At 36.8% G+C, this 126,728-nt stretch overlaps 14 protein-coding genes and 1 pseudogene across 21 annotated transcripts; 7 read left to right on the top strand and 8 right to left on the bottom strand.

Annotated features, from left to right (window-relative positions):
• Positions 1-2,784: 2,784 nt before the first annotated feature.
• LOC147534011 (Major facilitator superfamily protein) lies at positions 2,785-14,309 on the top strand. Its single transcript, XM_086647836.1, has 19 exons — positions 2,785-2,917; positions 3,029-3,192; positions 4,693-4,755; positions 4,940-5,029; positions 5,151-5,210; positions 5,311-5,376; positions 5,503-5,568; positions 10,995-11,070; positions 11,208-11,272; positions 11,347-11,439; positions 11,512-11,592; positions 11,701-11,785; positions 12,264-12,310; positions 12,390-12,452; positions 12,540-12,599; positions 12,693-12,746; positions 12,977-13,036; positions 13,767-13,881; positions 13,987-14,309. Coding segments are annotated over exons 1-19 (1,443 nt in total). The 5' UTR covers positions 2,785-2,916; the 3' UTR covers positions 14,121-14,309.
• Positions 14,310-20,003: 5,694 nt separating this feature from the next.
• On the bottom strand, positions 20,004-23,348 carry LOC147534010 (peptide methionine sulfoxide reductase B5-like). Its single transcript, XM_086646981.1, has 3 exons — positions 22,762-23,348; positions 20,398-20,554; positions 20,004-20,298 (listed from the first exon to the last, which is right to left on the bottom strand). Exons 1-3 carry the CDS (start codon positions 23,109-23,111, stop codon positions 20,152-20,154), a joined length of 654 nt encoding a protein of 217 aa, XP_086503107.1. The 5' UTR covers positions 23,112-23,348; the 3' UTR covers positions 20,004-20,151.
• A 653-nt stretch (positions 23,349-24,001) lies between these two features.
• On the bottom strand, positions 24,002-27,111 carry BSM (Mitochondrial transcription termination factor family protein). 2 transcript variants are annotated; one of them, XM_086646979.1, is made up of 2 exons: positions 26,943-27,111; positions 24,002-25,868 (listed from the first exon to the last, which is right to left on the bottom strand). In XM_086646979.1, the coding sequence occupies exon 2, from the start codon at positions 25,835-25,837 to the stop codon at positions 24,215-24,217; it is 1,623 nt and encodes a 540-aa protein (XP_086503105.1). In that variant the 5' UTR covers positions 25,838-25,868; positions 26,943-27,111; the 3' UTR covers positions 24,002-24,214. The 2 variants fall into 2 exon arrangements, with proteins under 2 accessions (XP_086503105.1, XP_086503106.1); XM_086646980.1 differs by having other exon boundaries at positions 24,002-26,305; positions 26,422-27,034.
• Positions 27,112-28,151: 1,040 nt separating this feature from the next.
• LOC147534008 (S-adenosylmethionine decarboxylase proenzyme 4-like) lies at positions 28,152-29,957 on the bottom strand. Its single transcript, XM_086648135.1, has one exon. It carries the CDS (start codon positions 29,724-29,726, stop codon positions 28,644-28,646), a length of 1,083 nt encoding a protein of 360 aa, XP_086504261.1. The 5' UTR covers positions 29,727-29,957; the 3' UTR covers positions 28,152-28,643.
• Positions 29,958-35,949: 5,992 nt separating this feature from the next.
• On the bottom strand, positions 35,950-38,836 carry LOC147534007 (BI1-like protein). Its single transcript, XM_086646807.1, has 4 exons — positions 38,428-38,836; positions 37,381-37,494; positions 37,119-37,276; positions 35,950-36,445 (listed from the first exon to the last, which is right to left on the bottom strand). Exons 1-4 carry the CDS (start codon positions 38,675-38,677, stop codon positions 36,233-36,235), a joined length of 735 nt encoding a protein of 244 aa, XP_086502933.1. The 5' UTR covers positions 38,678-38,836; the 3' UTR covers positions 35,950-36,232.
• A 583-nt stretch (positions 38,837-39,419) lies between these two features.
• LOC147534006 (monothiol glutaredoxin-S15, mitochondrial-like) lies at positions 39,420-44,725 on the top strand. 4 transcript variants are annotated; one of them, XM_086646809.1, is made up of 8 exons: positions 39,420-39,628; positions 40,645-40,731; positions 41,918-42,011; positions 42,097-42,231; positions 42,468-42,567; positions 44,065-44,131; positions 44,275-44,353; positions 44,437-44,725. In XM_086646809.1, exons 3-8 carry the CDS (start codon positions 41,937-41,939, stop codon positions 44,494-44,496), a joined length of 516 nt encoding a protein of 171 aa, XP_086502935.1. In that variant the 5' UTR covers positions 39,420-39,628; positions 40,645-40,731; positions 41,918-41,936; the 3' UTR covers positions 44,497-44,725. The 4 variants fall into 4 exon arrangements, with proteins under 4 accessions (XP_086502935.1, XP_086502934.1, XP_086502937.1 ...); XM_086646808.1 differs by lacking the exon at positions 39,420-39,628 and adding an exon at positions 39,862-39,939 and having other exon boundaries at positions 40,652-40,731; XM_086646811.1 differs by lacking the exon at positions 39,420-39,628 and having other exon boundaries at positions 40,652-40,731; positions 41,922-42,011.
• A 3,281-nt stretch (positions 44,726-48,006) lies between these two features.
• Positions 48,007-52,713, bottom strand: LOC147534005 (ATP binding microtubule motor family protein). Its single transcript, XM_086646806.1, has 16 exons — positions 52,579-52,713; positions 52,202-52,346; positions 52,023-52,125; positions 51,859-51,902; positions 50,802-50,831; positions 50,597-50,719; positions 50,468-50,493; positions 50,214-50,295; positions 49,763-49,804; positions 49,643-49,676; positions 49,463-49,538; positions 49,151-49,370; positions 48,937-49,028; positions 48,627-48,744; positions 48,371-48,550; positions 48,007-48,295 (listed from the first exon to the last, which is right to left on the bottom strand). Exons 2-16 carry the CDS (start codon positions 52,313-52,315, stop codon positions 48,125-48,127), a joined length of 1,455 nt encoding a protein of 484 aa, XP_086502932.1. The 5' UTR covers positions 52,316-52,346; positions 52,579-52,713; the 3' UTR covers positions 48,007-48,124.
• Positions 52,714-54,693: 1,980 nt separating this feature from the next.
• LOC147534004 (putative glutathione peroxidase 5) lies at positions 54,694-58,967 on the top strand. Its single transcript, XM_086646957.1, has 6 exons — positions 54,694-54,907; positions 55,014-55,090; positions 55,168-55,229; positions 56,788-56,906; positions 58,284-58,451; positions 58,549-58,967. The coding sequence occupies exons 1-6, from the start codon at positions 54,851-54,853 to the stop codon at positions 58,579-58,581; spliced, it is 516 nt and encodes a 171-aa protein (XP_086503083.1). The 5' UTR covers positions 54,694-54,850; the 3' UTR covers positions 58,582-58,967.
• Positions 58,968-59,362: 395 nt separating this feature from the next.
• Positions 59,363-66,638, bottom strand: LOC147534003 (uncharacterized). Of its 2 annotated transcripts, none has more exons than XM_086646955.1 (9): positions 66,419-66,638; positions 65,859-65,928; positions 65,091-65,286; positions 63,550-64,205; positions 61,927-62,100; positions 61,275-61,391; positions 60,618-60,797; positions 60,469-60,515; positions 59,363-59,900 (listed from the first exon to the last, which is right to left on the bottom strand). In XM_086646955.1, the coding sequence occupies exons 2-9, from the start codon at positions 65,904-65,906 to the stop codon at positions 59,567-59,569; spliced, it is 1,752 nt and encodes a 583-aa protein (XP_086503081.1). In that variant the 5' UTR covers positions 65,907-65,928; positions 66,419-66,638; the 3' UTR covers positions 59,363-59,566. The 2 variants fall into 2 exon arrangements, with proteins under 2 accessions (XP_086503081.1, XP_086503082.1); XM_086646956.1 differs by having other exon boundaries at positions 66,374-66,634.
• Positions 66,639-69,532: 2,894 nt separating this feature from the next.
• On the bottom strand, positions 69,533-71,025 carry LOC147534002 (uncharacterized). Its single transcript, XM_086649010.1, has one exon. It carries the CDS (start codon positions 70,981-70,983, stop codon positions 69,820-69,822), a length of 1,164 nt encoding a protein of 387 aa, XP_086505136.1. The 5' UTR covers positions 70,984-71,025; the 3' UTR covers positions 69,533-69,819.
• A 14,177-nt stretch (positions 71,026-85,202) lies between these two features.
• Positions 85,203-86,201, top strand: LOC147534001 (adenylate isopentenyltransferase 5, chloroplastic pseudogene; annotated as a pseudogene).
• A 923-nt stretch (positions 86,202-87,124) lies between these two features.
• On the bottom strand, positions 87,125-90,756 carry LOC147534000 (sugar transport protein MST6-like). Its single transcript, XM_086646954.1, has 3 exons — positions 89,227-90,756; positions 88,079-88,669; positions 87,125-87,897 (listed from the first exon to the last, which is right to left on the bottom strand). Exons 1-3 carry the CDS (start codon positions 89,710-89,712, stop codon positions 87,451-87,453), a joined length of 1,524 nt encoding a protein of 507 aa, XP_086503080.1. The 5' UTR covers positions 89,713-90,756; the 3' UTR covers positions 87,125-87,450.
• Positions 90,757-100,904: 10,148 nt separating this feature from the next.
• On the top strand, positions 100,905-108,604 carry LOC147533999 (uncharacterized). 2 transcript variants are annotated; one of them, XM_086646989.1, is made up of 9 exons: positions 100,905-101,499; positions 102,232-102,293; positions 103,581-103,635; positions 104,499-104,597; positions 104,825-104,911; positions 106,439-106,555; positions 107,097-107,189; positions 107,408-107,438; positions 108,168-108,604. In XM_086646989.1, exons 1-9 carry the CDS (start codon positions 101,404-101,406, stop codon positions 108,353-108,355), a joined length of 828 nt encoding a protein of 275 aa, XP_086503115.1. In that variant the 5' UTR covers positions 100,905-101,403; the 3' UTR covers positions 108,356-108,604. The 2 variants fall into 2 exon arrangements, 1 of the variants encoding a protein (XP_086503115.1); XR_015227441.1 differs by having other exon boundaries at positions 100,958-101,499; positions 107,408-107,869; positions 107,913-108,604.
• Positions 108,605-111,156: 2,552 nt separating this feature from the next.
• On the top strand, positions 111,157-113,818 carry LOC147533998 (uncharacterized). The gene is made up of 3 exons (XM_086650886.1): positions 111,157-111,649; positions 111,840-111,921; positions 112,336-113,818. The coding sequence occupies exons 1-3, from the start codon at positions 111,620-111,622 to the stop codon at positions 113,589-113,591; spliced, it is 1,368 nt and encodes a 455-aa protein (XP_086507012.1). The 5' UTR covers positions 111,157-111,619; the 3' UTR covers positions 113,592-113,818.
• Positions 113,819-115,034: 1,216 nt separating this feature from the next.
• LOC147533997 (root phototropism protein 3-like) lies at positions 115,035-124,215 on the top strand. Of its 2 annotated transcripts, XM_086650355.1 has the most exons (6): positions 115,035-115,252; positions 120,586-121,223; positions 121,327-121,396; positions 122,176-123,146; positions 123,233-123,300; positions 123,766-124,215. In XM_086650355.1, exons 2-5 carry the CDS (start codon positions 121,090-121,092, stop codon positions 123,267-123,269), a joined length of 1,212 nt encoding a protein of 403 aa, XP_086506481.1. In that variant the 5' UTR covers positions 115,035-115,252; positions 120,586-121,089; the 3' UTR covers positions 123,270-123,300; positions 123,766-124,215. The 2 variants fall into 2 exon arrangements, with proteins under 2 accessions (XP_086506481.1, XP_086506480.1); XM_086650354.1 differs by having other exon boundaries at positions 122,176-123,300.
• The last annotated feature ends 2,513 nt before the right edge of the window (positions 124,216-126,728 follow it).

Below are 126,728 nucleotides of genomic sequence, written 5' to 3'. Positions count from 1 at the left end.
AACATACAAGTTTTTCTGCCAGATTGAAGCAACTTGATGGTTCAACACTATCCGAATATAAGGGTGCCTTCACTATTCATGTGTGATATTTTTGTTACTAAAGAATTATTCCCGAAGCCCTTCCACAATAATCATCAACGACTAAAACAAACAGTGATTGATGGTTTACTTATAAATCACTATCATAATATAAGTGTGCCTTCACTTTGTCAGCGAAATATGAATCTGCAGACATATCACAAGTTACAATACAACTACAATCCATTGATTATCTTCATAAATGGAAGGAATGGTTTTTTTAGACTTATAAATCTCTATAATTTTCTATTTTTCTTTAAGCTTTTTAGTTTCATAGTTATCTCATTGTACAATTTTCCTGGACTATTTCCAACCAATTTTAATTTTTATTCGTAAGATTTTCCCTCGACTCTTTCTAATCAATTCAAATTTTTATTTGTAAGAATTTTTTGTAAAAATTGCCAACTAGATTGATTTGTGTTGACTAGGTCAAATCCAGGGATAAATGATCTTTAATCTAGACCTTTAGATTTCTTACCTTCTCAACAAAAATATTAATTTGTCCACCTTCTCTATATATCAATAATAACCTCCCGTTGAATCATTGATTTGTCTTAAATCACTCAATCAATAATTAATTAGTTTAAGACTTTGAGTTACAATTTCTTAAACTCTCCCTTTAATAAAAAAAAAGAACTCTCTCTCTCTCTCTCTCTTCATCCAACGCTCTCTTCATCGATTCTCTCTCTTTTGCAACAATTCTTATTCAATCTATCTCGACAATTGTTGTCTTGATTACTCCATCTTCAAATAATTATTTCAGTTATTCTCAATCTCTTTAATTTACTTTCAAACCCCACCCAATTTTATTCCTCATTTAGTCGAGCCTAAAGTTACAATATTACCCCACTCATTCATTCTCTTCTCAACACACGACCAAAACACCACAAAAACTTAATTAAAAATTGAAATCGAGAAGTAAATAGATTCATTCTTTTCCTTGAAATTTGAAATTGCTTATTAAATAATCCTAAAACCCTAGCAAAGTTTGAAAATTCTGGGAGTTGTAGTTGTTTAATGAAAGTCCTCAACCAGTTCAGACATTATATCTCTAAGGTTACGTCAAATTTTTGTTATTAAGGTATTTGGTTATCTAACTTTGATGTTATTACGTCAATTTTGTGGATTCAATATGTTGTTTTGACCTTCATTCACCTTTGTTTTCATTTGTTGATGAAAGAGGGGGAATAGTTTCCTTTATTATTTATTTCTTTTGCTATGTATAGAAGAATAATTCTCTTATAGAAATTGAAGTATTGTTTCACTGCACCGGGAAGAACTGAGTATCCTTCATGCTCAGACCTTAGTAGGATAAAATTCATCTCATTTTCCTGTCTCATTACATGTCTCTCCAATTCAGTAAATAAAAGTATTTAAATAACACATTCCATATTTCTAAGCTCTACAAAAATCTCTAAAATGATCTACATTGTTAGTAGTGAATTTTAATCGAAGACTTCATAAGTGATTAAATCACAATGTTACATGGATGGTAATTCTTATTTCTCTCCTCTGAAAACTTCATGAGAATTACATACCTTTAAATATAAAGTGTCTCATGAAGAGAAAGAAATTGACTAGACTCCGACTCAGTAAAATGACCCTAAAGGTCGAAAGATGAAAAGATCCTGAAGATCGTGAATGAAAAAACCCTAAAGGTCGACAAAATAACAGGAAAAATTGTTACATTTATTCATATATATATGCAATTTATACGATTTGATTTTGCGGAGATGCTCTTATTTTCACTATTGGTACGAATATGTTCCCACTTAAATTTTCTAAATATTGTAAACTTAAATCGCAAAAAATTTATATTTTATTTATATCAAAACTAAAATTTATTTTAGTTATAAATGTTTATTTCATGAACTGTTATATTTTGTCATATTTTCATTGTTTATGTAAATTCATAAAGGTATCATTTCATCTTTATATTTATCATAGTCATATTTTTACCTCAGTTTCACTATGTAAGAACAATGAATTATAACATACTATTATATATATACTGCATTTGAATGCGTAAAGTGTTCACCGAACACGTCGTGCCGTAGGCACGGGTTATGGCTAGTCTACATACAAACCAAAAAAAATTCCCATATATCTAAAATATATTCCATTTAGTATATAATATTTGATTAAATTAACAAATGTAGTATAGGAGAAGGGATAGTTTTATTTTAGCCCCCTAATGATGACTAACTCACCAAATTGTCCCCTAAAGATGACCAGTTTCCGATATAACCTCCTCTTGAGCTTTTTTTGTTAGCCAAATTTTAGTCAACTTTATGCAATTGACTAAATATTTCCCTATTTACCCCTCATTTCAAATATTCTTTCCTTATTTACCCCTCCCAAATTCTAGATGGGATATTTTACAAAAGGGGCAAAGTAATGTTCGGTGAGTTTGTAGCACAAATTTGAATTTTTTTGAGTTTGGAGCATTGACTAACTTTGACTTAATTTTCCATCCAAAGATAACAAAAACTAACTTTTTAACTTAACTTTCCATCCAAAGTTAACGGAGGCTAACGGATTAGTGTCAATGTTTCATTATTGTTAGATTCTAACATCGACGACTCACATTATTTTGTATCAAAAATTCAAATTTGTGCTCCAAACTCATCACTTGAAACACTACTTTGCCCTTTTCGAAAAATATCACATTCTAGATTATGGAGAAGAGGAAACCACCTTACTGCGGGCGCCAAGTACACAAAGTTTACTAGTAGGTGACTTGGGACATAGGAAATCTGCCCAGCGTCTCCCCGGAGAGTAGGGAAGACGTACAGATAGATACCCTCACTTATCAGCATAACAGAAAGACAATAAACAAGTCAAAACAGATTTCTTTCTCTCTGTATTTTCTACCTACTACTACTGTCTCTCTCCACTATTTTATCTACCCTCCATCTTTCGTTCGTCAAATTTCCAGAAATGGAGTCAGTGATAATAAACACTCAAGAAGAAGGAGAAATTGCAGCTCCCCTGATTCCTGAAATACAACTGCATAAACATGACCTTGCATCACCATCATCATATGTAACTACTGTTGTAGTAATTTTTGCTACTTTTGTTGCAGTTTCTGGTTCATACGTCTTCGGATCCGCTGTAATTAACTTCTCTCTCTCTCTCTCTCTCCCTCTAGCTTCAATTTGCTTCCTTCTACTTCTGGTTCAAACTTTATCTAGACTTAATTAGGTGACTTTACCCACAACCAATTGATTAACCCACTGTCCCACTGTGGGGAGGGGGGAAAGGGTATCCTAGCTTTCTCAAATCCACTTGTTTTAGCCAAGTAATTTGAAGTAGCAATTTCATCTAACTCACAACCAATTGGTTAGAAAGAGACTCAAAGAGAGAATGATATGTATGTAGTAGAGGGAGTGAGTGACAAAAGTTAGAGAGAGAAAATAAAAGGAGGACTTTGAAGTCCCCTTTGGTTGGGTGGTATCTGCATTTCCTCCATTGCAGATACCTGCAGGATACGAATCTTTACTCTTTCCAATTGTTTTTCCTTTTGAAAATAGTGTATACGAATGTCTAGACATATCCAATTGGTTATTTCTTTCCAATTTATCAGTCCATAAGCTTCCCTGTAACTAGAGTGGAGATAACTAGTGCGGCATTTGTGAAATCGAAATAGACCCTCTGTCATTCCTTATAATGAGGATGGATTAGTCTATTTTGAGTAGTATAATGTGCAATTGTGCATCGGTGATATTTATATAAAAAAATAGTCATATTTATTACAAAAAAGGATTAAGTAAGGTGTAGCATGGCTTAACTGGCTGTGCATGTGGTGTGCTCACGACATGACGTCCCATATTCAAAATGGCTCATGTTGGGTCACAATGGCTAATAAACGGGTTGTGCAGTACCACTTGTTGTGAACTATTAAAAAAGTCAAACTTTACGTGGTCCGTGGGGTCAAACCCTCGGGTTGGTGGATCAAAGGGTCCAATTGCCCAACTACCATGAGTCTTATTGTATTCGAGATTAATCCATACCTAGTACCTCGGTAAAAATCCTTACAAGTCTTTAATGTCTTTTCTCGCAAAAGTTTGGAAAACAAGACACTTTGATCAGCAATACGAGGTTTATGGGTCAAATCCCGGTCCGATTACCCGTGCTCTTTTGAGGCTTGCTGAATTCCGGCTTTAGTACCTTGGTGTAATACCTACAAGTCTTTAAAGTTTTTTCTTGCCAAATTTTGGGAAACCAAGACATGTTTTATCAAGATTTTAGAATATGTTGCTAAACAAGCTTTTTATTCCTTAGAAGATTGGTAATCTGGGTTAGTTCGTCTGTACTTTTACTAATCCCTGAAAGGCCGAGTGTAATTCTTAGTCCCTGGGAAGCTTATGAAGCAAGTTTTGATTGAACGATGAATGACTTAGATGTTAACATTTGATTTTTCGAAAAAAACTGTTGTGTTCCAAGTAATTATACTTCCTGCTCCACATTCAAACAGGTTTACATGATTGTCACAGGACATTTTAATTGGCCTGAATATTATTGTGGTTCATATGGGAATAGAAACCTTAAGTTTATCAATGACATTATAGGTGTGTTTGATTCTAAATTTTCATGTTTCTTTTTGATGTTTAGGTAGGATATTCTTCACCTGCGCAGTATGGGATAATGAATGACCTTGGTCTTTCATTAGCAGAGGTGTATTTCTTCGATTTGTTTCTATTTTATCGTCTACCTCGACAACCTTTAAAAATATAGAGACCAAACTATCCAAACTAGAGTATTTATGTTGAATAGACTTTTCCTACGATAATGGTGTAGCACTAGAATGTTCATTTCTCAATTTGAGTTTGGATATTAATTACTTTTGTTTCTTGAATAGTATTCAGTTTTTGGCTCGATTATGACTATTGGAGCAATGATAGGAGCTATAATGAGTGGGCGGATAGCAGATATGATCGGCCGTAGAGGTGTAAGTTTTGATGATATTCCTCAACTAGTCTCCAAGTATATCACAAAATGAAGCTTCAAAAAGTTAAATTTATTAATCTCACATTCTTTTGTTTGAAACTTTTTTTTCTCTTTGGAAGTAGGCTATGTGGGTCTCTGACATTTTCTGCATCGTTGGATGGTTTGCTATACTCTTTTCTAAGGCTAGTCATCTGAAACACTTCAAAAAGTTGTAGATGTTAAAATGTGAATAATTTTTTCTATGATACTTTCGTACTTCCTAACATTTCCTTTACTCGAAAGGCCGCTTGGTCACTCGATCTTGGAAGGTTTTCCATGGGATACGGTGTCGGGCTTCTCTCTTATGTGGTAATTTAAGGTTCTTCTTTTTCTTCATAGAAACATGTTAGAGTTCAGTAATATACTGTTTTTCCATTATTCCACCGTGCATGACAAAGGTGATAACGGCATAACGCCACTAAATTGCTTTTGCAGGTTCCGGTATATATAGCAGAAATAACACCCAAGAATATTAGAGGAGCTTTTACAACAGTTAATCAGGTAAAACTGTAAGAGGCAGTTTCCAAAAAATTGAAGAGGAGGTTTAAGGGGCAGCTATAGGCAGTTTCTAAAAATTGGGATGGTTTCCAATTTTTTGGCTCAATAGGCAGTTTCCAATTTTTTTGGCTTATAATATATATAAATAGGGGTTGAGTGCTTTGTAATCAACACACCAACACAAGCAACAACAACTCTTCTTTAGAGAGAGCTAAAGAGAGAGAGCAAGTGAGAGAGAAATTTTTTGTTCATAGTTTTGAGCGGTGTTTAATTTCTCGGTTGTCGAAGATCTAGTATAGAAGGTTAAATTCTATACGGTACCATCTTGGGACGAACTTGCGGGTTGTGTTAGTCGTCTTCATCTATCCTTCAATAAAGATTTCTTGTTCGCCCGAGGACGTAGGCTTTAAAGTCGAACCTCGTTAAATTCTGTTCGCATATTTGATTTTGACTTAGCTTTTCGATTAATCTTCATAATCGGATCAATTTCTTGGATAGGTTCGATAGCTTCCGCGACTTTTAATTATAACAATTGGTACCAGAGCCTTGTTGAGATTGAACGAAGAGAAGATGGGATCGAGAAGTGGTACGGTCAAAGCAGGGAAATATGAGATAGAGAAGTTCAATGGGAAAAACGATTTTTCTTATTGGCGGATGCAGATGAAGAATCTGTTAATCTCGCAGAAATTACACAAGACGTTGACAGGAAAGAAATCAGGAGATATGTCAGATGAGGATTGGGAAGAGTTAGACCTCGAAGCACGGGCTACCATTATGTTGTGTCTTGAGAGGGACGTGGCGTTCCTAGTAGACGAAGAAACAACGGCGGCGGGTGTGTGGTTAAAGCTAGAAAGCAGTTTCATGACGAAAACTTTAACGAATCGGGTCTACTTAAAATCCAAATTATTCACATGTAGAATGGAAGAGGGTTCTTCTATTCAGGAATATGTGAATAGGTTTGACAGGATTATCTCAGATTTGAAGGATATTGATGTTAAGGTTGAGGATGAGGACCAAGCCCTCATATTGTTACTTTCATTGCCTAAATCCTATGAGAACCTTGTTCAAACTTTGATGCTTGTTGGTGATAGTCTAAGCATGGAAGAGACGAGAAATTCGTTATTAGCGGATGACCTTCGTAAGGTTGCTACTAGCAGTATGGCGTCGGGTGGAGTAGACAAAGAACAAGCACAAGGGTTGTTTGTAACGAGGGGGAGGAGTAATGAAAGGGGAAAGGGAAAGGGCGGGAAATCTAGATCCAAATCTAGAGGCTCTTTCAAGAAAACGTGCTTTAGTTGTGGTGAGCTTGGCCACTTTAAAGCGGCTTGTCCAAAGAGAAAGTTGAAGCAAAAGAACGAAGGCTACAAGGAGAAACAAGAGATGCAAGAGGCGGGATATGTGTCAGAAGAGGCGGACGAATGTTTCTCGGTGACAGAGGTGTCTGAGAAGATCTTCGATAAGTGGATGCTTGATTCAGGGGCGTCACACCATATGTGCCCAAATAGGGAGATGTTTACTACCTATAGGAGTATAGATGGTGGTACAGTTATACTGGGTGATGATAGTATATGTAAAACTGTGGGACTCGGAACAATACGGATCAAGATGCACGATGGAGTGGTGAGAACATTGACGGACGTAAGACACATACCCGATTTGCGGAAAAATCTAATTTCCCTTGGTGTGTTGGAGCGGAACGGCTGTAAGATAATTATAGAGAATGGCTCCATAAGAGTCGTTAAGGGTTCTTTGGTGGTAATGAGAGGTACTCGTTACGGTAATTTATACAAACTTTTGGGGACAACAATTACGGGAGATGTAGCAGTAGGAATCAGTGGAAGGGATCCAACGGCTAGTACGAGGCTTTGGCATATGCGCCTTGGGCATATGTCAGAAAAGGGTCTATCTTTGATGTGCGGGAAAGGCTTGTTGAAGGACATGAAGAAGCCTTGCATGGAGTTTTGTGAGCATTGTGTGTTCGGGAAGGCACACAGGGTGACGTTCTCTACAAGCAAGCACATGAGCAAAGAGGTATTAGACTACGTACACACCGATGTCTGGGGACCGGCAAAGTTACCTTCTAAGGGTGGTTCCAGGTATTTTGTTACATTCGTTGATGATCATTCGAGATTTGTCTGGCTTTATTTTCTGAAGCATAAGAATGAGGTATTCAACACATTCCTGGTGTGGAAAGCAATGGTTGAGAACAAAACTGGTCGAAAGCTGAAGACGTTAAGGTCAGATAATGGGACCGAGTACACGGATGGGGCATTCAAGGAGTTTTGTAATCAGGAAGGCATTGTGAGGCACTGGACAGTAGTAAACACACCTCAGCAGAATGGAGTCGCAGAGAGATTGAACCGTACACTACTTGAGAAGGCTAGATGTATGCGCTCCAATTCGGGACTAGGCGTAGAATGGTGGGCAGAATCTGTTGCTACAGCTTGTTATATTGTGAACAGGTCTCCACATTCTTCTTTAGATGGCGGCATACCTTACGAGGTGTGGTCAGGTGAACATGCAGATTACGGGAGACTTAAGGTTTTCGGTTGTACGGCCTATTACCATGTTAAAGGTAACAAACCTGACAATAGAGCAAAGAAGGCAATTTTCTTAGGATATGCTACAGGAGTCAAGGGTTATCGGCTATGGTGTACGGAAGACAAGAAGTTTGTAATCAGCAGAGATGTGGTGTTTGATGAGTCATCTATTGTAGCTATGGCGAAAGCTACGGTGCCTAGTTGTGGTGATGTTGGGTCTACTAAAGCTCAAGTAGTGGAAGTAGAAGCCGAAGACCAACGGGTTTCTAGGAATCATGATCAGGTGGAGCATCAGGATAATACTCAGGATGAGAAAATTGATGAACCCGGTCATGAGGAGGTTCAAGGGGAAGGTACACAAGTTTTACAACAACAACAGCAGGATGTTTCGGTACACACTAGGCCGAAACGGTTATATAAGCCGGTACAGAGGTTAGGGTCAGACAAACCTCTTAGGCATTATGGGCAGGCAAATCTTGTTGAATATGCACTCTCGGTGGAAGACGACGAGCCGGTCACCTTCAAACAAGCTATTACCGCGGAGGATAGAGAGAGTTGGTTGGTTGCTATGCAAGAAGAGATGGAGTCTCTTCACAAGAACAAGACATGGGAGGTTGTCCCATTGCCCGAAGGTAAGTCTGTTATTGGTTGTAAATGGGTGTACAAGAAGAAAGAGGATTCTTCCGAAATCAAGGGTACAAGGTATAAGGCAAGACTAGTGGCCAAGGGTTATGCACAGAAAGAAGGGGTCGACTACAATGAGATTTTCTCACCAGTCGTGAAACATACTTCTATTCGGGTGCTATTGAGTATTGTTGCTCATAGTGATCTTGAGCTGGAACAACTCGATGTTAAAACCGCCTTCTTGCACGGAGATTTGGAAGAAGAAATTTATATGGCTCAACCTGAGGGATACAAGGTTGAGGGTAAAGAAAATCAAGTATGTCGTTTGAGGAAGTCTCTTTACGGATTGAAACAATCCCCTCGCCAATGGTACAAACGATTTGATTTTTTCATGCTAAAGCATGGTTTTCGCAGAAGTGACTATGATTGTTGTGTATACATCAAAAAGCTTCGCGAAGGTGACTTTATTTATCTCCTTTTGTATGTGGATGACATGCTTATTGCTTCTCGAAGCATGGTGGAGATAGATAAGTTGAAATCTCAACTCAGTCAAGAGTTTGAGATGAAAGACATGGGCGCTGCAAAGAAGATACTGGGAATGGAGATTAAGAGAGAGCGGTCAAGTAAGAAACTGTACTTGAATCAGAAAGGTTACATCGAACGAGTAGTTTCTCGGTTCGGGATGCAGAATGCGAAGGCGGTGTCAACACCTTTGGCACCACACTTCAGGCTCTCAGGAAAACAATCTCCCACTACTACGGTGGAGAAGGATCATATGGATCGTGTACCGTATGCTAGTGCAGTTGGCAGTTTGATGTACGCTATGGTGTGTACTCGTCCAGATATTTCACAGGCGGTCAGTGTGGTTAGCAGGTTTATGGCAAACCCAGGGAAGACACATTGGGAAGCTGTGAAGTGGGTCTTGAGGTACTTAAAGGGTACCGTTGATACGGGTTTGTGCTTTGGTGGAGACACATGTCAGGTAAGCGGTTATGTTGACTCGGATTATGCTGGCGATCTAGATAGAAGACGATCTACTACTGGTTATGTATTTAGGGTACATGGTGCTCCAGTTAGTTGGCGATCGATGTTACAATCTACAGTTGCGTTATCTACTACGGAGGCCGAGTATATGGCTATGGCCGAGGGAGTGAAGGAAGCATTGTGGTTGTGGGGTCTTCTGGATGATCTAGGGATTAAGCAGGAGTGCGTGGATGTATGGTGTGATAGTCAAAGTGCGATCCACTTGGCGAAGAATCAGGTCCATCATGCTCGTACTAAGCATATCGATGTCAGGTATCACTTTGTACGAGATGTCATAGAGGAAGGTGATGTTTCTCTCATGAAGGTACACACAGATGAGAACCCCGCGGACATGTTGACTAAAGTGGTGACATGTAGCAAGTTTCAGCATTGCCTGGAATTGCTACAAATCGGCTCGTGTTAAGTTGCCCGAAAGGGCGTAATGGCGACAAGGTAATCTTTATGTGAAGGGTTGGTAGAACTACGGTAGGCTTGATCCTATAAAAGGGTACGTAGGCAGCCATGGACATATGGTGCAGTCGGATGAAGTTACAAAAAGCAGATATATCTTACAAGGAGTATCCTGGTGTTCGTCCAAAATTTGAAGTATATCAAATTGTGTACGAGGTGGAGAATTGTAAGAGGCAGTTTCCAAAAAATTGAAGAGGAGGTTTAAGGGGCAGCTATAGGCAGTTTCTAAAAATTGGGATGGTTTCCAATTTTTTGGCTCAATAGGCAGTTTCCAATTTTTTTGGCTTATAATATATATAAATAGGGGTTGAGTGCTTTGTAATCAACACACCAACACAAGCAACAACAACTCTTCTTTAGAGAGAGCTAAAGAGAGAGAGCAAGTGAGAGAGAAATTTTTTGTTCATAGTTTTGAGCGGTGTTTAATTTCTCGGTTGTCGAAGATCTAGTATAGAAGGTTAAATTCTATACGGTACCATCTTGGGACGAACTTGCGGGTTGTGTTAGTCGTCTTCATCTATCCTTCAATAAAGATTTCTTGTTCGCCCGAGGACGTAGGCTTTAAAGCCGAACCTCGTTAAATTCTGTTCGCATATTTGATTTTGACTTAGCTTTTCGATTAATCTTCATAATCGGATCAATTTCTTGGATAGGTTCGATAGCTTCCGCGACTTTTAATTATAACAAAAACACTAAAGAAAATCGAGGTATTCTAGTTTACACCATGCTTAGTTGGTACATTTGTGTGATTATTTGCTTTCGATTCTTCAGTTGATGATCTGCTGTGGCGCATCTCTCACATTTGTTTTTGGAACAGTTGTCACTTGGCGTACTCTAGCACTAATTGGTATCTTCTTCTAGATCAATGGATTCCCTGGACCCTGATAACCTAATAAGAATCAGGAGCTGATTTGTGATCTTTCCCTGTAATTCTTATTGATAATCTGGTCGTCGGATCTTCGTTTAATGCTTGCTCATAAACAGGAACAATTCCGTGCCTGATACAGTTTCTAGGCCTGATCTTCATACCAGAATCTCCTAGGTGGCTGGTTAGTTTAGATACAGATTCTATTAGAGTTTGCATTTTCAAAACCCAACATGATGAATTAAATTTATTTTTCAGGCAAAGGTTGGTAAAGAGGATGAGTTCTTATTTGCATTACAACATCTTCGAGGGAAGAGTGCTAATATTTCTCAAGAGGCCGAAGAAATCAGAGTAAGTTATATATATCTTTCACAAAAAACTGTTTTGGGGCTTATTTGAGATGACTTCCTTCTTGTTTTACAGGATTATACGAAAACTCTTGACCAACTCTCAGAAGCGAGAGTTCTAGACTTGTTTCAGAAGAAATATGCTCGCTCGCTCATTGTAAACCATCTATTTCCATACTACTTTACCTTTTAAACCTCTCATGACTTGTCTGGTATCTGAATGATCTGATATTCTGACAGTTGTTATGTTTTGGAGTTCAATTAGGTTGGAGTTGGATTAATGGTACTACAGCAATTTGGAGGGGTTAATGCAATAGCATTTTACGCGAGTTCAATATTTGTTTCTGCAGGTAATAGAAGTTTTTATTAAGGATGTTGTCATCTTTTAGGACAGTCTAGGTTTTTCTGTAATAGAATCAACTACTTTTTGGTTTTGATGCCCTTAATAGTGCTCATACTTTGACGCATTAATAGCTTCAATTCCTCTCGGGTTTATGCAAACGGGCAATTAGGCGAAAGACTCAATTCCTGTTGGTCTTTGTCAATAGGACACATCAATGTTTTTGAAGGCTTGGGCTCCCTATGAAAACGTGTCCAAACTATATAAACGAAAGAAAACTTGGCCTATGAATTGCCCACTTTTTCCTTATACTAGTTAGTCCGGGTCGTCCCTCATTAGAGTAGCTTCCATATACTAGTCCACCTTCACAAACCCTTCCTAGTTCCACACCAATCCTGCTCAATTTCCTCCAGAAAGGGAAAGAAAGAATGGTTCTGAGCTAATGCTCCACCTACTAATGAAGCTGTAACCCTTTTTTGATTTTACAGGTTTCTCTTCTGGTAATGTTGGGACTATAGCAATGGCTGCAGTACAGGTCAACCTCTTCAAGCATAATTTGATTTGGAAACTTGTTTTTATTGCAATTGTAGCTGATCATATATTCCCTTTTGCAGATTCCAATGACCACATTGGGTGTACTTCTAATGGATAAATCTGGCAGAAGACCACTTCTCATGGTAGGTTTTTCTAGTTGGAAAGCGGTTACTAAAATGACTGCCATTAATGAAGTAAACAAGCTCAAACTAAACTACTACGGATTCCAGGTTTCAGCAGCTGGAACTTGCTTGGGTTGCTTCTTAGCAGGGTTATCATTTCTCTTGCAGGTTTCTTTCAATCAGAATTTCTTTGTTTATATTTCTTTTGGCATGATTGGGGTGCTTTTGTTCTCTAAACAACATTACATTTCTATGATCCAGGATCATCAATGGTCGAAAGAGCTAAGTCCCATCTTTGCTCTTATTGGTATACTGGTAAGGGTAACCTTTTCTTTTCGACTATAAAGATCTGTCTTCAAATAAAGTAATTTGATAAAATACCTCTAATGGAGTCCTTGTTCTACAAAATTCTGTTTCAATCTGCAACTTCGTCAGTTTTATACCAAGTTGGATAACAATTGAGTCATAAATCTTGTACAAACTTAACCAAAATGGTTATTACATTAAGCTGATCCAAGATTTATGCGCATTTATTTGATTGTTAGGTGTATACAGGATCTTTCTCATTAGGTATGGGTGGGATACCATGGGTTATAATGTCAGAGGTAAGGTTCCTTCACCATTATAAATTCATTTTATCTTGTTGGACCATTTGGCTATGATTCATATGCAATCCCTTGTTTCTGAAAACACATTTTGATTTCGAAATTTCCGGATCAAACCTGAGAGCAGCTTCAATTTGAAAATAAAATAGTTGTTACTGTTGTTTCTTGTTGAGCTATATCGATGTCCGAGTTAGTTGACTTCAGGAACAGTTATTCAGTTGAACAGGCAAAAGTAATTTTTCGGACACTGAACGATATGCCAATGTAGTGATTATTAACATGTAAACTGTGGAGAGTGGAAACCAGGATTGAATCTCACTGATTCCAAAAAAATGTATTGATCGATAACTAGTTTCTGGATCACAAACCGAATGCAATGGCAAAAACTGTCTAGATTACAACCACATCACTTGCCCACTATGTATTCAGTGTTTAACTATAGAAGCCTCCCCATGGACGTCGTTTCAAGTTAGGTCCAATGGGGAGATGATATGAGAGCATGGTTATCAGGGATAGTTTGGGTTTGTTACATCTATCCCCTCGTGAGGGGAGAGTGCCAGCTCCATTCACCCCTAACACTAAGGGGGGATATATGTGTCAATTCCATATGAAGTGTACAAGTCTTGGTTAACCTTCTCTTTGCAAACCAGATTACCGATAGAGTTAGGACCATTGAGTCTAACAGTCACCAGTTTATTAATTTGGCTTGAAACTGGTTCCACCTTTTCAGATATTCCCGATAAACATGAAGGGTTTAGCAGGCAGCCTGGTGACATTGGTAAGCTGGTTTGGTTCTTGGATTATATCATATGCTTTCAACTTTCTCATGAGATGGAATTCAGCAGGTATTCAACAATGTTTTTCCTACCCAGTATTAGAGAGAATAGAATTCTTGATCTTATTCTGAGAACAAACTTTGCATTCATTACTATTTTTTTATATATTTATAGGTACCTTCTTCATATTCTCAAGCATTTGCGGCCTAACCATTCTATTTGTTGCAAAGCTGGTACCAGAAACTATGGGTCGAACACTTGAAGAAATACAAGCTTCTATGGATCCATCCTCTGTGGCGAACAGATAGTTGTGACAATTAGTAGGAACCTTTGTAATTTGAATTAAGGTCAAGGTGTAGAATATTGCTCTAAATTTCAAAGGCTACTGGTTTTCGTCGATGATCTAAGGCATAAAGAACTACAAATGTGTCTACTTGATAGAAAGGATTTGTTTATAATGTGCACAGATGAGTTCTATCATAGATTCATTTGCTCTACTCTTGATCTCTTTAGGATATGCTTTGTGGAACTTTATCAATGTGTTCGATAGCACGTCCGTGGTACTTTCTACCAAACTTTTTGCATCGTTTTGCTGTTTTTGGTGAAACCTGTTGTCATTATGGAGATATTTTCAATGTACTTCGGCGAAGTGCGCTTTTTTGCTGTTTTCGGGCAACAACTTTTTTAAGACTTCTGCAGATTCTCCCACATTTATATGCATCATCAACAATGCCTTGAGAGACAGAGATGGATTGGAAGGGTGTCAATATAAGTAAATGTTAGCTTATCCTTATGTTTCATGAACAGGTGCCAGAATGAGCCACCATTAATCGATCTCTTAAAAAAAACACTCACCCTGAATACTGAATATTATCTCAAGACCTCATTGAGCAACTCGTGGGTAAGTAATAGGAAAAGAATCTTGTGGCTTCTGTTCGTAAAATTTGTGAAAAATGGCGACTGACCCGTAGGCTAAAGCAAGTCGTCATTCTCGTCAATCAAGAGTTCGCCGAGCAAAGCAAAAAGAAGTTCCGCCTCATTAAAAAAAATCACGTCTGGTGGCGTCTCTCATTTGTTGAGCCTAGTCAGCATGTCCCATATCAAAAAATCAAACGTGAATCCTTTCGAGCTACCTGCTCTAATTTAATGTGAAAGGCAAGACCTTCTCATATAAAGGTTGTCTCGAGAACCAAGTTATATCCCACAATCCCAAACTTGTCCTATACTACTGTATGGCTTCCAACACAAGATACCAGAATGAGAAAAATGACATTCTTCTGGTAGTTCTATAAAGTAGTTGATAGAATTGGAGGCATGACGTTCGAAGATAGTGTCTTACCCAGTTGGACTCCTAAATGGTTGAGAAGATCGGCAACAAATCAATTTAGTGGTGGACTTCTTATTACTATCTTACGGTAAAAAGGAATAGAGATTTTCACAGAACTAACGATTCTATTTGCAAAAATGTTTCTGAATAAATGATTTGCAAAGAAAATTTACTGCTTTGTTATATATACTTCACGATAACACTCTATGGTCAAGCTCAATAGCCTGTGTGCTGTTACTCTTGAGAAAAATCAGACTTATAAAAAACGTCGACAGCAGGGTTCGAACCTGCGCGGGCGAAGCCCAACAGATTTCAAGTTTCTTCTCCTTTGAAAACAGAGAATTCTCCCTTGAGTTTTCTGTTCAAGGGAGTGATATATTTATAATGATTTGAATTGTTAGTTACAACTAGATTTACATTGACTGAGATATACATGGGATTCAAATTGGGATTGCATCAGATATGCAACCACTTTTCAAATTTAAAAATATAATGACCAAGTCATATGTAGAGATACGATTAGCTCTATTACCCCCCCTCAAGCTCAAGCTTCGGATCACGAAGTGAGAGTTTGGAGCACAACACTTGATGTCTAGCTTTGACTAATCCTTTGGTGAAGATGTCTGCAAGCTGAATTTGTGTGGGTATATAGCGAACACATAACGCACCTCGTGTGACTCGCTCCCGAACAAAGTGATAATCAAGATCCATGTGTTTTGTTCGCGAGTGTAGAATCGGATTATGAGCCATATACGTTGCACTCACATTGTCACAATGAAGAACTGGTGGAGTAGACATTGGAACTCCTAAATCACGAAGTAAGTACTGAACCCAAGCAATGTCTGCTGCCGTAGTTGCCATAGCTCGGTATTCAGCCTCGGTGCTTGAACGTGAGACCGTAGGCTGTTTCTTTGAGGACCATAAGATTAAGTGAGTACCCAGAAAAATACAACTACCTGAAACAGAGCGTCGAGTGTCTGGATCTCCTGCCCAATCGGCATCGGAGAAGGCATGTATTGATGAGTCTGAAATCTCACGATGTTGAAGACGATTAACTGAATTGGTGCCAAAAAACAGACCCCGACCTAAGGTAGCCTTTAAGTAACGAAAAATTCTCTTAACAGCAATGAAGTGCATGTCAGTGGGTGAATGCATATATTGACATACCTGGTTCACCGAGTAACTGATATCTGGACGAGTAAGAGACAAATATTGGAGACCACCCACAAGTGAACGATATAGAGTAACATTTTCAAACAGGACACCATCTTGAACTGATGCCCTTTTACCAACAGTGCAAGGTGTGCTAACTGGTTTAGAGTTTTCCAAATTTAGCTTCTTGAGAAGCTCAAGTGTGTACCGTGTTTGAGTGAGAGTCAAACCTGAAGCAGAACGATTAATTTCCATCCCTAAGAAATGATGTAAGGCACCCAAATTTGTCATTGAAAATTGTTCATGAAGTCGGGTAATCAATTCTGTTATAACTAAACAATCCGAACCTGTAAGTAATATGTCATCAACATATAGTAATAAAATTGTGATAGAGGTTGAAGTTCGATAAATAAACAATGAGTGATCCGACTTCGAAGATACAAAGCCAAGTTCTCGAATGTAAGTAGTAAAGCGATGAAACCAGGCCCTTGGTGCCTGTTTTAAGCCGTATAAAGCTTTATTTAGCTTACATACATGATCCGGATATACCACATCCGTAAAACCAGGAGGTTGTGACATGTAAACCTCCTTATCAATGAAGCCATGTAAAAACGCATTTTTGACATCAAGTTGTGTTATTTTCCAATTTGAACTGACTGCTAGACTAATTACCAACCGTATCGTTGCTGGCTTGACAACGGGTGAGAAGGTTTCATCATAATCAAGACCATATTGTTGATTGAAACCCTTCGCGACAAGTCTAGCCTTGTACCGATCAACTGTCCCATCACTTTTGGGCTTTATGCGGAAGACCCATTTCGACCCAATCAGGTTCATTGATGGATGACGTGGAACTAATGTCCAAGTTTGGTTACGCATCAAGGCGTTGAATTCATCTGCCATTGCTTCACACCACTTAGGATTAGATTTAGCATCACTATAACAAGTAGGCTCTGCCGGTAAAGATGGTAATGTAGATAGTAAAGCAATATTCAAGGGATATTGTGTAGCTAATAATGATTTAAATACCTTTTGCTTCACAATTCCATCTTTCGACCGAGTAATCATTGGGTGTAGTGATCGGACCGGTGAGGGAGAAGTGGACTCTTCAAGTGATCCCGCCATTGATGTATTTGTATCAATATTCGCTCCATCTCCTGAATGTTCATTAAGAGGCAAAGAAACAGATGGTAACATACTCTGGACAGATTCACTAGTTGAAGGAGAAGATGTTGAATCTGATGTGGAAGGAGATGGTGTGGGTAAATCTAAATCCGGTAAGGGGGATTGCGATTGGTTTGAGATCTGGGGAGATATAACATGAGGAGAGGGCAACACCAAGGGTATCCAATTAGGAGCATCATCAACCGTGACTTCATGTTTATGATCTTGTAAATCAGATAAAGCAAATGGAAAGAGAGTTTCATCAAATAATACATCACGTGAAATGAAAAGTTTTTCTGATTTTGGCTCGAAGCATTTGTATCCTTTGTGAAACTCACTATATCCTAAGAAAATACAAGGTAGACTTTTATAGTCTAGCTTGTGTTTACGATAAGGAGTTAAAAGAGGATAACAACGTGAACCAAAAACACGTAAAAATTCATAATCTGGTTTTCGAGAAAAGAGAATTTCAAAAGGGCATTTGTTTTTCAGAACAGTTGTTGGCATACGATTTATAAGGTAAGTGGCTGTACCGAAGGCCTCCGGCCAAAAGGATTTGGGTAGGTGACTTTGATGCATGAGTGCAAGTGCGGTTTCGACAACATGTCTAATTTTGCGCTCTGAAACACCATTTTGTTGTGGTGTATGAGGACAAGAAAACTGTTGTAAAATACCATGGTCTCGAAAATACTTTTTCATGATGTGAGAGGTAAACTCTCCACCATTGTCACTTTGAAAAATTTGCAATTTTGCATTAAATTGAGTTTGTATGATGGAGTGAAAGTCTTTTATGCAATCAAAGGCCTGAGATTTAGAATTCAAAAAATAGAGCCAAGTGAATTTCGAGAAGTCATCTACTAAAATTAGAAAATATTTGTAACCCAAGTTAGAAGCAACTGGTGATGGCCCCCATAAATCAGAATGCACCTTTGAGAAGGGTGCTAAAGAGCGTGTAGTTGATGGTTTGTAAGGTAAACGATGATGTTTTGCCATAATACAATTTGCACACAAAGAATTTAGAACAGAAGGAACAATCTTTTTATTAGAAATAATTTTGGAGAAGACACGAGAATGAGGATGTCCCAACCTCATGTGCCATACATTATGGACTACCTTGGACCCTAAAAGACACGAATGAAATTTCCTAAGACTCTTATGAAAATCACGAAAAGCTGTAGCAGAACATTGATATAAACCGTCTTTGTTAAGACCTTGAAGGACCAGCTTCCCCGTTAACCGATCCTGCACAAAGAAACGATGTTTGTCAAACACAACGAAGCAATCTAAGTCCTTGGTCAGTTGTGAAACCGAAAGAAGATTTTTTGTAATTGCTGGGACATGAAAAACATTACGTAAAGTCAAGGTATTTGAAGGAGATGATAAGATAACATTACCGACGTTCTTAACAGGCAAAAGCGAACCATTTCCAACAGAAACCTGGTCATTTCCATTAAAAGTATTCATAAGAGTAAAGATTGTTTTCCGAATATGTTTCCACATACGCTCCACCTTCCATCTTATCAAAACGATTTCCGACTGAACCCCTTTGGGACCTCTTGCAATCGGAGCCGTGGGCTGGATCCCACTGGACAGTACCTGAAGGATAGACGAATACGAGTGACTAAACGGAGAGGTGTCTGCCAGTTAGCTTGGCTGCGGCCGGGATTTCAATGACAGTAGAAATTTTCTTTCTTATTTGATGTTTTCTGTTTTTTATATTGTTTATGTTGGCCTAATATAATAAAATTTTCTGTCACATTATTGGTTTTGATAAAGGTATTGGCGGGGATTTGAGAGTGCTCATCTTTCATAAAAAAAAAACAAAGATAGTGCTCATCTAAGTCTTGATGCTAAAACAAGGTGCTTGTACTATTGGTGATTCATATCCATGGTGTGTTTATTGGTTCTATATCCTGTTTGGAATATTGCAACTTAATTTATATTTAATCTGAACATTGCCAATTATGTTGCACTTAGCTAGCAGGCCTAGGCGTTGCTCGTAAAGCTCGACTGGATCGTAAGACCCTTCAGTATATAGTATATACCCATGTTAGCACATATCAAATATCATTACTTATAAGTTATAAATGACCCATAAGTTCCCATGCTTTTGCAGCTGGATCGTAAGACCCTTCAGTATATAGTGCCTCTAATGCTTTAACTTCTCTTCTTCCTCATGCATTAACCGAACTTTCCAAAAGATAAAACTTTTGAGGACAAGTTACCCTAATGCTATAATCTTGATGTGTTTGTTCCTCCATTTCCGGTCTCAGCTAGGTCTCATGATACAAAGAAGACATTAAAAGTAGAGAAAAATCTAAATTTGTCAAGATAAAACCCAACAGAGGGCCTCTCTCTCTCTCTGTATATAATAATAAATCTGAACCGTCTTTTATGTATTTGTGAGGATATATCTGGATCATTGGGAGGAGGGGGAAAGATAACCCTCCTCCCTTATTGTATAGATAATTCAACCATCAGTTCTTTGACATAATGGAAATAGATGTAAAAATATTAAGACAAGATGCACAAAAAGTCACTCAACATATAACCACCTGACCGGAGTTTATGTTATACGATCAAATGAAATTAACAGGGAGTTTGAACATGAATTATTATCAGATAAAGTGCAGCAAGAGAAAGTACCACTAAGCAGATATTCTTATTGAGTGAACAGAACATTCGCCAGGAATAGATTAGGCCGAAGTGAATTTGAGAGAAACACTATTAACGCAGTGTCGTTCATCGGTAGGTGTCGGAAATCCCTCACCTTTAAATACGTGTCCCAGGTGACCCCCACAAGCAGTGCAAGTAATCTCCACTCTTCTTCCATCTGGGTCCGCCTGAAAATCAACAATCACCCATCTTGTTAAGTTATGGAATATGAACTCGATGAACTATAAATAAAGTTCCTGATGACACAGAAATGGAGAGAAGCTCACAGTGCGAGTAATGGCTCCTGGAAGACCCTCAAAGAAAGCCGGCCAACCACAGCCGGAGTCAAATTTGGTTGTTGATTTATAAAGAGGGGTGCCACATCCTGCACAGGTATAGACTCCTTCAGCATAGTTCTTGTTGTATTCGCCTGTTCCTGGATACCTGTAAAATGAATACAAATTTATGTGAAGAAATCAAAGCTGAGATTCAACTATTTTGATCCTTATTTGCTCAGTGACATAAATATCCAAACATCAAGATGAGTTTCAATTTCCTGAGTTTCTAGTAAAAACACTCCAACCAAGAGAATTCTGAACAATCCAACCCTGGATTTCAGATTCCCACTTGAGGAATAGCTGATGCATCTGTGCACCAAACACCATTATGGAATTCTATTCCTGGTTCTCGCATTCCACTCACGCATGCCAAACATGGTCTACGTGACCAAGTGTATGGGCAATCCAATCAAAACATGGAACGAAGAAATGTTGCATCATTTGAATAAGTTAGTGAACTTTCGAAGAAATGTTGGAGAAGATTCTATTAAATTTGCTGGTACTTGTGTTCAACAATATCCGAATTACTAATAACATAATAAGCAACAGAACCCTAATCAGAGTCCTAAAACTAATCTAAGATATATTTGTTAAATGACCCGTCATATAGCCAACCTTCCCCACAAGTTTAGGATCTACCTAGACCAAAACTCAAGTAATCAACATTAAGAAATATTAAAACTCAATAAACCACATAAATCTATTCAAAAGTAATCCAAGACTTGTCATGACTCAATGGCCAACAGAAGGGTGGATCTGAGTCAGCTCTGCAACCCGAGCCCTTGAACAGAAGGTTTGCAGAAGTATGCTTGACACCTTAATGTCACGGAGTAAAGTATGACTCGACATTGTCACTTATTACCGGTGCGACACTTATGCTTCAAGACCGGCACAAGTCGGTCATCAGTTAGCCTTTCCTTAAGTTTGCTAAGTGACCCTGAGTCCTGACTAAAGGCAAACAATATCCTTAATGGAACCACACAAGAGACTTAAGCAATTAAGTACTCAAGAGACTAATAGAAAACTCTACTATCACTTGGTGGAAAGGAACTTTTCTAGGGCCAAGGACTCTCAAGTACAAACTATACAAGTACGCTTCCCAAGTCACTCACACTTTGGACTCTTATGCTTTGATCCTCTTGGATGGTCTATAAATGAGGGGGGCTCCTCCTTATGTAGGACTCATTGAGAATTCTAGAAATTCCTCTACAATTCTCCACACACTTCCTACCCGCAGGCTACTTTAGAAGCTTCTAAGTCTTTCTTGAGTTCTCCTGGGTCTAATAAAATCTTGCAGAACCTTCGGGCTTGCTCTTGAGTTCTCTAGAAAATTCCTAAAGGCCTCCACCAAGAAAGGGGGTGTCAGGTTTGCTCATTGCCTGTCCCATTCCTTAGCCTGAAATTTATGGATGTGACATTGAGCTCTATGCTGCCTGATAGAAATGTTGGTTACGCAGCAGACCAGATGCATCGAATATTTTCTTGCCTTACCTCAAGATACGATCATATCTGCTATGATTAGAAAGATTCTATTAATGGCCCTGCCACATGACCCCCATTAAGCCGATGATCCACCGCCGACATGCAAGCCGATATAAACCACACAGGTTTGCCCTGAAAAGGGACCCAATCCTTACCCTTCAATTATTAATTTACAAACTGCAACACTGAGCTGACTTGAGGGGGTGCGAAGTTATATACCCAATTTTTTTTCTTTTGCAAATACAATAATTAACAAAAAACTTATATTCATTAATTACATTAATACATCAAGGACCACAAACGCAATTGACCTCTACAAGAGTTCATGTTTTGAAATGTACGGTAATCGGCTCATTGTCAATTTCAGTAAAAACTTTTGTTCCAATAAAGACTACAAAACTATCATTCAACCACGGATCACTCATCTTATTTCTTAAACGTGTCTCCAAGAAGGGAAGATAATTTAAGATATAATGAACCTTACCTTTTTAAACTATCCCTTGCCTTTAAAAATGAAACTAAATTATTTGTTCGACAATTAACATCTATATGCTATATAACATATTTTTGTTGATAACTTTTGATTTGTCAATTATTGTGCTTCCACTCTCTTTTTTTTCATACCCCCACAAAAACTCATCCATCATCAAACGACTAAATCTAAATGAAGTAAGTAAGTAAAAAGAATCTTCTAACAAAGAAGTCAAGCACCAAAATTGGATTATCAAATAATCTAAAGCATAAACAACAAAAGCAACCAAGACACTACAAACCCATTAATGAATGATAAAACCATGTCCTAATTTAACAATATTATCAAAGTAAACTTACTCGGTTCCTTTCTGCCTGAGAATCCTAAATTGCTCAGGGGAGAGAATGGCCCTCCACTCTTCATCTGTTTTCTGAACAGAACCAGCAGGCCCAGCCATGGCTACAACTTCACTACTTAATTCCCTTCTCCTCTGATGAAAAAACCCTCCCAAATTAGTTTTAGAAATGATTGGAAATTTGGGTTTTGATGTGTATATGAATTGAGCTCTGCTGTAAGAGATGGATTTAGATTTAACAGAAGAATGGGTTTGACCTAAAAATTGGATTAGAGGGATTTGAGGATTGGAAATTAGTAAGGGTTTGTGAGAAAACAAGTGAGATGATCTAAAAAGATAGATTTGGGTAGACATATCATTAAAGTTTCAGGTCCAACTAATAATCCTAATTCAGCTGACCCAGTCTGGTTAAAGATACAGGTTTTTCTACTCCCAGTGTTGGGCTCAACTGGCAACCCGACTCTGAGGGTGTTTATCCAACCACGTGGCGTTTACAAATCCCATTATACGTGTTCGTCACTACGTGGCCCTGTGGAAGCCTTTCATATTTCCTCACGGCTATCTTTACCATGAACGGGTTAAAGGCCGCTCGATTACACGCTGGACCTCTCACAATTTGTATTTAATCTGGAAACCTACGACAATTTGACCTGGGCCTTTCGCACTACCCTTCTAATCACTACAAATGAAAGGGGTATCTCATGATTTTTCGTTTAAAATATAAGTACATATAGTTTAACAAAAAAAAAAACTACATAAATAATCTGTATAACAATTCGGGCAAGTTACGTAGTATGTGGAACACATAAGTAATATGCTTTTAAAGTGAGGAACAAAGGTAATACACGATTCACGTTATTATCGAATGTAACCGACCTCGTTTTTAACTATAAAGCACACCATGCCCCCTCCTTATCGGCTGGGTCGGGGATTGACGGCCGGGACAATCTCCTCTTTGTCTCTAAATGTCTTGTATGATGGATGCCGGTCGTAAAAAAAAAAAAAAAAAAAAAAAATCATTGCCGGGATCAAAAAGCTGCTTGAGGTTCGTTCACTTTTCCAAATTCTATAGGGGTACGAGTATCTAGGAGCTCCTTCATTCTATAACTCTCACATTTCTTCATTTTTTGTAAAAACACCCCGTGTATCTCTATCTTCATCTTCTTAATTTACTATATACATATAATCAGAATTTTAACGGTACGAAGTTATACTTAACATGAAGTGACAGCAAGAGATTCTAGTTAACCAAAACAAGATCTAAAATACTATTTAGAATACAAGACTAATAGTCAATGAAGCATTTACAGGAGAATGAATGTATCGGTTTCTTTTAAGATTACATTGTGAAGACATTTTCTATATCAAGAAACTCTTAAAACCTGTTAAGATTGATTCGGGGAATAAGAACGGAGAGTTTCCACCAAAGCCGATCATTTCAAAATCAAACTTCACTACTAAATGTATTCATCTTCACTGTCCTCGTCTTCTTCAGAGTATGCATCTTCATCTCTCCTTGGTTCTAAGAGTGAATTCATGTTGAATGCTGGTTCCATCTCCATTTCTTCTAAATCAATCGAATCATAGTTCATCCTTTCTTCAAACTTCTGATCTGAGCAGTTTAGAAGCCAACCAAGTGAACATTTCAAACCCTTCTTTCTAACTATCCGATCTCTTGGCTTTACCGTTGATTCCAGACCGTAAGTGAAGAAAGCCGGGAAATCAACCAAGTCATCCAAATTTCTATCCATCTCTTTTTGAAAATACTCGAAGCTAAGCTTCATGATGTCAATATTCAAAGCAAGCAACTGAGGACAACCCACAACCATTTTCCTCATTTGTTCTAATGAAAACCCACAATCTTTTAAGAAATCGACATGTTTCATGAATGGAGACTTGCTGAGACTAACAACCTGTGGCATTTTCTGAATTACTCTGCTAAAATCTTCAGGACCCACACCGATACTTGATTGGAATAAGCTCTGCTGAGAGATAAGCTTTTGTTTCAGTTCAATTCCAACAATCTCTGGATATTGTGCTATTATAGAAGCAATTGAATCCTTTCCAACACCAAATTCAATAAGAGATTCCACATTTGGTTTTACTTGATCTTCTAATCCAAATCCAAGTAAGTGAGGTCGTTTCTCGATCAATCTTGCCACAGCTAGTTTTGGGATCCCTAGGTTTTCCAGATACTCAACGAAAGGCTTGATCATTCTACCAACTCTCATCCCCAATATCTCTGGGTATCTTGTAAGAACTCCTCCAATCTCCCTCCTTGCAACCCCAATCCCAACCAAATAAGCCACTGATGTGCTCATTGTTCCCTCAAGCTTGAACCCTAATACCTCTGGATACCTCTCGAGAACACGAGGAATGTCGTTTAGCTTTATGTCCATTCCTTGGAGGTATTTCACCACAGGTGCAAGGTCTACCACAACACTAGCATGTAGAACTTGAGGGTATCTCCTCAAAAAATTCGTAAAAGTGGATTTCCTCAGACCCAATTTTCCGAGATAATCAAGCACGGGAATCATGTTCTTCTTGACACTACATCCTAGTACAAGTGGGTAGTTGTTAATATCTTCTATTGTGAGACCAAGCTTATGAAGGAAATCAACACGTTCTCTCATGACTTCCACTGTAACAGGAAGCTCTAAACCATCAAGTTCATCAGGAACAATACCAAGACTCTTCAAGAACTCGTATACTCGAGCACGATTAGCTACCCTTTCATTCTTCATTTCTTGTAAACTGGGTCTACTGTAGAGTGATGTAGATCCTCCTTGTTTTCGACCCAAACGGGTTGAAGTTGAATTCGACAAAGATGATCCTGCTGATCTAGAAGATAATGTTCTCTCAGCAACAGAATATTGAACTCTGCTGCTGGCCCGATTTTTCTTCTCGGCGTCGGAACACTGAATTCTAGTTACAAACCCGACTTTCTTCTGACATGGATTTGTAACATCAGTACTCAAAGATGAATTCAACTGGGGAATACGGAAAGTAAGAGCGCAAAACTCCGGATGTGAGAGCAGCAAACTGGGTTTAATAAATCCAGTATGAGTCATTACCTTCATATTTTTTTTAGTACTTGTGATATCAAAGAACCTGCATTAGTAGAATAAGTAATCAACAAAATTACACTTCACAAACCAAAGTTGTTTTGATAATATAATTAGTTAAGACCTGACATGGACACTGAGTTAAAATATTTAGTATTCTTTCCCCGTAATCAGATGCTTGGACACTGAGATACTAGTTCTAGGTAAGTTGATGCACGCACCCCCTTCAATAAGTATAATGTGAGGTTTTTGTATATACATCTTTTGTACTGAAATGTACCCGCGTTAGGAGCATAAGATACAGCTCTACGTTAACGTATTTCTTGTAAAACGTAACAATTATTCATTCAAAAGCTTCAATCGTAGCCGTAGGTAACCATAACGACTGTAACTAACACACACGCACATACATATACATATATATTTATACACACGCAATGATACATGTGTCTGTTCGTGTGCGTCTGCGTACATGCTATGTTGCTGTTTTTTAACTCTCCATCTAATATCAAGGATCGCCGATACCCGTATCTACGCCTCATGCTTGAAAGGAGAACACTTACCACGTGTAGTGCAACAGTTACAACTTTCAAGGATACCACTCGGTTTTGGTAAATGGGGTTAGTTACTACTAGTAGTAATATTACATTACCAGCATAAAAAGAAACAAGCTCACCATTAGCAAAAACAGACGTAGTTTTTTACATTTCCAGAATAAGAATCAAAATCCCAGCTAATCGCTGCAGATTATCTAAAATGTTTATCCAATGAGCTTTTTCTACTTTGATTGGTGAACTCCAAAGACATAGAGGCTCACTAAAGAAAACAAGATTGCATCTAGTAATGTTGAACTAAAAGCCAATACATTTGCAGCACTGTGCAAAATTGAGGTTCTCCCACACAGTTTATGTACTCCAGTAAATAATCAAAGCTAGTTCTTTTTTATTGTTTTAGATATTTGCAGCAAGAAATTGAGTTGTGGGAAAAGAGATAAACCCTAACTTTTTTTTTTTTAACAAGAGTTCCAGATTCAACTTGTATTGTTGAAGAATAAGAAGATAAGAAAGAAAAAGAAAGTCAAGAATTAGGGTTTAAGTAGAGTAGAAATATCAAATTTTACCTTATTTTGAAGCTAAGTTAGTTCTGCTGCAAAATGGAGAAAACCATGATTCTTTCTTTGCCCTGTGAAAATGTTTTCTGGATTTTAGATAGATAGAGCATGTTATAAGGCGCCCCCATTTATTCTACTGGCGCCGCGCCTGTTTAACTCGAGTAAACTCGCTCTAACCATCCCGGGTTATTGCACCCCCTAAAACGGCAGACTTAATTGGTTGAGTTTAGTTTGCAAAATTGTCTCAAATGTCCATCCAATTTAACTCTAGTGTTTAGTAATCAATTGATTTTGTGAATCATAATTGGTTGGAGTCTATTGATTTTAAGTCACACACAGTGAGTGGGAATCTTTTAAAAATAATTTGACTACTCCAAGAGCTTTTATCTAGGAGCGCTTTCAGAGTAATTTAATTTCTTAACGACTTTCATGTTGTGACCAACTTGTTTTTTAACTCTCCTTTTATAACAAGTAGCTCCTTTGCCTCAATAACTATGGATAATGGATAGTTATGTTGGATGTTAAACTTTAAAACTCATGTCTCCGTTAATCCCTCCTTTTACCCTCCTCTATTTTGTCCATAATCATTTTTCTCCGTTTCGCTTATCTTGTATCCTCTCTCCCTCTCTCCATTCATAAGTTATTCTCTCTATTTTTGTTTCCTTTTACCTCCCTCTATTCTATATCATCATTTTTTGTCCTTTCACGAGAGGGAGATTTTCAAAAATCAAATCCCCTCATCATGTTCAACAAAAAAAAAAAAAAATCCCCCCCACCATGAATATGAGGCAAATTGTTTCTTCTCTCTTCTGCAGTATTAGCCATGAGGTAGAACCTCCACTAAGATGACTATGGTCTTTACAACCCTTCGTTTTGCCTTTTGATTCGGTTGGTTGTTCTGAATCTAACAAGTTCACGCATTGTGGTGAATCATGCTACTTATTCGTAACGGGTTGTTGCTTGGCGGGCAAGTATGGCCAAAATCATGGCACTGTCCATGACATGTTGTTCCAGTTTTGTTTCGACACACCCTGTTGTAAACCACTAGTTGATTGTCGGGGATATCAAGGCTGGTATATTTTTTATATTGACCTTCAACACATTACACATGTGTAGTGTGCCTGTGGGACTAGTTTCCGAAGTATAAAAAAACATAATGATATATAGACTTATACTAATTGAGAGAGTTTAAGGTCATAATCATTCACAAGTAACTAATTAAACCCTTAATTAACTAGCTAATAAGTTAATTAAAAATCAACAAATAATAGACAAAGAAGAAGACATTCCAATTAAGATTATACAAGAAGTGATCATATTGCACCCTTTTAGAAACACAAAGAAGATAAAACTCCCCATTGAGATTCAAAATCTTAGGCGTGACTTGCCCAAGTGCGGTGCAATATCATTATAAATCAACCCACCACTTTCACCAATTCTCTTTCTCTCTCTAGTCTCTCTCAACCTATCACATATTGTCATATATGTCGTAATTCCACGTCATCATACACCATAGTCATCAATGTATGATAACCCATGCATATAATAAATGCATGGTTCATCGTACATGATCATCATCCCAACAATAAGAGTTGATCCCACTCCATCACCCTAACTAGTTCTCCTTATAACAACATTCTTTCATCCCCTCTCTAAAAAGTAAAAAAACCAATACCAAACTCTTTTCTAGTGTTCTAGAATCCATGTGTACTATTTTAAGCGATTAGTAAATGTTTGAAAAACAATATTCCCAAATGATGGAAATTTGTCAAATGTATAACTATTACAATTCAACCCAAGTGATTCCACCGCGTCACAAACACTTTTCGATAAAAAATCATGCGGTTCTCCACGAGTAGTTATCGATATTGACATCGTTGAGGGGCGGAAAATTTGGACAACTTTCTTAATGACTTCTCCAATTTTGTCATATTCATTACTTGATCCTAAACACTCAAAACTTCCATAACTATAACCATCTTCTGGTGTAACATGAATAGTTGAATAGTTTACACCATCAATTCCATTCATTGAATACCCACAAGGATCAAACCCAAAATCACAAATCAATGCATTTGGGTTAATATTTCCAATTCCGGTGATATTTGTCATCTCTTTTCCAGCTACTTCACCGGAGTTCTCATCGCCTTTTTGCCTGAAAAATTTACGTGCTAAAACTTTATCAAGCTCAGTCATGCACACTTCAATAGTAAACATGTCCTCATGAACATGACCTTGATCACCATGATGCATGAGCATCATGTCATCATGTATATGACCATCACTAGCTGTATATACATGCCATGAATGTGAAGAAGAAAGTGATGATGACTTGTTGATTTTCTTAGGAGGAGGCATAACAGAGGCTTTTCTATAGCAAAGATTTTCCGGTAAATTATTTTCCAAGTAAATAATTTCCTCCCTAAAGCTTGTATGAGGAAAAGGTTGAGCTTTTGGGAAAATAAATTTCCCACGGGTGTACCTACACCCAGAAACAGTAAGACCGAAATCACGAGCACGTGACAGAAATAGAGGAACCGATTTTAGGAGTTGAGTGGTCCCACAAGTTTTAATAATGATTTTTGTCGGGTAAACAAAAAGACTTGATTCCGATAAAACGTAAGCGTCAAAATAACGGTTACCAACAGCCGAAACAACAGTACATTGAACAGCATCTAATATTTCTTCAAGTGATGGAAAATCAAGAAGTCGGAAACCTAGAGTTGGATCATCGTCGCCGGAGAACTGAAGTTCTAACCGCTTTTCAAATCCTTCAAAGCCAGAGACAGACATAGTTTGTAGAGAGAGAGTGAATTTGTAATTTGAGAGAGAGAGAGAAATGGGAATTTGGATATGGGTTGGTTGAGAGAGTGGGTTTTATAGGGGAAGAGATATAGAGAGAGAGAAAATGGAGGAGGAGGGAGGCATGCGTGTGAGGAGAAGCAAAAAGAAAATGATGGAAAGCATGGAGTATATGATGAATGAGATTATGATTATTTCTTGTGATATCTCTCCATGAGACATTGAAACGGGGAGCGGAATTTCTGCTCCACGCTTATATTATTAGTGGACTTCCAAATATTTTCTTTTTTCAAAATCATAACAAACTAAAAGTCAAAATCCATTTTACTCTTTGTAAATTTTTTAAGGCCAGTGCTTTAAGGAAAGCTAAATAGTTTCCGGAGTGTGAAGACTTCGTAAAAAATTAGTCAATTTTATTTTACAATTTTATATAGGGGAAAGCAACATAGCTTCTCCACCTCAGCTCTCTCTCTCCACCTCACCTCACTCTCTCTCCACCTCACCTCTTTATCTTCTCCGATTAGGTCGCCGGCCAGAAAATTTTCCGGCCGGCGACCTTGAAAAAAAAAAAATCACTCTCTCTCTCTCTCTAGAAACTCCGGCGAAGGGGTTTCTAGAGACCGGAACTCCGGCGAAGGGAAACCCCTTCGCCGGAGTTTCTAGAGAGAGAGTGAAATTATTTTTTTTTCATGGTCGCCGGCCGGAAAATTTTCCGGCCGGCGACCTAATCGGAGAAGACAAAGAGGTGAGGTGGAGAGAGAGTGATGTGAGGTGGAGTGTTTTTTTTATCTCCTGGGAAAATTTCTAAAATTCTACATATTCTCTTTAAAACTTCACACCCTGGAAACTATTTAGCTTTCCCCAAAGCGCTGGCCTTTTTTAATTAGGTGAAAAAAATTAGTCAACATTTTTTTTAGTCCTATTTAATGGGATTTGTGAAGAGAAATGCTAATCACCATTGGTTCCGACAAAAGAAGCTCAGGAGTGGCCCGTGACCAAAGCCACCAAAGCAGTCGCTTTGGGCCCTAAATAATCAAGGGCCCTCATGTTTCATATTTCGCATGTAAGTTTCGAAAAAGTAATTACATTTTAAACCAATTTCAAACATAATTTAAGGTGTAGCTTGGTGGTAAAGAGTTTAGATCTTGAATAAAAGGTCAGGGGGTTCGATTCTTAAACTTTGCATTGTTTAAATTTTATTTAATTTTTTCTAATATCTTTTGTATGGGGCCCCAGTTTTTAATTTCGCTTTGGGCCCCCAATATACTACGCCGACCCTGAAGAAGCTACCAAGCTGAAGTAGTGGTTAAAGTTTGAAAATTTGACTAAATTTGAACCGAAGAGAGATAGAATATCACAACCGCCGCCACATCAGCTGGGTACTTTCTTTTGTCAAATCTTTTGTAATTCTAGCACTTCGGATTTGTAAATTCTTGCAACAGTGTTGCAATAGCTTTACAACATCTTGCAACAACTTTATAACGCTTTGCAACAATGGTAAAAGAACATTAAACTTTTAACTAAACAAGATAGAAATATCTAGGTTTTTAGCAAAAAAAAGATAGTTGGATTTTTACAACTTGTCTTTTTAACTAAAAAAGAGTTTAAAGTTGTTTCTTCGACCCAATTTCTTGAACTATTATTACATATTTAAACAGCAACAAAACGGTATTGCACCCCAAATTCTTGTCATGGCTCGTCAAACCACAACAATATGGTAGTGTTTTTTTTCTTTTCTTTTGGAAGGTTGATTAATTACCATTCTACAAAGTCATTGCAAAGACATTGATACATCATCAAGATATATTAAGTTAAGTTATATTAACACCAATGCAATTGAAGGTAAATACAACGAAGATATATTATATCTCATAACCTAACCCTACATGTTAAGCTAAGGTATCCCACCTTAGTCCTCCCTAGGGATGGGAAACGGACCGGACGAGGAGTTCGCGAACATATATTTTTCTGGTCTGAGCGGAAAAGACCCATTTTAAATTTGTCCGCTTGATCTGTCAGACAAAACGGGCAGACACTTGACAAAATCGAGCTACACTGAAGCCTAGGAGTTCCCTTAAGATGTCTACATGTGTGTTTGATTGTTTAGATGAACTCTATGTAGCTAGTTACATCATGTGCTTGCTTTGATGAACTCTTGGCGTGCCCACTAAAGAAGGCAACATGATAAAGGTATATATCCTTCCAGTGCTGCATTATCTTATGTAGACGTTTTAAGCTAAGCACAGAGGCCTTGGTGAAAGTAAAGTTGATTACAAAGAAGCAATCTCATTCTTTACAAAGAAGATTGTGTAAAACTATTGGAAAGAGTGATGTTTGCACTGAGACAGAAAGGAAGACAATGATAGTGAATTGCAGGGTTAGAGTTTATTTTTGTATTTTTTTTAGGGCAGAAAAGGCATAATTGGGTACAAGTGATTAATTGTTGAAATGATGATGCCTTCTCCTTGTATCTTCCCACCCTTCATCCACATTCCTATCATCACACCCTATTTCACCCCTTCCTTACGCATACATCTCACCAATACCTTATCTATTCTCTCATACCATGAACGACAAAAAAAAAACTCAAATGTATTTTATTTATTTATTTAATTATTTGAGTCAAATAATATCATGTTGAAGCTAGTGGAAAGAAACAGGTTATGGGCAGTCGCAATCCAATGGAGAGACATCTTGTTGATGTGTAGAGTTAGTTACCACTAACTATATAAATACTCAATTTGATTTCTTAAGATTTTGGACAACTTTTAGTTTAAAATTTGGAAGGTAGATTTTGAATAGTCTATGAGAGCACAGTAACTAGAAATGTCCGTTGAGCGTATTGAATTGTAGTGTTTCCTTTTATACGACGTGATCGTTGTATCTTGAAAGACAAATGTCCGTAAAACCGTTAATATCATTGCGAAGACATTATTGTCTTAAAAAAAGAGCGGCCACTCGCATCAATCAAATGAGATACATTTTCGTTTCCATATCGTATAATTTTATAGTGTGATATTACTTAATCGGCAACAACGGAACTCGTAAATTTACATTCAATGGCTAAAATTGACTCCAAATTTTCCTTTGCAACATTTACTAGAATGCATTGTCATAATGTCATCACACTCCTTGAATATGGATGTGGAGAGGGAGTATTGGAGGTCCCACCCAAACCCTAACATGAGAACATAATGCAGTAAGTTGTGTGTGGGGCTACGCCGCCAATAGATGGGGCTTTGGCATGCGCAAACACACGCCGAATAAGAATGAGAGTTCGTGTATTTCTTTTGGAGGATTAAGTGAGTGAGCCACTTTGAAAAGTTCGACTAGTCTCTCTATTCTCCACCTTTCTACATTTTTCTTCCTTATCTTTTGTCCCAATAGTACTACCTCGTGACAAATATAAATACTAGTGATTTCCAAATCTAACTTAGATGTTATATTTTCATACATTTTTTTTTTTTGTTGAAAGAAGTTATATTTTCATACATAAGTAACATAACTAAATTAGTGTTTCACTTTTTATTTGCATAAACCTGTACTCTAAGCACCAAAAGTATAACAATTTATACAATAAGACATCGAGCTCTCTATAATAGAATTCCATCTGATAATAACTTAATAAACGATAAGAGAAATATAATAAAAGGAGTGGCTTACCGGTTTGGACCAAACAAAACTTACGTATAAGAAGTACAAGCATACTAGCTTATGGTGAGTCAATAAGTGTATGGTCAATTGGTTGTGTTGTGCGTCTACTCTAAAAATTTGGAGGTTATTCGTCAAATACAAGATGGAGGTAGAATCTTCTTAGGATAGTTAACGACTTCAGACGTCTATGATAACGATAGTTATAGTGCTTATTCAATTTATGCGTTTGTTAATGATGTACCCATGACATGTAATGATTCTTGCAGTCTATGTTAGGAATATTACCGTAGTTTATGGTGAAGAAAAACTTTTATTTAAATCGCAAATTGGGTTTAAGATTAACTCATACCCAAGACCCTTTTCCACCATTAATGATACTCAAGGAACTTTTATAGAAGCATGACAAAGAACAAGGATGGCATCTTCCAAGAGTTTGAAAGGATTACATCTTTAAGATGTCTTCTCTTTTCGGGACCCCCAAATGAATCATTCTTAAGAGAGAATGCCCTAAATCTTGTAGGACAACTAGTACCATTTGTGGCTTGGTGTTCTTAGTACTCTGTAGTGCTTGTAATCCCTTATACTGTCCCCACAATGTATAATATTTGGACTGCATGTGCCCTACAAACATCTCTCGGCCGCCGGACCCTCTCCCATAATCTCAATGACATTTTATATTTACCATACAAAATCATTCCTCGTGCTTATCAAACTTATGAGTTTTCTTCCTCTTATCTGAATCCCTGGATTCCAAATTTCCAATCCATATCACTGTTGTTCACGTATGCAATTAAGAATAACCCCAACTACAGTATGACTTAGGTCCAAACAATCAACTCAAAATTTTCAGCAGTAGCTCAACGTAAAAAGTCGGTTTCAACTCCAGCCTTTCTTGAGGCCTAAAATTTGCGTATATGAGAAATACATGTCTAGATTTTTTGTGGGTGTGGAAAAACATGTATGATCTTGTGTACCTTTGAAATAGGTGTTCAAAAAATTTTCGAAATTATTTTTTTTTTCCGAAGTTGGAAAATGTTCAGGAACCTACACGCTGTTGAGATGTATTTTAATTATTAATGCGTGACCTTTTGTTAAAGTTTTAAAAACAAATTAAAACTTATTAAAGGTTAAGAAAAATTAATTGGAGAATTTCCTGCATCCCCTCATCATACTTCCTTTATAATGTAAGAAGGTTAGTAGATATTGTTAATAGGGCAACAAATAAGCAAACATGGAGGCCCCATCATGTCCCCTCTGCCCTAAACCCATTATCCTCTTTAAAGTTTAAAGGATTTTGCTTTTATATACTTAACCTACTTTCCCCAAACCCCACTATTCTTTTACTTTGTGCAATCTTTAGCTTCAGAGATGAGTTGGTGAGAGAAAGTGAGGTTGCCCCAACTCTCTCCCTCTCTCTCTTTCTTGTATATCCATTGACATCAATGATAAAAAGATCTAAGAAGTTATTTATTCTAGTGATTAGATTTTTGCCGACATCTCGGAACACTTGTTATTCTCTATTTTACTTAAATGTATTCATCCACCCAAAGCATGGAATCTCATTAATACTAAATTAACATGATGAACCCAAGTTGATGAACATAAGAAAAGTGAATTAGAATGATTACTTCTACAAGTTTGAGAGTGAGAAAGTCTTCTCCGCCCTAAAATACTCTTTTAGGTTGACGTTTTGGTGAGACAATTTTTTTTTCGAGGTACAAAATTTTATACAATAGAAAATAAAATATTTCTTCTAAATACACCCCTCTTCTCATGTTGGGGGCAAAGGGTGGCCCGCCTGCATGCTCTCTCTCGAATCTAGCTGAACTCGAGCATTCCTACATAGACAACAACTGGAAACCTCGTTTCTCCTCCGGACTCCCGTCTTGTTGCAGAACTCGCATAAAATAAAGTTTGTTGAAGACCTATGAAGTCATGGTCTCGAACTTGTGCAAGCCCAAGTCGCGCAATCTAGGAGTATGCTCACTCCTTCCTACTGGGAAGTGCACCTAAAAAGTTTTTGAGGGTCAAACTGATGAATCTGATAGAGTCCCCGTAACTATAAAATGGCCGCCTATAGAGGGACCCAAGATGGGGACGTGAAATCCTATTGAGGTCCGTAACCCTCTCTTGCCGCTGGCTCCTTTCAGTTTGAAAGGACCAAGGACTCTCCTGTCTCTTCCGATGGTGGATGATGATGCAAAACGTGCTAGTGAATCGGTAGCTCACCTTCTCCCCCGTTGAGTGTCACAACTCCAACTAACTTGACAGAATCTGTCCAAAACCCTGTTAACTAGGACATAAAATTTATAACCTAAGTTGTGTGGCATCTTCAATTCACCATTGTTGGAAGTATCCAGAAATTTAACAGACTTCTAATGCATCAAGGATAAACTCAATAACCCGTCGACATTTTCAATTCACTATTCTGTCCCTGGCTAACTTAGAAATACCCAATTAACAATAAGAATATCCGAGCCTGGTTAGTGAACCACAGATCGGCCACTTTGTCAAGTAATTAGTACAAAGAAAAATGCTGTAGCAGTTTTCATTCAGGTTATGATGAAAGGTTGTTATTCTCATATGATATTTTATATAAAGGAAATAATATTTCAATAAGAGAGTTTACCCTTCAAAAAAAGAAAGAAATAAGAGCTCATTGAAAGTACACCTATAAACGATTCGAGATTGTAGAAGAGAAGAGACTCAACGACACATTTAATCTGTATATCTATATTTCAGCATGATTTTCTGATACCTTTTAACTAATAGTAACACAAGTGCGAATACCTGAAGCTTACTACCTTTAAAATACTGTCTTCCCTGCCCTGCTGCTGGATAGACTACCCTTCGGATTGCATCCCTCTCAATACCCGCAAGATGGAAAGGAAAAGGTTGAGAACATCAAGATACAGAACGACTGATGCCCAGATGTATTCATCATATGTGAATCGCTTAATGAGGTTGTCTGTGTCGTAAACAATGTACGCTGAAAACACCATAGCACTCAATCCACCATAGATAGCAACTGAAGTAGGACCCAGTGGGAAGAACATCTGTTTCACAAACAAAACAAGTTCAAGGTGGCGGTGTTTAGTATTCATGTTCAGTTTAAAACGAAGATTATATAATATAGTGTACGATGGGGAGTTTCATGTTCAGTTTGGTTACTAGAAAATCTTTTAGGTATTATAAAGGTGGTGCTTGTTTTTTGATGGTCGGAATCTCAGTCCCCTGAGTTTGACTTGCCTAAATCTGAGACGTCAAGACTTGTTTTGGCCAGGGCACAAACAGTAATTTCAATTTATTTTAGTCAGTGAGATCTTATTCCCAATTCTTTTTGTGCCTGACTCAAGTGGACCAAAATCAGCAGAGTCAGACTCACAACTCAATTCAGATCTTGAGTCGGAAAAGAACAGATTGAACATCGCCTAACTCCACTTTTTGGACGATCAGCTCTGAAATAAAGAGCTATACAAACCATCCTCTAAGCTGCTTCTTAAAATATGTTTTGAGTAGTTGAAGTACTAAATAAGTCGTTTCCAGACACAACCTCGAGGAAGGTTTTGGTCTTTCCATAAAATCGTGTCTGTCTTCTAAATCTTAGTATTCAGACACTCACTTTTTTTTCGTGATCGCACCAATATAGGCAACAAAACAGCTTAATAAAGTTGTAGACATCGAGATTTGATTGCATGTGCAAGAATAGTGAAAGATGAGAAACTTGACCTGAATGAAACTAGTAAGGATGAGGACGAAGAGACTGGTAAACAGTATCGGTCCTAGAAAGCTGAAATCTTTTCCTTTCTTAGCAGCCCAGAAAGTGTATCCAGTCAGGCCAGAAACTACAGCTGCTGTTAAGATAAGTGCTTCGAGTACAATCCTTCCTACAAAATACAAACGCCACCAAAACAAGCACAAATTTGAACTTCTGAAACTATTTTTATAACTTGAAACAACAAACAAAATAAGCAACATAATAAATACCGACCTTCAGTATTGGCACAGGCAACGGCGACAGTGACACTTAGGCATGCGGTGAAGAGGCCAAGGAATACAAAGTTAAGTGGGTGCTTTTGCTGATAATGGTATAAGGGCACCATCACTGTAAGGCAATTTAGATTTATCAGTAAATAATGATTTGCCCATTCCAGATTTAAATGACGGAAAATCTACATGTGGACTCGAACGAGCAGAAGAAATAAAGCCCAAAAAAACATATATCCAAGTAGTGTGTCGTTCAGAATTAGGTAATGCATATTACATCTATGGTGTTAATAACTCAAGCGCGAGAACATATAGGTTATGGCAATACATTACCGAGACCTGGTCTTTAACCATTAAGTCAATATGTCGAATTGATTCGTACAAGTTTGAAGAGTTAGTTGATAACATCATACCAATGTAACATTGATACTACTTTTTAGTACTTTTTTGTCGTGTGTATGTTAACTCAAATACTTATTTCAGATACTCTAACAACACCAATGGTTACAATGTGGGACTTTTATATGTACATCTATGCATGAACTCACGACTTATAAATTATCACCCTAGGTTAACGTCTTCCGTGTACAATGTAACATTTGTTTATAGAAGTGTCAAATTTTATTAAAAACAAGACCTTGTCATTAAAAATAACTACTAATAACAAGCTATAAGAAAAATCAAATCAACCTTAACACTAATATGAACAAGTTGACCATGGAAATATCTGGAACAATCAACCACTAAGAACATTTACCCTCTTATATCAATAATTAATCAAAACATGAAATTAACAAATTAAATCCTGAACTTATTCTAAAATCCATAATCCCCAACCTGTGTAATATACAGAGTAATGTTCCAACAGTCAGAATAAAAGAAACCCTAGAGTGGATCTAATCAATTAGATTATCAAAATTTTACAATTAAAAAACAACCCATTAGTTAAAATTGAAAAAGAACATAAAATTAACCTAACCCATGAACGGATTCTTCAAATAAATATATATATATATAAAAAAAAAAGGGTTAGATCAATCGAGAGACGTACAGATGAAGGGCAAGATGGCGAAGAGAAATAAGATGCCAGAATTTCCCCGGAGAACATCGTTGAGGGGAGAATATAAGACGGTTATAGCAGAGATGATGGTGGTGAGAACAATCTGGGCAGAAAGGATTCCATAAACCTTCTGAATAAAACCCCATCGAAGCTCATTCTGTCCTTTGCCAAGACCTGGGTAAAGGGTTCCTTCTTCTATGTCTCCTTTGCTGCTCACACTCGCAAATCCGTGCATCTCCATCTTTTCCTTCTCTCTGTTAGACGCGGTTCTATTTTCTTTTGTTTTTGTTGAAATTGTTAGGCGAGGTTCATTCAGATATAATATACTATGTAGACAGAGAAAGGAGGAGATAACCCGTCGGTGGAAGAGAGAGTAAGACGGCTGACCAGGACACTGGCCCATATTGTCTGTCCCGAGTCATTTTCACCCGATAAGGGGAGCAGGCGAGCGCCTAAAGGCACTCAGAAAGGAGATTGACTAAGATCCCAAACAAGTGGTTCGGACCGGTCCGAGCATTTTTTTGCCTTTCGGTGGGTGGGTGTGTGGTGGGGCTTCGGTGGGGGGCGTGTGTGTGTGGGTGGTGGTGGTGGTGGGGGGGGGGGGGGGGGGGGGGGGGGCTCAGTCCGAGTCCTTGCTTAAGGTCTCAGTCTGACTAATCCGAGACGTAAAGAAAGGGCTCAGATATCCCGTTCGAATTTTTATCTTGCCCTTACTTTTCATCAAAGACAAATTTTAATCTAATTTGATTGTTCAATACTGGATCTAATTTGATTGTTGAATATTAGATTTGAATATGATTTGTGTTTTAAGATTTAATATTTTGAAATTACTTGTGTTTGAGATGGTGATGATAAGAATGAGAAAAAGAAGATGATGATGAAATTTGATTATTCAATACTTGGTTTAATATTTTTGCGTTGCTGGTTTGATTTGTTTTGGGTTTTATGGTGGTTTCTTGGCGTGACGATGACGGTGATAATACGAAGAAGGAAAAAGTAACAAGAAAAAAAAAAGAGCCGACAATCGAACTGGGTGTCGGGCGCCTGGGTGCCTTTTAGGAACAAAAACCAGAAAAGTCAATTTTTGATCTTAAATGAACATGCCTAAAAATTTATTGGCCGGGTCTGTGTAGGATGCCCCAAAATTTTATTTGGGGAGACTCTTTAGGAAGCCCTATGGCCATAACTAGGGGTGGGAATTTTTCTCGTGAGCCCACACCCGTTCACGGGCATCCGAGTCCAACGAGGACAATGGACGCCCGTGCCCGTCTCGGGCATACCCCGCCCAGCCCGGCAAATTTTGGTGGACGGGCATGGGTTAAAATCTCTACCCGTGCACCCGCCCATGCATACACCCACTTAACGTCGTGTCGTCGCCCAATGATAACCAACCAAATTACATCAACCAAATTTCATGCCCGACCCGCCAGCCCGATGTTTCAAGTGCCCATGGACGCGTACCCGCCCAATTCCCACTCTTGGCCATAACCAGACCCTTATTAGGCCTCATTTGGGTACACACATAGCTTATATTATGAGCTTTTCTATAAGCCCATAAATAAAACCGCTTTTTAAAAATCTGTCTGAGTCGTTTGGTAGGCTACATAAAAAGTGTTTTTATATCTTTAAAAGCTAGGTATGACATTTGGGAAAAAATGTAATCTTCGTATTGTAGTTATCAAACAATATGCTTATATCATTATATTAATAAAAAATTTATAAACATTAAATACTAAAATAAAATAATAGAATTTTTTAATTTTGATAAACACATAAAGATCAAATTTGAACCTAATGCAGTGGTGATAGTGCTCAATGGTGGTGGAGTTGCGGCGAAAGTGGTGGAGTTGCGGTGATGGAGTTACGCCGGAGGTGGTATGGAAGTGGTGGAATGGTGGCATAGGTGGTGGGGTGATTGTCAGAGGTGGTGGAGTGATTGTGGTGGCAGAGGTGGTGGGGTGGTTGTGATGGTGGTGGATATTTATTGATGGTGACAAAAAAAATATTTTATTTTATTTTCATAGCTAGCTTTTAATAAGCAGCTATAAAAAAGCCACAAAATTGTGGCTTCTGCTTTTTAGAGAAAATGGGCTTTTCTGACTTAAAATAAGCTACAACTTTTTTGAACCAAACGCGTAAAGTTTTCAATAAGCGCTTAAAATATGCTAAAAGCTGGCTTTTAGCTTTTTTTAAGCGGAGCCAAACGAGGCCTTAGTTCATTTAAGACGTGGTTCGGCGCCAGACCACTCCTCCGAACAATCAAACACAAATCTACGATCTAACAATCAGACACAGGTAACATATCCAACAATCTCAAGTTTGAGTCTTTTCAATATACTGCATCTTTTGTTTTTCAATGCAATCGAAGAACCCCAGTTCTTTATTTGTAATACTACTATTATAGATTTATGCTTGTTTTGAGTCATCAAAGAACCCAAATTTATCTTCTTTTTTTTTTTTTTTATTAAATATGGAATTTCGAGCATCACCGAGAAGTTTGAGAAGGATCTTTTAGTGGAATTGTCAGCTAATAGAGAGAGGTGGTAGCTCCAGACTTCTGAATTAGATTTTTAATTGATTGGGATTCTAGAACACGGGATTCTTCAAATTTTGGTACTTTTGGGGAAACAAAATGTGGGTTTTCAAGTTTGCTGATCGAACGTTTGATTAAATGCCTCAACGAAATATCATCACTTTAGACTCAATTAGTAGTAGTAGTGTTCATTTGACTTAGACCTGATATTAGAGTAGTCTAAGGTAGCCGGATTTTGTAGAGATTTACTTTTCATAGTATATTGGAAACTTGAGTGTTCAATAAAATACTGATTTATGTGTAATTTTTGTTGTCTTGGATGCTTTTATCATTTCAATGGAGTTAGATATTAAAACAAACCTTTCTACCCAACACATGTGTTTTCCGCTATAAAAACAGTCTGAAATTGACAAGAAGACTTGTTTTAATGATTGATTTTACTAAGAGAAGTAATCGAAGATTTTGATGTCAGAATCACGCGAGATTGTAACGATTGATGAAAGTAGCCTTCTGAATCTCTGATCAAAATTTATGTTTTACCCTGGACTTTTCTCTTTTGGGGCTGAATTCCATTCTCTAGACCTTCAAATATGCAGTTTTACTATTATTTAAGATTCTGCAATTGTTCTATTTAGAAGTTGTTTACGATTAAAAAAACAAGTCTTATTTAGAAGTTCTTTAGGATCAGGACATTTCTTCTACCATGTAAAGAGGTCTCTCCTACATTGAGAATTCTTATTCTCTTCCAAGTTTTTGACAAAGTTTTGAAATTTTTCTAAGTTTGCCGCAGCGTCAATATGGGTCATCTGGTCTGTCTGGCAATATGTGTCACTAATTTACCTTGTTTTTCCTTGAAAGCACTTCCATCTCTTGTCTGTAAAAGTAATTCTTTGCCTTAAGTATTTGATTCGCTGAAAATACATTTTATGACTGTTTTATCATAATCAGAAAGACAGAGACGTATATCATGGCTAGATCATTATCAAGTATTCTTCTGAAGAACATGGGAGGCCTGCCAGCTACTCATTCCCTAAAAGCAATGGTATGATCCTGGAATTAATTAATTTTTTTTCCTTTTCTCATTCCCAAGATTATGTTATTTGTCTTATTTAAATATGTGGTAGTAGGTGTCAAAATCTTTTCGTTCTGAGGGTATGCTATACTCCACAACTGCACCCAGCGATCCAGACACACATGAGGATTTCAAACCCACTAACAAGGTTGACAATTCCCGCCTTTCGTTGAAGGATGTAGTGGAGAAGGTACTTACTAGTCATTAGCTTTTGTACTCATCATATCTTATAGAAGTGAACCATTTACTGTTAGTTTGTTCTTTATTAGATAAGATCTTCCCAACAACCCTTGGTTGGATTGGTAAGAGGATTAGTCTTCCACCTTAGAGGTCAAGGGTTCGAAGCACGCTGACAATTAAAAAAAATATAAGATCGTTTTATTAGGTTTCCTTAAGTTTTTTTTTTGCTTCCTATTTGGTGTATAGGATATCAAGGAAAATCCTGTAATGATATATATGAAAGGAGTTCCTGATTTTCCTCAATGTGGATTCAGTTCACTAGCAGTAAGAGTGCTGAAAGAATATAGTAAGTGGTTACTTGTTCCTGTTTTGCCTCTTTTTTTTTTTTTTACCACAACCAAGTTTGTGAGAACCATATTGAAATATAATGTTGTCATGTGGAATGTTTTTCGTAGAAGGTAAACAACAATTGTATTACTATTAATAAAGAAGATAAAAATATATACAAGAATACAATGATCACACTATGTTCTGTAGTCCATAATTAACGCCGTGGCAGAGTACCCCCCCCCCCCCCCCCCCCCCCCCTCCTATCGACACCTTAATAGTGATGTAAAAGTTGATCATTTCCCCCTCAAAGCTATATTTATTGCTTTCTAAATGCTTCACAAAATTACATGCGAGGTAAGGTTCCATAATTCCATACCATCTTTAGGGATAGAAAATCTATCTCAAGAGAAAAGGAAGTCACTTACGTCTCTCGGAGTAATCTATGTTGCACCACACTAGCTCGAAGTCCCAAATCCTCCAAGAAATTTCAGAATGAAGCACAAGATGTTTTTGTTGATTCCTCATTTGCCATGCCCAAAATACATCTATTGCCAAGACCCCTCTAGGCCTCCTCAATTTTAGCGTCGGGATCCTCATGAGACGTGCCATCCAAACAAAAAAGGTTCAAGGGTACCTCTACCTTCGAAAACCACTGAGTTGGGATGGCACAACCAAATGACTCGCAAACCATAGAGGCAAATTATATTCTGGAAATATATATTTTATGTAAAACGAAAGCTTCAAGGTTTATGTTACATTATTATGGTAGAGAGTCTGGTCTCTAGGTTAGAAATCACAAATATGTTGGTTACTTTCTTGAAACCAAGGTAGCGTCGAATATACGCGACTTCCAGATCAAGGGGACACGGGAACAACAAGGGGGGCAATGCCTCATACCTTGAACCCATGGAATACTAGCTCCTATTGTTGCTAGTTGCACGTTTGTATAAAGTATGGTGTTGGGACTTGGGCCTAATATGAGAATGTAACAACATTTCCGTCCACGTGATAAGAGAAATGTTAATTTTAGTACGAGAAATAATAAGATGAGAACGGATTGTAGGGATCCTCAGAGGGACTAGTCAAGGGTGACTTTGATGAGACTGGTCGTAAGTCCTAACTCTCAAAGCTAGCTTTCAAAACATTCTAATCCAACAATATGTGGCCCTGAAGTAGATTGTGAGGATTAAAAATCCACTGAAACAACTTTTGATAGGATAATCATTTTCAGAATTTGTTATTATTTATGTGAAATGGACGGTACGGGATCGGTATCTGACACCTGCACAAGGTCTCGGTTATTATTTATGCATGTTGTTTTCCCTTTACCGCCATCATGCCGATGTGGAAAAATGTATTACTGTTTGCAGTATTGGTACCATGCCAATGTGGGCAAACTGGGCAAGTGGCTACCTTATACTTACTCGAACTGCCTCTCTAAACATTTAGTGTATTCAACTTGTGACTAGACACTAAGTATGCATTGTATTCTTGCAATCTTTGTTGCCTGCAGATGTTCCTTTGAGGGCCAGAAACATTTTGGAAAATCCAGACCTCAAGACTGCTGTTAAATCTGTCAGGTAAGATATTTATGTTTCTCTTTCAAATTGTAGCAATAAAGAATTCTTGATGTATCAATACGTATGTTAAGAGCCATCGAAGACTTAGTTGCACTGAGAAAAATGCTTTTCGTTTTAGTAATCCGTGAGGTCTGTTTGTGTAGCATGTGGCCCACGTTTCCTCAAGTATTTATTAAAGGAGAATTCGTCGGAGGTTCTGATATTGTCCTCAGTATGCACCAGGTAAGGAAACGTCCTATATATCGTATACTTCTTCTTTAGGTTTGTATTAGATTTCTCTAATTTCCTCAAGATACCCTTGGCAGAGCGGAGAACTGGGAGAAAAAGTCAAGGATCTTGCTCCCAAAGACAAGTCGGAAGAGTGATAATAATCTGCATAAACATATTTATATTAGGGCTTATGATGATAATGCCTCTTTGTAGCAAAACTGCAGAGTTGAGATGGGAGAGAGGTAAGTTATGTGATGTTTTTTTAACGAAATATATCTAGATGGTTAACTTCAATTATTATTTAGAGTTAATGTGATTCATTAACTTTGTTTGTTAACAATCATGATTAATTAATAAGCAGTCTTGAGAACTCTCGAGGAGAAACAATTATGCAACGCTTAAGATTTTGCTCTTGCTAAATGTGTTAGAAGCTAACATTTCTAAAATATAATTTCGGTTTGTTGTTCCTGCTCTACACTAAATGGTTGGACCATAAAAGTCATATAAAGACGTATAAACACGGTTGATCCTCGTGAACAAAATTGCAAGTAAAAAGTGAATGACTAACTGAGACAAAAATAACAAATAAAAACCCAGACTATTAAACAATTACAATACACACAAATATTATTAATATCGAATTCCATATTAATGAAAAAACCAACACAATCACAGGCAATAATTAAATAGGTAAACTTAGCTTATAACCACATTGATACATGATAAAATTACATAACTCCCAATCCTCTTATTTAAAATTATGAACTTAATACCTTAGACATCCATTTTCTATCTCAAAGCTGATGTAGTTTTAATTTTTAACTCCAGGTAGGTTTAGTCTCCAGCACCCCTACCCATAGTAGTACTTCTTAGCTTACTCTTGACATGAGCTATATAATCAGCGGCCCTTCCATTAATACTATATGATCTCATCTTTCTTCCTGTTTCTGTCACTGGTATCTCTATTTCCGGTGGTGGCTTAGGCTCGCCCTTCAAAACCACATCTGATTTTGTCGGCTTTGCCGCCACCGCCACCAACACCTCTTGGGGTGGGACCAAGACGACCTTTGGTTTTGGTTTACCTTCCACCGTGACTAAAACATGGGTTGGATCTGTTTCGGTCTTCGAATTAACTCTACCAACTTTACTTTTCAGCGCTTTTGCTGCAAGAATATTTGGTGGTTTGTTCTTAGAGTGGCCTAACTGAGTACCGTGTTCAGTTTTTCTTGGAGTACTTTGTTGTCTTTGTCCACCAAGAGTACTAGAATTGTAGTTCAAAGAAACCGGAGGAGGTGCAGGAGTCTGTGGGTGGTGAGAAATGCGACGAATTGTTCGAAAAGGGGGATTCACGGAGAAAGCATTGAACAGTTTTTCACAAATACCTTTCGGATTTGAGGTTAGTTGCTTCTCAGACATTTGAAAGCAAGAGTTGTGAGGTTAAATGTGTTAGACTAGGAGGAAATGGAGATATTAGATATAGTTAGAAGCTCCAAATGAGGTATTTAACATAAATGAGTCTGCGTTTATATATATAAATCATATTCTTGATTCCCTAGGTGTGAAACTAATTAGCGTTGCAGGGTGACAAAGGAAGGAGGAAGTGGAAATTCTGCTGCAGATTCCTGAAAACTAAAATATAATATCTTTAGGTCGTTTTTTTTCCACGAGTATCATATTCTATAATACATAGAGACACGCAAACAGACATATGTACATGTATATATAATGTTTTTCCGCCTCAAGGCAGTTTGCTTTTGAAACGCTAAGTCTTGCCTTGAGGCATATGCTTCGGTGCATAAAACGGGTACACTATTTCTTTCCGAAGAAAGAAATGGTACAACAGTTATATAGGCAACATCGTATTAGTATATATTTTTACTCGGCTACAATAATATAAAGACTAAGTGTTTAACAAACGAGAATTATAAAAAGATAACTAAATCCATTCTTGTACGTTTTGTTTGTGTCTGTAAATGCCTACACCTCGAGTCCAGAATAGACCTAATGGCCTTGAGACACGCCTTAAAGCTTACAAATCTACTGAATTTTAAAACATATGCATACACGTATAGAGATTTTGCATACATGTAATTTTCTTTTACGCAGCCATATAGTCACATGTTGGTATTTTATAAGAAAACCCCAAAAATGTGTTTATCATGTAGAATAATAATATTATAGCATACGAGGGAATGCCATTCAGTGGGTTACAGAATGGTTGAGGAAAGGGGCAACTTGACCCTGCATGCACAGACAAACGAATTGGAAAATCAAACATGTATCCACTAATATGATTTTAGAAAAAAGTATACTTCCTCTAATTGAAATTGAATGATTCGCTGTTAGCAACACAAAATGCAGCCTCTTAAATCATTTCTATCAACAATGCGGCAGAAAAAGTGTGCCGAGTTAAAACAATAAACCATGGGCACTGGTAGTATCAGATTCTGGAGTTGCTTTCTAACATGAAAAAAAGGAAAAAGAGAACTTGAAAACAGATACTCCCTTTTCTAAAAGCAAATCATTTTAGTCAAGTTTGATTATATGCTTGAAAATAGAGTGAAAGTTTCTGTATCAGGTCGGAGATGTATCTGGTTTGAGCTGTTTGTTTCGGAACTCATTTCAAGCATGTGACAACTGGGTCATCATAAGATATCAAATGTCGCTTTTTTTCTTTTTGTACTTAGGGGTCGATTAGGTTCATGTATTGATGAATAATAGAAAGAATGGATAGTAGAGATCTTACGCGAAGGAGTCATACAAAGTACGGATTTTATACTAGCAATCCAATATTAACTAGCATTGAGTCGATGTTTTTCAATTAAACAAGTCCCAAACAAGTTCAGAATCCATCTCCCTCTCAATCTACTTTCTCTAGATGAAGATGTATGGATTATGTTATACCCATGACCTCATCAACTTTTGTATTGAGACTCCATATCCATAGAAGCACTATAACGTATGGTATATACTGCACTATATTTTATTTCAAAACACAAAACAAATAAATAAATGATTGAAACAAAAGGAGAGATCCGTAAAAGTGTTACATTAATTATTGTGTTTATGTGCCTAACTATGAAAATATATATCTTAGCTATTGATTTAAATACCAAAATTTACTTTTTCCTTGTTCAAATTCTTTCACTCTCTTAGATTATTTGTTCATTATCGTCTAAAATTCAACTTACTATGTTTTCCTTTACATACTATTAGAATTTCTAGGTACTTTAAACGTGACAATATTTACATGGTTGTGGAACCAATTCTCCATTGGTTGATCGATAGCGAGGAATAATACTCCTATCAATTAACATGTTTGTCTTTGAGACAAAAGAAGATCATATCAGGACATCTGAACGCATGATCCAGACAACCCTATCAAACATAGTTAACGTGATCTGCTCTACTGTGGCTTTAGACGGTAGCTTATCGGAAACCTCATTAGTTGGACCAAATTTTTGGCCCTACGGAATAAAAAACTCACATTTAGTTAGTTTGACCCAAAGTCTAATTCCATCTTCCTTGCGATTCTAAAATCAAAATTAAGAAGATAACAAGTCGAAAGAATAATTAAAATCTTACGTCTCTGCATATCAAGAGTATCTCCTAGATATCAAACAAAATCTAAAAAAAAAACACTTGTGGGACATTTTTATCGATTCAAGGAACATTTTCGGAGTTACTATATATCTGAATTAGCAAAAGCATGAGTTTGTACACCATCATCTAGATTTAGTATTTTTAAGATGTCAAGAGATTCTAAAATTAATATTGCAATTTTCATTCGATCATTCTTCTACCAAAAATAGATCCTAAAACCCAAGAACCAAATGAAGTAAATATACCTGAAATCTTGTAAGGTTTATCATCTCCTCCGACAATTCTGTTGTGTATATCAAACTTGGCAGCAGCAGTTAGTTTAGCTTTAAGACCTTTATTCTTTCTCTTGAGCTGTAAAACAATAACACTAAATATTCAGTTGAATATAAAACTGGAAAATGACTGAATTCAGTTTGATGTTTTTACCTTCTCAATTGTGGTTACTAACTCTTCCACTGTTTGTTGTAATGAGACAATTGTTCGAAAAGTTAGGTCTTCGTAAACTGATTCCAAGTCTTCAGTAGAATTAGGATTGAAAATTATTCCCTCTTTGATAAACAACTCTTCCAGTAAATTCACATCTTCAACCTCCATCTTTTCACGTAACTGTAACACAACATATAGCTTAAACTGTAACCGAAATACGTCGATTATATAAAAGCGAGAGTTTGTCTATCCTTACTCTGTTCAATATTCTTTCACACGAGTCGTCTTTTATTGGGGAAGGTGTAGTTGGTTGCTTCTTGTCAACTCTGTCTTCGTTGTGATTGACTCGTGGTAATGTCCTAACGTGTTTCGCCCTAGCAAATTCAATCATTTATCTAGTTATCAACTATTTTAGCAAGGAAATAACATGCTCTCAAGAAATGCAATTTTTCTTGATCCACTTTCAGCATTGGTTTAAACTAAGGACCACACTGTTTGATCAATGAGAATTTGAAGTTACCCTGAGGCATAAATATTGAATTCAAATTTCATGTCAGTTATCATACCTTGCACCAAAGCGTAGAGTTGACAGGCTTTCGGATGAATTTAAACTGCTAGGTGAGCAACAACACAGTAATGCTGTTCGAGAATTCCCACCCTGTAAGAAGAAAACAGATCAAACCTTCGATTTACATATTCAAGATTTTTTACTTTTTTTGTAACTTTGGTATATCAAAATTTTAAAATTGGAGAGAGAAAGGACTGAGAAAAAGTACTAACAAGAGAATCTTGTAGAATTCGAGTAAGTTTTGAATCACGAAATGGGACATGATTTGCTTTCCCTGGAGAACCAATAGTTAAAGCATTGATTACGTTTCCAAGAGCTGATAGAGATTTGTTGATTGTTTTTGCTTCTTCGAGTACTCTTCCTTCACCTCCTGTTTTCTCTACCTTTTCAGACCCAGCCAAGTCCACGAGAATTAGTTTTCCAGTTTTCACTCTGCCAAAATTTCAGACATAAAATCGTCATTTATCAGAAAACCTTCGACATGAATTGGTTAATACATGATATGAAATCCCAAAAAATAATACCTTCTGTCTCGTGTCGATTCCAGCTGAATTGTAAACATGTAGACACAATGACTTCTACTGCTTGCCATGTTCATTTCTGTCTAGGTTAAGTTTTGTACCATTCTTGAATGATAATGCTCATTACTTACTACTATGCTCGTGTATGTAACTAACGCTGCTTTTTCTTCTTAATAAGGATACGTGTCTCTCCAACTGCTCTGTTTGCAATTCCATTCTACATTTAAGGGTCTAAAATTAGATATGTGCAGTTATATAAATGAAACTGAGATGAATACGGGGAACAGGTGCTCTTTGTCTTACCGATAGGATCTGTAGTGCTTCTGCTGGGTTAGAGATGGAGACCTGCCAAGATGAGAACAGTTCTCAAATTCTGCCACTTCATTGGAGCTTAAGAGCATCCTCAGCTAATCTCTTTTGAAAACTAGTTGCTTACTTGAAAAGCAGATTCTTATTTTGTTTATAAAACATCTTCCCACTTAAAAGAAAGTACTTTAACAATTTTACCACCCATACGAAGAGCACGAGTTTTTATAAATTTCACAATAAACTCAGTCAAGTCCAAGAAAATCTATATCCCTTTTTCTGTTATTAAGTAGCAAACTTGAAGCAAAATAAAGATTTGTTTCCCAATTTAACGAAGGATCTTACATACCGATTAAAAGGCTAGAGCAGAACTTAAGAAGAAAATCTAGCTAACTTCAAGTGTATATATGACAATGAGCATGAAAAACGCCTGAAAAATTCAACTAACCTCGGAAACTCCGGACAAGAATATCCCTTGAACCTTACCCTCCTTTATTTGCAAGTTGTCCTTTGATAAATCAAATAAGTCTCTGAGAAAAAGGGTTTGCATTAAGTTATTAGAACTTTCAGCCATAAGTTGGTCTTATGATAGAACTTCTATTCGTGAGGTTCAGGAGTTGTTAAGGATCAGATTTAAGAAGTTGTCACCATTTGAACAAGATCCAATCTTAGAAAAAAGCTTCATGTTTTGGTAATACAAACCTGACTTTCTCCATATAGATCTCCACCTATAAGATGCAGAAGTAAGTTTAACAATCAAATGAACAGAGAAAAATTGTAAGGTTGCAGCCTATTTGCAGGTGCTTAAAGTTATATCAACATTTTAAGTACCATTGTCAACTTGACTGAGTACTTTGTCGTTTCATCCACCAATTTAAGACACTCAAATAATCCATCTACAACTCGTGGAAGTAGCCCTTTCTGCTCTCCTTGGCACTCCAGAATACCAAGTCCCTGATAAAAGAGAAAAATATTCATTGGCATCGGCTTAATCTAGAATAAATATTAAGTTGTAACGGTATGAACATTTCCGAACCTCCATGCTGTAGGTTTTCCCTGCTCCCGTCTGTTCCATATAGGTAAAATCAAGGTACAAAAGTTAGTAGGATATTCCTAGTCAAAATCATAATGAATTTTAGCTTACTGATAATTGGTTTAAAGGGAAATCGAGTTGAACAATGTCCTTTTTCTACAAAACTTTTAGAAATCTGACAACCTTGTGTTTTTATTCTGTGAGTTAGAAGCAACTCGGAACAATTTAGAAACCGCTCAATCCTTTGTTATAAAGGATGTGGAAAAGCTTAAAAGCACCAAAGATTTTAGCATACGACATGCGCAAAGATTTAAAAAGGGTCAACCATGCCTTAAGGCGAAATGGTACTTTTCTGTATTGAGGCATATGTATCACTGTGTACTCAACCAAAAACCCCAAAATACATCTGTTTACACCTTAATCCTTATATATGCGACTTCGACGACTTGGAATTTTGTTTAGACTCTTGCGGAGTTGCGGTTATAACTATTGTCACAATGCAGCAAACTACTTATTGATGAGTTATCTGTAAACGGTATGGATTTTACAGTATCTGATTGATGTATGTCTTTCTTGCCTTCATCCAACTTTTTGCCTTATCAAGTTAATAGCCTTGAGGCTGACATGTGAATGCACTCATGAGTGGTATCATGGCCGAGGTGAGAGAATTATGACAAAGTTCACAATGTTATCCAAAAAAGAGTTCTCTACAACCTTTCTGATTTGGATGCTGGGTTCGTAGTCGATATTCGATAATGGTTCATATATTGATGGAAACGAAATAAGTTTCTCCTACATTATAGTAATGTTTCACTTCTATCTATCATTCGATATTACTCTCTATATGATTTCGAAATCATTATTTTAAACCATTCCCACTCAAAATAAATTATTTTCCTACTCCAAGAATGTCTTAAACTGCCATATACATGTGCTAACATGTACATTCTTGTCAATCCAAAAATAATACATATAGACTTATTTATATAATACAAAGTTCTAAGCAACTCTAGTCAATCAAAAAAAGTAAGTCGATGAGCAAATTCATTCAATGACTAACCTGTCCATAAGTAATAATTGTTCCATTTATAGCATTAACAGCATCTGTTTTATGATCAAGTCCATAAATCAAAGAGAAATTCTTGATTCCTCAACAAGTGACAAATTCAGACATGTAAAATCGAAGATTAGAAAGCTCATACAACTATCTCTAGTTCTTGTTACCTTGAACAATTGGACGAGCAAGAAACTCATATACGTCAGCTTGCTGAGATCCTTCATAGAACACTCTATCGAAACAGAATGTTAAATCTTCATCTTTCTCATCCTATCAAGCATAACAACAATCATGTCGCTTGCAGAAATGAACAAGATGTAAAAGGAGAAATCTAAGCATATTATACCTTGAAAACAAAAGTTTCAGAGTCTAGGCCACGGATGGAAATCTTATCACCAGTATCTCGTTTCTCTTTTGAACTTAAAGGTCTGAATCGAGCACAGACTGTTACATTCGACATTTTGATTTGATCTCCTCGATCAAAGCTCGATCTATGAAAAAAGAGTTATCAAGAGATCATGAATCTATAACCTTCGAAATTGATTTTAACCTAATTAATCGCTAGCTGAACTAGATCTTAAAATCAAAGCAATTGTTTTAGAAGATCATAAGAAGAATCAGATAATCAAAAGGAAAATAAAACAAATGAGGAACAAATTCAGAACGCGAGAAAGAATCCTGAAATTATTTAATAAGACTTGAATAGAAACAAGATTCTCAAACCTGATTGATGGATGATTTAGCGTTCTGAGAGTGAAAACGATTCTAATGTTGTTTCAGTTCTTCGCGGCAAGATGAATTTTTGAAAAGGAAGATGACGTATTTATAGTCATCCAAATCCAGAACCGGAACTATCTCATCAAAAAAAAATTCAGAACCGGAACAGAAAATGCCTAAACTAGACGTTCTAGTTCCGGTTCTTGTTCCATTTCAATTGGGCCAAAGTCCAATTTCAAATTTTTTTACTGACAAGCTATATTTTGTTTGATTAAGACTGACACTTGTACATTTTATTTGGTAAATAACTCAAAATTAATGTAATCGGTGAAAACATTTAGTTGTAACCTTTTTTTGTAACCAGTTGCAACCCTTTCCATATGGATTGCAAATTTTTTTCATAAAACAAAAAACTTTATGAGCATTTAACAAAAAAGTTTTAACATAATAACATTAGTATTTTGATTTTTGACCAAACGTTTTGCCTTCTATAAGACGTTCGAACTTTAATAGGTGTGAGGTGTCCAATCTAACAAAAAAGAAATTTTTTTAAGTTTGAGGTCAATATTTTTTGGTAATTCAAAAGCGACCCCTAACGCCCTCTTTATTCACATTCTCTTCCAAAATTTGCCTCAAGGCGCACCCCACAACATCTTTTGTGAAGTCTTTCATGCTAAAATAATGAATCTTCCTTTCAGCAAAAAAAAAAAAAAATAATAATAATGAATCTTCGTAAATCTGTGTTAAAGTGTAATAGATGTGGTTGGAGCTTCAAAATTAGAAAAAGTTCCAAAAATATAATGCTGAATTAAATGATGTGATTGAATAAAAGATACATCATTTTCAACAAAAAAAAAAGTACATCATGAATTTATTTCATATTGATTCACATTACAAAAATTATACCTATATTGCAAATATAAAAAAATAAAACTCATGCATAAGAGGTCATTTGATTTTCCTACAAAATTCTCATGCTTTCGAGAAGAAAAGTGAGAAACCTAGGTAAAAAAACAAAAGTATTAAAACTCAGACAAAATAGGAACGGAATCAGAAACCCCTAAAATGTTGTGAAGGTTAATACCACGCTAGGAAACTTCATATCACATTGTGAAGGTTAATACCACGCTAGAAAACTTCATACCTTGTTATGAAACTCTATACTTTTATATGATGGTTTATGATCTTTTATGAAATTCATACCTGAAAAAATGTGGGTCAAAATTTTTATTTGACAACAAATTACAGTTAACCTTGATGATCCAAACTAAGGTCAATGAGTCAAAAAGAGACTGAAAGTCCGTGGGTCAACCTGTGTCAAGTCAACAGGGAGGTCGAACCCAAAAGAGGTATACCACCCAAAACTAGGGGATCGACGCGATACCTTAATTCCGAAACATGGGGATGTAGAAGGGTGTCTTAAGCTTACCGACTCAATCTTGAATCTAATCAAAGATCCTAATCGGCGAGGATATTAAGTATTTAACTAACCTGGACTTCAAAAGTCTTCAAATGAGGAAACATCTCCTAGAATATCTATCAACTCGAAAACATATTTATCAAGGATTCTAAACACAGAAGAACTCCTAAATATCATAGATAAGAGATAACCCTAAAAGGATACCTTAATATCTTCTGACTACGAAATATATAGTAGTTTCAATCCAATAAGGTGGATCTCAACCGCCTCAATTATGTCGCCTAACAACAATTGACTGAAGCAGTTTATAAAAGGTAATCAAATCACCTTGAACAAGGTACGAACTCCAAGATTCAATGAATACTCAGTTCTTTTAACTGTAAGGACAACCTGTCTGTCTCGAGCGTTAGAGGGTCACCCTAGCTCTTTGCAGTTTTGCCCCTAGGTTCAAAGGAGCAGGAACTGGAACGAAATTGATCGTAACGGGATTCAACGTAGCAGTCTCATCAATCCTAAAGGGATCCAACGTCACATATTTATTATTTGGACTGATACCAGATCGAGAAATTTTGACATCAACTAACCTAAAAAATATCAGTAGTTCCGTTAACAAAAGGGTTGAATAGACGTATTAGACAATCTGAGGGATCAAAATGGTGAGCAGGCCATATGTTAGGTCAAGAACTGAAACCAAACCATCTACTTATAATTGATGGTGACAACTGACATCCCGCCATTATTATGGTGGTAAAATTATCCTCCATAAATTCTCAAAAAAGAAACGGACGGAAAGACTAATAAGTCTCAGGCTTGATATTGGGGGTAAATGATAACGAGCCATCTTCAACCGACACCAAGATGGGCTCTGCAAATTCAACTTTTTCAGAAGAATCTGTCTACGATTTCACCGTTAAGGTTAGTATATCTCTCCCCCCCTCTTTGAGAATTCTTTCTACATCAATCTGTAATTTTGGGGATTTCATTTCCTTTGCTTGTTTGGATTTGGCTTTTTGGGTGGCAGGATAACAAGGGTAATGATGTAGATCTCGGCGTTTACAGAGGGAAAGTCCTTCTTGTGGTTAACGTGGCTTCCAAATGGTACCTTTTTTTTTTTTTCAATTTTATTTAGGTCTTTGATCTTTTCCCCAAATCTGATCTTTTTTGAAATGAAACAGTGGGTTTACAAACAGCAATTACCCCCAGTTATCTGAAATTTATTCTAAATACAAGACCCAAGGTGAGTTTGTTACTTCCCCTTGTCTGTGTTTTAGTTTTAGCAATTTTTCTCAACTATCATGGATGAATTTTTCTCAGTTGCTTTATTTCTTCTCAATTGGGTAGTGGGTACTGCATACAAAATTAGGTCTAACTTTTTTTTCCTTCTTGTATACTTGGCTAGGGGTGAGCAAAAATGAGCCAAAGGGGTCCAATCAATCTGGACCGACCAAAAACAAATTACACTTTTCGAGTCTGAACCGCCTAAACTGGACGGACCAAAAATGAGCCAAACGGGTCCGATCAATCTGGACCGACCACAAACTTCATCGATTTGGTTTGACTTCGGCTTGAGTATTTTGGAACCGCCTAAACTGAACCGACCAACCATATGTCATAAATTAGTATAAAATGATACATTTTTACTAGTTATAATCCTTCTTGGTGAAGGATTTAAAATTTCATAATAAAGTTGAGTAGTTTACGCATTTTGGGATTGTACTATTTTTGTAACAATATCATATTTTCAGATAAAGAGTACGGAATATGTAATTTGGTGAAATTCATGTGTGCATCACAGAATTTACGAAGAAACGTTATAACTAACTCATATTTTATAATTTTAAATCAGTGGTACCTGACCAATCGAACCGAGGAAAATCAAACTAGACCGAATATAATCGCTGAAGCCTTAATTGGTCCAACTACGGTTGACCCAAAAGTGGTCGGCAACCAACCAATGGTCGCGCCTATACTTGGATGAGCATAGGTTAGTTGCCTATCATTTTTGGTCAACGAAAGCTGAACCAATTACGTCATCAGTTAAGTTCGGTTTGGCCTTGTTCGGTTGGTCAATCTGTCCAACTGATGTAAAATTATTAAGTTTCTTATAATGTCAAATATTTCTTGAAATTCCTAGCATATGGTCACTGATTTGCCTATTTCAAGCTCTACCTAAGAGAGACTGTCATAACAAACAATAAAGCATTTGTAAAACTGGTAACGACTTGGTTTTATGATGAAATATTAGTATTTTATCATCTATAAATAATATAATAGTCTATAGTTGTAGAATGCTTGTCTACAAAAGGATGATCTCTTTCGATTTAGGCCTTTATGCTTGAGGATCATGTCGATAGAGCTTCAATATTTCAATTTGCTGATAGGAACCATCTATGAACTGGTCAAGGTACCATTTCATGATAATGTAGCATATGATTGGCCGGTTTGGTTTGAGCGGTTCTAAAATGTTCAAGTCAAAGTCAAAACAAATCCGTGGGTTTGGTTTGGTTCGGTCGGAGAACTAATTGGTTTAGTTCGTTCGGTTATAGGGAGGTTCTTGTTCACCCCTACTTATACTATTCTGTTCTTCCACTGACACGATGTGGTTAGAAGTTTAGAATCTTGAAGAGTTTCAGCTAAGGTGTTCGGGTGGTTCCTTTTCTTGTCTTTCATTTAATGTTTATTAGGATTCAGGAGTATTGTCTTGGAGATTTTTTTGGTTATCCAATAACTGAAATTGTGGCACATCAATTAGATATTTTTCTTGTTTATTCTTAAGTTGTGTTTGGTGAGTGTAGGTCTAGAGATATTGGCTTTTCCATGCAACCAGTTCCTGAAGCAGGAACCCATGTCAGGTGAGGAGGTGCAAGAATTTGCATGTACAAGATTCAATGTCGAGTTTCCTATTTTTCAGAAGGTAAGAATTTGGTTCTGACATGAATGACTAGTGAATTCAATTATGTTTCCTATTTCTTTGTTTACAAACGTTTGATAGAGGAAGTTTAGGTTTCATCATTTGATTGTTATTTTTCTTCCAACTGATCCAACATAGCAAAATGGGGTGAATTCGTTTTTAAATATAAAAATTTGAACCCTCTAATTTAGCTTAGTTAGGGGGAAGGACCATGACAAAATAATGTTATCAACTTGTTATTAGTAAGATAGGTGGAGATGAATATTTACTTTCTTTTTTCTTTTGTCATCATCTTTTCTTTTTTTAATTGTAAATTCAACTTTAGAGTGGTAGGAAAAAAAAGTATATGCTTAGAAAAAATAACCAAGCTGTACCCAGTTGGCTTGGGATCGGGCACAACAGGGACAGACCAAATCAGAGCTCAAGTACTTAGGTGCCAACCATGTGATATCATTGTTCATCGTTCTCTGTTAACAATGTTTTGATCTTTGCTTTATTGTTAAACCGTCGATATTCAATTTAATACATACACAGATATGGTAGAGTATATTTTTGTTAAATATTTTAAGTTACAGGGTGATCTAGTAAAAATTATTCACAACCTAAGATGAATGTTCTTAAATGCTGTTCATAATGCTTCCTATGAGGCTATGACATTTAGATGATCCGCCTAAGTAGTGAAACAGCTGATGTGTTACAGTTTGACCGGGATAATCTCATCTGTTTCTGCCTGTCATTGATCTTGATGGATATTGACGAAAGTGATCATTAGACATTGGATTGTAAAAAAAATTGTGACTTGTAAAGCTTTTTCTCCACTGAGGGCTTCCTGTAGATCACGCCTTCTTCAGACTCTTCAATCTGAAACTTGAATCAACCACCCGATCATTTCGAAGTGGGTTTTGTTAATAGGGTAGAGGGAGGGGAAAGAAGCTAATCTTTTTTTTGTATGAAGTTACATATGATTGACAGGCCTTAGCCCACAATTTTTCTAATTTTTATTCAGAAACACATGAAATTTTTATATGATTGCTCTTTTTTCCCTTGCATATTTTTTATATGATTGCTCCTTTGTTCACTTGCCCCACAGACCAAGTTATCCCTTCTTGGTTAGTTGATATTCGTAGACCAACAACATTTTTTCTAATTTATGTCAGTAGGCGACTTATTGCCCCATAGATCATTCCCTTCCCATTCATTTGGTTGATAGTTGGTTATGACATAAAATCTATGTAATTGCTTGCTTAAGCTTACTTCTTTCCACTTCAAATTTCTCTTTAATTTTGAGACTCGACTTTATATCTCTTCATATAACTTCGATTTACTTTTATTCAACTTACCATTAGTTTTGATTTTCGGATTACTCTTTTCTTTCATTAGGTTCGTGTGAATGGACCATCTGCAGCACCCATTTACAAGTTTCTAAAAGCAAGCAAATCTGGGTGTATGGGATCCAGAATTAAATGGAACTTTACTAAGTTTCTAGTTGATAAACATGGCCATGTCATTAGTCGTTACAGCGCGACGACTAACCCATCATCAATTGAGGTCAGTTTCTCTTTAAATCTATTATGATTATTTATAGTTTTTCATTCTTCAATGATTAGTGAATAATGGTTATCTTTTTTTTTTCTTCAAAATGCAGAAAGACATTCAGAAAGCACTGAATTCCGAATGAGTTTGGAGGATCCAATCTTCCACAGAGCTATGAATTTGAATCTTCCTCCCATATATTGTTGATTCCTCGTTTTTTTCCCTCATTTGTTTATATGATATGGGTCTGTCTGAGTTAAACTTGATCAGTTTGAACAGTCTATAGTTGGTTAGGACATGATTAGGTACAAAAACGACACAACCGACTTGACTCGGTAGATGTTGGAGATCTTATTCTTATCAGTTACTCATTGCCTCTTCTTTGGATGATACAGATTTATTTTGTTCACCTGTTTTATATGTTGATCCGAAATTCTTTGTGGTCAGCCTAGGTGCTGGTTTTTTACCACTCCAGAATCAGATTCGTATTGAATTTTACATGTTGAATTAATATTGTTACAAAATGGAAAAGGAAAGACTCAGTCCCTATCATTTTGAATTTGACATTCAAGACTACAGTATCATTGTTTTAATTTAACAGATAGTAACAACCCCGAAAGAGTATCTTATATGAAAAAGATCGTTGAATTTTTATACTTTTTGCTTTAGGAAACATAAAAATTTGTTCTTGTTTTACAGATGGAACCCTTTTTGTTTTTGTAACAAGTAACATCTTTCGCTTCTATTAAATTTCGTATTACTTTTAGATTAATCTTGAATATCAAGTTGGTTTCACAAAATTCACTATGTCTGAAAGGGACTCAGAGGAAAATAGTTTGTGGGTAGAATGTCCGACAGATTCAGACGCCCTCTCTAGGAACGAGTTTCTCTGGCCAGTACATAAAATAAAAAAATGAAAACAAAAAGAGGTAATATCTTTTTGATTCAACTAAGAAATATTTAGTCTTGAGTGGGGCAGTAACATATGTGTTCTCCTGCATTATATACATTGACATATATATATATATATATATATATATATATATATATATATATATATATAGACTACAGTATTAACACATCATGTATAAAAGCTTAATACTAGAAGTACTCAAAAGAGTACTTGCAACCTATACACACTTTCCGTCTTTCAGCTCGTCGCCGAAGATCTCCCAGTCATCCAAAACAACATCTAGATCATCATTACTAATATCCTGTTTCAAAGGGCTGTTTTTCTCTGCATGATCAGAGACTGAAAATGCCGGGCTTATCCTTTCTGGACTAAGATCTCCGTCCTCACCTTCCAGAGGAATCCAATTGGAAGTTAGGCCTTTGTAGAACGAAGTTGAAGAGGCCAATACACAAGTTGTCTCGCTTGAGGATAGTGACTCGCTGAGTGGAACTCGCCCATCGAACTTTTCTTTCAGCAATTTCACATCTTGGCATATAACCGCAATCTCTCCTCTGCAAATTGTATTAATGAAAAATTTCAACACCTGATTTCTGGACAAGAACGTTCGTTCTATAAAACTTTTATGTTAGTTGTAAGGACATGTCACTTTCTTAGTAAATGCTTTTCGTAACTCTAATATAACATAGAGAAACTAAACGTCACACGGATACTAATACGAGTTCAATATGAGCTTCGTATGTTCATCTTGCATGCATTTGCACATAACCATCGTAGGAGTCGTTAGACCATAAAAATACCACTTGCTTAATTGAGATATGATGTGAAAGTGAGACTCGAAAGTAAGAAATTGTAAGTAAGGAAATATATGTAGGTAATCATATTCCGTTCTAGTAATTCTCCTCTTGTCATGTCCGACAACTCGTAGCTGTGTCAGTTACCAATACCCTAAGATAATTCATATACTATGCAACAAATGGAAAGTAAGATAAGCAAAGGAGCTCTTTGATTGCCTCAAGAGATATATCTTGGACCTATACAGTTGTTAATAGCCTGTTAGATCATGCGGAAAGGACATTATTTTTTTTATCGAGAAAATTAAAACAAATAAAGAATACTTACTGCAATGTGTCAACAACACGTCCACGGTCCATGAGGAAATCCCGTAGCTACAACAACACAATGAAATAAATTCAACATTCTGGCGTGCTTATTTATTTTTTTATGCTACAGTAGTCAACACTAGTTCACTGCGTGACAACAGTTATCACCTTGGAGTTCTCCTTTGCTTCTAGTTGTAGTCTCTTTGACTCTTGAAAAACCTTCTCCATGATGAGTTCTTGCTCCGCGAGTGCCTTTCGTGCAGATTCTTCCGTTTCTTGCTTCTCTTTCTCGGCTGCAATCTTCATATCTTCTGCAGCAGCTAGTCGCGCCTCAAGGCTTAACTTCATCTGCTCAGTGCTTGCTCGTTAAGATATAAGAAATAGCTACTGTATGTAGTAAAAATTTAAAACATTTTTGATTAATACTAATTCTTCATAATTTTCTCTGTCCAATCAGGTTCACACATGGATGAGAATATGAGATGACTAATTTAATTCCAAGTCATAAATCGTAACGAAATCAGATGCAATATTTTAAACCTAGTTAACTGAACTAAAGATGTACTATTTAAACTAATTTTCTGTCATATGACCAGCACAGAACTAAGTATTCAGGTTAGAGATTTATGATTAAGCTTTAGCTCGAGGGTAGCCCGAGTTATTCCAAAACGAATGACTCGTCAAGTTTGTTGGGGTTATTAGAGTGGCATATTCTATCATGGTCGAGTTCTCCCAATTCACTGCAAATTTGAAAGATTTAGCAATATATATATTTATGTACAGTATTGCCTGAATATTAATGAACTCTTTGCTTAGTAAATGCACCTCATCAAGAACTGCAAGAGATTTATCCCTTTCTGCTGACAAATTAGCCAGCCGGAACTGGAGTTCTCGAGCTTCAGTAGCAAGAATCGCCTTCTCTCCATAAACTTCACCGGAGTGCTGCATAAAATAGTACATAGCCAGTTTGCTTGAAATTGTTCTACCCAGCAGGTTATTGCCATTACATCGAACATTTTCCTACTTAATACGTAATAGTTGATAGGAATAATGTGGATTTACATTTGAATGCTTTCTTACTAAGAATATAGTAATTTTTAGGTGAAGTCAAGAAAGAGGTAAAGTAATGAACTAGAGTTAAACTTGGTTACTTGGATCTTCTCTTTCTCTCTACAGTTCTACTTGATAGCTTCTATGTGGATTAAGTCCTTCAAATACTGCTCACTAGTTGCTGCTCATAAGTATATTCAAACAATTGTGTTTAAGCCCAAACTAACCGTCCCGGAAGTATGCAGACTCCTAATGTCATCATGTCGTTTCTTTTAAAATAAAGACAAAATGTACCATCTCTCAAAGGTGAATAAAGAAAAAGCCTGTGATTTGTCATCACCCCAAGTGCACCATAAACAATACTATCTTTCTTTAGTACTAAGTTCACAAGCTAAAAGTTTGTAAGAAGTGCGGAAATAGTTCAAACCATGTCATTTGCTTCTTTCGCATGCTGCAACATCTTTCTGAGGTCTTCTACCTTGGCAAGGACATCTAAGCCTCCCATGGCAACGTCATCTTTGCATCGCTCAGCTTCTAACTCATGAAGCTCCACTTCTTTCATCATGTTGGTAACTGTCTCCATAGTTGAAAACAGTGTTTGCTGCAAGATATTTTGCAAAACAGTATCAGACAAGTAAAAGTGAAGTACGAACAACCGAACATAGAGGTATATAACTGATTGAAATCTGCTAAAAAAGATGGAAATTTTGTTCTTCAACATCTCAGAAATTTTTGGTGAAAACACTGTCACCTGATTCACTTAATAGTTCCATTAAGAAGAAAACAAACAAAAGGGAATGAGAATAGTGTGTCCAGACTCAATGATACCAGGAACATGTATTGCTCTGGTGCGTGGTATGGGTACGCGCTCACATGCTACCATGTGAGCATCAGCTATCGCAGAGGTATACCTCTTCGGCGTGCTACTTTTAGGTTGGAGTTCATTATGTACTATTTTCCTAGAAAATATATACTACTTATGAACCAGTAGAATAGAAACACCTATTTTCAGACATTCTGTATCCATATAACATGAAACCCAAACTAGTTAACGAAAAATCTTGTTTGGCTTAATTAAGGCTAAAATTTTGCATCAAAACATGGTCCAGGAAATGATACATGGTACTGGTAAAATTGACCACGACATGGTTATACTTGTTAGGTTCCAGTTACTTGAAGTTGAAAACTGTTACAGTCATACATCAAATTTGAATTCTCCTACATATTTTTCTCAAAACGACAGAGAAATTCTCCAATACCAACATTTTGTTTCTAAGCATATTCCCATCTTACATTTAAACTCATAAAATTAATGTTTGGCTCTGAACACAACTGGGTAAATTTTGTCCAAATATAATCTCCTTTGGTTCAACTAGCTGTGGTCCAAACTCCAAACCCTTCACGCACACACTATAAATCCCAACCTTCATATAATTCTGTACTAGCATGGCAAAACTCAAATAGCTATACAGAATGATCACAAGAATATCATTAGTCTAATACTTCAATTCAAGAATGTCTGGAACTAAGGCTGCGACTTCTTTTGGGCATTCCTTTGATTTTTTTTTTTTTGAGAAATCGACTACGATCTACGTCAGTCGTTACAAGGCATTGATAGTTTGATACATCATGAAGATGTAAGAAGCACGATAACCGCCTAATTTAAACCATTAATGAAAGAGGTCTAAAGCCCGACAACATGAAAGAGGCCTAAAGCCCGACAAATTTATCACATTATTTACTATATTTATTGCCTAAATTACATGGGATAAATCTTGATGGCAAACTGCTTCCACCAAGACACGTTCCCACTACCTCATGGGCTTAAGAGGGGCTGTCCAACCACTGCACCAAAGGGTGGTGGACGGCATTCATTTGATTGTTGCAGTGATGGTAATCACATATCATCGCAGTTATTCAATTCGAGTATTGAAAAAATAATATTACTTTTGGTAAGTGTTAGATGCTGGTTAGCAGAACCCCTTGGAATTCCTGATTAGGAATGCCAATATAAGCATTTAAATGTCAGAAAGCTCCATCTGAAACGTACCTTGTTACTTTTTGCATCTTCAATAGCATCTTCGAGAAGGTCAATTCTACAAATTTGGCCAGATCGTGTAACTATAGTGGTAGAGGAGGAATTGTCTTGAATATTAGATTCGGAATCACAGAGCACTTCTTCAGAAGTATTTTCGAATGAACCACTGGAAGCTGATGCATGCTCTACAGAATCTGCTAAATCTCCGTGAACAGCTGACGAGTCAAGCTGCGACACACCGGATGTATTTTCACCTTCGGATGTGTTCTCAGAACATGGTAGAACAGCATTATCAAGAGTAGAGGAATAAGAATCCCTAGCAGCATGTTGCAGTTGAACAAATTCTTGGGTAGGAGCAAGTATAACATCATCAGAGCTACCGGACATGGCAGCATATTTGTCTGTCACAGACCCAGAAGAGGTGCTCCCTTGATTACCTGTAGAGGAGCTCTCCTCTTTTGTTTCAGCGTTTACACATAGCTGATCAGTATCACATGAACCATCTTTATTTGATGCTGAAGATATATCTAGTAGTTCAAGGAATGTTGAATAACTGCTGGAAGCTTTGGTCTGACAATTTTCAGTTTCACTTGCTACAGATCCAGTTTCTGCGGAAGTGCTTGCTTTTATTTCGGCAAGATTCTGCAAAATATGTTGCTCGTTTCCCACTGCACATAAATATTACAAATATGAGCTCATCAGTCATTATCCCGTCAAATACTCAAATGAACGTGTTCCCAATCAACTACAACACTTCTACCGTTACAGTTTAACTTGAGAGAGGGCAAAGACTTTTAGCTGAACTTAATCTTGATGAGTTGTTGTTTAAACATATTTCTTACGGAATATACATTCTTTTTACTTGTGACTTGCATATCAATAACTTCAGCAACAAACATTACTACTTAGTTTTCTCTCTAGTTCTGGATTACTCGCTTTTTATATAACATTACCTTTTTTCTGAAGGATCATTGCATGACATTTTTTGAAAACATTGAATTAATATTGAAAGAACAAAATATTTAAAACTGCTTCGTCTGACTTAGAAGAAAAAGGATGTTTTAGCATATACACCCTCAAACTAACCAAAGTATGGAAATTACCTCTGCGATAACTTTCTAGGTTCAAACCATTCAAGTTACACCCCAGTATAACTATGTATACACCCTCAAACTAACCAATTTTGTTAAACAATTGTTAATTTTTTTTTCCATACTTACCCCTTATATCAACTCTTTATAGCGATTAACTGTAAATGTTATCTTTTGGTGTTATTGTGAAGAAATTTTTTTGTAAAATTTCGACATTGACCGAAATATTTCAATTTTTCATGTTGACCGAAATTTCCCCTGAAACTGAAATTTCATTCCTTGCGTGAGACTACTCTCATGTGTGGCGTTTTATGCAGTAAAGTGGTTGCGAAGCTAAAAACAAAGACAAAGAAACAACAACAACGACAAGGACTAAATAGGATGCATACTAAAAAAACAACACCATATGGCAAAGCAACGAAAGAAATCAGGTAACCTCTAAGGCAAAGGTAAAAGCATTACTTTCTCCAGTTGATGGAGAACTGAAATCATTTGGGCCTGTGAGAGTATGATGATCATCTTGATTATTATTCATAACACGAGATCCCTCAGATTGTCTGCTTGTAAGTGGAAGAATCTCGGATAGTATCACTTCCACTGCTGCATCAGCATCCTTGGAGTGTTCAATTGCGACGGCCTTCAGTAGACGAACATCAACCTGTGTAAAAGAGAATGAGATAGCCGATTAAGTTTCGTTTTCCGACAAAGGTGAGCAGATAAAATGGCAATATAGGTCCTCTGGGACCAGCTAGCTACTTAGAAACCGATAACTAGATAAGAGATAACCTTCGTCCTATATTCCTAATAACTAGATAAAAGAAGGACGCCATATTTCTTTCCAAGAAAGAACGAAGGACTCCATATTCCTAGATGAATAAGGAAAATTAAACAAAATAAAATTCTTATAAGTTGGTGGACTTGGTCATAATGAGGTTCGTGTCCGCTCGACTGAGTCGGGGACTGTTCTATATCCTAAGGTTTGTGTTGTTCAACCTCACATATTGGTATGTATGTGAATAAGTGATAACAATTATAAGATTCAGAACCACCATACTACGCAAATTGTTTAACGCAATAAAGGAGAACTTCTTCAGCGTTCGGAGAATGAGAATTCACGGCAACCCAGATTCCAATTTTTTTTTCCAATAGTGCAGTTCCTTCTATCAAATCATCTAATTCTAAAGACTCGAAATAGAAGGCCTAGACGAAAAAAAGATTACAATTTCATACCTGCGGAAATATTTCCCGCAAAGTTCTAAACACATGGTTGAATCCCATAGTAGAAAATTGATTCTTCAATCTGCATAATAGAAGAATACAGTATCACAATTACTTCACAATTTCTCGCCAACAACACCATACTGATCCCATAATAAACGAACAGAAACGAAAACCTTAATTTCCATACTTCTTATGCAATACCCCAGTTCATTAATAACCTAAAAATACTCTAGCAAAACAGACTACTAAATGTTTGTGATAATTGAATCTGAAACCCTAAATATCAAATACCAAAAGTAGTTGATTATTGAAATAAAATCCTTAAAGTTGATTTTCACATAGAACGTCAACTATAATCTTCGATCAACAATTAAAAATGAAGAACATAAGCGGAAAAATTACAGACTCATGAAATAAGTTTATGAGGAAACGAAACTAACAGCTAGAAAGTGAGCTAAATAATGGAGTAATCAATAGCAATATAAATCAAGTAGAGTAATTTGGAAGGTAGTTGGAAAATTTACCAAATTGATAAACCCTAAGAAATCAGAAGGAAAAGTTTAATTTACCCAAAATCCTGCTTTTCCTTCCCACCCAAGTAAGTATTTCAAAGCGAGAGAAGATTATAGTATTGAAAGGTCAGTCTAGGAACTTGGGCGTTCCTGAAATCCCCAATTGTTCTTGTTTTTTTCCTAATCATCCGAAGGGTAATTTCGATAAATTTAAAAAATCTAATCTGTACTGAGCTGGTGGAGTCTGCTGGCAGTAAAACTTTCTTCCTCTACAACCATATTTGCCGTAACTGACTTGAGTTTTGTCTGTCTTAGGGGGGTAGTGGAGCGGGACTTTCACAGACAAAATGTCCCGTAGACATTTCAAGACATTTCGGATGAGTTATTATAGACAACATGTGTTCATAGACATTTTCAAGACATTGAGAGTTTGTAGACTATAGACATTTCAAGACATTTGATCCATAGACAAAATGTCCTGGGGACATTTTAAGATCTTGAGTCCATTGACAAAATGTGTAATGCATATTATATTTGTGCTAATCAAAAATATATTTTTCGACTTTTGTAGACATCTGTAAATATTTGTGGACATTGATGGACATTTGGTAGACATTTATTATTTTAATATTATTATTATTGTTTAATCACATGAAATAATATGTTTATACTAACATTTCAAAAATATATTTTTCGACTTTCGTAGACATCTGTGGACTGTGAATATTGTTTATACTAACATTTCAAAAATATATTTTTCGACTTTCGTAAACATCTGTGAATATTTGTGGACATTGATGGACATTTGGTAGACATTTATTATTTTAATATTATTATTGTTGTTTGATCACATGATGGACTTCAAATGTCTCTTGTTTTTTGAAAGACATTTTGGCTTCCAAATTTGTCCCAAATCCTTCACAAATTCATCAAACTATGAAGTCCACCAAAGTCTGGGACATATTTTGTCTACAATCGAATGCCTCGGACTTTCATAGACTCTCAAATGTCTGGATTTGAATGCCTCAGACTTTCGTGGACTCTCAAATGTCTGGATTTGAATGCCTCAGACTTTCGTGGACTCTCAAATGTCTGGATTTGAATGCCTCAGACTTTCGCGGACTCTTAAGAGTCCGCGAAAGTCTTGCTCCACTACCCCCCCAAGACTGTTGGACGCGTGGTTCATCTTTTCGAGACACGTTACAACTTCTGTCCGAGTAATTAATTTCCTTTCCATGCGCGATTTTGTGACGTCACGTATTTGATCTTCTGATTGCCCATTTTCGGCGCTGATCTTTTGGATTGTTATTCACGGCAGTCCTTTCGGCATGCGTGGACACATGGTGTTTTGCTAGTGGGAGAGTAGGCGCGTTCCCTAGGGTTCTATTAATTCCTAGCACCGTCTTGGATTAATCCGAACCGTCGATGATTTTTGCCAATGATTGAAGAAACGCTAGGGTTTTTCTAGTAGTGATCGCCGCCACGTGTCTTGCTCTCGTTGGCTCTTTTCGCGTTGGCTCGAATCCAGGTCTTTCTGTATTTAAGCGCTGTGACCTGCTGTTATTATTCCTTTCTCGTCTTTTCTATTTCAGCCAAAATCTTCATCTTCTCTTTTTGCTGATGTCAAAAAATGGCTTTCCGTTAGATCAGCATGAAATAGGGAGTTTAACCCTCGACCTGTGTGCAATTTGAAGTTAATTTTTAGACCATGAAGATGCCTCAAGAAATAAAATTTGGCCAAATTTCGAAATCACAGTTACAACTATTTTTTATATAGTTTTAAGTGAAAAGAGGAAAATTCCAACTAACGTAATGGAAATTTAGCTAAAAAGTCAGAGAAGCTAAAACTAAAAACCCTAAGAAATCAGAAGGAAAAGTTTAATTTACCAAAATCCTCTTTCTTTTCCTTCACACCCAAGTAATACTTCGAAGGGAAAGAAGATTAAAGTATTGAAAGGTCAGTCTAGGAACTTGGGCGTTCATGAAATCCTCAATTGTTCCTTTTTTGCCTAATCATCTCAAGGGTAATTTCGATAAATTTTCAAAATTAACCCTCGGCGCAATTCAAAGTTAATTTTTAGACCTAAAATGAAGATGTTCCGAAAAATGAAATCAGACGAAATTTCGAAAATTGTACAGTTTTTTGTGACATGAAGAAAATCCCAACCAACGTAATGGAAATCTAGCAAAAAAAAACCCAGAAAAACTATAACTAAAAACATATACTGTATCTTCCTTCATTTTCATTTCTCATAGATATCTCTTCGTTTTATGTTATTTTTTTAACGTAGTTTCAATTTATTTGAATGATTTACCACAGAATTAACTGCCTAAATTGACTTTATTTTAATGATACTCCTAATATAATTGTGTAATTAACAATATTTTCTCAAACTAACTATAATCGCGAGAATGTTAGCGTTTGGTGTTAGAGTCAAGAAGTTATTCAATTTACCTTCGGATGTAACAACGTAATTGTTGTTGATACCCTCAAACTAATAGATTTTGTTAATCCATTATATACATCGTTTTTATGCTTCAAGGATTATGGGTAATAATGTCAAAGAACTAACTACCAATTCTTTTTTTACGCATGGATCTTAAACCCTATTTAGATTTTATTTAGGGTTAATTCTGTTTTGACCCTCAATTTGTTACCAACTCACCTTTTTGGCACCCGTAAGTGTCCGACAGTAGACCTCCAGCAAAGGGCACCCCTTCCTCGGAGGCTTTAGAGAGAGAAAGGAGATATAGAAGGGAGATAACAAGAAATAAGAAAGAAGAGAGAGAAACAAGAAAAATAAAATAAAATTTAGGTTAAAGGGGCCAGCCAAGAATTTTTTATTCCGACCGGCGACCTTTCGACGGAAAAGAATGGTGAGGTGGAGAGAAGAAGATATGATGGAGGACAGATATTGTGAAGTGAAAGAGAAAGAAAGAGGTGATATGACATTTATGCTTTTAACTTATTTTTGAGAAATAATTCCATTTTAGGCCCCAAAATTATTTTGGAAAAAAATTGACCCTTAGGAACTAAATTAAATTGCCAGACACTCATTGCCATTGGGGGAGTTGGTCACAAATTGGATGCCAAACACCCTTTTGTTTAAGACCTTAAACCCATAACTCTTTTTAACAAATTAGACATAACAACTGCACACGGAAAAATGAAAAAATAAGAACCCAACTTACGAAACTAAGCACATTTTTAACAAAAAAAAAAACGAAGCACACATAATTCAAACTCAAATATTTGGATTTTTAATCAAACCAAATACAAATGTGTGGATTTTAACGAAACAAAATATAAGATGTGTTCTTAACTGAAATAAAAACAAGAAATTGGGCCTTAGCTCCAATTTCTTGAAAAAAGTATCTTCTTAAACTAGAATATGGGAAAAATGTGATTGTCACTCACTAAGTGAGTGAATGTGTGCTTAGGATGTGTTTAGCCCCCCCTATTGGGGAATATTCATCTGATTTGGAGCAGGAACATTCATATGATCTTCAAGCCCAACATTATCAATACTGTTATTATTCTCAACCGCAGAATTTGATGTTTCTCCCCCACCCATTATTGCCTGCATTTGTATCTGATGAGCGAGAAAATCAAGCCCACCATTGTAATCATCAAAGTTATGATATGGTGATTGACCTCCCTCCAACATCTGCAAATGATAAGAAATACCCATGTTTTGTTGCATTTGATTATGAGCACCAGCAAAATAATCAATCCGATCCCCATTAAGAGCATCATTTCCAGTAACAAATTGTTCGATCATCGACAACAAACGTTCATCTTCCTGCTGCAACATTTGCATTAGACTAGGTTGCAGATCAACATTCTGATCACCACCAAGCCCCATTATTTGATCATTAACAGGAGGATTAGGAGAAAGATCATCAGTAAGAACAGGGTTATTAAACAACTCTTGCAAATCATTCCAGTATGGTAGGCTTTGATCCATCTGAGGAGTAGGAACAATGTTTTCACCAGCACCGAAAACATTAATAGGAGTATTGTAATTCACACCAAGCTCGAGAGTATTAGTTGGAAGAACATTACTTGGAGTAAGAGTAGGAGTAGATGGTATTGACCTTACTAAAGAAGGCATAAATGGGTCAATATAAACATCATTCTGACTCTTTTTGAGTGAGTCTATTCGGCTTTCGATTTGCTTCATTTTCAGCTCAATCATATCATTGATCCGATTTAAATCATCAATATTATTAACATCTCGTAAACTCTTACCATGAAAACATAGTTGTTCCATCATCCAACTTATCTCTTTCGTTTTATTTTCTTGGTGAATCCTTCTCAGTTTCAATATCTCCTTCTCAACTTTCCGTTGATTGAGAGATAGTTGAGTCTCCATATGCTTATGTTTCTCTATCTCGGTTAACTGGTTGAACTTTCTGATGCCATCGAGCAACTCGGAACGTGAAGATGGCCAGATTACAGGTGGTTTATTATCACCCTCTGGATAAACAATGGCAAATGCCGGGACTCCACAAAGGATGGTAAGATCATTCAACATTTTGATTAATCCTCGACTTCTTCTGTTGAAAGTGATTTTCCTATTACTCACATCTGCAATGAGTTGATGTGTCACACCCACCATGATACTACTAAATTTTTGGAGACAGAAGATTAGAGAAAGGAAGATGGTGAGCAAGCTTTGCTTGTGGGGGATATATATACACACACACAAAGAGAGAGGGAGAGTTGGTTACAAGAGATAAGGTTAGTAGTGGGATATTAATTTTATTTTATCATTAGCTTTCACAAAGTGGGAAAACAATTAAAGTTTTTAACATCTGTGCTTTCACGTGACATGTTAAGATATAAATTCTTTTTGGAAGTAAAAATTTGGCTCTCCGTCCTAATTGTATTTCATTTGAATTTATTTACTTTTAACGTGCAAAAATATATAGAATTAATAGGGTAATATATTTTTAATTTCATAAAATTGTATTTACTTTAATTTGTTTTACATTTTTGAATTTGATAAGATTACATAACCTTAAATGGCCACGACTTTGGAGCATCTAAAAGTTTGACTCTGCTCGCGAATTTTATCATTCCACTTTTAACGGGTAAAAATATATGACATTAATTGTGTACTATATTTTTTATTTCACAAAATTGCATTGCTTTAATGTGTTTTACATTTTTGAGTTTGTAAGATTATACTGCATTAAACGGCCACAGACCATCCAAGATATGTTCCGCAGAAGAAAGACTTATGGCATGTTTGATTTTTTCTATTTTCATGGAAATAAAATAATTTCCGTGGAAATGCCTATTTCTGCCGTTTGATACGAAGTATAATTTCATGACTTTAATTGTCTAGGAAAATCATTTTTCATGAAAATAGTTCACTTTTAATTCCTTGCTCTCTTTAGGAATTAGCTTCCGTGAGAAGTCAAAAATAAAAATAAAAATAAATTAATATATTCAGATATTTGAAACCTAATGTTTATCTCCATATATGTTCAACATGACATTTTTACCCTAAAATTTAACAAAATACCATTGGGCAAATGACATTTTTGTCCTTCTTACCATATGACATGTTTGCGAAGTTATCAAAATGACATTTTGGCTTTATATAGTCAAACTTACATTTTTACATTTTTATAATATCCACTTGACATTTTATCTTTATGTTGTCAAAATGACATTCTTACCCTCGTATAATATCAAAATGATAATTTTACCCTTATGTGGTCTTAATGACATTCTTACATTTATCTTGCAAAAATGATATGTCTGTACTATTATATTAAAATGACATTTTTAGCCCTTTATATTCGTAAAATCTCTTTTTTATCCATACGTTGTCAAATTTACATTTTTATTTTGTTTTTTAATAAAAGCTTGCCATTTTTACTCTTAAATTAGCAAAGTGATACAAGGGTAAATAATTTTGACAACATAAGGGTAAAATTGTAATTTGGACAACATAAGTGTGAAAATGCAATTCTGGCAACATAACAGTAAAAATGTCATTTGGATCACATAAAGTGTAAATAAAAAATTTTAATTGAGTATTTATTCATAAAAGTTAGTTGTCAATCAAATAACAGAGTTTGTAATTCCACACAATAATAAACTACAACCAAAAGAAAGAACTCTAATTTGTATGGAAACTTTTTTATTATCATGAAATTATTTCCCTAATATCAATGAACAACATTAGTTTGAGTCCAAAAGTCAACACCACCAACTACTAGAAACTTTCGGATAAAAATCAAATGGTGAATACTGACAGTGTTGATGTCAAAATTTTTCATTTTGGTATCAGTCAGAATAGTGAAACCGTGATGTTGAATTCCCGCTTTGATGATAAGACTGCTTCGTTGAATCCCGTTTTCGTTCCTCTCGATCTGAGAAAAAAACCTACAAGGTGTTCGGAAACCTCTCTGACGCCCAAGACTTACAAATTGCAAGATGAGACCCTTTTTTGAATTTTTTTTCTTGAGACTATTTGTTCTACATGGTTGTCATAGTGGTGATATTGAAAGAGAGAACTTCTCATATTGCAGGTGTTGACCCCTTGAGTCTTCATCGTCTAAGGCAATGGTGGTGACTTGGTTGGTGCATGGACAATCCTTTGCCATTACCTGTTCTTCTTCTTCACTTTGTTTAGGTTAACTGGATAGTGAGACATCAGGTTCTAGATGTCTTTCTTTTCTTTAAGGGTTCTGCTTGGACTTCGTTCCTCTCTTGCACTTCGTTACCTATCTCTCACAGATAGATCATTCTCTTGTTCCTAGATCTTTGGTAGGGGTTGAGATGACCATTTTTCCGATTGAACTTCTTTCTTCTTCTTGACTATCTTTGAGACGGCCTTTTCTTGTTTGTCAAATTTCCTCCTCTTACCGGGTCGATATAAGCGTCTTTGCCAAAAGTATTGTAATTTCTTCTGTAATAGATGATTGCGTAATGAATGAAATTTCTTTTTTTGCTTTTTATTTACTAGCTCGGCCAATTTAACTTCTCGACTAACTATCTATCTTTCATTGATCTGCCAACCTTATAACTCTGGCACATGCTTAATGATGTCGCCTCATAAGTTCCCTTGATTAATGTTGTTGGCTTCCGATGGTGTTCTACCTTTCTCTAATGGTTTTGTACTTGATGGCGCTCGAATTTTCACTTCATCTAACTATGCCTTTTCCTCGATATTTGTTCGTCCTTTAATGACTATTTTGTGGAACGTGGTGTGTTTCCGCTCCAACTATTCAAATGTCTCTTTCTATAAATGTACGCGGTCAGATGGAAAACATGTATCTTTCCCCCATGGATTCCCATGTTATCCCAGTGGTCCTTCCTCGGTCTGATCTTTCTATTATCTTTCATGTGACCCTCGAAGGCCCGGAGTTAGTCCTTCACAATCTACATGCCGAAGTCGAAGGTGATGGGTTCAATAAATTAGTTTTTCGACTCAGCCATTTAAGGACTTTTTCTAGCATGGAATTTAAACTTTGCGCTAGTTCGGCATATCCCTTCGACCATACAGTTCGGGGGCCCCTTGATGATTCCCAGGAGGTTACCTTCAGAGTTTTGGGTTGTTTGTTGCGACTAAGGAGAATACGTGATTTATTGTACTTGTGGCGCGGGCTTTCGCTATTCTAGTCGGTCCTCCGCCGCCTCTTCCTTCGTCCTCCGATATGTAGGGTCTGTAAACTTCACATGTTGTAATTCTATAAAAATATTTTTTTTTGGTGATAGAAATCTTTTCGCAGTTAAAAGAATTGAATAGGCCGCGGCTTTGGGGAATAAAGAAAAATCTCCGGGGCATATAGACTTTGTCAAACACGATTGACTGAAGAGACACGTTTATTATTTAGTCCAAAAATTGATTTTATTTGGTTTTGCCCCTAATCTTCCTCCCTCTTCATCTCTATCTTGTCGATTCTCTCTCACTGTTCTCGTCCCCTCTCTCGGTCTCTCTATCTCGTTCTCTACTCTTCACTCTCTTTCTCCTTCTCTACTGCTCATTTTCTCTCTCTCTCTCACTTAGTTGTTGTTGATGAACAGAGAAAGAAGTAGAGCAAAAAAAAAGAGGGGAAAGGAATTAGGACTGGATACAGATTCAGATTCTTGGATGATTAAAGAATTTGTAACTGTTTAAGATTAAAAGGATCGGTTTTGGTTAAATGAAATGAAAATATTGATCAAAACAGATGAAATCGAAAGAACTCGGAGTTCTATCTTCGTTCTACTGTTCTCCAAATTAGGGCAAAAAGTGATTCTTTTTGTTCTTCAAACATCTTAAAAGGAATCTCATACTGAACTTGATTGATCATCATAGATAATCGTATCTATTGCTACTAGTGACAATAATTAGTCGAAATTCCAAATCGAAACGAAGATATTCCTAACAGTTAGATGTTGGTCGGGCACAATTTTTTTCTCCATCTCAACTTTCTCTCTCTAAAGCTTTTAGAGAAATAGATGAAGAGTTTTGATTCTCCATTCAGTCTCTGATCTCCACAGTCAATAGTAGTAGTAACTGATTCTTATGATTTCATCGAAAGTAAACCTAATCTTTGTTTATTCATGTTGATTTTAATATCACCACATTATCAAACAAAGATCAAAATGATTTCTACCTCATCTCTCATCATCCATAAATCCTTTCCTCTTTCTAATGGATGTTGAATACGGATCTTTAACCATGCCTGTACAAATTAATGGTTGAGCATTTGAAACATCAAAAACTTGATTTTAGTTTGTGGTAATTATTAGGTCAGTGAAGAAGAGAACATGAAGGTTAGGTAGCAAAGATGGAGATTAGGTAGCAAAGTATAATCAAGTGAATTTTTGGATTAAACAACAAATATGACTCCTAAATCAACTTAGTTTGACAAAGTCTTTATTCCCTTGAGATCTTTATTTATGCCCCAAAGCCCCGGCCATTGAATATTGAGTTAACTTTTGGAGACTTACTCGGTGTATTGAAAGAATTGGTTTAACATGTCCGCTTTGAGACGATTTGATTACCTTTTGTAAGCTGCTTTGACCGACTGTAAGGAGGCGGCGATGAGACAGTTGAGATCCACTGTGTTGGATTGAATCTACTTTTTCGTAGTCAGAAGATATTAGAATTTTCATTCAGGTTATCATGTATCTATGATATCTAGAAGTTATCGTTGTTCAAAGAATTCGCGATAGATTGATTATGTTTCCAAGTTGATAGATTCTTTAGGAGATGTTTCCTACTTGAAGGACTCTTGAAGCGTAAGAGCATCACAAATGCAAGACTCAAGAAAAACACTAAAAATCCTCTGAGTCTGAAAAGGGGTTCTCTAAATGGTCTATATCCTATATATTTGACCATTTAGAGATACTTTATTGGAAAACCTTCTCCAATGCAACACTCAAGAGAAACTCTAAAAACATATGTTTTGGTATAAAATTAATTGATTTGCTTATGGGACACTTAAAGATCCTTGAGAGGACGCTATAAATTTAGAGTGTCTTCTTGAGGATCTTCAAAATAAATCTTGACACATCATTTTAGAGATTCATGTTGAGTTTTGCATTGGAGGTGAATTTTAAAGAAAAATTCTAAAAAAGTCCTTTATGACACTTTAAGGTTTAGAGTTTGAGTGTTGCATTGAAGATGCTCTAAGTTTATAAAATACTTAAGATACTCACTAGATCTTTGATTAGATTAATATTTGAGATTTAGTCAGTAAGCATTATACACGCTTTTACATTTTGTTTCGGGATTGAAGTATCGGCCCCATTTACGTGGACCTTCCTAGTCCTCTCTTAAATCCAAGGCATACCTAGTCCTCACTAGATCTACTAACACCCCAGTTCTGGACTTGAGTAGCAGACCTCCTTCGGATTCGACCTCTCTGTTCACTTGATACGGGTTGACCCGCTAGATTTCTGGTCTTTTCTTGACTTATTGACCTCAACCAATTTTAGGATCATCACGAGTCCTGACACTCCTCAGGTCGAGAGGATGTTCTTTCGCCGATGGCATCCGGACTGTAATCAGGTCAACCTGTCCATGTGTAAGGTCAACGTGAAGATTTTTGGCCTCCCTTTCAACCTTTGGAATGAAGAGGTCTTCCATGATATTGGTGAAACATTTGGAGACTTTTTGATGATAGATGAAGACACAAAGTCTTTCAAGGTTCTAGCTTTCGCCTCTATTTTCATTAGGTGCGACATTACGTCTAAAATTCCGGAGAGATTGATCCTCCTGGACAGGGGGGATGTGGTGGAAGTTTTTCTTCATTGCGTGTTTTCACCGGAAACTATGGTGTCGCCGGAAAATGGTCAGAGACCCTTCGGGTCAGCTCACTCTTCCGATGTAGAAGACCGAGGTGACAGTGACACAAACCAGTACATCAGGGAGCAGTCCAAGGAGTTGACTCTTGCTGAAGAATCAAGAATCAATAGCTTAATAAGGGACCCTAGGAAAGAGAAATGGCCGATGGGGTCTGATCCTATTTCCTCTTCGGTGATAGATCAAGGTCTCATCTCGTCTGTTGACATGGTGGTTGAACCTCCGATCAACTTTTCAGTGGCAAATCAAGGTACGGAGTTAATTCAAATTTCAGAGGGGGGTGCCGAAGACTTTGGTCATAGGCCTGGAGTAAAGGATGGGGGCCCAAAGAAGACGGGCCCAGTAAAGAAAAGGTTTAAGATTTACTATCGGTCCAGGAAACGTAATAGAAAGCCCAGGAGGATTCCTAGGGCACCCTCTCTCCTAATTACGGACTTGGGTAAGGCCGTATTGGACGCATTTAAGGGCACCTCGGGCAGAGAAGTTCCAAGGATCCCCAAGGGTATTACCCTAGACAAAGAATGGACAGGTGTTTTTTCTCCCCCTATTCCAGCCGTCACCTCGGCAAGTTTGCCTTCTCATGATTTATCAGTTGCTGTGATCAATACGAGTATGGAACAGAGGATGGAGGAGTTCTTGGCAACAGGAAAGGAGTTGGGGTTTGATTTGGATCATGAAGGGGCCAAAGGAAAGATGGAGAACCTGCTTAGATTGATTGGTTCAGATCTTAAGGAGAACTATGATAAGGTCAATGAAGATTTGGTTATGTTCACTCAACCGTTAGCTACCAGAGGTCCGGGAGTCAACATTCCAGTGGGTGTGGGGGAATCAGAAGGGATCATTGAAAATTCAGATGTGTCGCCTATGGATAATGATCTCGCCTTGGTGATTCATACACCAGTTCAGAATAGGGTTTCAGTTGATGGAGTCATGACTCCAGAGCAGAGTAGTGGACAGAAGAGGGCAGGAACAACATCTAAGTTGGAAAGGGAGGCTAGAAGACTAAAGTGGACGATGAGGGAGTCAGAATCAGGAGGAAGCAGGAGGACTCGGTCGTGTTCAAGGGTGGTTACTCGTCTTGATTATGTCAATTAATTTCATTAGCTGGAACATCAGGGGTTTGGGAGCAGCAAAGAAGAAGGCTGCTGTTAGGAAGTTAAGGTTGGAGATGAAGGCGAATTTTGTGTTTCTTCAAGAAACTAAGTTAGTTAATGTTAATGATGTTCTTGTGTTTAGTCTGTGGGGTAATTGTAATGTGGCCTGGTGTGCTTTACCGGCTACTGGGTCGGCAGGGGGTGTCCTTTGTATGTGGGATCCTTCTTTTTTTGTTTGCTCCGACAGGGTCTTAGGTAGTTTTTCCATTTCTCTAAAGTTATGTAATGTTTATGACGGTTTTGAATGGATGGCTACTTCGGTTTATGGTCCATGTATTTCTTCTCTTAGGGAGATGTTTTGGAAGGAATTGGATACAATTTATGATCGGTGGAATCTTCCTTGGTGTATTGGTGGGGACTTTAATGTTACTAGGTTCGGTTCTGAGAAAAGAAATAAACACTCCATCACATCTAAGATGAAGAGATTCGATGAATGGGTAGGGAGGAATGCGCTCATTGACCTTCCGGGGAATGGGATGGCTTTCACATGGTCCAACAATCAATCGATTCCGGCGATGAGTCAGTTGGACAGATTCTTAATTAACAAAGCTTGGGAGGATCGGTTTCCATCAGTCTCTCAAATTATTTTGCCGAAGCCTTTGTCGGACCACGCTCCCATTCTTCTGAAATCTAATGTCAAAACCACAGGTAACCCTCCATTTAGACTTGAAGATATTTGGCTGCTGGATGTGGATTTCATTCCCCAGGTTAAAGTATGGTGGGAGGAGATGGACAACAATGATTCTTTTTGGGCTAAATTGAACCTATTGAAAGGGAAGGCAAAGAAATGGTCAAGAGAAAAATTCAGAAATCAGAAGGAGGATCTGGCTCGGCTTCAGGAGGGGATCCACAATTTCGACAAGTTGGAGGAAACTACTAATTTATGTGATGAAGATCTTCTACTCAGACAGAGTATGAGAGTGGAAATGGAGAAAATCCTTAATCTTCAGGAGATTAGTTTGAGACAAAAATCGAGGGTTAATTGGCTGGAGGCAGGAGACAGGAATTCAAAGTTTTTCCATGGAATCATAAATTGTAGAAAGAGGTCGAATCGGATTGCAGCTTTGAGAGTAGGCGACGAGCTTATTTTGGAGGACAGGCAGATCAAAAGTCGGGTGGTCGAGCATTTTGCGAGTATATATAAGGAGCCGGCTATGTGGAGGCCTGGTGTGGGGAGTCTAAATTTGCCGTCGATTTCGAATCTCCAAGCTGAGTCTCTGGAGGGGGATTTTACGGAGGAGGAGGTCCTTCTAGCAATCAAAGATTTGGCGAAAGATAAAGCTTCGGGGCCGGATGGTTTCTCCATCAAATTCTACGACAAATGTTGGGGTATTATTGGAAGCGACTTTATGAAGGTAATCTCGGACTTCTGGTTCTCGGGTAGCTTAGATTGGAGATTGAATCAATCATTTCTCGTGCTCATCCCCAAGAAGGATATTACAGAATCTTTGAATGACTATAGACCGATAAGCTTAGTGGGGGGTCCTTACAAGATCATTTCCAAGGTGTTGGCTAACCGTCTTAAGTCGGTTCTGGACTTCATTATATCTCCTAATCAAGGGGCCTTTATCAGTGATAGACAAATCCTTGACGGGGTTTTAATTGCTAATGAGCTACTGGACTCCAAGATGAAATCGAAGTCCTCGGGTATTATGGTTAAGGTTGACTTGGAAAAAGCTTACGACAAAATCAGTTGGGATTTCCTGTACGACATTATGACTAAGATGGGGTTCAAATACAAGTGGAGAACGTGGATTTTTAACTGTATCTCTTCGGTTTCCTTTTCGGCTTTGATAAATGGTACTACGACATCGGTGTTTATGAATTCCAGGGGGATCCGCCAAGGGGACCCACTTTCGCCTCTTTTATTTCTGCTCGTGGCTGAAGTTCTTAGCTGTATGGTTAAAAGAGGAGAACAGATTCAATGGTTCGATGGCTTCAAGGTGTCGGATAATGGTACGCCTATTACTCATCTTCAATTTGCGGACGACACCTTATTTTTCATCAAGGAAGACATCAACCAGATTCGCAAATTAAAAGACACTCTCATTTGGTTTGAAGCAGCCTCCGGTCTTAAAGTAAACTTCGGCAAAAGCCAAGTGATTGAAGTTGGCAAGGTGGAGGGTTTAGATGACTTGGCCGCGACTTTTGGTTGTGTTAAAGCATCTCTTCCTATCTCTTACTTAGGTATGCCGTTGGGTTTTTCATATAGATCCAAACACTTATGGGATCCAGTCATAGAGAAAATGGCGAGACGTCTCTCGCCTTGGAAGGCAAGACTTTTGTCAAGAGGGGGGAAATTGACTCTTATTAAGGCGGTCCTATCGGCTCTTCCTATTTATTTCTTATCTTTGTTTTCGGCTCCGGTCTCGATTTGTAATGATTTGGAAAGAAAATTCAAGGATTTCTTTTGGGATGGCGAGTTGGCCAACAAGAAAGCCCATTGGGTGGCATGGGAGATTCTTTGTAGGCCGATAGCTCAAGGGGGTTTAGGAATCAAAAGTCTGAGGAGGATGAACGATGCTCTTTTATCTAAGTGGCTATGGAGGTTCGGCAAGGAAAAGAACCACTTGTGGAGGAAAATTATTAAGGAGAAATATGGGGAAGAGGAGCTTGGGTGGATTTCGAAACCCCCCAAAAAAGCTTATGGGGTATCGGTTTGGAGGGGGATTTACAAAAGGTGGCACAAGTTCAAATCCGTATCCAAAATTAAGGTCGGGGACGGTAAGAACACGAGTTTTTGGGGCGATATTTGGGTTAAGGATACATCCCTCAAAGTAACCTATTCGAATCTTTTTGTGCTCTCTGTTTTGAAGGATGGGACTGTTAGTGATTTCTTCGATAATAACTCTAAGGTATGGAGGATGGATTTTAGGAGAGGGCTATATGATTGGGAGTTGGAGGAGGCCAATCGTTTGTTAAACGACTTAGAACCGCTTTGCCTAACTAATCTTCCGGACGCTAGGGTATGGATTTCAAACCCGGATCCGGATAAGGTAGACCTATCGGTAAGAGCAATGTTCTCGCTTTTGTCAAACCAGGAGGTGGAAAGTAAACCGGTTTTTAGAGATGTTTGGAGAAACAATATTCCCATGAGGGTGTGTTCTTATGGGCTGTGATTTGGGATAGAATTCCAACCATGGATAATTTGAGAAAACGAGGTTTCATTTCGCCTAATCGTTGCGGTTTTTGTGGGAAAGATGAAGAATCAGCCTCGCATATATTTCTCCATTGTGACATTACGAGGGACGTATGGAACTTATTCATGAGAAGCATCGGTTTCATATGGTGTATTCCCAGCTCCATTAGTGATATATTACTCGCATGGAAAGGAATTAAAGGTAGTCAACATAAGAAGGCTATTCTCAACATTATCCCTAAAGCTATCATTTGGGCAATTTGGAGTGCTAGAAACGACGGAATCTTCAGGGATAAAAACAGATCAGCAGAATTCATCTTCTTCGCGGCTAAATGTCTTATTTACCACTGGAGCAGATCGTATAAGTGGGCGAAAGTATTTTCTTTCAGCTGCATGGTTGAGGCGTGGAATGGTTTTATTCTAACGCTGTAATGTTTTGCTTATGTCGTTGTTTTGTGTTTTGGCTTCCGTCGCGGTGACCTTGCTGTGTTTTTCTTTTTTGTTTTCTTTTCTTGCTGTCGGCCTCTAAGCCGAGTGCGTTTTTGTAATCCTTTCGTTTCTCATATTAATTTAATCAACTTATTCAAAAAAAAAAAGAGTAGAAAAACTTGAATGTCTTTACTCAGAATAGTCGTGTGCGACTGATCCACAAGTGGTTATGATAATGCTTAACTAAGGGGGGGGGGGTATTGGATTGGGACTTTCGTGGACATTTGAGAGTCCGCGAAAGTCCGAGGCATTCAAATCCAGACATTTTAGAGTCCACGAAAGTCTGAGGCATTCAAATCCAGACATTTGAGAGTCTATGAAAGTCTGAGGCATTCGATTGTCTTCCAAAATGTCTCAGACTTTGGTGGACTTCATAGTTTGATGGATTTTGTGAAGGATTTGGGACAAATTTGGAAGCCAAAATGTCTTTCAAAAAACAAGAGACATTTGAAGTCCATCATGTGATCAAACAACAATAATAATATTAAAATAATAAATGTCTACCAAATGTCCACCAATGTTCACAAATATTCACCGATGTCTACGAAAGTCAAAAAATATATATTTGAAATGTTAGTATAAATATATTATTTCATGTGATTAAACAATAATAATAATATTAATATAATAAATGTCTACCGGATTCAATTGTCAACTGCTCCTATCGGAAATAGGATTGACTACTGATTCGAGCCATAGCACATGGTGTCCACAAATATTCACAGATGTCTACGAAAGTTGAAAAAAAATATATTTGAAATGTTAGTATAAATATCTTATTTCATGTGATTAAACATTAATAATAATATTAAAATAATAAATGTCTACCAAATGTCCACCAATGTCTACAAATATTCACAGATGTCTACGAAAGTCGAAAAATATATATTTGAAATGTTAGTATAAATATATTATTTCATGTGATTAAACATTAATAATAATAATATTAAAATAATAAATGTCTACCAAATGTACACCAATGTCCACAAATATTCACAGATGTCTACGAAAGTCGAAAAATATATATTTGAAATGGTAGTATAAATATATTATTTCATGTGATTAAACAATAATAACAATATTAAAATAATAAATGTCCATCTCCAAGACATTTTGTCTATGGATCAAATGTCTTGAAATTTTTATAAAGACATTTTGTCTACAAACTCAATGTCTTGAAAATGTCTATGAAGACATGTTGTCTATAAAAGTCATCCGAAATGTCTACGGAACATTTTATCTATAAAAGTCTGTGAAAGTCCCAATCCACAACCCCCCCCCCCCCCCCCCACCCCAAGTTAAATAAGAAGGTCTTAAAAATTTAGAACATACTTGAACTAAGGCTGTATGTGAATTTGGATTGTTCTTCGCATAATTAAATATTTGTGTATGTTACTTGCCAAGAATGCATCGCCGGGCTGCTTCTCCGAGGCTGTAGGCGAAGCCCGAAAGTTCTTGTTTACCGTCAAGAGGCGCCAAAAGTGCCTTAGGCTACATTTTCACAAAATAATATTGTTTATTCTTAAGCAGTTTTTTCATTGGTTGAAAGTTGAAACCCCAATTCATCTTGCAAACCATGAATATAAGTAAAAACAACAGGAAAAGCTAGATTAGAAATAGAAAATAAGTTCCAAACTGTTTTCTATTTGAAGGTACTAAAAAATTTAGTGCTTTTGGGCATTAAATTTGTCTTATCTTTCGTGATAGTGATATATCATCTAATCAAACTCAAAAGAGACAGTAATGAGTGACATAATGCTAAGATGCACATATAAATGTAAATATTTAATTTCTATAATTATTATTTTGATCCGTTGTACTTCTCTCAATATGAAATATTATTATTTTTCTTAAATCACTTCAATGAATTAATCGGTCAACGTGTTAACCTCACTTCTTGTTTTGATTGGTTGTACTTCTATGAAAATACGAATATTCTTTGTTTTTGTTTAAGAAGTTAGATCTGAATTTTGATTTAAGATCTGAGTCAACTTCGGTCACATGTTTAAGATCCGAGTCAACTTCGGTCACATTTTGAGCAGATTGATTTTTTCCGTCAATTTTCTACCGATTTTTTACTCTATTCAATATGAATTATTTTAACTCTAAATTGATGGATATGCGCCTTAGTAAGTTGTTATTTGAGTATTTATTTGTCTTTAGATATGGGAGCTTCAAATGTTTAGAAAGAAAACAGAATTATACAAATATTAGTAATTGATTATCAATGAATTGTTATAATTGCTTAAAATTATTGTTGTTCATTATAATAATAATAATTATTATTATTATTAGTACTATAATCAAGCCTCCTCACTTCAAAAATAATAAGAAAATGGAGACAATTAACCACTATGGAAAACTTCTTTTTGTCCATTTCTTTCATAAGAAAGCAACCATCCCTCCAATAATAATTGGTAAGTGGGTAGTGTTCTGATAAGCACATCGACACAACCCTAAAATTCTTGAATATTTTTCATTATATTCATGTAAAAGGAAGTATTGATTAAACATGCTTCTTAGTCTTGAGAGAATCCTCTTTGGAACCACATCACTTCCTTTGGTACTTTAGTTGACATATTAACTCAAGTGATATATATTTCATTAATGGGTTCTTGATCATTACCTAAACTTTATTTTAATAAGAAATTAGTCATAAATTCTTCTATCTAAACTTAGTTTGAGTTTCTTCTTCCATGGCCTATTATAATATATCTTGACAATTTTTGACTATTAGATTATAAAACTAAAGTTCCATCCACTTTCATAATAAATGAAAGAAGGATTTTGGATTTTGAAAAAAGAAACAATAGCTTTGGTATCAACTTATCAATCAATTGGTGTTGAATTATTGTAGAAATAAATTTTTTAAATCGATATTAAATGGACCAAATTAAATGTTGCGAATTGAGAGTACCAAACCCGAAAAGGTAAGTGTTAACCATGAAATTTTTTTTACCTAGCTCTGAACAAGTTGTAATAGTTTCTTGGGGTCGTCAACTCTGAGTTACAGTGGTTACCAAGCTTCTTTTCAACGTTAAGATTATAGATTTAAAACACAACGTCATGTCGTTTAAAGTATACTGGCAATTTCAAAAAAAATATAATAAAATGAAAATAAAAAACCTCTATTTTTTTCTTAATATTATCCTTAAAGTTCCCTAAATTATACAAAAAAAAAAAATCAAAGTGAAGCCCAAGTTAGTGTAAACATAGTAGGGTTAAATGATTTAACCTCCACTAGATATACATCTATATAAAAACCAGAGCTCCTCCCACATTTCCAAATCACTTCAATCCAACACTCTAAAGAGAGAAGAACAAGATCATCCTATAATTTCAATTCATCCATACCAAGTGTACTTTGTTTTGCTTTTCCTTTTCATTCATATTATGGTTAGTTATATATCTCCATAAACTTCTCTTATTCTTGCCATAATCCAAATTTATGTGGTTTAGAAATTAGAAAAACCTTATAAAAACCATCACTAACTTCTACAACTTCATACCAATTTTTAACCAACCTATCAAAACAACCCTTTCCCTCACTTTAGAGCTAACCTTTCTCTCTCTCTCATTTTCTAGTTGATCACATCAAAAGGGAAGAGGAAACCCCAAGTGTAAATAGGTACATGTATATGACTAAACCTATCTATAATTTGTACTTCAATTCTTCTTTTATATTCTCCTTGTTTCTAAATTTGGTTTCTTGGTTTGATATGATCAGGTTAAAATTCACCATAATGAGAATATCATTTTCAGCTTGCAAACAAGTTCAACCTCTAGTGAGCTTTCGGACGAGCCCAATTACAACGAACTCGTTCAACAGATGGTGGCGGAAAGAGAAAGTAGTGGTGGTGATGGGGGCAACCGGAACCGGAAAATCAAGACTTTCTATTGATTTAGCAAACCGGTTTCCAGCTGAAATAATAAATTCAGATAAAATTCAAGTTTACAACGGTCTAGATATCGTCACGAATAAGGTAACTGAGGAAGAAAAGTGTGGTATTCCACACCATCTGTTAGGAATAATTGATCCAGATTCTGATTTTACTGGTTCTGATTTCCGTCAGTTAGCTACCGTAGCTATTGATTCTATTTCAAAGCGGAACCGTCTCCCAATTGTCGTTGGAGGTTCTAATTCGTTTATTGAAGCTCTTGTCAACCACGAAGAACTCGAATGCCATTCAAGATATGAATATTGTTTTCTCTGGGTTGATGTTTCATTACCAGTTCTTCATTCATTTGTATCAACTAGGGTTGATAAAATGGTTCAAGCCGGATTAGTAGACGAAGTTCGAGAGATATTTGATCTGAACGCTGACTTTGGTCGAGGAATTAGACGGGCTATTGGAGTTTCAGAGTTGGACCGGTTCTTACGGGCTGAAACTATTGGTTCTGATTATCAAATACGTAATAAATTGTTCGAGAAAGGCGTAAATGAGATTAAGGTCAATAATTGTAAATTAGCATGCAAGCAATTGAAAAAGATCCAACGGTTAAGACTACTTCCAGGATGGAATATTCACCGTCTTGATGGTACAGATGCATTCGTAAAACAAGGCCGACAATCTGATGAAGCGTGGGAGAATCTAGTGGCCGGTCCTAGTTCTCTGATCGTTAGGCGTTTTCTTTATGATGATGACCATCAAAAGGCTACGGCGAAGACTAGCCCTAGGATGGTTTCAACTGAAATATCAAGGGAGGTAATGGATGCAGTAGTTGCAGCCGGCCCTCTTTAGATTTTACTCAAACCCCACAAGTATTAAGGTAATATTTCTACTTCGATTCCAAGAAGGGGCGAAATCAGAATTTCGTGTCAGATCATCTCAGTGACAATTATAACTGTTGGATAACGGGTTGTTATGATATTTCAATCTCGATCAATCAGTTGATATGACAAATATATCTGTCATATGGAGGACGACCGCTAAAAATATACCTCTCAATGTTCGTACGTGATAGTACTCAGTGGTCACACCCAGTCTACCCGATTCTTACTCTAACTCTGTCAGCACGAGTATTAAGTTCCACGTTGATTGTTTCTCTCGTATATGACATTTGCTCTACCAAGTTCGTGAGTTAGTCGATCGTCTTGTTAAGTAAATAGCATAACATCTTAATTAGTACATAAGGGTTAAGACTTGACGCCCGTTTGAATGTATTTATCTACACGGCTTGATTGTATTATTTTCTTTTCTTTTTTCAATATACAAGATTAAATGACTACAATAGACATCATAAATTATACATCAAATGACTTGGATACATCATAGGGATGAAATATGTTCATAACTGCTTTCTGAAGGCCCTCATCAACTATAAAGGCATAGAAACCACCTTAAAAGTCATTCTTAGACTAATATCCTTTTATTTATATCCCTAATAACTCGAATCAAACTTCACACCGCCGAACTACCGATCCTCGGGGTTTTCAAAAAATAATTTTAATTAGTTAAACTTTTTAATTTTATATGGACTTTCTTTAACAAATGGATCCCACACCCACCAGTTTTTTTGGATTTCATAACTAGCCTTCTATTTGCTTTGTGTACTGAGGCTCGTGGAGCCATTGTCTCGAAAAGTTGGAACCAACTAGTTTTTTTCTGCCTGGGATTTCTGTGGCTCTATAATTGTTTGTTCTATATGACCTAACACAATAACATGCAATGGAAATGAATCTATTAGTCCTACTACAAACCAAAAAGAAACATTCTCGACATTCGACAAGAAAAGAAACTAAAAACAATCTATTTGAAAACTAAAACGCTAAATGGGCCTGCTCATATGGCCGACGTTCATTGGTCGGGGCCATTTAGAAAGACAATTCCCAACCAATGAGAACTGGCAACATCAACTTTGGGTTGTAGTGAATCCCTTTTTCATTGTTCAATTGAAAAACCAAAGAAAAAAAAAGAATACGGAAACAGTTACTTGAATTACTAGGGTGGCCTATGTACTACTAACCAAAATGAAAAGCATAAGTCGAACTCAATCAGATAATACGACCCAATCATCCTCGTCGGAACTTAACTGTGTTGCTTCTTCTTTTTCGCCGTAGACGTACTTAGCCCAGAACATTTGTTCCTTCCAGATGACCAACATTTCTTCGGTTGATTTTCCTTTTGTCTGTGGGATTAAATTGTGGAAAATTATGCAACCGCCCACAGTGAAAATTGAAGTGATTAAGAATGATGCCAACTTGATGTAGTAAAAGCTCCTTAAGTAAAGCAAAGAGATGATAACAGAGAAGTAGATGTTAAAGGAAACATTTAAACTCTGAGCACTTCTTCTTATCTCTACTGGAAACATTTCATCACGGACGCGCAACCAAGCTTCGGGTGCCCTAAAATTATAATACACTACATACAAGCAGATGAGTGGAAAAACATTTGCTTGTGTATACATTAAGCAGATACCTGCAAGACCTATTCCCACCTGCACATAAACTCTTCAAGTTAGAGTCAAACAATTCAAATTCAAACTAGTCATGCGAGCCAGTTTGTGACTAGTTAAACGAGTCAGATTGAGACGAGTCCGATGTAGACATTGAGAGAAAAAAAGACAAACACAACGTAAGACCGTATTTTTATCTCAGTCTAGTGTATAGAAAAGTTACCTGTAGAATGAACAAGTCAACATAGGTGCCTACAAGCTGAGTCTTACAATCCCTTCTCTTCTTAGTTGATGGGAAAATCGTCGTAGCTAAAGTTGAAGAAGCATGAACAACACTGACTATCAATGCACAAGCAAATGGATAGTCCTTATCACTCCCTAAAGACTTAAATATCAATGGACCAAAGTACAATATGAAGTTAATCCCCATAATCTGCTGAAACAAAGCTACCATTATGGTAATGCATAAATGAGGTATATACTTCTTCTCCATGATTTTCTTCCAGTAGTCAAGTTTTCTACTCTCAAGAAACACTTTCTTGAATTCTTCTTCTATAATCTCTTTCGTGATCTGGTTTATGCCGTTCATGGAAGAGTCGACACGATAAAGAGTTATAGAAGAAACTGCAATTGCCGCAGCAAGAAAACTAGAAATTAAGAAACTAATACCCCGTCCCCAGTCGTTGTCAATCTTGTTTATACCATAGTTTGCAAGACTAGCTAGAACAACTCCAACTGCAATTATTGGTTGAAACCATTCACTAAGATTTTTGTATCTTTTTGGTAGCTTTTCAGATAAGTAGAGTGGGACTGACTGAAATATAACAAGAAAAGAAAACATGTTAGTTCATATATGCCTACATCCGTGTTTTTTATCGACATTTTTACTTGATAGTCTCATGTTGCAATGGTGGACATCTAGAGCATGGATAATAGGTGTGATGGCATCACATTGGGATGTCGGTGTGTTCTAGGTTCAACAAAACCTCACACCATGTCACATGTGGGTGGTGAGTGGTGACAAGTGATCCACAATATCGTTGTGTATTATGATAGGCGGGGGAATCATGTACTATTTTTGTTAATGTCATACATTTTAGTTAGGCTTGTGAGAGCTAATGCTAAGAACAAAACCCCAGTGCCTCATCTACTTGGGCCTAGCCTTTTAGGTATAAAAAGATAAAGGACAATAGTGAAAACAGATATATCATAGTAGAACATCAAGTGTTGCCTTCATAACATTATTGGCAAACCCTAAAATGGGGTAACCTCTGTATGTTTGTTAGTCTTCCACTTCTTTTTTTTTCCTTACATAAGTTCATAAAACAATAATAATATATAGTACTAATATGATAAGGAAGAGAAAGATACCTGAATAGTAATTCCGAAACCGATGCTCATTAAGATTTGACGGATAATAAACGTATTCGAGCCGAGATAGTGAGCATGATGTGTTTGTGATCCCATAAGAAAAATAATAAGAACATTGATGAAATTCAATGAATAAAAGACAGTACCAACTAGAACTAAAGACAACCTTCTCACAAATAATGAAACTATAGCAGCCAAACAGTAACAAGACATAGTAGCCACAGTATGCCCTCGAAAAGGAACCATAGATATCAAGCTACCAGTGTTTCCAATTTCATACCCAAACATAAGTGGAACACATATTCCCAATACCCATGTCAAAACAAGACTATTTCTTCTTCTTCTTCTCATTGTTTCTGCTTTTTGATGTTTCATCACTTGATCTTCTTTTTCTTCTTCTTTAGATGATGATGATGATGATGGTGATAATAATGGAGTAGTTTCATCAGTAGTAGTAAGAGGAAGAGGAGGACTATCTGTCTCCATAATCGATCTGGTTACTTGGTAGTCTGAATAAAGAAGTCTTGTTTTCTTATAAGGGAAGTGTTTAGGTAAGATAAGAAACCGGAAAGTGAAAAAACAAAAAAGAGTCCAAACTTATCTGAGATTCTGAAAATAGGTGTAGATCTTCTTCTTGGTAGAAAATAATAACCGTTTTAGTTAAACTTGTCCCTTTTGCCCTTCATGTGATATTCTCTAATTTTCTTCAATATTTAACCCTGTTTTCTAATTAAAATAATCGATCATTGGAAGCCATATAATTGATAAACTATAATTTGAAGAGTTATGTTATGTTTATGTCATAGTTAGTCCTATGCGGAATTCGTACTGTCAGCAACTCTAATTTGAAGAGTTATTTATGCCTTAGGCAACGCAAGAGGTGCTCCTCTATTGGTCTGTCTATGATTCTCCTTCGAGGCAAAGCATTTGTAGTTGGCATTCTCTTAAAACTACCGCTGCAAATTGCATTCTCGCGATGCGGGCATAACTTGGATGTTTTGCCTGACCGGGGTATTCTAAAATCACACCATTCAAATGGTTGCGATTGCTTATAAAAGGGTTTTTCATCCTCAATCTTTAGATCTTTCTCACACTTTCATACTGAATGCCTAAATCAAAGTGACAAAAGCAAGAGGTTGACTGGAGTAAGCTCGACACGTTTAACTCAACTCTGCCTGAAGAAAACAACAATGACACGAAAGATCATAAAACCAAAGATCCACTTTTGTTACATAAACCCTTATGTTTCAGAAGATATACATTCAACATATGTTATCCTCTCGAACGACCATACACACGTGATTACCATTAATATGCGTGTTTTACCACTGCAAGATCTCTACCGTGCATCGCATAATTCACCATACCTATGTATAACATATAAGGTTTTCCCTAGAAATGATCTCATATCATCTTCTCCAATCTCACTCTTTCAATTGTTTCCTTAAACTGCAAAAAATGTCCCACTGACTTGGGCATCAAAGTGTCTTCTCCCATTTTTGTAGGTTTTTCTTCTACTCGAGTCCACCCTGAGTACGAATAAATCTCACCAGCTGGTCGAAAGGATCGATTCATTAGAAGATATCAAAAGTACACTTTTCGATATTATCACTACTAGACTTGTCTGTTCAGTAGATAGGTGTTACACCATCGCTATCTTGTTGATAGATCCCACCTAACATTCATATCTAGTAGATTTGAACCGCCAAACATTCCTATATGTTAGATAGGTGTTATCTTACCTCCACATCCATAATTGGTAGACAGAAGTTGTCTGGCATGGGTAGTCATTAGGTTATGCAAGGCATGTAATTTGGAGATTGCCGCTACCGACGACCGACCCATGAGAGAGTACAAGCTTGTTAACGAGGCTTGTGGAGTAAAATCTTACTTAAGAACGGTAGATCACAAGGTACATTCTGAGGTCTACAGAGCAGCAACTTTTTGTTGTAAAATTTGTTACTAATTTTGTCAAGAATCCCTTCTATTATATAAAATAACTAGGGTAAACCCCGTGCCTCCAGGCACGATTAAAATCATATTTAAATATTATAAAAAGACATAAATAAGTAAATGATACAATAAAACTTTAAATCATGTCTAAATATTATAAGAAGCCAGTAAAAAAGTAAATGATACAATAAAAACTTTACTTCTTCGTAACACTTTGTGTAAAAAAAACACCATCATTAAATTGTCTAACTTATTATGCAAAGAGCGTCTGACCGGTTTGATTTTCAAATTTGATATAATTGTTTCTTTACACATCAATTCGCTAGAATTCGTGAAGTGTATTAATAACTATATTCCAACTGGTTCAATCTTGAAATTCAATATTTTTCCATACTTCCAAATATTTAGCAATCTCATAATAAAAAAAGATATGCAAAATCAAATTGTCTGACTTATTGTGTATAAAGTGTTAGGTATTTTCTTAAGTGAATTTAATCTTTGACCGCACAACATATTAGTGAAGTAGAGAGAGGAAATCACATGCCCTTGGATTCCTTGTCCAACATCAACCATAATTAAATTAACCATGATAGAGTTCGAGCAACCTATAATCCAAAATATTTTTACTAACTCATTCCACATTCATAAAACCATCTGGACAGGCCACACCATACTATAATAGCCAAATAAAAATAGAGGATAGAAAACTACAACTTTATCAATAGTTTTATTATTATATGAAACAAAACTGTCATCGCTAAAAAAAATTAACAAATCAGATACCTAAGGAACCTACAATCTCACATAAGGAACACTTTCGAAAATTATTTCATTCTGCAACAAGAGGCAAAAATTTACAATGATTGAAGAATCGATGCCCACAAGAGGCAAAAGCTAATCATCTAACTCTATAAAATCACTTTTTAGTAGATCATCAATCATAAACCCATGAGATTATTAAACATGCACATCATTCATAATCATAAGCAAATCATCTTACCATTTCTTCTGATGGTAGAAAACCCATAGATGACCATGAACCACCCTCAAATACTTGCTGGATTATAACAACATCATCTGCTTCATGGGTCATCTGGACCATTATATCTTCTTCGTCTCCGATAACTTCGAAAAATCTAAACAATGAGGATGTAGATGTAGACGACAATTAAATTTCTCTTCAACCAAACCTAATGTTATATTTTTTTCACCAAGAAACGTTTTCTCTCTAACACTTTTTATATTTTCCACAGTTTGGTTAGTTAAGTGAAAAAAAAATAATTTTCCACTGTCTCCGTTTTCCACTGTTTGGTTTGTTACCAAAAAAAAATTCATCCAGATTTCATATTTTTCATTGTTTGTTGCCCACAAACGTTGAAAAAGAATTTGTTTCGTTAGAAGTTATTCGTGGCACTAACGACCACTCTCAGAACACATTCTTTACAATATATTTCTTTCTTGGTTCCGATTTATGCAAGGTCTCTTATCAACAATGACATTACTTCTACGACCCAGATACAAATATGAGTGAATAATGATAATCATCATAGACGCAACGCGAATCATAGTTGTGGTATCAACATATGTAGTAAACATCTAAACGAAGTATAAAAGGTATATTGTAAGTTTTACTACTGTAGTAATAAACATACATCCACATTGTAGTGAATAAATACAATATATTAAAGTGATAAATAAGAAATTAATTGTCCATCTTTTTAAAAGAACTTTTCATGAACCATTCTCTGAACATCTTATTTGTAATCTATGTCTAATAAATCTCTTCAAACACCGGTTCTATCTCTCTGAAAATATTGAGTCCATGCTTTGATTGGTTAATCTTAACCCAGATAATTATTTGGGCCAAGTATGCAAACTTGATCATCAAACATTGAATCTAGAAAAAAAATACAAAACAGAAACTCATATTTTACACATAGATTTTCTAAGCATATATCTGTTCATGTTGGAATGAACTATCAAGGGCTCAAGAACCATGATACACTACTTCATTCTCTCATAGGAAATATGATCAAGCTCTCAACTTTTACCTTCTTCCTTACTTCACTGTCTAGTGATTAGCATGGATTTATGGGCATTAGTCCTCTTTAGTGCCAAATAATTAGTAGAAAAAATGTGGGTTAGTGCTTTCCATATTGAAAAAATCTTCAAGATTTGTTTTCAAAAATATTTACCCGTATGATAGAGGGGTCAAGATTTTCTCTATATTTGAGGAAAGTTGGGAAAACTATATTTCGGGGTATCTCTCACTTTCCCTACAATACGAAATTACAAATCTAACAATAGAAAAATAATATATTTAGAGAAACTCGAAGAGGGACTATAGTGGAAAATTTTAGAGACCCCTAGACAATATTCATAATTAAAAAATGATGTTTGTCCCAGTCATCGTTTTCCCTTCTGTTTTATATAATAGATTTGATTGAAGTCAGAAAGAACCGTAGTTTTTCTTGCCACCTTGTAAAATTTTCTCCATTAAAACTTTCAAGACGTGTGTAGTCTTGATTCATAACACGTAAAGATTGAGTCAATGCCGTTGATGCTTCCATTTCAAACTAAGTGAAATTTCTGTCTAAAAATTGTTGTAAAATTTGTTACTAATTTGAAATGGAAAACAGAAAAGAAAAATGATGTTGTATACTAAACTTCAAAGCTCGATTATATCGATTCTTTTAGACAGAAATTCGCCCCCTTCTGGTAAAACCACGAGTACACAAAGGGTATGGAATTTTGCCTTCAGGATACGATGAAGTCTTAACAACTATCTTGGTTCAAAGTATGCACGCCTTGACCAAAATCGAGAACACTCTGAAATATAATTGATAATGCCAAAGAACCGACTTCGAGTTTACCAAAGAATTTTGTATAATTAACACACCCAATAACATACACCTTACTGTTTTGTTTATTAAGAGAAAACCAAAACAGAGAGATAGAGAGAGAAAGTAGGAGTACGTTGGATTATCTTGTGTGTGTGGAATGGTGAGCTATTGATTTATATGGCATCAAGAGATACCATCTAATGGATATGTTATCCATTCACAAGGGATGTGTCCACAGGAAGTTTGAATTAATCCAAAAAAAAAAACAACAAAAGGCATCATACCTATTCGTTGTACTGTTGGCTCCTCCCAACATTTAAATTTTGAAAAATTCCAACATTCCCCCACCATTTTCAAGATTTGAAATATTACAAGATAACTCAACGAAAACAAAACATAAAAGACAAAATAAAACAAAACAGACAATTTTGGCATTATCGCAGAAACTTGTACATACATGATAGGTATCTTATGGATTTGAACCTTCACTTAGTGCAAACAACTCAAAGCTTTATCAGAATGCTATGGTGAACGTATCTTGAACCAAGAATCCTTTAGTGATGAAACCGGAGCCATCGCACATACTTGTTTCGGTGAATCAAAGTGTTCATACTCCGCACATTAATGGCCATGTGCAATATCCCTTTCATGAGTCTTCTTCGGAAAACGGTCTTATTTTCTTAGGAGACGGCCTGATCTCCACACTCACTTAGGTAAGTCCACTTGATGTGTTTCCGCGAGGCACCACTTAAAAATTAGGACTTATTAAGGATATATCATCCATCGTTTGTCTTGCAGAAAACCAATACTAGCTCAGAAATGGGAGAATGTAAATTGCTAGTATTCCATAATCGCGAAAGCTTTAACTTGTTGGTACCCGTTGAACTTTGCCTATCTATTTCAAGACATAAGTTGGGTTTCCGTTAAAGGCGATCAACCTTCATTCACAGACCTGAGTCCCATTTCTTTATTCTTAACCGAGACCATTACTTTAGGAAGTCCTTTAGTCAATGGGTCTGCTTAGTTTTTCTTTGTTTCTACATAGTCGACTGTAATTACTCCTCTCTTGAGTAATTGTCTCACAAATTGATGTCTGAGACTCACGTGTCTCGACTTGCCATTGTAGGTCTTATTTGCAACGTTATAAAGTGTTGCCTGGTTGTCACAATTTATCATGACTGACGGAGATGGCTTCTTCCATATGGGAATTTCTTCTAGAAGATTTCTAAGTCATTCCGCTTCCTTGCTTGCATCTGCTAATGCAATTAATTCTGACAACATAGTTGAATCAGAAATTATGGTCTGCTTCTTGGATCCCCAAGACACAGCAGCACCACCTAAAGTAAAAATCCATCCAGTGGTAGATTTTGACTTTGTCTCAATACTATTCCAACTGGCATCGCTATATCCTTCTAATATAGCGGGGTCTCCTTTAAAATGTAAACCATAATCTATGGTTCCTTTCAGGTAACTTAGCACTCTACAAATAGCTTTCCAATGCTCTGGTCCTGGATTACTCGTAAATTGACACAGTACACTGACAGCGTAGGCTATGTCAGGTCTAGTGCAGTGCATCGCATACATCAGACTACCTATAACACTAGCATACTCAAGTTGAGCTTGGGCACGACTAGTACTCTTCAGTAATGTAATACTGGGGTCCATTGGAGTTGAAGCTGGTTTATGATCAAAGTGATCATACCTTTTCAGAATTTTCTCGATGTAATGTGTTTGACTTAAAGCCAATACATTATCCTTTCTTAGTATTTTAATTCCTAAGATAACATCAGCCACCCCAAGATCCTTCATATCAAACTTTGATGATAAGAATTTCTTTGTTTCTTCAACAGAAGATAAATCAGTTCCAAAAATAAGCATATCGTCAACGTACAAACAAATAAGTACACAACTAGACTTATTTACTTTACAGTAAATACACTTATCTGCATCATTAACGACAAACCCATTTGATCGGACAATATGATCAAACTTTTCATGCCACTGCTTAAGCGCTTGCTTCAGACCATAAAGAGATTTTACCAACTTGCAAACTTTCTTTTCTTGGCCTGGAGAAATAAATCCTTCAGGTTGTTCCATATAAACTTCCTCCTCTAAGTCACCATTTAGAAATGCTGTTTTCACATCCATTTGATGAATAACTAAATGGTGAACTGAGGCAAGGGCAATCAACACACGAATTGAGGAGATACGTGCCACTGGTGCATAAGTATCAAAATAATCAATACCATGCCTCTGTTTAAAGCCTTTAGCAACTAATCTTGCTTTAAACTTATTTATGGAACCATCGGGATTTAACTTCTTCTTAAATATCCATCTACATCCTATAGGTTTAGCCCCAGGAGGTAAATCAGACAATACCCAAGTTTGGTTTGATAAGATAGAATTTATTTCATCATTTATAGCTTCTTTCCAGAAACTAGAATCTCTGGAATTCATAGCTTCAGAAAAGCTAATTGGATCATTATCAATATTCAAAACAAACTTTGTAACGTCTGTTACTTCACTTCTATCACCTTCTATGAGATAAGTGATGAAGTCAGGACCAAATGAACGTTCAGTTCTAGCCCTCTTACATCTCCTTGGTTCTAATTCAGGAGGTTCACGAGATTTTGGATTTTCATCCATATTATTCCTACTAATTACAGATTCAGAATTAGACAAATTTATAGGATCTCCTATACTGTTATCATTAGCACTACACCTCGTCAAATGCTCAAAGAATTCTACGTCTACAGATTCTATAATTTCAAAAGTGTCTAGATTTAAGAATCGATATGTCACACTATTATGCGAATAACCTATAAAAGCACACTTGTAGGCTCTAACACCTAATTTTGGTCTCTTAGGATCTGGTTTCCTAACATATGCAAGGCAGCCCCAAACTTTTAATCTACTAAAATTAGGTTTTCTTTTAAACCATAGTTCGAAGGGAGTCACATTTTTATTCTTTAAGGGAATCCTATTCAAAATATAACATGCTGATAATAGTGCTTCACCCCATAAAGATAATGGTAAGTCAGAACTAATTAACATTGCATTAACCATCTCAATCATAGTCCTATTTTTCCTCTCTGCAATTCCATTTTGCTGAGGAGTGTAAGGTGCAGTGACTTGGTGAACAATTCCATGTGTTTGGCAGAATTTAATAAATTCATTTAAATAGTATTCACCACCTCTATCAGATCTTAAAATTTTAATCTTAAGACCAAGTTGATTTTCAACTTCCGCTATAAATATTATAAATTTTTCAAAGACCTCATCTTTACTTTTCATTAGATATACATAAGTATATCTAGAACAATCGTCGATGAAAGTTACATAATATTTGTTGCCACCTCTAGTTATGTGATTTTTTAAATCACCCACATCACTATGAATAATGTCAAGCAAATTAGAATTCCTAACAATAGATTTATGGGATTTTCAAAATAATTTAGCTTGAACACAAACATGGCATTTACTAGTAGAATTAAAATCACAATTAGAAATTAAACCTAATTTTTCCATATTTCTAAGAGAACCATAATTAACATGACCTAATCTACCATGCCATAAATTATCGGAATCAACAATGTAAACCGAAGAATTATTATTTATTAGATTCAACTTAATCATTCCGTTACAAGAGTACGCCTGACCAACAAACGTGCCCCTTTTGGACAATACAAATTTATCAGACTCATACACCATCTTAAACCCCTTCTTATTAAGACGGTCTCCCGATACAAGATTTTTAGTCACATCGGGCACATGATGAACATTTTGAAGAGTTAGAGTCTTCCCAGAAGTAAAGAAGAGTTCCACAGTTCCTAATCCCATGACTTTAGAACGGATATTATTGGCTCCTTTAATATCGATTCCGTCACCGCCAACTTCGTAAGTCTTGAAAAGATTACGGTCATTACAGACATGGATAGTAGCTCCTGTGTCCAGGGACGTATTTACAGCCAGACCAAGAGGGGCCATGGCCCCCCTTGGCTGGCTGCATTTCCAATTATATTGTGCATTATATATTATGTAAAGTCCAAACTAAACAGACAGTACGAATAGTGGGGGTGGTAGCTATGCCTCTTTGGCAACATCAGGGACGTGAGTTCAAATCCGGGCTTGACCATCTTTTTATGAGATTTTTGTTATTTTGAAAATAAATGAAAAGAGTTATTTAAAATTACAAAATTTTCATAATTCCACAATGTTTTCCTCAATTCAAGTAAAACTGTAAACCCAAAATTTTCTTTGGAGTACATTTTATGAAAAGATATTTTATCGGCCCCCCTCGATTTCGAGTCCTGGTTCCGTCTCTGCCTGTGTCGTACCACCAACCACTGTCGGCATCTATTGTATTGGCTTCAGAAACTGTGGCTATAAATTTTTCTTCGACCATGTTTGCTTGCCCTTTAAGATTTTTCTTTCTTGAGCGACAATCACGAGCATAATGGTCGGGTTTGTTACAATAGTAACAAATTACCTTCTTCTTGTCCTTTGGAGTTTGTTTCTTAAACTTTTTATCCTTCCTAGGCTTTAGAGAATCTTTCTCAGATTTCTCTTCTTCAACCACATTAGCCTTAGGTTGATAATCAGTTTGGGTCTCTTTTAATTCTCGAATACGAGAATCTTCTTCAATACGAAGGTGACGTTGTAGAGAATCTAATGAATAATTTTCTTCGTCGTGCTTGAGTTTTTTCTTATAGTCGCTCCAAGATGGGGGTAGTCTAGAAATGATAACCCCACCAGAAAAGCATCCATAAGAGAAATCCCAGCGTTTTTAAGATTGCTAACAATAAGTAAAAATTCATTAACTTGAAGCATAACAGACTTATTGTTAACCATCTTAAAATCCATAAAATTACCAATTAAAATTTTTTGATTACTTGCCTCTTCAATGCGGTATTTGTTGTCCAGTGCTTCCCATAATGCTTTGGCAGAATCAATTGAACGATGAGCATTGTAGATAGAAGTAGACAGGGCATTCAGAATATGACCACGACAAAGAAAATCGTCTTCCTTTCGCTTCCTTCGTTTTTCCCGTAATTCAGAAGAGTCTTCAAGAGTCTCATCAGGAATTTTGTCAAGAACCCCTTCTATTATATAAAATAATTTGATTGAAGTCAGAAAGAACCGTAGTTTTTCTTGCCACCTTGTAAAATTTTCTCCATTAAAACTTTCAAGACGTGTGTAGTCTTGATTCATAACACGTAAAGATTGAGTCAATGCCGTTGATGCTTCCATTTCAAACTAAGTGAAATTTCTGTCTAAAAATTGTTGTAAAATTTGTTACTAATTTGAAATGGAAAACAGAAAAGAAAAATGATGTTGTATACTAAACTTCAAAGCTCGATTATATCGATTCTTTTAGACAGAAATTCGCCCCCTTCTGGTAAAACCACGAGTACACAACGGGTATGGAATTTTGCCTTCAGGATACGATGAAGTCTTAACAACTATCTTGGTTCAAAGTATGCACGCCTTGACCAAAATCGAGAACACTCTGAAATATAATTGATAATGCCAAAGAACCGACTTCGAGTTTACTAAAGAATTTTGTATAATTAACACACCCAATAACATACACCTTACTGTTTTGTTTATTAAGAGAAAACCAAAACAGAGAGATAGAGAGAGAAAGTAGGAGTACGTTGGATTATCTTGTGTGTGTGGAATGGTGAGCAATTGCTTTATATGGGATCAAGAGATACCATCTAATGGATATGTTATCCATTCACAAGGGATGTGTCCACAGGAAGTTTGAATTAATCCAAAAAAAAAAACAACAAAAGGCATCATACCTATTCGTTGTACTGTTGGCTCCTCCCAACATTTAAATTTTGAAAAATTCCAACACTTTTGACCATCGCCTTTTCTTTCATCATTGCCTCCACGCTACTACAGTAAATATACCGTTCCCTCAGAGCCTCGTTCTGACTACTCCACAAGACGGTTAATTTCAGAATTTCCGCCAATGGTTATCTCTTTTCACATGGTTATTCCTTGTGTTATTATTATCTTTTCACATGGTATAACGTGTGTAACTTTGACCCTCAGAGCCCTCTTCAAGTGAATTCACTATCTTCTTTTGTCTTCCGTTTTTTGTTGGTCTTTTCGTCACCGAGCCAGAGTTTAGGAATAAAAATGACACTAGTTGAAAATTTAACTTTTGACCTTTTGATCCTTGGACTTCCAATAAGGGGCGAACCATTCTTAAACTAAGAGTAATATGATAAATTTATTATAATAAGAAAGTGAAGTAGCTTTTGTAGAATTATACTCTCTTCCTTAGTGACTAAGAGCATCTCCAATGCAAAACTCAAAAAAATCTCTATTCGTCCTATTTGTCGAGTTCCAATTGAGATTCTCACCCATAGGTGTCGAAAATAGAGATCCTCAATTCTTGTATGTCTCCAATGCAACACTCTAAACTCTTTTATTTTGCTTACTTGTCATGGTTATTTTTGTAAAAAAAGTAATTAGTTATTTTGGAAATATACGAAGACTTGATTTCTATTGGTTGAAATTTAAATATTGATAAGTTGGACAATTAGAGATATCTCAAGAGGACACTCTGAAAATAGAGTGTCCTCTTGAGATATCTCTATTCCACTCTCGACACATTATCTTTGAGATCTTAGTTGAGTTTTGCATTGGAGATGATTTTTTAAGAAAAATTCAGGAAATCCTATGTGGCACTCCGAGTTTCTACGATTGAGTTTTGCATTGGAGATGCTCTAAGGTTAAACCTCCCAAATTATCTCTAAGGGTTGAGAGATTATACTTCCCGAATTTATTTTCAATGACTAAGATTAAACCTCCCAAATTTATCTCTAAAAGTTGAGATTATAGTTACGTCCATCCCCACCGCGCGGTCCGCGCGGGTGCGAGTTATACCTTCGTACCCCTACAAAACACAGAGCATGCCTGTCGCACGAGCGCTGGGTAGTTCAGTTCACACGGGAACGAAACAGATTTATGTGTACCCAACTCAAGAATGGTAGATTACTAGATTTGATCATTAAGTGGCGTTCGATTAATGTCTTTAGCTTGAAGTCATTCAAAATACAAGAGAGAGAGAGAGAGAGAGAAGAGAGACAAAAAGAGTTGTTTCATTTCATTTTGAGCAGATTTTGCCATTAAAATGTTAGCAGAGAAGAGAGTTGATTAGTGGAGAAAGAAGAAGAAGGGTTTGTTTGGAGAGAGAAGCAAAGGGTGGGGGGAAACTTACTTGGTAAAATTAAAGGTGGGTTGGGGGGATAAAGAACTAAATCTGGCAAATCTAGGAGGATTAAGGGCGAGATCTTCAGTCAAACATCCGATTGGAATTGAAGACGAAGAGGAAGAGTGCAGGCCTTGGCGCCGTAGGATATCCATGGCTATGACCTGGTCTTCCCTCTGCAGGATCTTCCTCTTCCTTCTCCTTTTGGCTGCCATTACTACTGCTTGCCTCACTCTCCCTATCGAAAAGGTCCCAACTTTCATTCTATTTTCCTTTTATTATTTAGTTGGCTACGATTTCTGATCTTTTTTTGGAATTTTTAGATTTCCTTATGAGCTTTCTTAATTTAATTTACACGTTCTGTGTTAAATTTTGGGTTTTTTTAATTTGTTATATTGCTCTTCGTTATGATTCAGCTGAGTGGAATTGGTTGATGAATTTTGGTACTTCTGATTAGGGTTGCTGTCGGTGGTTAAAGTTCTCCAAGTCATGTTAGATTGTTTTAGATAGTTTGTTTGCTGAATTGACTTAGGGAAACCAACTGGCGATTATATGATCAATTTAATTTTGGTTCTCTTTAGTTGAGTTTCAACGCATTGAAAAATTAGGTTAAAATACATGACTCACTTGTCGTTACTTGTATAGTATCGAATATTAATCGACTTTATAGCTGAACTATATTGATGGGGTTAACAATACACTTGTATAATATCGAATATCAGTTTGCTTTATATTTGAACTATATAAAATAAACTTAGATTGGGTTAACACTTAGACATATCATTTTCTGGAAGTTCAAAGTTGAACACAGAAATCTGGGATTGTAAAAAATATATCTTCATGCGGTTCTTATCAGAGATAGGCAACAACCAGTAGTAATCGTATTTTAGCTCATTGATTGAAGAAATTAGAATGGGCAATTTGCTTAAGTACTTTTTTTTTATTCTTATCTTCAAATAATCAGCGAAGTTCTTCTAACAGATTTTGAAGGATTTTCTACTATGGATCGAGCAGGATCTCGGGGCTTGGGGTCCAATTGTTTTGTAAGTTATCGTTACCGACGGTTCATTATTTCACAATCCTTGTTTCAAATGTCATGCACTGATGCGATCTCTATATGCTATGTACTATGTAGTTACCTGTGGACCTAATATATAAGTCATCCTTTGTAATAGTCCCACATTGCTCACAAGAGTGTCCAGAGACTGGGCTATATGTGTAAGCTCAAGCTTAGTAAGTACCGAGGCCTCTTGGGAGGGTCGTGGTGCCTTCGCCAAGACAAAACCTCACACCACGCTGAGTGGTGGCTAAGTGAGGACAAAATCGTTGTGGGGGCCCCACGGTGTCGCTGCGTACTCTGATGGTCGGGCGAATCGTGTGTCGTCGCCCATACCGAGGCCTTTTGGGTAGGCTTGTGGTGCCTTCGCCAAGGACAAAACCCCGTACCTGTGTGAGGTGATTAAAGCGGGGACAATATCGGCAACTGCTAAGGCTTGGGGCGTTACAAAGTGGTATCAGAGCCGAGGGTGGGGGATTGTAATAGTCCCACATTGCTCACAAGAGTGTCCAGAGACTGGGCTATATGTGTAAACTCAAGCTTAGTAAGTACCGAGGCCTCTTGGGAGGGTCGTGGTGCCTTCGCCAAGACAAAACCTCACACCACGCTGAGTGGTGGCTAAGTGAGGACAAAATCGTTGTGGGGGGTCCACGGTGTAGCTGCGTACTCTGATGGTCGGGCGAATCGTGTGTCGTCGCCCATACCGAGGCCTTTTGGGTAGGCTTTTGGTGCCTTCGCCAAGGACAAAACCCCGTACCTGTGTGAGGTGGTTAAAGCGGGGACAATATCGGCAACTGCTAAGGCTTGGGGCGTTACATCCTTGCATCTCTTTTCTTCCCCAAAAGGTTTGGCCAACGTAGAAGATGTTTGTCTGTTTTCATATTAAAAGTTGATTAGATGCTTTAAAGTTCACCAATTTCATCTTTACCTGACATAGGTAGATTCTGTCTTTTGTCAAAGAGATACCACTCACCTGGTCGTGCACGATATTTTCCGAGTATCTACTAGTTCACCCAAACCTTCGATGTTTTGATGTTTTATATGGTTTAGGCATGCACAAAGCTCCCTCCTCTTCCCACACCCAATCCCCAAAGACACGTACTCGAACCAACATGCAAACTAAAAAAGCTCGAACTGTTAGCTTGAGGCTTGACATATTACATATAATAAGGGCCCACAAGAACAAGGAGCAGAAGCTCGAACAGAAAATTTTGCGCTACTCGACCTGATGAAAACTATATTTTTTAATCTCCTTTTTTATGTATTTCTGCAGGGCTGTTGCTTATATTCCTCTAACTGTTCTGGCGGTCCCAGCTTCAATACTCACAGTGAGCGTTACCGTCCTACTTATGTGTACCTGATACATCAAGATGGTCAAGCTAATATGTCAATTTTCTTGACCATCCATTATCTTTTCTGGCTATGCATGCATATAGAGAAGTTTCTATCTATCAGCTTCTCACTAGGCAATTAGTTATGGGCAGAGTGATTCGCTACTAACCTGTCAGGGAGCAGGACTTCAGTTGGAGTCCGACTCTGCGAGGCCCGATCCCGAGTTCGCTGACCCGTAGACGAGTCACCCAGAGTTCAAACTAGAAATTTTTTTGTTTGCTTCCTTTTTCATATAAATATATGTACAGAAATAACTCAACTGTTGTTCTTCTCTTTTTTTTTTTTTTTTTTTTTTTTTCACTTTTCTTCTCTTTCTTGAAATCCTGAAAACTAACAAGAAAAAAGATGAAAAGAAACCTGTTCGAAATTTCAGCCATGTTAAAGCCTGACTAATGTTTCGAGTTATGTGACTTGGAAATTGGGGCGACTTTGTTGATACCACCTCCTTGTAGATTTTCCCCAGAAATGGCTTGCGCTGTTAGCCTGTCTCTCGGTCTCTCCAGATTCACTTGGTGCTGTGTCTGCTGACACCAAAACCTGCCTTGCAATGCAAAGATAAAATAAGCAGCCTATTGCCTCCGCAACTAATGTGAACAACCAATCAACTGTCGTAACCCCTTGCTAACTATCATGATTACTCTTTATGCATCGACTACTTAAGATTTTCTCTTGTTTGCTTTCAGTGCACACTTTTCTCTCATATTCCGATTTCATTCTTATATCACCCTATACTTTATTTATGTCTTTCTATGCTGGTTACTGAATGGAATTTTATTGGACACCTTGTCTTTGATTTTAGCTTGGGGGTGGTTACCTCTTTGGACTACCTATAGGATTTGTTGCTGATTCCATTGGTGCTACTATTGGTGCAACTGCTGCATTTCTTCTTGGTAGAACAGTAAGTTGTGAAACACGGAAACCTTTGAGTTTCTAACACTATATATATTTCTAGAACTTCTAACATTGATATGTTTTATATAAGTGACTGATGTGCACACATACAAACACTGTTGGCTATGTAAATTTTTTTTTTTTGCTTAATTGACGAGTGTGTCATTTTAATAGTGTTACTTAGTTGGCTCTTTTTTGTAGACTGAAACTTTATGTTCTCTATCTTTCGTGCAGATTGGCAGGTCTTATGTAATATCTAAGCTGAAGGACTATCCAAAGTTTCAAGCAGTTGCTATTGCAATTCAGGGATCTGGATTTAAGGTATGTGCACATTATTTTGACTACCGAAGGATACTTCATCTTCGACATGTTTATATTTTATTTATGTAAGTTCTTGTAGTCCTTTTTTGCTGTGCTACTATGTTCAACTTAGCAAACACTTCCGAAATTATTATGTAAGAGTTCCTTCCCTTCTGTTGCTTGGTGATGAATTAATTAATAATGTAACTAAAGATAAGATAATTAGAAATGAAGGTTGCTAAAGGTACTTAATATCACATATTTGATATTTCAGCTGAAATAGTCGAATTTTTTCAGTTTCAAGATGATCCAACAGGAAAAGCAATTCATTGAGTCATTAATATCCCTTTGCCTGTCATTTTGGTCAAAAAGTTCCGGGATTTCAAATTATTGTAGAAAACAATATACAAAATGAAAACCTTAGTGGACAACCGGAGATTATGAAAAAACTGTACCTTTTATCGATAAGAAAACCATTTTCTTAATAAAATACATGGATAAGAACGCGAACATGCGATTTCTTTTCTCAGACGCTTGACATGAGGCTGAAAACTTGTTTTTGGGAGGGCTGAATTATGAGAACATTTGAGTAGGTGAACGAGAAAAAGATTTGCAAAAAAGATAGGGAAAGAAGAGTGAAATGGGGAAGAGGAAGATTTGTGTGGCTCTTTTTCCATCTTATAGTTAGCTGGTTTGTTGGGTACCTTTTTCATCTGACAAATCTCTCTTATAACTATCTGAAGAGTAAATGGGTGAAGAGGAAGAGGTAAACATCATTTCCAAAAGATATTGCCTTACATTAAATACCTTTTTCTGTTGGTACTGAAATTTATATCATCTGCTCGAGCTCACCCATTTTGTTGGAAAAGCTATTTCAAAATAGAGAGAAATTAGAGGCGAAATAAAAAAGAATCTTACGTTGGTAAAAGGATATTAAATGCATATGTGATTGGTTGAATTCTCCCCCAAGTGAGTCCTTGAAGATTCCCCTGAGCTTGGCTCGGCTCCTATTGAATCTGCACTGAGTTCTGGGCCCGAGTTCTTAGTCGAAGTATTTACATTCTTATGTGGGCTGCAAACTCATGCCTTAGCCACTTGGCTACGATTCCCTATAAATTCCATGTCTTTCCCCCTTGTCCGACTTTGCTTCACAGGGTGATACCAGTACATATATCAGATGGAATGCTTTGGGAGGAAGGCACAACATAGGTGGAGATGGATTTTCATAAATTTATACTGGAACCTTATTTTAGCTTTGTTAGCTAATTATACAGATGGACAATGAATATTTTTTTATTTTATTTCAGTACTACATAAACAAAAGTTTGGTTAAATTAGGATGTCCAAAACATTATGTTGTTTGAAACTTAAGTTCATTTGGGCAGCAAAAACCCAATTTACTAGCAATTCTTAGATAACTAAAGTCTCAATTGATGGTGTTATTCTCTGCCTTGTGCTGGATGTTGTAAAACATTTGAAGTCTTCATTTATATGTCACTTCATAATAATAAATGATAAATATATAATTTTACTTGTCTTTATCTCCAGATTGCTTTGCTTCTTCGGCTTGTGCCTCTGCTTCCATTTAACATGTTGAATTACCTCCTGTCCGTAACTCCAATTGGTGTATGGGAGTACATGTTGGCTTCGTGGCTGGGAATGATGGTAGGTTCTCCAGTTTCGGTTATATACCATATTCTTTATTTTTCTGCAAACCTGATTATGTATGTCAAATGAAGACTGGCTAATAGATATCCGTGTTAAGATAACAGGATACTGCTCTATTGTCCTCTGTTTTTCTGATGAAAGACCACTATTAGTGATTTTCTACTTCACCGGTCAAATAGAACAATAGAAAAATAGAACATGCTTTAACTTTTGGGCCGTTGTGCTTCACATTTACGACATCGTTGAGGATCTGTAAGTTATTCATTTTTTTTATCCATATATATAATTCTGCCTGGATAGTATTAATTATGGTGGTAAAATTCAATTCTGTATGAATTAATTTAATTTCATATTATCTGGAAGCATCATTAAGATAACATAGAATGTCGTTCAGATACGTATATGTATGTTGTGGCTGCCTACTGCCCCTAGTATTCTTTTGCTTTTTCACAAATGATTGTATGATTTAATGTGGAAAAGTTTCTAATTTAGTTGGGTCTGGATGAAATATCGACTTACATGATTGATCCAATTGCAGCCGATAACACTTGCACTAGTCTATATTGGCACAACTCTGAAGGATCTTTCTGATGTGACACATGGATGGGGTGAGATTTCGACAACTCGTTGGGTAAGTTCATGCCAACTTTCTATCTTCATAACAATTTCAATCTGATTTTACGCACAATATTTATTAATTCAGTCTAAAATGAGACGAGAAAAGCAGCACCTATATGTGCTTCTGATGCTACATGCTGAGTCTAAGAATTGCTCCCAGTACTATACATTCTGCGATTAGCATGTACACCGTCACAATATTATCTGATATTTACTTTTGTCGAAATGCAGGTTGTCATTATCCTTGGTCTTGCGGTATCTGGTGAGTCAAGATTGCTGTATATTTTGCTCCTGATAGTTGCTGTAAACCATTTAGGAAAAGAGTAAAACTCGAAAAATGATCATCCACAAGTTTCATGCATCTTTTCGAACATTTTTATAAAAAAAATTGATAATAGATAATATATAGTTTAGATGGCACGAGCAGATCACATCCAGATGAATTACCTATTAACAATGCTCATACTTTGAAGCCCTTACCTCTTAAGCTCACTTCGGATAACCATTTTACGTAACTTTTCTATGGAAGAACGACGTTTTCTGTTGATTGTACTGCATCTCTAGTGGTTGTAAACAGTCATGCAATATATCTGAAAACCAAGAGAAACACTTCCCATCTTTACATAGAAAAATACTCTTCCGATTTAATGGGTCTGATAGACTGACTCTGACTGCTAATTTCAGCTTAATATAGTGAAACTGTGAAAGAGCCCATGTACTGTGTAGCTTAATATAGGGAAAGAGTCCACGTAGTGTAATGTATATCAGATTCGTATAACTCGTACTGTATCTGATTCCCTGTACTGTGTAACGTACGAGTTATACGGCCCGGCCATATCCTTGTTTTGGTCTTTGTTCCCGCTCTGTATCTGATTCCTAGTGCTGTGTAATGTTTATTAGAATCATATAACTCGTACTGGTGTCTATATTTCACGGGAAGAAATTCACAACTTCAATAATTGGGGTGACATTACTTTTTCATTGTATGTAGTGGTTTTGATGGTGTGTATCACAAAAGTCGCGAAGGCATCTCTGGAGAAGGCGCTGGCTGAAAACACAACAGACCTTGAAGGAATGTTGGGCGCACAACAACTACCGATTATAGCAGACCCGGTTTCAGATCTCAACCATCCTCTCATAATCAAAATAGATCAACCTGGAGACAACCATGAACAATAAAAAGATTTGTAGTGTAAATTCTTACCTGCCTTAATTCTTTACCTAATATCTTTAGATTTGATATCAGAAAGAAGAATGCCTACTTTTATTTTTAGCATTCTTGGTTGTGGTATAAGATAAGGAGTATCTGCCCTTCTTGGACATTGTAAGCTCCAACTTCTTCACACTTGTAATTTAGAAAATCTATGTTTCTGCTAATGCGACCAACTTCTCTGAGTTAGTTTATATATTTTTGAGTTTTTGTTGGTGATATACAGAAGGTCTTCTGTGTCTGATAAATTAAGCCATCGTGCGTCGTCATTTAGCTTGAGATGTTTATTCTCTTTTCTAGTTTGTGTGATAAGTGATGAATTACTTGTGAAAGAATTGTTCAGCCTCTGTGACAAGGCGACCCTGTTTTCTTAGGTTGGTTAGGCTCGTGCTCTGCCATCGTTGACCGAGGCCCGAATCTCGAGTCCAACTGGTTAGGTTGATAGACTACTTCAGAATTGAAACGGTGTGATATTTCTATAAACAAAAATGTTTGGTCCCTTTACTCTCTTATTGCACCTGGTGGGGGGACATATCATGTGTCACATTCTTGTTTGTGTTTATTGTTGCCTCTTACATACACATTCTCTTTATGTAGGAGTATTTATGATTCTTGTATGATTTCAATTTGTCTGATATTCTAGACCCACTGACAACCCTTTTTCTTTTTTGAATCCATAAACTGAAAAAGAATGGTATTATGGGAGTAAAAGAAACAGTCAAAAAGCAGGTAGAAGAGTTTGAATTAAAGCTAATGAGACTGACTAGATTTTTGTTTTTTGGGGGAGATCAAAAGAGTGAGAGAATACTCTTGATCTGCAGTAATACTAGAGAAAGTAAGGAGGCAGCATTTCACCTTTAAGTGTTGGGTAAGTCTAGAATCTGTGAGGAGAATAGGAGACAAAAGTTAGGGTTTTTCCATCTAGAGTCTAGACTATAAAAAAGAGGAGGTGTTACACTGGCCTTGTCAGCATTACGATCTTGGTAGAAATGTAGAGAGGGAGGGTCGGTACAAATCACTCTTGGCCCGACCTCACTCTCAGCGCCCCCACAAACTGGGCTTAATTTGTGTTGGATTTGAACAACAGAGACTCAGGCTAGTCTGAGGCCCCGGAGAGTGCTGAGAGAGGGGCAAGAGCAAAAAGGCAGAGCGCCTCCCATATAGAGATGATCCATCGACATGATTCGAACAACACAGACTCAGGTTAGTCTGAGGCCCAGGAGAGTGCAGAGAGAGGGGCAAGAGCAAAAAGGCAGAGCGCCTCCCATATAGAGATGATCCATCAACATGATTCAAGGAAGACGTTCTATATTTCTTAACAATCCACTCTAAAATTAAGTAGATTTCACTAGTTCTATTAGCTGTTTGAGAAGCTAGTACAAACCTCGCTAGACCCTAGGGTTTTTTTAAAGGTTAATTTAATGTGCCAAGGAGAAACAACTAGATTATTATTATTTCGGGGTCCATCATATTTAGGTTTTGCTTTTCCTTTTCCTTTAGCTTTTCCTTCTTTCTTTGGTGTTGGGTGTTGGCTTTTGTTTTATTTCCTTCTGTCTTTAAATTTATTTTTTTCTTATAATGTACCAATAAGCGCTATTATATACATTCTTCGTTCTGACTGTTTTGATCGTTACATTTTATGGTTAATAGTTGATTAAAATAGGGTGTCTTCAACTAAAGAAGAAAGCACTGAAATAACAAATGAGACGAACCTTCCCGTTGAAGAAAGAAGTGAAAGGTGGAATTCATATACCTTTACTGAATTGTAATCTAATTAGTCCGTCATCATTTAAATTTTTTGAATCCAAAACAAAGACCAAGTAAAAATTTATTTGTTTAAAACGGTACTTTGGGAGGGAGTCCATCTGGGATCCTCACGTAGTGAACGTCCAACCAATACACCAAATAATAGTGGAAACTCAAGTGATAATTTGCAACACGGTGGTCCCTGACTTCCTGTTATTTGATTGTTTTTTATTTTCTTAGACTTGAAAGATCAATCCTGCAAAATAACAAAAAATAATTAGATTTTAATATATTTACGAAACAAATTTACATGTATGCCAATATACATCAAGTAAGGCGTTCCATTATTCTTGAATATAACCTTATTGCACGGTCCACTTTCGACAAAAAAAAAAAAAACTCGTCAATTTCAACAAAAAAAAAAAAAACAAAAAAAACTCGTTGAGCGGTTAAGTGCTACCATGACCAAATTTTTATATTTTTATTAATTATTAATATGTATCATGTGTCATTTATATTTGGAACAAGAAAATAGCACGCATGTTTATACTTCCCTTTTTTTAATAAAGTTAATGAGTGAAAGAACAAAAGAAAGGAACCTTAGCTGGACAAATCGATTGGAGGATCGAAAATCATCTTTAAATCTCTTCATAAATCCTTTACAAAAGAGAGATCCCCAATCATTTTTCTATTTCAACAGATAGGATTTTTTGTGGTTGGTTTTGATGTATTTTTTTTATGGAAGTCGACTACGATACCTTGGAACCACTTGGGCTACCAACTGTTGACGATTTTGATGTATTGTTAATTTTGTATAATGTGGTGATATATTTCTTGTTTAAAAGAAGATAACGAAGGTGAAAAAGAAATTGACCATCCACTAAAGGAGGTCTATAAGAGTTCAAGATGAGAGAGGTAACTAGATAGAAAGAAGAAAAAAGGAGAGAAATATTTGAGCTTAAAAGAAGAGCCACATAGTGTGATAGCCACACACTGCTCGCGATAATGTTATGAGTCTGAGAATAGGTGGACGCATGAGCTTAGTAAGTGTCGAGACTTTTAGGTGAGCTCATGAAGCCTTCACCAAAAACAAAACCACATACCCGTACGCTTGGATCCAATTGTCTGAAACGGAAACAACATCAGTAACTGCTAAGGCCTGAGACGTCACTCAGACGAAAAATTCAACGTTTCGTAGATGGAACTGTTAGTTTAATGTGTACATGTGTGTTAAACAAAGTAGCACTAAATCTTATATTGATCATTAACTAGGGGGCATTTCAGAATAGCCTTACAATTCAACAAAAAAAGAGGTGGGAAAAAACCAATAAATCAAGGGAAAAGGATGGAAGCAGCACAGTGCTCTCTCTCTCTCTCTCACTCAAACTAATTTGTTTCCTTTTGCTCATTCTCTTTTTAGTTGGAAGGCTTTTTGTTGTTTGAATCTTTGAGTTTCTTAGCATTGTTGTAATAATCATTTCAAAAATATGAACATAGAACATTTCAAGAAGATCCAGGTAGTTCATCTTTTATATTATGTTTTTCTTCTTCTTATCAACTCATATCTTCTTCATCAGAATCATCAATGATTTTACATTCTTCTTTACCTTCTTAAATTTCTTCTATCTATTCCATCAATAACTTGTTTATTTCTTTTTCTTCTCCCTATTTACTCTGTTCTTAATTTTGGGTATCTTGTCCTTGCAGTTGCAGGCTTGTGTTCTAAAAGTGAACATTCACTGTAATGGATGTAAGAAGAAGGTTAAAAAACTTTTGCAGAAGATAGATGGTATTTTTTTATTTTCAAAACCACTTAATTTTACTTCCTTTATGTTCCTAATTTTATTTTATCATCTCTCTTAATTGTATACTTCTTGTGAGAATAGTCTGACATGGGAGAAAGACGATCTAGCAACTAAGAATATAACATCTAGATCTTGTCGACTCATTACCAATTGGTTTTGAGTTGATTAACCAAAAACTTAACATGGTATCATAGCTAGCCTACACATAATAGACTTAAAAGTTACACGTGCTTCATGTATCATAAAAGAGAAAAAAAAAAAACAGGCCTACACGTGAGAGGACCTGTGAGAATAGTCCCAGATGGGAGAAAGACGTTCCTGCAACAAATTCTGATTTTTGTTGGATTATAACCAAACATTTGATTTTGAAATTATTTTGGGTTTTTGTTTGATTACAGGGGTGGACTCTGTAACTATTGATTCAGAAATAGGGAAGGTAATAGTTTCAGGTAATATCGACCCAAATATTCTAATAAAGAAGCTCTGTAAATCTGGGAAATATGCAGAGCTTTGGGGTTCTTCTAAATCCTTTAACAAGAACAACAATCAAACCCAGATGAAGAACATGAAAATTGATAATAACAAAGGTGGGAAGGATAAGAAATCTCAGAAAGGTGGAAAAGATCAACCAGTACAGAAGAAAGGATTTAAAAGTTTCATAAATGGTCATAAGTTAGCACCAAATTTGATCAAGGGTCATAAATCAGTTAAGTTTGATTGGGTTGATGATGATTTTGAAGATGAATCTGATATAGATGATGATTTTGATGATCTTAATGATCATATCAATAGGATGAATCTCAAACCTATTGTAGGTAATGGTATTGGATTTGGAGGACCTCAACTGATGATGTCTAAAGGAGGAATGCCACCAAATGTGATGATGATGCCTAAAGAGATGATGATAAATGGGCAGCTTCCTAAACTCAAGAATGGTCATCCGACGATGACGAATAATAAAGCTTGTGGTGGCCCTGGTGGCATGGTTGCTGGAAATGGACGCTCTGCGGGTGGAAATGGCAACAGAGGTGGCTTTGGTGCTATGCCTGTTCAAGCAAAGGTCTATGGTGGAACTATTGATGGACAAAATGGCAATAGAGGAAAGAAAGATAGTGGAGGTGGAAAATACGGTGGGGAAAATGGAAGAAAAGACGGTGGAGGTGGTGGTGGAAAGAAAGAGGGGAAAACAGATGGGTTTCATGAAATGGACATTAGTCTTGCCTGTGGAAAAGAGAGCCACAAAGGGAATATGGGAAATACTAATGGCCCAAATGCCATGAATGGTGCTCAAGGGAGGAATGTTGCTGCCTTTCAAGGTATACCAGCAACTGCCATAAATGGCAGTGGAGTCGGGCCCAACCCGGGTGGTTATTTTGCAAGCGTTAGATCAGAAGCCCTTGCAAGATATCCTTATTACCAACAACAAGAGCAACAACAACAACAACAATATAAAGCTTTTATGATGATGCAACAACAACAACAACAGAGAGTCGCGGCGGCCCAAATGCAGAACGACGGTGGTGGATTCCATCCTATGATGTATGCTGGACCACCACCAACAAGAAATTACATTCCTTCTATGCAATCTCCTACATCCGATCCTTATACTTATATCTTTAGTGACGAGAACACACATAGTTGCAATGTGATGTGATAGACAGGAATATTCGTTTTTTTAACTTTCTTCCACTAGCCGCGAATTCGGTGATGAAGGGGTGGTTCTAAGGTTTGCAAATTACCCATGAATACGAGATGTTTTTAGTTCATTATGTCGGACATTTTGTGTTCTTTTAGGCGTAACTAACTTTTCTGTATGTGCTTCTACGAAGAGAAATTAAAAAAGTTCGGCAGTACCTCAGGCCAAGTATGAAAATTTGACAAGTCGATTTTTTTTACGAATTCATTGAAAACTCTTCTCTCGCGTTCATGAGGTGAAGTAAGTCCGTTCTAGAGATAAATAACCCATGAACTCTGTTGTCAATGGAGAAATCTAAGGTGACAACGAGCCAATCTCTTCTAAACATCTAGGCTTCGAAAAATAAATTTATTTCTCATGAAGGTTGTATGCTCGTACTCCACATTCTAATTATCCTCGAATCTGCTCGTCAAACCTTATGGAGTTGCTCTAGTAGAAGGCAATTAAAAAAAATCGAATTCTACACCAATCTTTCACATCCAAACCAAAATCCAAAATAACATATGTACCAACTATCTCTTAATGCAAGCAAGAAAACATTTTCCAAGTCCAGAACTCGGACGTTTATAAAAAAATTCAAAATGCTCTTTTCCTTTCTCTCGATTTCTCCTGACAAATTCCATAAAATTATGAACCCATTTATGCAACTCCTCTCTGTTAATAATCAACTGTTATGCCAGTATGCCACAAGAAGGTGAAGGATCTTATCCTACGTTTTTGCCTGGTTGTAAGTTATAATGTAGAAATGATTGACAAAGCAATAGAGTCATGTCTACTGCAATGGAAAATTGAGAAAGTCTTCAGAGTAACATTTGATAGTGCTAGTTTTACCGAGGTGACTGTGGGGCTGTGGCACACTTGTAAAAATTAGTAAAGAATTCGAAATATGAGATGTTGTGTTCATCTACTAAATCTTGAGTTTATGCTGGACTTAAAGGCGTAATGCGAATCAATTGAAAAAGTTAGAAACACTAAAAAATGGTAAGTAGTTGAAACGGTGTTTTACCAACAACTTGAGGATCTAGTTTTACCAACGGGTTAAGTCAAGTTGTTGGTAAAACACCGTTTCAACGACGGTTCTAGCCGATGTTGACGGTACACTATTAGTACCCACGAATTTACAAGAACTGTTAGTAATACTTTTCTACACTGATGAACTTCTATCAGTTAAGCGTTGGTAAAAAATAGTGGCTGACTAATTTGGTTAAGTTACTGCGGAAGGTTTTAAATCCGTCACTACCTTACTCATTACCGACATTTTGGAGAAACATTCCGTCGGTAATGATTGCACAAGAAGTTGCACCGGGAGCTCCGAAAATTTTCGTACAAAATGACGTTCCGAGGGTGAATGTTTCCAAACCAATTCTGAAAGGATCTTGAGCCTATCCTGTTACGAGGGATCAAGATCGTGGGCTAGCCGATGCCGATGCCAAGCTTATTCTCTCCCCAATTGCTTCCAACGAGCACAAGATGTAGATGCCAATATTATCTCCAATTTCTCCCTCAGAGACCCCAGGAATTTGCATAACTGATAGATTAAACAAATAGATAGATATGCATCCTTAGGAACATTTGAGATGTCAATAATAAACTTCCCACTCCAAAGTTCAATGAAAGCTGTAATAACTGAAAGTCGCGGAAGCAATCGAACCTACCCAGAAATTGATCCGATTATGAAGATTAATCGAAAAGCTAAGTCAAAATCAAATATGCGAACAGAATTTAACGAGGTTCGGCTTTAAAGCCTACGTCCTCGGGCGAACAAGAAATCTTTATTGAAGGATAGATGAAGACGACTAACACAACCCGCAAGTTCGTCCCAAGATGGTACCGTATAGAATTTAACCTTCTATACTAGATCTTCGACAACCGAGAAATTAAACACCGCTCAAAACTATGAACAAAAAATTTCTCTCTCACTTGCTCTCTCTCTCTTTAGCTCTCTCTAAAGAAGAGTTGTTGTTGCTTGTGTTGGTGTGTTGATTACAAAGCACTCAACCCCTATTTATATATATTATAAGCCAAAAAATTGGAAACTGCCTATTGAGCCAAAAAATTGGAAACCATCCCAATTTGGAAACTGCCTATTGCTGCCTCTTAAACCTCCTCTTCAATTTTTAGAAACTGCCTCTTACAATTCTCCACCTCGTACACAATTTGATATACTTCAAATTTTGGACGAACACCAGGATACTCCTTGTAAGATATATCTGCTTCTTGCAACTTCATCCGACTGCACCATATGACCATGGTTGCCTACGTACCCTTTTACAGGATCAAGCCTACCGTAGTTCTACCAACCCTTCACATAGAGATTACCTTGTCGCCATTACGCCCTTTCGGGCAACTTAACACGAGCCGATTTGTAACAATTCCAGGCAATGCTGAAACTTGCTACACGTCACCACTTTAGTCAACATGTCCGCGGGATTATCATTTGTGTGTACCTTCATAAGAGAAACATCACCTTCCTCTATGACATCTCGTACAAAGTGATACCTGACATCGATATGCTTAGTACGAGCATGATGGACCTGATTCTTCGCCAAGTGGATCGCACTTTGACTATCACACCATACATCCACGCACTCCTGCTTAATCCCTAGATCATCCAGAAGACCCCACAACCACAATGCTTCCTTCACACCCTCGGCCATAGCCATATACTCGGCCTCCGTAGTAGATAACGCAACTGTAGATTGTAACATCGATCGCCAACTAACTGGAGCACCATGTACCCTAAATACATAACCAGTAGTAGATCGTCTTCTATCTAGATCGCCAGCATAATCCGAGTCAACATAACCGCTTACCTGACATGTGTCTCCACCAAAGCACAAACCCGTATCAACGGTACCCTTCAAGTACCTCAAGACCCACTTCACAGCTTCCCAATGTGTCTTCCCCGGGTTTGCCATAAACCTACTAACCACACTGACCGCTTGTGAAATATCCGGACGAGTACACACCATAGCGTACATCAAACTGCCAACTGCACTAGCATACGGTACACGATCCATATGATCCTTCTCCACCGTAGTAGTGGGAGATTGTTTTCCCGAGAGCCTGAAGTGTGGTGCCAAAGGTGTTGACACCGCCTTCGCATCCTGCATCCCGAACCGAGAAACTACTCGTTCGATGTAACCTTTCTGATTCAAGTACAGTTTCTTACTTGACCGCTCTCTTTGAATCTCCATTCCCAGTATCTTCTTTGCAGCGCCCATGTCTTTCATCTCAAATTCTTGACTGAGTTGAGATTTCAACTTATCTATCTCCACCATGCTTCGAGAAGCAATAAGCATGTCATCCACATACAAAAGGAGATAAATAAAGTCACCTTCGCGAAGTTTCTTGATGTATACACAACAATCATAGTCACTTCTGCGAAAACCATGTTTTAGCATGAAAAAATCAAATCGTTTGTACCATTGGCGAGGGGATTGTTTCAATCCGTAAAGAGATTTCCTCAAACGACATACTTGATTTTCTTTGCCCTCAACCTTGTATCCCTCAGGTTGAGCCATATAAATTTCTTCTTCCAAATCTCCGTGCAAGAAGGCGGTTTTAACATCGAGTTGTTCCAGCTCAAGATCCATGTGAGCTACAATACTCAATAGCACCCGAATAGAAGTATGTTTCACGACCGGTGAGAAAATCTCATTGTAGTCGACCCCTTCTTTCTGTGCATAACCCTTGGCCACTAGTCTTGCCTTATACCTTGTACCCTTGATCTCGGAAGAATCCTCTTTCTTCTTGTACACCCATTTACAACCAATAACAGACTTACCTTCGGGCAATGGGACAACCTCCCATGTCTGGTTCTTGTGAAGAGACTCCATCTCTTCTTGCATAGCAACCAACCAACTCTCTCTTTCCTCCGCGGTAATAGCTTGTTTGAAGGTGACCGGCTCGTCGTCTTCCACCGAGAGTGCATATTCAACCAGATTTGCCTGCCCATAATGCCTAAGAGGTTTGTCTGACCCTAACCTCTGTACCGGCTTATATAACCGTTTCGGCCTAGTGTGTACCGAAACATCCTGTTGTTGTTGTTGTAAAACTTGTGTACCTTCCCCTTGAACCTCCTCATGATCGGGTTCATCAATTTCCTCATCCTGAGTATTATCCTGATGCTCCACCTGATCATGATTCCTAGAAATCCGTTGGTCTTCGATTTCTACTTCCACTACTTGAGCTTTAGTAGACCCAACATCACCACAACTAGGCACCGTAGCTTTCGCCATAGCTACAATAGATGACTCATCAAACACCACATCTCTGCTGATTACAAACTTCTTGTCTTCCGTACACCATAGCCGATAACCCTTGACTCCTGTAGCATATCCTAAGAAAATTGCCTTCTTTGCTCTATTGTCAAGTTTGTTACCTTTAACATGGTAATAGGTCGTACAACCGAAAACCCTAAGTCTCCCGTAATCTGCATGTTCACCTGACCACACCTCGTAAGGTATGCCGCCATCTAAAGAAGAATGTGGAGACCTGTTCACAATATAACAAGCTGTAGCAACAGATTCTGCCCACCATTCTACGCCTAATCCCGAATTGGAGCGCATACATCTAGCCTTCTCAAGTAGTGTACGGTTCAATCTCTCTGCGACTCCATTCTGCTGAGGTGTGTTTACTACTGTCCAGTGCCTCACAATGCCTTCCTGATTACAAAACTCCTTGAATGCCCCATCCGTGTACTCGGTCCCATTATCCGACCTTAACGTCTTCAGCTTTCGACCAGTTTTGTTCTCAACCATTGCTTTCCACACCAGGAATGTGTTGAATACCTCATTCTTATGCTTCAGAAAATAAAGCCAGACAAATCTCGAATGATCATCAACGAATGTAACAAAATACCTGGAACCACCCTTGGAAGGTAACTTTGCCGGTCCCCAGACATCGGTATGTACGTAGTCTAATACCTCTTTGCTCCTGTGCTTGCTTGTAGAGAACGTCACCCTGTGTGCCTTCCCGAACACACAATGCTCACAAAACTCCATGCAAGGCTTCTTCATGTCCTTCAACAAGTCTTTCCCGCACATCAAAGATAGTCCCTTTTCCGACATATGCCCAAGGCGCATATGCCAAAGCCTCGTACTAGCCGTTGGATCCCTTCCACTGATTCCTACTGCTACATCTCCCGTAATTGTTGTCCCCAAAAGTTTGTATAAATTACCGTAACGAGTACCTCTCATTACCACCAAAGAACCCTTAACGACTTTTATGGAGCCATTCTCTATAATTATCTTACAGCCGTTCCGCTCCAACACACCAAGGGAAATTAGATTTTTCCGCAAATCGGGTATGTGTCTTACGTCCGTCAATGTTCTCACCACTCCATCGTGCATCTTGATCCGTATTGTTCCGAGTCCCACAGTTTTACATATACTATCATCACCCAGTATAACTGTACCACCATCTATACTCCTATAGGTAGTAAACCACTCCCTATTTGGGCACATATGGTGTGACGCCCCTGAATCAAGCATCCACTTATCGAAGATCTTCTCAGACACCTCTGTCACCGAGAAACATTCGTCCGCCTCTTCTGACACATATCCCGCCTCTTGCATCTCTTGTTTCTCCTTGTAGCCTTCGTTCTTTTGCTTCAACTTTCTCTTTGGACAAGCCGCTTTAAAGTGGCCAAGCTCACCACAACTAAAGCACGTTTTCTTGAAAGAGCCTCTAGATTTGGATCTAGATTTCCCGCCCTTTCCCTTTTCCCTTTCATTACTCCTCCCCCTCGTTACAAACAACCCTTGTGCTTGATCCTTGTCTACTCCACCCGACGCCATACTGCTAGTAGCAACCTTACGAAGGTCATCCGCTAATAACGAATTTCTCGTCTCTTCCATGCTTAGACTATCACCAACAAGCATCAAAGTTTGAACAAGGTTCTCATAGGATTTAGGCAATGAAAGTAATAATATGAGGGCTTGGTCCTCATCCTCAACCTTAACATCAATATCCTTCAAATCTGAGATAATCCTGTCAAACCTATTCACATATTCCTGAATAGAAGAACCCTCTTCCATTCTACATGTGAATAATTTGGATTTTAAGTAGACCCGATTCGTTAAAGTTTTCGTAATGAAACTGCTTTCTAGCTTTAACCACACACCCGCCGCCGTTGCTTCTCCGTCTACTAGGAACGCCACGTCCCTCTCAAGACACAACATAATGGTGGCCCGTGCTTCGAGATCTAACTCCTCCCAATCCTCATCTGACATATCTCCTGGTTTCTTTCCCGTCAACGTCTTATGTAATTTCTGCGAGATTAACAGATTCTTCATCTGCAACCGCCAATAAGAAAAATCGTTTTTCCCATTGAACTTCTCTATCTCATATTTCCCTGCTTTGACCGTACCACTTCTCGATCCCATCTTCTTCTTCGTTCAATCTCAAACAAGGCTCTGGTACCAATTGTAATAACTGAAAGTCGCGGAAGCAATCGAACCTACCCAGAAATTGATCCGATTATGAAGATTAATCGAAAAGCTAAGTCAAAATCAAATATGCGAACAGAATTTAACGAGGTTCGGCTTTAAAGCCTACGTCCTCGGGCGAACAAGAAATCTTTATTGAAGGATAGATGAAGACGATTAACACAACCCGCAAGTTCGTCCCAAGATGGTACCGTATAGAATTTAACCTTCTATACTAGATCTTCGACAACCGAGAAATTAAACACCGCTCAAAACTATGAACAAAAAATTTCTCTCTCACTTGCTCTCTCTCTCTTTAGCTCTCTCTAAAGAAGAGTTGTTGTTGCTTGTGTTGGTGTGTTGATTACAAAGCACTCAACCCCTATTTATATATATTATAAGCCAAAAAATTGGAAACTGCCTATTGAGCCAAAAAATTGGAAACCATCCCAATTTGGAAACTGCCTATTGCTGCCTCTTAAACCTCCTCTTCAATTTTTAGAAACTGCCTCTTACAAAAGCAATGGTTGTCTGGTGAGACTGGAGCTGTTTCTTTCAGTAGTTATTAAGAGAGGTCCCTCAATTGAAATACCATTTCAATAGATGTGGCCAAATTGGAGCCATCACTTGCAAATGCCAATGACTTGATGTTGCTTTTTATTTTTGTTATGGTGCTTCCTATCCTCATAATTCTTAGTGCCTTCAGACCATTCAACTATACCTGCTATTCATTAATGCACACCATTCCTGATCACTCAGTCAATTTCTCACTGTACTTGGAACTCCACCGAGTTTCCGAAACTTTGAAACAACTCCTGCTACCCCCTAACCCCGTTTCGACTAGAGAGACAAAAACAACATAGGAGAGGATCTGTCTAGCTAATAGAAATATATATGAGATAAATCAAAAGAGAAAGAAATAGCGGTGAATTGGTAAGACATGTGATTCGTCAACAGTGTTTATACCGGCCTCAAAGTAACAATTTGAAAAGTGGTCACAACTCTATCGTTGCTAAGATTCTACTATGAGAAGAATAAGTGTTAACCGAGATAGTAGCAGCTCTCAGCCTGTATCAACACAGAAGGTGAACCACTGTCTCATATCTCCATTCAATCAGGTTGTAACTTCCGTTGCTCTGGAAAGAAGAAGCAGTTGCTGGTTCTCTCTCTCTCTCTCTCTTTCTAACATACATATATTCATATTTATCTATGGAGCTGAGTATACTTACTGCCATAAAGTTACATGATACTTTAATTTGCAGGTTCATCCAGAAGAATGTTTTGAGTGATCTGATTGTTAACATTGAAGACAATATTTTTCACCTGCATAAGGTTAGCACAGAGTCTACGCGCCATGTTTAAACTGTAATAATCCCACATCGTTCCGGAGGGAGTCTAGAGTCTGGGCTATAGACATACGCCTAAGCTTAGTGTCTAGGTGTTCTTGGTAGGCTCGTGTAGCCTTCCTTAAAACAAAACCCGTTGGCCCGTACCCATAGACTTGGGTTTCCACTGTCTAAAGTGGGGACAATATCGATAACTACTAAGGCTTGATCCATCACAAATGGTATCATAGCCGACTAGCCGAGGCCTTTTAGGTGGGTATAGGTGTACGCTTAAACTTAGCAAGTGGCGAGACCTTTTGAGTGGGCTATAGGTGTATCCTTAGGCTTAGTAAGTGTCAGAGACCTTTTGAGTGGGCTATAGGTGTACGCTTAGGCTTAGTAAGTGTCGAGGCATTTTGGGTGGGCTTGCGGAGCCCTCGTCAGAAACACGAGACCCCGTATCTACGGACTTGGGTATGGATATCTACAGCGGAGACAATATCCGTAACTGCTAAGACTTGAAGTATCACATAAATAACATGAAAACAGTGTCTTATCCAATTTATGGGCATCCTTTAGGAGGATTCAGAAAGACAAATTTTTTTGGGAAAGAGTCCCTCTGTCTTCTAACTGCAATCATCATATTGGCTGCTATTTCTGTTATAAAATCTGTTTATAGTTTTTCATTAGTTCTCCCATTACTTTATCTGATAACTTGTTAAACTTGAGATTGAGGATTCTTCATATGTCCTCCTAAGTCCTAACAACTCAAACTTTGATTTTCAGGTCCCTATGATCTCAAAAAGTGAATATCTGAACAGGTTGGTATTCCAGAGAAGAAACAATGCACAAACAGATCCTGTTCTTCGTATCGAGTTAGACAACCTTCCTGGTGGTTTTCAAATCTTTGAACTAGTAGTGAAATTCTGTTACGGATTACCGATCAATCTCAAGGTAACCAACATCGTATCTCTCTACTGTGCTGCACATTTTTTGGAAATGAATGAAGATTTTGAACAAGGAAACCTAATTTCAAAGACAGAAACCTTCTTAAGCTTTATTATATTTTCATCTTGGAAAGGTACATTTCAGATTTTGAAGAAAAGTGAAAGAGTTTGTAGTTCATGGATTGAAGCTCTAAAAGTAGTTAAACGTTGCTCCGAATCAATAGCTTGGAAGGCGAGTTTAGAACCGAAATCTATTCTCACCCATGATTCTATAAGAGATACTGATACAAAAAATTCAAAAGATTATGATAAAAATAGCTTTGATCATATAGGTATTAAGAGTTGGTGGTTTGAAGATGTTTCAGCTCTTAGAATGGATCATTTCGTCGAGTTTATTAAAGCGGTTAAGATTAAGAAAATGAGTTCAGACTTAATAGGATCTTGCATTTCATATTGGGGTTTAAAGAGACTTCCAATTGTGATTAAAGAATATGAAGAAAATTCCGAAGAAAATGCAATAAAAAGAGTTCGCGTTGAAAACTTGATTAGGATTCTTCCAGTTGAAGAAAATTCAGTTTCTTGCAGTTTCTTACTTTATCTTCTCAAAGTTGGTTTAATAATAAACATCGATAAAGAATTATCGATGAATTTGGAGACTAGGGTATCTATGATGTTGGAGAATTGTTCAGTGGAAGATCTCATTGTGAAGAATTTTAGAGATTCCGAAAGTATTATCGATGTGAGCCTAGTTGTTAGAGTAATACGATCCTATGCTAGATTTTTATCAAATAATTCGAAGTTTAAAATGTGGTTAGTTGCCAGTTTGGTGGATGAATATTTAATATTTGTGGCGAAAGACGATAACCTCTCCGTTGAGTGTTTCATGTTACTTGCAGGAGCATTGCCAGTGAATGCACGAAACTGCGACGATGAACTGTATACCGCCATTGATATGTATCTCAAGGTATGTTTTCCTCTGTTATTTAGATTTATAGACAGTATCTGCCAAGTTGCAACATAGGAGGTATTTCGCAAGGTTTGCTGCGGATAAAGCGATGACCGACTCATGGGCCCTAGTGGTCTGACATGGCCCTTTCTGTTGGATCTTGGATTTTAGAACTACTTGAACTCAGTGGTTCATGAACAAAAGCCCACTTTAGTGTAATTGGCGCTTGGCTAGTGAGGAATGCTAGAAGAGGCTACAAGTCAAAGCCTATTCTAGACTTACACGAGATGAAAGTTCTCCACTTTTAAGTCAATTCTGTTTTTCTCTTTTGATGCATTTTTTCACTCTCGATGGACGGTTAATTCTTACTAAAGTCTGGAGTAGGTCTACTTTTGCAGCTTCTTCTATCATTTTCCAGTTCGAATACATTTGTTAAGATGAGTCTCCAGAAAATTAGATGCAAACTTGTTTTAAATTGTGCAGTCACACCCTAAACTTAAAGAAGAAGAAAGAAGAAGTGTATGTAGATTCTTGGAATACGAGAAGTTATCATCGGAAGCACGAGATCATGTAATGAAGAACGATCGGTTATCATTGAATTTCAGAATTCAATTTATCCTTTTAGAGCAGGTAAAGATGACAAAATCGATATTAGCTTTTGGATCAAGCTATGGAAGAACAAAGTCTCAATCAATTGTAAGGAGTGATTTTGGCAAGAAATTGACCAAACCACATAAGGAGGTTTTGTTGATGAAAGAAGAGATTGAGAAAATGCAGGTAAATGTTAACAAGTTGCAAGGTATCAAAAACAAGATACAAAAGTATATAACTATGTGAGAGTTTGTAGCCATGGAGATGTCTGTGGATAGTAAGAAACTCAAATGAACACTGAAAAAGCCAAAAATCTGAAATCATAAAGCAAATGTCTTTCAATTAGTTTGTTTTACAAAAATGATCAATATTTTATTTTCCTATTTTGACATTGGACTTCCAAGAGTGCTACATTTACAAGACATTGATACATAATGAATGTAATACGAAATACGTTATGAACTGAGTGAGCACTATAACCACAACCATTAAGATATTTTGGGACCTAAAGACCATGTAAAGTCATCTTAAGGGGCTTGAAATCCCTTCTATTCCGACCTTTATTTTTCGCCTTGAGAGGGGGTTGCACCACTGCACCAAAAGGTGGTGGACAAGGAAACATAAACCAAGGGACACATCCAATTAATTTAATTATTTTATAAGGTAATTAGATGAGTAAACTTGGTATTAGGACTATTTTTAAATGAAAGATGTGATATCTTCATTTTGTTACTCATGAAAAAAAGGCAAATCATATAAAAGTAAACTGGCACCCTCGCCATTTGAACTAATGGTCCATCTTCAAGTGAAATAAAATTCCTAACCGTGGAATAAACAAAGAGTGTAAATAGAGAAAAAGAAATGAACCTGGATATCTAGTCCATTTGTATCCATCTCTAGAGAAAACACAAATCCCTATAATTTATATTAAATCATAATACCTAATCTAACCTTCTATATAAACAAAAATTGATTTTCCTTCAAAATCTCCAAATATCCGTTTTTCATTTTTATCTCTCACTTTCTCTCTCCAATCTCGATCATATTAACAGAAACTTTATCTTCATTCTTCTCCAAAACGGAAATCATTAATGTTCTCTGTCTAAAACCGAATCCTCTTTTCATTATTGAGTCTCGAAATCTGCTTCATCTTCATTAGACCAGCTGAAAACTCCATTGTCTATTTCGATTTCCATCATCAAAGATTCAGGTTTGTACCTTTGTTAAGATCTACAGTTACTTATGAGGTTAAAGTAACAAGTTTAATCTTTCTTTTTGATGTTTTCATCATCATTTTTAAAGATATTTATGATTTTCATTATAATCGATTTCATCTTTGTATCTTCTTTTCAAATATTCGTCATTATTCATGATTTTCTCTCTCTAAGATCTTCATAACTGATTTATGATGTTAATGTTAAATCCTTGTTTACTAATTCATTATCTTCGATTATGTTATCTTTGTATCCACATGTATTATTTTATTTTTCATTAGATTAAGGTTACGGATCTTGATGTTTATAACATTTCTTGATATCAGATCCGGTAACGATACCATTTCTGATCCAGAGGTGATTCCGTACGTTTTTTTGTAACAGAATGTAAACGATGTGTAATTTATACGAAATTATGTGTACTTTATTGAACATGACACATTTTAACCAGAGAACATTCCGTACAATGTTATTGTAATAGAATGTAAACAATGTGTGTTGTTCAAACCATGATATGTACTTTATTGCGCTTTATACATTTGAACCAGTGAAGATTCCGTACAATTTTTTTGTAACAGAAGGTAATCAGTGTGTAATGTTCCAAAAATTATATGTAATTTATTACACTTTACATATATTTTTTTTTACATAACAGTAGCCTTGTTATTCTAACTAAAGTTCTGTTGTCTCCAACACATGATGAATTTTATAAAATATTATACATAATTTACTATATTATACATGTCGTTTCTAGTAAATTATATGTTTTGTTGACTAATGTATATGTTTTTCTTTTTGTAGTTTTACTGTTACTGGTGGAATTTCTCACAGAATCATCCAACCTATGTAAGACTACGAAACTAAAATCTGATGGTTGGGATAAAATATTTATTGAAGTTGGTCAGTTGTTTCGATTTCCATCAGAGAAGATTCGGTTCGTTTGTCAAGAATGATTTAAATCGTGTACCTGTGTAAAAAACATTAAGTTCTGGTATAAATAATGAGGGGTTGGGCCGTTGGTCCAAAAAGGGGGCCAAAATGAAAATTCCACCCAAAGTTGCCTAAAAATGAAAGGGAGGTCCAATGTGTCAGTTTGGGGGTCAAAATTACGTAAAGGGCCCTTAGAAAATAAAGTATTTACTGTTTATGCCATCGAAAATTACAAAATTGCCATCGAAAATTCTCGGGAAACGATTTTTTTTTCTGAAAAATAATCTAACAACCCGTCCATCAAAATCTGTACTGTGTTAGAAAATTACGAAACAGCCACCGAAAAATTCCCGGGAAACGAATTTTTTTTCGGGAAATTATTTTATTTACTGGAAATTTTTTTCTGTACTAGACATTTTTGCTGGGCGGGAATTTGAAAGTTCGTAAAAAAATTTGAAAATTTGGGCGGGAATTTGAAATTTCGTTTGAAAATTTCAAAACTTCGAAAAAAAAAATTTGTGACCGGGAAATTATTTTATTTACTGGAAATTTTTTTCTGTACTAGACACTTTTGCTGGGCGGGAATTTAAAATTTTCAAAATTTGCCCGGGAATTTAAAATTTTGAAATTTTGGCCGGGAATTTGAAATTTCGTTTAAAAATTTGAAAATTTCGAAAAAAAGATTTCGTTTGAAAATTTCAAAAAAATTTG

Source organism: Eschscholzia californica, unplaced genomic scaffold (genome assembly GCF_041429995.1).
Source record: "Eschscholzia californica isolate CP2 unplaced genomic scaffold, dmEscCali1.0.p SCAF_6, whole genome shotgun sequence".
Lineage (NCBI taxonomy): Eukaryota > Viridiplantae > Streptophyta > Magnoliopsida > Ranunculales > Papaveraceae > Eschscholzia > Eschscholzia californica.
The sequence above is the reverse complement of the archived record's forward strand: the minus strand, read 5'-3'. Positions and strand labels throughout refer to the sequence as shown.

What these genes read in the sequence shown, in the direction of transcription:
- LOC147534003 (XM_086646955.1), bottom strand. Translation starts at nt 65,906, where the DNA reads ATGGGATTCAACCATGTGTTTAGAACTTTGCGGGAAATATTTCCGCAG. An exon ending in AAGATGCAAAAAGTAACAAG is followed by an intron (nt 62,101 to 63,549) that starts GTACGTTTCAGA and finishes AATATCTTGCAG; the next exon opens with CAAACACTGTTTTCAACTAT. An exon ending in CGAAAGAAGCAAATGACATG is followed by an intron (nt 61,392 to 61,926) that starts GTTTGAACTATT and finishes TATTTTATGCAG; the next exon opens with CACTCCGGTGAAGTTTATGG.
- BSM (XM_086646979.1), bottom strand. Translation starts at nt 25,837, where the DNA reads ATGAAGGTAATGACTCATACTGGATTTATTAAACCCAGTTTGCTGCTC.
- LOC147534002 (XM_086649010.1), bottom strand. Translation starts at nt 70,983, where the DNA reads ATGGTGGGTGTGACACATCAACTCATTGCAGATGTGAGTAATAGGAAA.
- LOC147534011 (XM_086647836.1), top strand. An exon ending in GCGTACTCTAGCACTAATTG is followed by an intron (nt 11,071 to 11,207) that starts GTATCTTCTTCT and finishes GCTCATAAACAG; the next exon opens with GAACAATTCCGTGCCTGATA. An exon ending in AAGAGGCCGAAGAAATCAGA is followed by an intron (nt 11,440 to 11,511) that starts GTAAGTTATATA and finishes CTTGTTTTACAG; the next exon opens with GATTATACGAAAACTCTTGA.
- LOC147534008 (XM_086648135.1), bottom strand. Translation starts at nt 29,726, where the DNA reads ATGTCTGTCTCTGGCTTTGAAGGATTTGAAAAGCGGTTAGAACTTCAG.
- LOC147534010 (XM_086646981.1), bottom strand. Translation starts at nt 23,111, where the DNA reads ATGTCTACCCAAATCTATCTTTTTAGATCATCTCACTTGTTTTCTCAC. An exon ending in CTCAGGCAGAAAGGAACCGA is followed by an intron (nt 20,555 to 22,761) that starts GTAAGTTTACTT and finishes TTCATTTTACAG; the next exon opens with GTATCCAGGAACAGGCGAAT. An exon ending in CAGGAGCCATTACTCGCACT is followed by an intron (nt 20,299 to 20,397) that starts GTGAGCTTCTCT and finishes GTTGATTTTCAG; the next exon opens with GCGGACCCAGATGGAAGAAG.
- LOC147534005 (XM_086646806.1), bottom strand. Translation starts at nt 52,315, where the DNA reads ATGTCGAATGTAACAGTCTGTGCTCGATTCAGACCTTTAAGTTCAAAA. An exon ending in TGCTCGTCCAATTGTTCAAG is followed by an intron (nt 51,903 to 52,022) that starts GTAACAAGAACT and finishes ATCATAAAACAG; the next exon opens with ATGCTGTTAATGCTATAAAT. An exon ending in GAATCGACACGAGACAGAAG is followed by an intron (nt 49,371 to 49,462) that starts GTATTATTTTTT and finishes AAATTTTGGCAG; the next exon opens with AGTGAAAACTGGAAAACTAA.
- LOC147534006 (XM_086646809.1), top strand. Translation starts at nt 41,937, where the DNA reads ATGGCTAGATCATTATCAAGTATTCTTCTGAAGAACATGGGAGGCCTG. An exon ending in TGAAGGATGTAGTGGAGAAG is followed by an intron (nt 42,232 to 42,467) that starts GTACTTACTAGT and finishes TTTGGTGTATAG; the next exon opens with GATATCAAGGAAAATCCTGT. An exon ending in AAGAGTGCTGAAAGAATATA is followed by an intron (nt 42,568 to 44,064) that starts GTAAGTGGTTAC and finishes TGTTGCCTGCAG; the next exon opens with ATGTTCCTTTGAGGGCCAGA.
- LOC147534007 (XM_086646807.1), bottom strand. Translation starts at nt 38,677, where the DNA reads ATGGAGATGCACGGATTTGCGAGTGTGAGCAGCAAAGGAGACATAGAA. An exon ending in CGCCATCTTGCCCTTCATCT is followed by an intron (nt 37,495 to 38,427) that starts GTACGTCTCTCG and finishes ATTGCCTTACAG; the next exon opens with TGATGGTGCCCTTATACCAT. An exon ending in TGCCTGTGCCAATACTGAAG is followed by an intron (nt 37,277 to 37,380) that starts GTCGGTATTTAT and finishes TGTATTTTGTAG; the next exon opens with GAAGGATTGTACTCGAAGCA.
- LOC147534000 (XM_086646954.1), bottom strand. Translation starts at nt 89,712, where the DNA reads ATGGAGACAGATAGTCCTCCTCTTCCTCTTACTACTACTGATGAAACT. An exon ending in GTTTCGGAATTACTATTCAG is followed by an intron (nt 88,670 to 89,226) that starts GTATCTTTCTCT and finishes GTTATATTTCAG; the next exon opens with TCAGTCCCACTCTACTTATC. An exon ending in TTGACTTGTTCATTCTACAG is followed by an intron (nt 87,898 to 88,078) that starts GTAACTTTTCTA and finishes GTTTATGTGCAG; the next exon opens with GTGGGAATAGGTCTTGCAGG.
- LOC147533999 (XM_086646989.1), top strand. Translation starts at nt 101,404, where the DNA reads ATGGCTATGACCTGGTCTTCCCTCTGCAGGATCTTCCTCTTCCTTCTC. An exon ending in GCTTGGGGTCCAATTGTTTT is followed by an intron (nt 102,294 to 103,580) that starts GTAAGTTATCGT and finishes GTATTTCTGCAG; the next exon opens with GGCTGTTGCTTATATTCCTC. An exon ending in CATTTCTTCTTGGTAGAACA is followed by an intron (nt 104,598 to 104,824) that starts GTAAGTTGTGAA and finishes TCTTTCGTGCAG; the next exon opens with ATTGGCAGGTCTTATGTAAT.
- LOC147533998 (XM_086650886.1), top strand. Translation starts at nt 111,620, where the DNA reads ATGAACATAGAACATTTCAAGAAGATCCAG. An exon ending in AACATTTCAAGAAGATCCAG is followed by an intron (nt 111,650 to 111,839) that starts GTAGTTCATCTT and finishes TTGTCCTTGCAG; the next exon opens with TTGCAGGCTTGTGTTCTAAA. An exon ending in ACTTTTGCAGAAGATAGATG is followed by an intron (nt 111,922 to 112,335) that starts GTATTTTTTTAT and finishes GTTTGATTACAG; the next exon opens with GGGTGGACTCTGTAACTATT.
- LOC147533997 (XM_086650354.1), top strand. Translation starts at nt 121,090, where the DNA reads ATGAGAAGAATAAGTGTTAACCGAGATAGTAGCAGCTCTCAGCCTGTA. An exon ending in GAAAGAAGAAGCAGTTGCTG is followed by an intron (nt 121,224 to 121,326) that starts GTTCTCTCTCTC and finishes TTTAATTTGCAG; the next exon opens with GTTCATCCAGAAGAATGTTT. An exon ending in CCATTGATATGTATCTCAAG is followed by an intron (nt 123,301 to 123,765) that starts GTATGTTTTCCT and finishes TAAATTGTGCAG; the next exon opens with TCACACCCTAAACTTAAAGA.
- LOC147534004 (XM_086646957.1), top strand. Translation starts at nt 54,851, where the DNA reads ATGGGCTCTGCAAATTCAACTTTTTCAGAAGAATCTGTCTACGATTTC. An exon ending in TTCTAAATACAAGACCCAAG is followed by an intron (nt 55,230 to 56,787) that starts GTGAGTTTGTTA and finishes TGGTGAGTGTAG; the next exon opens with GTCTAGAGATATTGGCTTTT. An exon ending in CTAACCCATCATCAATTGAG is followed by an intron (nt 58,452 to 58,548) that starts GTCAGTTTCTCT and finishes TTCAAAATGCAG; the next exon opens with AAAGACATTCAGAAAGCACT.